General features: G+C 35.5%; 1 protein-coding gene across 1 annotated transcript; it reads left to right on the top strand.

Annotated features, from left to right (window-relative positions):
- The first annotated feature begins 63,104 nt into the window (after window positions 1-63,104).
- LOC131065402 (wall-associated receptor kinase 3-like) lies at window positions 63,105-121,762 on the top strand. Its single transcript, XM_057999899.2, has 2 exons — window positions 63,105-63,408; window positions 121,086-121,762. Exons 1-2 carry the CDS (start codon window positions 63,105-63,107, stop codon window positions 121,760-121,762), a joined length of 981 nt encoding a protein of 326 aa, XP_057855882.2.
- Window positions 121,763-144,179: the final 22,417 nt, after the last annotated feature.

Here is a 144,179-nt window from a genome sequence, read left to right as displayed (position 1 = left end):
CCAAATTTTCTAAGGAAGTTGTCAGACTTGTAGTAAGCAAAGTCCATGGAGAATTCATGTGGTTAGAGACAGTTTGCAAGATAACTAGGGAAGCAATTAAGGCAATTACTGGTTTACCTTCAACTGGTAGTAGGCCTGATAAAACCAAGAAGATATCGAACAAAGGAGTTTTGGATTTAACCAGAGCAACATCTGATAGCTGGTCACTTAGAGTGAATGATGTTAAGGATATAAATGTAAGATATGTGAGTATGGTACTAGGTTACAAAGCTACTCATGCAAATAGACTAAATTTTGTTTCTAGCCTATGTATTCACAATGCATATGAGATGGTAAATAATAATGCTAAGATTGTGTGAATGGCTTAAAGATGAATTAATTGACAACCTGAAGAAGATTAAGGGAGACAAGAAAGGTACTTTCCATTTTGGAAACCTTCTAGTATGTCTGATGTTGTACTTTACCAAGGAGATACCTGGCATAGGTCACAAGGATTCTGGTTATGACATTCTGGTAGGAAAATAGATACAAGATGCTTTCACCGGTATGGGTACTAACAATGTTAAGAACATTACAGACTATTTCAAAACATTCCAATCTAAGATGAGAGAAAGAGAGAGACTACCACAGAGCATAGTTGATAAATATGACAAGGAAATCTATTTTGTGATTAAGAGAGATGAAACTTGGATGGAAGCAGCAAGTCCTAGAACTATTTGGGTTATGTAGATGGGTTATGAGGTAGATCTACATGTTCTAGAAACATATGCTAAAGCTCTATTGGATGCACCAAGAGAGCCATCTGAGAAATTATTTGGAAATGCAGAAACTATTAGAAGTAATGTATCTATGCAGAAGAGGACTAAAAGGAGAGAAAAATTTATCCGAGATGCCTCAAAGAAGGTAAAGGAGATCAAAGAAAATGTCATGAACATCAGTGGTATATCGGCAAGTGAAGTTGAAGGACTACAACATGAAGCACATGTTTCACCGGTTGTAACATCTTTCGATACTGATCGTGGGAAGGCTATTGAGTTTAAAAGAGTAGAAAGGAAGAGAAAACTCTCACCAGTACCCTCTCATTCAGCTAAGAAAACCAGAACACTAAGGAAGAAACAATAGGCATTTAGGGAACCAAAGAAGAAGCTTACACTTAAGAAGAAACAGACACTGGTTACCCCTACATTAGATGATTTACTGAAAAGGTAATTGGTCTAATGTAAGAAAATGGTATAATACTTCAAATGATACTAACAGAAACACCATTGAGGAAATCATTGTTTTACACTTAGATATTTACAAGAAAGTTTTGATAGAAGTGATTTATGAGTTACCAAATGATCTATACATGAGATTAGAAGCAAAAAGGTTATCTATAATGGAATTGGATAAGAAATTGAAAGTTGAAGCACTCTTGGCTGTTCATCTAGTAAAATCCAAGGAAGAAATAGATGAACTTATTTCTGAGGCTAACCGGTGTGTATTTATTAGTGGACACCGACAAGTAAGACTGATTGTTGGAAGGGTAAAAGAGATTGCAGATGAGACTACAGATAAATGGGATATATGGTTTGTAGAGAAGGAAAACAAAGAGGAGCAGACCTAAAAGGATATTCAAAGTATATCGGAAAGACAAGGACAAGGGTAAAGTAAAAGTTGGTGGTATTCCAAACATGAAGGTTACATATAATCTTCCACCGCCTCCTTTGGATACACCACCGGTTACTACTACTAAAGGTATAAGATATGACAATACTAATCTAGAGTCTAAGATACTCTTTACCATGAATGTGGATACTTGGGAGGTAAACATTGTTGTAGACAAGGAAAATTCAGAATTTAAGACAGATAATGTTTATAATAGCAAGATTTTAGAGAAACTGGCACAAACTATTGACTCTTAAGAAACTAAGATACCGACTCAAATACAGCAACCGACAGAGACTGAAAAACCTACGGAGGACAAAGGTACTAGCACAGGACCACTGGAGAGAAACCGACAGTAGAAGTTTCAAAGAAACAAACTGAGGTAGAGGTTCATGTTTAGACTAAAAAACCGACAATTACAGAGACACTAAAACCATCTAAGAAACCATTAAAGGTTGAGGTGCAAACACAGATAGATCCACCAAAGGAAAATAAAAGAAAAATGGAGACATATGATGGAAATAAAGAGGAGATATTGAAGGTGATTGGTTAGACATCTATTGAGATAAAATCTACACCTGAATCGAGTATATCTACAAGTGAATTCAGACCTACCAATACCACAGAGGTACTTTTGGATTATATAAAGAGGATAACTGATTGCAATGCATTGGATTTTAAGGCAATTGACAACACTTTACCTATTCTAAAGATGATTGCACCAAATTGTAACATAGATCACATTAAGGATTCTTTAGGTAAATTAGACACATTGTCCAAATTCATTTATGATAATGTTATAACTATAGACAAGGTGAATGAGGATATCATAAAGGAGAGAGTTGAAAAACATAAAAGCACATTCTTTGAAAACACCATAAAGAAATGTACCAATCATGTGGATACACTTTTACTAGTACTCAATTCTACAATTTTGGAGTATAAGGAGCTATATAGGGAAGCATGTAAACCTCAATGTTTTACTGAGGACATTGATAAAGAGATCAAGAAGACAAAGAAAGAAATTGATGATATTGTGGATAATATTATAGGTTCATCCAAACTTATCAGTTTTTGAGGTAAAGTTAGCAAAACTTGAGAAAGAGAAGGCAAGAATAAGGTCTAATTCCTGGGAACTAAAAGGCATACTTGGTCTGAGGCTGGATAATTTGATTACTCAAGGAACTGAATTGTCTAAGGCAATAGTATAAGGAGAACGATCACCAAAGCAGCAAATGAACTATCTCACCAGTATGATCTAGAAGACTGGGCAACTTTAGATGACAACAACAAATTTATGGAGAGTCTAAATATGATTTTGGCAGACATCTTTTAGATTATAACTAGCTAGTTACAAACCTTGAGGTAGATTTTTATTACTCTTTTTATTATTTATGATATCCTTGTCATTGATGTCAAAAGGGGACTAGTGCAGAGAAAAATGCATGTATAGAGGAGATCATTTGCTCAGGGGGAGTACATCTTTTTGGATAACAGTGTTGATTTTTCTCATGAGTCTTGCCATCAATGCCAAAGGGGGAGATTGTTGGCATTCTACACTATTATGAGAATAGTTGATGTTGTCATTGATGGAAACCATCTGGCAACCAACTGCAAGTCACCGGTAATTGGTTTCTACATGCTCAACATCACAAACTTCATACACCAGCAAACACAATGCACACCGACACTCCAAACAACATGGGATAAAGTTTTGTTTATATGAATTGTTTTGTAATATAATTATCTTTTGTAAGATGACATGGTATATTGTAAAAGACTCATATATGTATGAGATCTTATAGGTCATTTTATGAGATGTAGATGAGAGAGAGGTATAATGTGTGATGAGACAATTTTGTATAAGGTGATATAGTTGACAACGAAGGGTTTGGTAATAGACTGTGCTTAAACCGTTACTGAACCTGGCATGAGAGATGTTGTTTTGAGCAGTACATTATATTGGATTTGACAATCCATTTTGTAGTCAGTGTGACTCTTTATTGAGCATTGAACTCTGCATGTGTAGGCCCTCATTGTAAGTAGTATTTATTCATGGGCCAATGAGTAAATATTGTGGGTCACAAATCCCAGTGATGTTTTTCCCACATCGGTTTTCCTCACTAAATATCTTGTGTTATGGTCTGTTTCTATGCTATCTCTATTATTTTTGTTTATTGCATTAATTCTTATTTACCAGTACATTGTTTAGGGATGCAAAGTTGTAAACAAGTTTAAATATTCTGCTAATAGGTTAGACACTAATTCAGCCCCCTATCAATGTCTTTGGGGTTGTCATTGAATCTAACTCTAAGAGCCCTTATGAGTATGCTAAGAAAATTACTAGAGAGAGTTATAATACAGTGGCTCATACTTACAAAACAAGAAACAATAGGCAACCTAGTCCTCCTCTAGTTATCCCAACTTCACTTCCTCTCTCTTAACCTATTCTTCCACAATCACCTAGTTTATCAAATCTTAGCAAGGAGTATGATCTCATTGAACAACTTAAGGCCACTCCTGCTAAGATTTCTATTTGGGATTTGGTTCAAACTTCACCTTCTTATCATGGGATGTTACAAGATTCTTTGAAAAACTTAGATATCCCACCTGCAGTGACACCTAATAACATGGTCACTTTGATTGATCCTATAAATAAACCTAAAGATTAAATTGTATTCACAGAGGATGAGTTACCTTCTCCTGAAATCCAACATCAATATAATCCTATTATGATTGTGGTTATTATCAACGACGATGCTATAAGACAAACCCTTGTGGACAAAGGATTTGGCTTTAATTTTTGTGGTGTAGACTTATTAGATAAGATTAATATGGATCGTTCTCTCATTGAACCTTCTTCTCTTACTATTCTAGTTTTTTATAATGTCGCTAAACAATGTCTAGGTGTCATAACCTTTCTTGTTAGGGTAGGTCCTATTGCATTACCGAGACCTATTCATGTTATGCCTAGTAGTTCGACATATAACCTTCTATTATGGAGACCTTAGATTTATAGCATGCAAGTTGTCCCCTCAACTTTGCATAGGCAAGTCAAGCTCATTTATACCAATACAACATACACCTTGTTAGCCACCAAACCTCAAGAACCATTAAAATCTGGATTTTCTTGTTCAACTACTTCCCATTCTTCTTCCAATCCTTCTATTTCTTCAAATACATCTATTTCATTCAATGGTGTTGTTCCTTCTAGTACTCCTGATTGTCCTAATCAATTAGAATCTCCTCCCAAGGATATCTTTTCTCTCTCAAAGTTCTCACAAATGATGATTGGGGATCTCTAGACTTTACCCCTACTTTTATAGAAGAATATAGGGTACCTTGGAAAGGATCTAAGATTGAGAAGGAGAAATCTAAGGAGGAACGTAAAGAGCAACCTATTTTGTCTAAACAAGTAAGTAACCACTTTGTGGCTGCTTCTAATTCAAATAATTCTTCAAATTCTTCCTCTAATTCATATAGCACTGAGACCTATGAGGCATCACCATCTCCTTCTGATTTGGCATCCCTTTATGGTCCCAGTTTCCACATTTTGGCTAAGATTGGCTATGATGGCAATGGTTGTGGCACAAATGAATAAGGAATTAAAGTTCCTTTAGAACATAATACATATGAAGCTTCATTTGGACTTGGCTATAATCCTTCTAAGCTCATCAATTCATCTAAAAGACTATCTCTCAATGTGAATGCTATATTTAGTAGTGATGATGACCTCACCTCAATTAAATCATCTCCTACTTCTTTCAACACTTATCCCCCTCATAAGAAAATCTTGGTGATGAATAAATCTCTTTATGAATCTCCTCAAGATATTTCTAATCCCACTTATGAGGCTTTATTTTCTACTCATTCTAAAACCCCTTCTTCTAGGAATAAGGCTCTAATGAATTATACTTATCCCTCTCCTAAGATTTCTTGTGTGCAAGAGAAGTATGACTTAGTGGCCTATTCTTCTCCTATAAACTTCTCTCTCTAAAGATCCTTTAAGATTCATCATCTTATACATTTTTTTAATCTCACTTATAATAGAGCATAAAACATGTCAAATTCAAATACCGCATTCAATCTATCACGTCTTTAAATAACATTAATGGTTGTTATGTTGCTCATCATTATGTGACATTGGTAGATCACTTACTTGGGGCTCATTGTCATTCATGATGGTACAATTTCATGTGCCAAAAATGATACCAATTGATGAATACTAAGAGGAGGGGGGTGAATTAGTATGCCAAAAATCTTTGCACTTAAACACTTTACAAGACCGACAGTAAACCAGTAAAACAGTTTAGCAGACAAACCAGTTAGCACACATGCAAACCAAATAGAAAATAATGCATTCACCCACAAAAGCACAAACACCATAACACATGAGATTTTGATGTGGAAACCCAAATGGGAAAAACCACGGTGAGATGGAAATCACAAGTAACTATCTGCAGAATAGGAACCAGGCCGGTTAAGGTCAGACCAGTTAAGGTCTTACAATTTTCTTTACCAGAACAGATCCTGTTAGGAATCTCAATCTTTGTTAGGAGATAAGTCCAATTAAAGACTACCTTGCTAGAGGATTTTAGATCCACAGATGTGAACCACCTTGTTAGAGGATTTACAAAAGGCTTTTGGGCCTACCCCATTAAGGGCTACAGACTTGTCAAAGATGTGAGTAATCAACAAGTGATTGATCTCACTAATAGCACAAACTGCTTGGTTACATCTTTGATAGCTCGTTCCTAATGCATTCCAACATTAATTTAGTCTTCTACACATTCATACTCTCTCTAACTCCTCAACCACCTTAAACCCTAGCCACAATATCCATTGTCGCAGCAACAACATTATCAACAACCTAAAACCCTAGACATGATGTCCTTATAAAGGAATTTGATTTCATGTCGGTCCAATAGGATTACATTACAATTTACTAGGTTCAATGAACCTGGACATACTTGGTAACACGACACAAAAAGCATTGTTAAAGTGTCGGCACCATCAAACAATCGGTGGATGGTAACTCATCACAGAGTATTACCAGTTCATACAAAATGCCGGTTGCCGGTTTGACAAAATGAAGACTGGAAAGTATGTGTTCTGCCGCTTTCATCCTTTGTACCACTTGAGATCCTCAAACCGCTTGGGGTTAACATGCAGCTTCAGACCAGTAAACACATTCTGCAAAACACCAATAGTCTAATGACTATAATACAACATACCAATTGCAACATATTCCGGTTGAGCTTAGGCTCATACATATAAGGAAGATCTCAATGCAAGTGTGTATCCATCAATGACAATCACATCATAAACATAAAAAATGCCAATAATCTCCCCCTTTGGAATTTATGGCAACACTTAGGAAAATAAAATTTTGACATCTAAGTGTTTTACAACAAAATCATGCCATTAGCAAAATTGCTCCCCCTAAGAATATACACTATCCCTTTGACAATACAATGTATAACAATTTTGCATATAGAGCATAAACATTGAGATATTCAGAGCATATATCAAAATTTTGATTACCAGATACTTCTCCCCTATACTTCTCCCAAATGGAATTCTTCTCCCCCTTTGCCAACAATGACAAAGTATAGCTGAACAACCCTGTTTTCATTTGATATTAAAATAATAAAAGTTTATGACAATAAGGAATAATACTTGTCAAAAACAAATTTAAAGTCCTGTAAGAATTGTTTCATCGATAAAGACCAGGACTCAAGTAGGGAGGTGGCTACTTCTTTCTCTGTCTGCATCTGGGAGACCTGTTCTTCCATGGCATTGATTGTGCTCATCTACTATGTCACTGTTAAGGCATCTAGGTTTAGATAGCACTTCTAAAGAATTTGTAATTGTGGGAGTACAACTAGTTGTAGCTCCTGCAAATCTCTAGACCGGGTGCTGATCTCTTGCTCCATTTTTGGTGACTGGATGTGAAACCGATGAACAATTTGCCCATAAGTTGTAAAGGAATCATAAGGCAGCTTGAATGTGCTCATGTAGGACTGCAAGTCTGTTTGAAGCTTTTGCTTCTGAGCTAGCACATCATCATAGAACAAATGGGGTTGGCAAATCTTGCTGAGTAGTAGATTCCCCTCATCCAGAGCATCCCTTATATCCTTTTGTTCTTTTTGTAGTTCAGACCAGAGCTCATTCAACTTCTTTACCAGAGCTGTACTAAGAGATTTTTGATGCTCTTTCTTGACATTTGCCTCTACTGCCTCTTCTAGGCTTTGCACCTGATCATCCACTACTATGCATAGGATCTTAAGTTTAGCCAGTGATGATTCAGCGTTGGGAAGGTTAGTACCAGGTATTAAACCAGTAAGAGTGTCCATAGTCACTTGAATTACATCCTGCTCCTTCTTCCTTCGTATATTTTCAAGCCGTTCTTGGGCAACTTTGATTCTTTGCATTAGCTCCATTTCACTTGTAGACTAGAGGTCGATAGGACTGGTGAGGTCAGCCAGTTTGGCTTGAGTACCGGTAGCCTTCCGAGTCTCCATCTGGGTTCTCTTTTTCGCTTCTCTTCCTTATCCTCTTCTGTTGTTTTCTTCTCTACTTCTCTCCTCTTCTCCTCTGCTTTGTCTTTCTCAGCCTTTTTCCTCTCAACTTCTATCCTCTTCTTCTCTTCTTTGTCTTCCTCTGCCTTCTTCCTTTTTTCTTCCTTCCACTTCTCCTCTTCTTTCTCTTCCTCTTCCTTCTTCTTTTTCTCTGCTTCTCTCCTCTTCTCTTATTCCTTATCTTCCTCTTCCTTCTTCTTCCTCTCTACTTCCTTCTTCTTCTCCTGTTCCTTATCTTCCTCTTCTTTCTTTTTCCTTTCGTCTTCTTTCTTCTTTTTCTCTTCATCTTCTTTTCTTTTCTCCTCTTCCTCTTTTCTCTTTTCTTCCTCTTTTCGCTTCTCCTCATCTTCATCCTTTTTCCTCTGCTCTACCTATTCCTTTGTCACTTCCTATCTATCCTTGGCTTGCTTATCAACCTGTTTAGCCTGTTGCTCATGTCCTGTTGCCTTAGATGGTATTTCTTGAGTAACATCCTCTACGTCCATAGCATCGACGTCAATGGTGTCGATCAGCTCAACAACTGAGTTTCCTTCATCATCAAATGCTTCATCCGGTTTTGTTATTACTGGTTCTTGCTCAGCCTTTCGGTTGGCTTCAACCACTCGATGCATTATCAGAGCTTCTAGAGCAAGGGTGTGTGTATTCTTGAGCACTTCTTTACCCTTCCGTTCAAGTAACAAGAGTCTTCTTCTTCTCATAAAGAAGAGGCCTTTGTATTTGTTCATCACTTCAAACAGTTCCGAATTTGATACATCCGGATAATGTTCAGCAAAAACTTTTTCTCTCATTTCCTGTTCTTGCTCTATGGAAATGCACCATTTATTGTCTAAGGATTTATACAAAGAATCCAGTGTCTGAGATCTAATTTCTGAAGGCGACCGGTATTTAACACATAAATACTAAATTATTTCTTTTTCCACCACTTCCTTTTCATCATCATTAAAGTCATCAAAATAATCAATTAAATCATTCAATACTTTTCTCCTAATGTTTTTGGTAGTTCTTTGACAATGTGTCAAAGGTTTGTAGGAGTAGATGTCACTATTTACTGGTGCCGATGATGTTGGTTCATTCTTTGTCTTCTTCTTTGCTTGACATGTCTTCTTTGATTTTTTCTTAGACACAGTTTCTTTTGAGTCTGGAGAGGTATTCCTTGTCTTCCTCTTTCTCTCGAACACTTTAGCAGGTGCCGCTTCAGGTTTCTTTTTAGCCAGTGACCGCTTGGTCACTATAGGACTAGCTGTAGTAGCCGGTGCCGATTCTGAAGGCACTATTTTTGCCTTATTCACTGAAGGTTCTTTTCCTTTCTTTGCTAAGGGTTCCTCAACTGGTGTTATCCTTTCTAGGTAGGTGTCAGTTCTTTTGCCTTTGGATCAAGCGGTGAGGCAATAAGGGTAGAGGCATATCCTTTCAGCATATCATTTATTACCTCATAGACCATAGGCTCCACTGCCTCATGTTTGGGCTCAACAACCTCCATTATGCATTGATCCACTCTAATGGTGAAACAGATATCATCTTCATATTTCTTGACAATATCACCTGATATTCTCACCCTCTGACTCATTTTGCATCTGAACTCATCAAAGTACTTGTTTAGAACTTCAGGGTAACTGGTTCCAACTACTTGAATGCTTTCCTTGATTTTCTTGGTTACCAGTTGGTCAGCAGACCATTCAACATCACCCACTCCTAGAAAGTAGCCTTGGAAATAAAAGAATAGCCCAACCAGTAGTTGTCCAAACTTGAACCTTAAAGCATTATCTAGTTTGATAGATTTTAGATTCAATAGGAGTTGCCTTTGCATACCGATGCATAGGTCAAATGATGCATCCTCCTTCATCATCTGGTAAGAAGCATTTACCACTATAGCAGATACAGAGTTAATTTTGCTGGCTGAGAACGTCTGGTATCCAATCACCATACATGCATACTTCACCAGATCGTCCTTGATAGAATTGACAATCATACCTCGTGAGTCACTCACTAAACTGGTGAGCTTGGACATTTTAGTTTTTCTTACCGTCCTTAGGGCTGGCACATCCCCTATATTACAGAAACTGGTGACAACATGAATTTCTTGTGGTGTTATATCATACGTTCTTTCCAGGTACATTTTGTCACCATGAACTCTGCTCAGAATGATCCTAATGTGATCATCTATGAAATCCTCCAAGAAATAAATAGCATTGTGGAGCTTCTTCTTCTCCAAGATACTATACTCTGGTTTGATCCTTTTACCTTGTCCACAAAACAAACCTAGCTGGGAGTGGATAGCTAGAGACCCTAGGTCTTCAATCTTGCAATCTGTGTAATCAGAAATCCCTTCTTCTACTATAACACTTGCCAAAACTTGTGATAGGGCATTATACTTAGACTTGCATTGAATAAAACTTGTAGACTCGATAGATGCACTAGAACTAGTATGAGATGCGGAAGCCTTGATAGAAACTTAAAAACTCAAGAAATACCTTTTGAAACACGTGAATTTAGGGCTTTCAGATTCTCCTTCACTTCACACTCCGTCGATCGTAGAATCACCGCTTTGCGTTCTTCACTTGGCCATTTGTAATTTGAATTTGAATCTCCTTCGCGGTTTCTCAATTTCTCAAAATCTCAGCACAAATCACCTTTTCTTCACTCTGCTCTTTGAAAAACTTTTCTTCGCTCGCAAACTAATAGTGAGAAATGATTTTAAAAATGCTTTTAAGCATATTCCTCACCTACCACCATTAATGCTCCTCCATTAGGGCGTAAACCCTAATTTGCCTTTTACCATTTCTGATCTTCCACCAACTGACAGGTATCACATACCGGTTAAGGTCTTTTATTGGTGTAAGTCAAGGGTTTGAAACATTTCGCCGTTTGCTCCCCCTAAGCTTTTCTGAAGCTTAGTTTGTCGGTTCCGTGATTTCTACACTAGGTGCAGAAACCAGTTCCTCTTGTAACACCGCTGGTTTCTTTTTCTTGGTTTTGTTCCTGTCTGCTTGAATAATGTCATCATCAATGTTTCCTTCTAGAGGGACTGGTATATCATCAGATATATTCTTTTTTGATCTACAAAATCTGGCAATGTGACCCGGTTTGTTGCAATGATAGCAAACCAATCCAGGTGCTCTCCAAGGTCCAAGGTCCATTGTTCATGTTCCTATTCTTCCTTTTGCATGTTGCAGCAGTGTGACCATGACCATGATAGACCATGCAATTTTCTCTCCATCTGGTTGCCGCTTGATAGCCACCACTTCTTGGTTGATGATTGAAGGCATTAAACCGGTTGTGATTCTAGTTCACAAAAGGTACAGGACCAACTCCTTGGGTCCTCTGAGGATATCTTCCAGTGTTATTCATAACAAACCTATATTCAGATGCTCTATGCCCAAACTTGTTGCATGCATAACAGTTACCATTAAATCTATAGGATCTAGGCTTATCATTTAGGAAATAAGGAAAATTGTTGTAAGCCTTACTCCTACACACATTTGCAATATGTCCTTCTTTAAGACAGTTAAAGCAGACAGATTTAAACTTTTGCTTACCTTTATCCTTTGATGCCGGTTGTTTCTTTGATGTTCCAACATTTGTACCAGAGGTGTCACCTTCCTCATGACCGGAATAACCAAGTACATTGGTATTCTTTGCCGGTTTGGTAGGTTCAAGGTTTTTCTCTAGCTTGACAGTACTCTTGTTGAACTTAGCAAGTATTTCCTTTGACTCAGAGAGTTCTTTGGAAATAGCAGCATTTGTTTCCATCAGGTTTTCATTCTCAGAGATGGCAATGTTCAGTTCTCCTTGCATGTCTTCCTTTTCCACTTTGCTCACATGGAGTTGAGGAGTTAGGGCACTGATCTCTTGTTTCATCTTGGAGTTTTCATGATCTTTGTCTTTGACTAGATCTTCATCTTTCCTCTTGTTCTCAAGCTCTTGGCACATTCTAATAGTCAGTCCTTCCAATTCTTTTCTCAGGTTGGAATTGGATTCATTAAGCTTTTCTACTTCTTGAATCAGGGCTTCCATGTTTGCTTCATCAAAGGAACTATTTTCAGATAGCTCCATCAGCTTTTCTGCATGTTCTCTCCTTTTTGCTTGAGATGCCTTGTACTTGACCATAAGATCATCATAGGCTTGCTCAAACTAAGTGAGTTGATGAGTAAGTTCCCTTAATGTGTATTCCCCCATATCTCTTTCCAAGTGGTTAAACTTATAGAAAGGTAGGCTTTGATACCAATTGATGAATACTAAGAGGGGGGGTGAATTAGTATGCCAAAAATATTTGCACTTAAACACTTTACAAGACTGACAGTAAACCAGTAAAACAATTTAGTAGACAAACCGGTTAGCACACATGCAAACCAAATAGCAAATAATGCATTCACCCACAAAAGCACAAACACCATAACACATGAGATTTTGATGTGGAAACCCAAATGGGAAAAACCACGGTGAGATGGAACTCACAAGTAACTATCTGCAGAATAGGAACCAAGTCGGTTAAGGTCAGACCAGTTAAGGTCTTACAATGTTCTTTACCAGAATAGATCTTGTTAGGAATCTCAATCTCTGTTAGGAGATAAGTCCGATTAAAGACTACCTTGCTAGAGGATTTTAGATCCACATATGTGAATCACCTTGTTAGAGGATTTACAAAAGGATTTTGGACCTACCTGGTTAAGGGCTATAGACTTGTCAAAGATGTGAGTAATCAACAAGTGATTGATCTAGCTAATATCACAGACTACTTGGTTAGATCCTTGATAGCTCGTTCCTAATGCATTCCAGCATTACTTCAGTCTTCTACACATTGATACTCTCTCTAACTCCTCAACCACCTTAAACCCGAGCCATAATATCCATTGTCGCAGCAACAACATTATCAACAACCTAAAACCCTAGACATGATGTCCTTATAAAGGAATCTAATTTCATGTCGGTCCAATAGGATTACATTACAATTTCCTAGGTTCAATGAACCTGGACATACTTGGTAACATGACAACAAAAGAACCGTTAAAGTGTCGGCACCATCAAACAATCAGTGGATGGTACCTCATCACAAAATGTCGGTTGGTAACTCATCATAGAGTATTACCGGTTCATACAAAATGTCGGTTCAAGAAAAATGCCGATTGCCGGTTTGACAAAATGAAGACTGGAAAGTATGTGTTCTACCACTTTGATCCTTCATACCGCTTGAGATTCTCGAACCGCTTGGGGTTAACATGCTGCTTCAGACCGGTAAACACATTTTGTAAAACACCAATAGTCTAATGACTATAATACAACATACCGGTTGCAACATATTCCGGTTGAGCTTAGGCTCATACATATAAGGAAGATCTCAATGCAAGTGTGTGTCCATCAATGACAATCACATCATAAACATCAAAAATACCAACAAGTCGGACTTCAAAACTTAATAAAATAAAAAATATTCAACATATCACTATCAAATGAATTGCATGCTTGTGTATTAATATTACAAATAAAAATCCAAAAAAATTGTTTTAATCATTTATAGAAAAAAAATAATGCATTTCGGGATGCACATCACTCTTAAAAAATGTCGTTTGCTATATAAAAAAATACTTTTTGAGGGAGATGGAAAAATCAATAAAATGTTATTCAAAAAGATTAAAAAATATATACTTAGAATCTACAAAAAAGATGTTACAAATCACTAGTTTACATTATCTTCAAATTCTTGACAGTTTAAAAGTTATAGGTGTCAAAAAGTGAAGGTTTTTTTCAAAATGTTCATCTTTGGTCAAAAATTGGGAACCAGTATAGTGAGTTCACCCTCATTCATCAATTTATTTTCTTCATTGAGTAGTATATTTTATAATAAACCCTTTTATTTTGTGCACATGCATATCCCTAATCAGGATCTCTTGCCTTCTTTTAGAAGAGTGTTGTTATAAATAATCTCTCGTTGATGTCATCTCAATCCTCTACTCTTTCAAATCTCTTGCATTCATTCCTTATAGAATATATTATATTTGTCTAAGACAATTCCTCTTGAAGGTAGATGTCTTTTGAACAAAGATATCTTCTCCTCCAAGGATCTCATGTACACTTATATAGCAAGATATCTCTTCTGAAATATCTTATCCTTGCTTGAAGAGTGTTCCCTCTCTTGCTTGGATTTATGACATTGTTGCATGATGGATATATTCTTGGTGTCAAAGGTAGTTATCCTTGTTCTACTTGTACACACATTCATGAGGTTGAGTGGAACTAATGGTTTTCACACTCTCCTCCCTTACATGGATCACCCAGACAGACTCTGGGGGCTATTTTTCCATGTCCTTCTCTCCATGGATCACGTAGTTTTAGGGGCAAGATGTCCATGGTTCCTTTTCTCTTCTAATGGATCACCAAAGTGTGTATTTAGTCTTTCTATCTCTTCTTCCTTCTCTTTGCATTTGTCTCCATTTAAATCTTTCATCTTGTGTTAGAGAGCTCTCAAATCCTCACACTCTTTTTTGTGTTGAAATTGAGGCTTAGTTCTCTTTCTTACCAAATGATTCTCCATTAGTTTTTTTTTATCTTAAATCAAATCTTCTTGTGAGCATTCATCATCAATATTCTTTGACAATTTGATGTGCTAAACATTATACCCTATTTCAACTCACTAAAATTAGCAAGCCGAAACAGGGGGGGCATATAGCTACCCTCAAATTTTCATCACCTTCCTTAGTAAGAATTTAGGTGATTTTGTGATTTTATCTGAAATGTGGTTTTGTAGGGTGTGGATCCTAACTCTGTACTAGAGATACCACTTAGGGCTTCATCCAACAACATATGGATATATCCTTTTTCAAAATATGTTTAATTTTCTATACTTTATCTTTGTTATGGACGTAGTGTCATATGACTGCTAAAGTGGGGGCTAAATGTAGTGTTGTAAATTGTACACCCTTGCTAGGGTTGTACAATTTTACACTTAGGTTAGCACCTGCCTTAGTGTGTCTTGCATCTTGCATTATTATTTCCCTTTAAGAATTTAATTAGTTAATTTAATTAAATCTAAAGTCATGATTCATCACTTCATACATCATAAAGTTGGGCCCTTTACCCTAAGTGTGCCCCTTTTTATTTTGTTCCTCCAATAAATTATTTAATCATAAACCCTAATTATGTCCTATTTTGACCTTTAAGGCCCAATTTCGTATATCAAAACACCTTGAAATCAGCTGTAACTTTGGGATTCTCTCTAATATCATCATCTCTAATGGCCCTAAAAATTTGGTGAAAAGTTGGTTGGATTGTGGCGGGAGTGCACATGGTCCTCGATTTTTTTCCCAAAATTTTGGGAGCATAATTCTATGATATTGTAATGCTTAACCCTAAAATATTGGTGGTAAATTCAACTCCTAGGTTGGCATAAAGGAAAAATTAAGTCAAAATTAAGATCTAGGGTTTCATACATAAGAGTTCTCTTTCTTGATTTGAAGGCAACTAAGAGATCTATCTTCCTAAGAATATAAGAGAAAGTTTTTGGAGCATAAGGAGCCTTCTATGTAGTGAAAGAGATGCCTATGTGGAGTCTTCACCAATATTTAACAACATTTCATCAAGCATTCATCATCAATTAGGAGCCTTGAAGACATTGAAGAGTAATAAGAGATCTTGTGGCAATATCTCTCCCTTTGGGATTGGTATGATTTCATGTTATTTTCATGTCTTTGTATGAGCTACTTTACATCAAATTTCATATTTACATTCATTCTTTAGATAATTGAGCATATTTGGTTTAAATCATTGTTATTTACATTCAATTTACATTTAGGGTTTACTCTCATACGTAGGGTAGCTATAGTTTCTTTCATTTTAGGATCTTGCATACACACAAGGTTCTAACACACCCATTATTAGCACATTATCGACTATTTGTGGAGGTGGAAATCTCCAACATAGGAGTTTAACTAAGGAAAAACCCTATATAGCCACCCAAACCTTCCCTTTTCAGTTGCAAGTGTAGAAATGGGTATCCGAAGGCAATTTCAGAACCAGAAAAGGCATCAACACCACCCGTAAGTCTCAGAAGTGCATTAATTTGTCAAGGATAGGGGTGTGGCTCCATGGGTATACCTAGGATAGGGGCGTGGTTCCCTGGTCCCTCCACTTTCCAGTGATTTTTGGCAAGATACAACTTCAGGGTCTCTAGTTTGCATCCTTCTGGGTTGTAGTTGTCTGTTAGTCCATCAAGGACAGTGGCATGGCAGCCTGGTCCTCGTCAGTTTTGTTCAATTTGCAACATGAGGTACACTTCCAAAATCCTCCTCCTTTCATGCTTTCAGTATCTCAGTTTCAGATCTGCAAGTTTGTTCAATTTCAAGTTCATTTGTGCTTCATTTTGCATCTCCTAGTCTAGGTGATCATTCAAACCCTAGTTTTTCTCATCATTTGCAACAAGAGGAATAGAAAACTTGAGAGGTAAACCTTGGCTCTCTCTTTCTCACAAGAAGTAGCCAAAGTTATCTATCTCCCTAGGCTCTTTCATATTCTCAGTGTGCTGGCAAAAGTGGGATTAGGTTCTAGTCACCCGGTTTTATTTTTCCTGCTCCCACATAAGGTATGTGAGTGGTGCAAAGGACTTTTTTATATTGTATTTCATTTTAATTGATTTTATCCATGATGTCTACATGAATAGTGATTGTGGGGTGACATAGACTATATGAAAAGCACTTTTGGGTATGCTTTTCGGTTTGGTATATGTGTTGTCCAATTTTCTTCAAAAATTGATCATTTATGGTCCTCTTTCTTCATCTAAAGTTAAGTATGTGGTAGCCACTAGTGTATCTTTTAAAGTTATTCGGATGTGGAGGAAGTTGAAAGACTTAATACATAACAAAAAAGAATCCATTATAAAATTTTGTGGCAATAACTCAGCTATTACATTGTCTAAAAATCATGTTTTTCATAATAGAATTAAACATATTGTACTAACCATCATAATTTAAGATGGCTTGTCAACAACAAATAAATATGCCTAAATTTTTTTAGGTATGAAGGTTACTTTGTTGACATATTTACAAAGCTATTGGCAAAGGTGACATTTTAGTATTTATGGAATTTTTTAGGGTTTTTACATTATGAAGATGTATATAGCTCTAGAAAAGTTTGATGCAAACATTTTGTGATCCCCAAGAATTCATAATTAATGAGGACTATTGGGAAAATAGTAATTATTCATTACTAGTATCTTTTTTTCTTTTCTTGTAACTTAGCACTTCTTATTCAATTGACACTTCAATGAAGGATAATTTGCTTTTTCCTTATCATGTTTTCTTTCTTATCATATACTACAAGTTAAAGTGCCTTCTTGTAGCTATAAATACAAATACCATTGCAATTTATTTTGGGATCAATCAATAAAATATGTCCTATATGTTATAGAATATGTATGTTCTTGGTACACAATTTTTTTCCCTATTTTTCTATGAAAATCAAATCCCCTATTTTTTAGAAATTGATTTTTTATTTATCTTCTCTACCCCTCCCTTAAAACCTTCATCACATGGATTTCTAATTTAGTGATTGTGTCTACACCTTATGTTTGTATATTTTAATGTCTATTCATGTACCTCTAACTTCCAATAAGTGGTCTGAAATCAAGGCTAGGAGCCCCAAGCATCTGAAGTGTGGCTTAAGGGGGTAGGGTTTTGGAAATATCAAATCTAGATCAATGGTGGATGAACCAAAGAGGAGCCAATATTTCAATTGGTAGACCACTCTAGTAGAAAATGAAAGTTCTTAGGTTTGAATTCTATCTTATAATCCATACATGAATTTTAGCTTAACACGTGGCATTAAATATTGGCTAGATCAAGGGTTCACAAAGTTGTAGATCTATATAATTTTCTATTGTTTCATAAATGATTGTAGAAATTAGAGATATTTTAAAGGAAACGTGTAGCCATACATATCACGATTTCCATATAACCCAATTGAGAAATCGAGAAAATAAACACTTATAATAGATTTGCAAATAATAGAAAACATACTCATCAAAGATGACACAAGATACACCCTAGGAATACCCTTATGAAGAAAAAATGTATCCTCCAAAAGTATCTATCATTCATGTATTATTAGAAATGCAACATTATAAATATGATCATGAAATCTTCTAAAACCCTATCCATTAACCAAAATTTCACGTGAAGAAGCATGTAATGACACATCCCATGCCATGCTTCCAAATCTGCAAATGTTTACCTAGCTTACCCAAACAAATACCCTTGTGGTTGGATTTATAAACACAATCTCCCACAAATCCATCAAGTGGTATTTCATCAAAATCATGTGCTACAAAACCATTCCCTAAGACTATGGGCTAACTACACCATTGAACCCACATTTAATATTTGGTATATTAATTTACTTTCCATAATGTAAAATAAATACCATACAATATATCCTAAAATTACAACACAACTCATCAAGTGGTCCCAAAAATATTCTAAGGGAATCTCTACACTTCACACATCCATGTGCAACTCGCATAATAAAAAAAAATATTACAATTATAAACATTATTATGCAAGGTGCACAATGCCTATTTTCCTAAAATTCTCCCACCTACTATATACATTAAATAATGGGCAATGACTAATCACATGAATAAGGGAACAAACCCTCTAGCCACATATACCATTAGGAAATCAAAGTGTACCATGTTCTCCATCAACATACTTCCAACAAGAAATAAGCGACCTCAATCTCATTCATGAATTCTCTCACCCTCCACCATACCTCTACAACTGCACATAGATGCCATCCAAAGAGAAAGCCACACAATATATCATAATGAATGATAACTAATGTCTCAATTGATATATAAACACAAAAAATCAATTTAAATGTATCAAATTCACTAGTAGCTATCAAGAACTGACAATTATATTTGAAATAGAACTTACAACAAGTGCTAAAACATCCAACTATCAATACCTCCAACGTATACAAAACATATCAAGTGAATATCAAAGCACTAACATATATAATCTATAACATGCAATCATAAGCTCCATGTGCAATACCTATCACATATGTACACCTAGAAACTCCCACTACATAGGTAATGTCAAATCTAAACTGAATCAATTAATATAATCACATAGAAAGTGAAACCATAACCATGTATTATCAAAGAACATCCACACCAATATTTATAAAATATAAATAAATAACCTAGAAGTACAATTCTCACCACAAGTCTCAAATAATCTCCCAAGTTCTCCACAACCAAAAGAAGGAATAGATAAAGGATCTTCCATGTCATATCCCACATGACAACAAATGAACACAAATTAGTGATCACATAGCTCCAACAAACTCAAATCCAATGTAATGTAAAGCTGAACATCTAGGAGGATAACCAAGACCAAAGAGATAAAACACTACAAATCAAAACTTTCAGCATGTCCTTCTACATACACCTCCAAATGCCAACTATGTCAAGTATGAACTCCTCCATAAAACTCCAAATATAAAAGCAATAACAACACCTTCCTATTCAGTCTCTTAGACAAAATAAGAATATATATCATGTAATCAACATTGATATAAGCCTCTCATAACAAAGAATATCATATCAATAACATTCACAATCCTAGGGAATAATGCCAATGAAACCATCTCCCAAACTTAATCATCAATGAATGCCATCATAATAATAACTCAAAAGCATAATAAGATAACCAATACCAAAAATCTCTCAAACTGAATCCGACAGAACTAACTATCTATCTGTAGCTCAAGATCCAATCTATGAAAGATAAGCATAAACATGATGCACCTGAAAGGAATAATTGACAATACCTCTCAAGCTGTAAATCACTGAGTAGACCACGAGCAAGGAATGAAAATGCTCATCAAGCTATCTAGGTCATCATGACTCACACTAAGAGGAATCTTCTCTCAAGTCCATACTAGGTGAATGCTCTTGGTTCTTCTTGATAAAATCATTAACCCTCTCAACACATGTCTCTAATTACAATATAATACTTGCATCATAGATATCTTCATGTATCCATGAGCACTTGTAACCAATCAATCCATACCAAAATCCAAATTCAACATAGCACCATCCTAAAGTAATCAAGCAAAAGATCAAGTACCCAATACAAAGAGAACCAACCAAGGTCAATATAAAAGATTCATTATAGAATCAAGAACACAAACATGACAACATGATCTAACCATCCCCTCCTACAAGATAACATTCTGCATATGAACAAATGAAATAACCATGTCATGCTAAACTCTAAGATAGAAATAAAAAATGCACCATCAAATAATATCAACCATCTTATCAAATAAGGATAACATGTCAAATGAAAGAATAAACTACACCTCAACCAAAGAACTTTGTGAGCCCTCCAAGAAGTCCAAATCCTCATATATTGTAAAGATCACCATCTCTTACAAATGTACCTACAAATGTGAAAGACCCTTCTATAGCAAGAGGAGCTAAGACATCCTCCAAACATCTGGACACTAAGAAGATCATCCCCTATCCAATGGTTAATACACATCGCTACGACAAGATTTGACTGAACCATGATACTGAGCTCTACATAGCATCATGACTACCATATCCTAAATTAAGATAATCTAGGTCTACACATCTACAACTAAAATATCAATAACATCAATTAAAATAGGATCTCCTAGCTAAAAGGATACAAAATCACCAAATAAATAATTAGTAGTCAATCCTACACTATCATATAATCATTACCAAAAGATTCCACTAAAAGTGTAACCAAGACATCCATGACATCATGATAAAAACATTGTCTACATGAGGATCAACCAAACTCCTCACATAACCAAAGAACTCGACAATGCATATTATGAGTTCTCAAGAGCCAAAGTAACCATGATCCTCAACAAAGAAGATACACCATCATAACCAAACTAGAATCTAATTAAAAATTACCAATCAAAGAACCTACAAATCCAATCATGTCATTGCAATGTCCCTTAACACAAGGAACATCTATGACATCATGATCACCTCTACATAATCAGCATCTAAATCTGAATGTGTCCAACCTATAAGCATCACATACTCAACACCATAGGTTCTCCACCAAGACTTTACCTAGTAAAAACACCTCTCCTCCTCACCATGATGACAAAATTAGAAAAGCTACTAAACTAACTCACCAATCTAAATATGCATCAATAATGAAAGTTCTATGGGCATAGAGAACCCATATCCAAGCCATAAATGCAATACTATATGTACAAGCCACCTACAACATTGCATGGCTTGTAGACCAAAAAATTCCACATACATACTTAAACCAAAATTGGTAACCATGTCAATATGATAGAAATTTGAGATAAAATACTTAGTGTACAATGACATAAACTCCAAATATCTAATATGTAACATGTTATAAACTCATAATGTCACCATAGTCAGAAAAAGCTCATAAACAACTCAAATCAATATATCAGCAATCAAATCATGTCAAACCTACTCCAAACTTAATTCACTATGTAGTGCTCTCTAGAAGCTTTATGTCGACTATTCAATGCCAAAAATTCAATTTCGTATACTCAAGTTATGACCTCTCAAAGTTAGAAATGTATCTCTAACTTCTAGCTAACATTTCACTACCCAAACAACAAAATCTAGAGAAACTAATCATACCATTGTGTAGTGGTCTAAGTCACCTTTTCAAAGAATATAAGAAGTTGAAAAACCAACATCATATGCACATGTTATGTTCTGTGCCAAAAACAATTGCCCATTAGGCTACATTTGCAAATTTATGCACCCCAAAAAATTGATTTTGCAATATGCCTCAAAAATCAAATTTTCATTTTCAATAATATAGAATGGGGCCAACCTGGACTTGGCCCCCTCATACAAATTGACACATAAAATTCTGTGGCAGAATTTTATTTAATGTTAAAAAGTTTTAATTAAAGAACGTTGTAAAACTAAATATTATAAACTTTATTTAAAAAGTTATTTAAAATTGGGTGGATTTACTTTTGCTTTGTATTTTATTTTTATTTTTTAAACCCCTAAAGGGAAGGGACCCATGAGACCCCATACTACTAATGTATCAGACAAAAACCCCCACTAGTACCATAGGCCCAGGAGCCAAAAGGCTTTGCAATTGCAAGGTACTATTGGTACCTTGTGCATTACCTGCAATAGGGGGTACAAGGGGGGTTGTGGATGCCCCCACAAATATAATTTCTTTTTCAAACATTTAAAATATAACACTTTTACAATTTTTTGTAAAATTCAACATAAGTAAAAATGCGAACAATTTTTTCACATGTAGTATATAATAATAATTTTTTCACGATGATATGTGGTGTGACCATATGGATCCACCACCCAAAAAAACTGCAACTTACGTCCTTTTTATCAAAATTGGTTGAATTATACATGATAATTTGTCTTGCTGACCCCTTGAACACAACCATGGGTTTATTTTGTCCCATGGGGTCAAATATAAAACCTCACCCCCAAAACCCTCAAATTGAACATCCATGGAAGCCCATTTTGAAACAAATTTTTATAGACCCAGATGAGAAACAAATTCCCACAAACACACAACCCCACAACCTACAACAAATATTCATATCTTTGTTTGCCTAATATTCTTTCATGCATTTCATTGATTCAACTCCTAGGGTTATACAACTAAAACCATAGTTCTAAGACCACTTGAAACAAAATTTGCAGCCATACATATGACAATTTCCACATAACCTAGTATATAAATCAAGAAAATAAACACATAGAATTCATATGCAAACAATACATAACATACCCATCAAAGATGACACATGATATAGCCTAGGAAAACCCTCATGAGGGAAAAACCCAACCTCCAAAGCATCTATCATCAATGTATTATCAACAATGCAAAATTACAAATACAACCATGAACGATTTCAAAATTATAGCCACCAAAAGGTAATCCATGTGAACAATCATGTAACCACACATCTCATGGTATGCTTCTAACCTCCATAAACGATAACCTATCTTACCCAAACAACTACTCTTGTGCTTGCTTTTACAAAAAAAATCTCCCACAAAACCACCAAGTGGTAATACATTAAAACCATGTGGTAATACCATGGGATAACTACCCTATTAATGCCACATCTAATATTGGGTACTTTATTAATTTACTTTTCCCAATATTAAATAAATACAATATAATAAGGCCCAATGTTACAATACAACTCATCAATTGGCCCTGAGAATATTCCAAGGGAATACAGAAACTTGGCACATATATGTGAAACACATAATAAAAAATAAAATTACAATTATAAATATTATTATGCAAGATGTACAACATCTATTTTCCCAAGAATATTCACTATTATTTGTGAGGAAATCATCAAAGAGGGTCTTTCCAACTAACAATTGGAAAAGAAGAAAAGAGTGAAAGTATTCAGAATATGTTTCTAGGGAATAAAGAAAGTTAAAAAAAATAAGGGAGTAACAATAAGAAGAAAAGATTGGTTCAAATAAGACAAGGACAATATGTTAAATTTTAGTAATAACTATTAGGAAGATGATGCCAATTAGATTTTATAAATGAATCATTATTTAGGGATCAAAGGAGTTATTGAAATTTTGAAGAAGAGATCACATATATATTGAAGAGGAGATCATAGATACTATGCAAGATGGACAATGAGGTCATAAATGGTATTGGAGATTCAATGTAAAATGTGGAAGTGTAGGTCTTGAAGAAGCAATTACTAGACATGATGAAATTTGCCGCTTAACTAAAGAACAACTGAAATATGAGCTGATCTATAAAATTTGAGGCTACTATTTTATACATAAGAACAATATTAAAATGGTGAATATTAGAGTCATCACCCATAGTTCAATTGGCTAACATAAAAAGTAGAAGCCATAGGTTAATTGTTTTCCAAAATCTAAGCCACCACCATTTATTATTCATAAAAAATAAATGGATAAGTTTAAAATCCATTAGTGCAAGTGAAAGAGACAAAAGAGTAGAGATAAGAGGAAAAATCATTAGTTAACTAGGGAGGAATCTAGATACCATCACTAGAATCTACTACCACCAATTTAGTAAGCAAGCTATCCCTTAATTGGATATTTTCTACATTGGTCTTGGAGTTTATTATCACTTTTCCATCTGAAGTGGATAAGCTATAACTTTATTTCTCTATTAAGAAGATTAAGACACATGTAATAATTATATGCTATCCTATTTATCACCATGACATATTAAATAGGGCAACTCTCATGCAGTGTACATCAATAGTATCTTGCATTGTTGATAGAAATATGTTTTATTCTTGTCATATTGCTCTTCTCATTTCATTTTGTTTTCCATTCATCCTCTAGATCTTTGGTAGCTATCTTAGAAGACTCCTTATTAATACATCTTATCACTTCCTCCTTTAGATGTACCTCTATACTTGCTCTATAAACCAAACCACCCAATAGAGTAGATTGGCATTCAAATAAATGGTACTAAAAGGACTTGAGTTTGTCTAAGGCATATCAATTGAAGAATAAAGTTTAAATTTGTTATAAGACTCTTTATAGGTAATCTAATTAAGTAAAATGTGAGATTTCTAGAAGAAAGACACTAGATGAGAATTGCAGTTACATATATTGCTTTTGTTTCCTATTGATATAGTTTTAGGGTAAAATTATAACTTTTACGTAAAGGAAATGTGGAGACACTTTCATTTATAAGAATTACAGCATATTATAATCAAATGTCATTTTTTATTATATTATAAATGGACACCATAATGATTTAGGTTAAGTGATACTTGTTCAAATAAATTGAAATATATTTTCCTTAATTGTTTTATTAGACTAGATAAATTAGTGATAGAACTTATGGTAGTACAAGCTTCAGGTATATGAATTTAATATCTTTTAATTGAATAATTAATGTTTATTAGTAATTTTAATTAAAAATTTAAAGAAGTTTTAAAAATTAGATTAATAGGTAAAATCTTTATATAGTTTGTATTTATTTTCTTCTTAAATATATAGTAAATGTATTTTGTAAATTTTTGGTCTAATTAATTATGTAGATATTGTTTTTCACTATGATTTATCTTATTGATCATTGTATGTGATATTTGATTTTTTTGCAATGATAATTTTTTTTGTCATCATTTATACCATGATCATTTTTTCAAAAATAAAATAAAATTCAAGTGATATGGTGGACTTGTTTTTGGATGTTATATCTATAATTAAAATTTGAAGCGGCATGTTACACTTCTATTCATCTTTATCCTCCATATATTTGATATTGGCTCACATTGTTATATTTATATTTTTTACATTTTTACTGTTATGGAGGACACCTAATCATTAGTATTTACAATTGTTCTAGGGTCAAATTTTTAGAATCTCTACTTTATAGGTTATGCAATGGATAATCTTCCTAGATCATGTATAGCTATAGTGTTATATGTACTATACAATGTTATGGGTGGCTGCAAGAAGTTGAGTCCCACTTTTGGGCAAAAAGTGGAAAGTTTTTCTCTGTTTTTCAAATTTTCTATCGATTGATGTCAAAATTTGATGCACTTAGAGATTGAATCTCAAAAAATTTCAGCAATAGAAAATGTAGTGCTCAGAGTCTACTTTTCAAATATGTAATTTATTTTAATACCTACATGCTAGAAATCACTTTTTAGTAGGCATGTTTAAAAACCAGTATTTCAAAATGCCTGTTTCAAGACCTTACCACACGTGTACAACCACCCTTTTTTGATGTAAATAAATGAATTTTCGCAAATCCTTCTGGGAAATGATACCTAAGACATCAAATATTGATGAGAATATTTTTGCTTATTTTTTTATTGAATATTTCTTTTTATTAATTTTTAACTGACAATAAAGTATATTTTCAAAACATCGGGTGTACGACCACCATAATTTGATGAAAATTTCATATTTTTCAAAAAAACAAAATTAATATTCAAAAGAATTGTATTTAGATTGATGTCATATAACTTATTTTTCTAAAATCCTAAAAACAAAAAAGTTATTAAAGTTTTAGTGAACCTTGGTATTTTAGGTTTAGGTTCCACTTTTGATTAATAAATAAAACAAAAATAGTAAAAGTAATCTTATCACTATGAAATTTACATTTCTAAAATCAGGACGCTGAAAACTCTAATGGGTTTTCATTTCGTCAAAAAATTCAATCAGAAAGGTCCTCAAAAAATTAGGCCAAGGTAGAAATCTAATGTCGTTTTACCTTAGTCATTTTTTTGGAGGTCCAAGCAAAGGATTTGTCCCACCAAGCCTATCCTGAAGCAAAAAACAAAGCTAAGGGTTGTTTCCTGCCCCTAATTTTAACAAACGGGCGCCCATTTTTTAAATTCAAAAAACGGGCACCCGTTTCGCTCTGTACTGTTGAAAGTGAAATGGGTGCCCGTTTCATTCAATAACGGATGCCCATTTCTGAAAAGATCCGTTGGGCGGCCCACAAGCACAAATCCCAATGATTAATGATATTTTAATCATTGCCTGACAGGTACAATCTACAAAGAGAATGTTTTGATTAATCATTCTCTTTGTTTGTCTTATTGTCGATTTGGTAAGGAAATCGATTCAAATTCAAATTTTGGTGTAGCCATGGGATCAAATCAACACAGGAAGATGCAAAGGAACGGTCTGACAACTGAGGAGATTGTAGCAAATAGGGAGGAGGCAATGCATCAACGAGAGAGAAGATCAAGAATGAGAGAAGGAGCTTCAAGTTCCACAATCATTTTAGAAGAGGAGAACATCAATGAGACCATTAATGCTGATGAAGGAAACACAATAGAATCATTTAATTCAGGTGCATTTTCTAATCCATTATTGGATACATGTATGTCTTCACAGCCCTATGTTTTTTCTCATGAAGAAATTGGTGATTTAGTAGAAGCAGGTTACTTATTAAATAAAATTCTAATTTAAAATCAAACCCCAAATGAAATTAGAACTCAAGTTGAAACTGAAATTAAAAACCAAATTGAAACCCCAAATGAAACTAGATCTCAACTTGAAACTCAAATTGAAACCAAATTTGAAACTCCAAATGAAATTGAAAATCCACCTGCAACTAAAACCAATAATGTGTATGTACACATGGAAACACCAATTGAAAATGGAACATGTTTGAATGATAATCATCTTCTTGAAAATTTTGAAATTAAAAGTGATGTACTAGACAACCTTCCTTGCTTGGTTTCATGGAGACAGATTAGGACACATGCAAATATATTGTTTAGACATTTTTTTTATAATAAGAAATTTGGGTTTCAATGTCAATTAATAGTACAACTAATTAAAATGACTGAAATGCAAAAAGTGATGAAGAAGTTAGGCTTTTATGTCAAACCCAAGAAGAAGAACAAGTCTTTAAAACAAGATGTATCGACTGTTGCTAGTGCCTTTGATACAATTGGAAAGAAAATTCATTCTAAAGATAAAAATGTGGCACGACGGGCAATAACAATAGCTTTAGTAAGCCAAACAACTTCTAATAAAAGAATGATGAGTAACATAAGTGGATATCTTAATATTCATCGCAAAACTTTGTCAAGAGCTGTAAAAAGAAGAGTTAATTTTGAAATTGATCCGGCAAACAAATTGTGGACTTTTAGTGGTAGACTACCAAGGTCTGATATGAAACTTACTGGTGGAGTCAAAAATTTGATTGAAAAATTCTGGCATGATAATATGAGAGTATCACCTAATGTTAGAGATTTTCTTAAATTAAGAGTTGGGTCAAAAATTCATGATCCACATCCAAAACACCTATTGGACATGACTCAAATTGAATTGTATAAAAAAATTTTGGATGATAAGGTGTTGACTATTAGAATTTGTCAAAGGCCTTTTGAAAAGTGTAAACCTTGGTATGTTTGAATTAACAAGGAAAGAGTCGCATGTTGTTGCAAAACTCATGTTCAATTTCGCTACCACTATGATGTATTTCGATATATAAGTGTTACCATGCATAGTAATGGAATGTTCCAAGAATGTGGTATAATTATACCACTTGAAACTATAAAGGAGTTTATTTTAAGTTTGTTTTGCAACCCACTAAATGAACAAAATTTTATTTTCAATGCATGTGTTTCTGGTGTATGTGATATATGTGGCAATCTTGCATTGTTGGATGAATGTTTGCATGAAAATATTTCAAAGGATTTTGGACAACAATTAGTTGATGTTAAAAGATTTAAAACTATTGAGTATCCACTGAAGGATGGAAAGGTTGGAAAATGATGCAATCTAATCAATGAAAAAGTTAGTGTTCATGCATTTATGAATGAATTCAAGAGTAACATCATACCTAAATATGTTAAACACACTCAAAATTCTAGATGGCTTGATGGTGAGTTTCAAATATGTAAGGATACATTTCCTGTTGGTAGTATACTTTCGGTTGTTGACTTTGTAGAGAACTACACGCTTGCACCACAAGATGAGGTCTAATCACAATACTACAATTGAGTGCAAGTATCAATTTTTGTCCATATTGTCTATAGGCATGCACTAGATAGTACAGAAGAGGATCACAAAATGTTAAGAGAGTACCATTTCTATATGAGTGATAATAAATTACACTCATCTGGGTTTGTCCAATTTTTCTTCAAGACCTTTTTTGAGAATTTGAGGGAGAGAGAAATTTAGATGACACAACATCTAATATGGTTTGATAATTGCACAGGGCAATTCAAGAATGCTAGAATGTTTTATTGGTTGAGTAGGATTCATAAGAAAACTAATATCAAACACGTGGAGTTTTTTTGAGGCTGGACATGGGAAAGGAGAACATGATGGTGCCGGCGCATGTGTTAAGAGAGCCCTTTGTAGAGAGCAACTCAAATTCGAGGAAAAGGCTAAATTTAAAAATGAAAGTGCAATTGTGGATTGGTGTAGTACAAATTTATCCACAGGATCAAGTCAGAACTCTACAATTAGATGTTTCTTCTGGCTAGTTAAAGAGGAGAATATCCTTCCAAGATATGATTGTGATACAGTCAATGGGTCAGCTAGATGGCATTCAATTAAGAGTTCTAATCCTAACACTTCAACTTTATGGACTAGAGAGCTTGCATGTTTTTATCAATTTTGTGTTGCAGGTGAATGGGAAGAATGCGAGAATACAGAATGGGTCTAAGAATGGCAACACAAATCCTTAACACCTACTGAGACATAATATGAAAATGTTAGAAGAAATCAAGACCCCGATCATGCATTTGCATCAGAAGATTATGATCCTATTTCAGACCTCATACAACCTGGTAATTTAATTCAATTTATTGTTTATAACTTTAAAATATATATTTTTATGTACTGTCATATAATTTATGATTTCATATTTGAATTATAAATTCTAACAAGTTTTATTTCTACATGTACTTAAATTTGTTTTCTAGGACATGTGTATGTTCTTGTTGCACCTGAGGATAATGATGAGCAGGTTGAGTATTAGCTAGATAGATGTGTAGAACCTAAGAAAAAGTTGATATGTGATCAAGTAGATGATGATTGTTTTCAGTATCCGGTTGGGTTTGTTGTGGTAGTTGGTACATGGCTACACAAATACTTAACAAGAAGGAATGGCTTACCAGCTTATGAAGACTACCAATCAAAAAAGAAGATTATACACTATTCTCATTTGGTGGTGGCAACAAACATCAAATTAGAAAGATAAAAAGGTAGACCTACCAATAAGTTATTGTGGACACTTTCAGTAGGAGAGCATGAGGCAATCATAGACGCATTGCAGAAGAGAGAGGATGCAGATGGTACATTAGGTTGAATCAATTTTATATGCATGCAAGTTTGTGTTACTTGTGTGAACTCTTTTATATTTAATCATGATAATTGTTTTTATTTGTCCCTTTAACATTGTATTTGCCTACATTTGATGCAATTTTGGTTTCATAAACAACATTGTATTAGTTATCTTCTTCTTAATGTTATTTTGTGCACATTGTAATTGTGTTACAATTGAATTCTAATTTTTTATGATGTATTTATTTTATCGTAATCTCTTCATAGATTAATTGTAAGTTAACTTCAGAGGAAAGTCAACTAGTAAACCACTACTATCCACACTAATAAACCATCAATACACTAGTAAAGTAGTGTGGTCAACTTAAGAGGAAAGTCAATACTATGTTTGTAGCTTCCTTTACTTATTTCAATTTAATTATTCCATATAGCAGGGATTCCTTTACTTATTTCAAATCATTGAATAATGTTCTTCAAACCTTCCTAATAATTTGGTTAGTCTTAGTTCCATCAATCTATTGGATTCATCTATGAGATTCATTTATAATTAATAATCCTTTTATAATTTTCCTATCAAATTTATATGGATGTAAGTTTGTGTTACTTGTGTGAACTCTTTTAAATTTATATGCATGTAAGTTTGTGTTACTTGTGTTAATGTTCTTCAAACCTTCCTAATAATTTGGTTAGCCTTAGTTCCATCAATCTATTGGATTCCTCTATGAGATTCATTTGTAATTAACAATCCTTTTATAATTTTCATATCAAATTTATATGCATGTAAGTTTGTGTTACTTGTGTGAACTCTTTTAAATATTTAATCATGATAATTGTTTTTCTTTGTCCCTTTAACATTGTATTTGTCTAAATTTGATACAATTTTTGTTTCATAAACAACATAATAACAAAACAATGTATCACATATATAATCACTAGAGTGCGCCAAATCACATAACACAACCTGATATCATAATAGCAAGAAAATGACACAATAAAAAGTCCTATATATAATCACATAACAACAAGTCCTATATATAATCGCATAATAACAAGTCCCAGGATAACATAACAAGTCTCGTCATAAAAATTCCACAATACAATAACATGACATGATCTAAAATATACAATCTAAGAACTCGCATGCATCTCATCTGCAGTCCTCTTCAGTCCAAGTGAAGGTGGCTGAGATGAATCATCCTACTGCACGTGGTCCTGAGATGCACCATCCTGTGTCTATGTATTATCAGTGTCTCCACCCTCCTGTGTAGTATCAGTGACTCCACCCTCCTGTGCAGTATCAGTGTCTACACCCTCTTGTACATTATTAAAAGATTTTACATGAGAAGAAGATTTAACATGAGAAGAAGTTACTTGCATAATTCACTTATAAATTAATTAAATACTAAAAAATTTAAAATAAATTGCCATACAACCGTGCTCTACAATGCCCTCACTGGTACGTGGAGGTCCACTATCATGAACAAGAAAAGTTGTCGTAGTCAAGTCCTGCAAAAAAAAACATTGTACATCAATTTTGATAATCCCTATAAAAGCCAAGTACACCGTATAAACAAATTAGAAATTATTTTTCTAATCATCACCTCAAATAATAATGTCGATGGTTGCATCTGGATCAATCCCATAGCCATACCAATACTGGTAGTGGTATGGACCTGAAAAACATATATAAAACATGAATCAGACTTGTATATATACATAAATTATAAAGTATATATATAGACTACAAGATTATCACATAAAAGCTTACATGTGATGCAGGCAAAGTAACTGATGGTTGAAAGCGTACATGTGATGCGCCATCAAACAATCCAGAAGCCTACAGTTGCAAAAAATAATGAACATGAATCAAAATTGTAAACACTTCAAATTAATGGATGAAAAACATACTAGTGGTATATGAGGCTAAGCCTCAGTGGTCCATGGGTCACATGAAGAATTACCCACCTTAGTGCTACATGAAGCACCTTACAAAATTGAAAAAACATATCATATACATCATTACATTAAAAAAATTATTGTTTATTTTAAATGTACATATCAATACAATGTATCTAGATGAAAGTGCATATCGTAAATGGGGTACCAACATCTCTAGGTATTGACATAACATGTTGTCAGTTCCTCAATGATGTGGTATGATCCATCCTCTATTCAGAAAAAAATGACTCATGTTATGGTTCATATGTGTATATATAAGGAATTTAATATTGCACTGTAAATTATACAAATAAATTTGTACCTCTGTAGGATGATCATCGTCTGCCCACAGGAGATCAACATATGAAGAGATGGTATCAGCATGTACAGCCTCCTCGGCATCATCATAACCACCATGGGTAACATCAGCATGTGCAGCCTCCTCGGCATCATCATAACCACCATGGGTAGCATCAACATCATCAAAATCACCATCTCCTCCAGGGGCAGCCTCTCTCTGTGGACCCCTACGTACATCCCCACATCTCGTGCAACAAGTGCTAAGCTGGGGGCAGCCCTCACCTCCTGCAACTGCTGTACCAAATTGCCCGACATGGCACTCAATGAACCTAGAGCAGAATCCACTGCTCGATGATGGGCAGGTGCTGGAACAACTGGTGATGGAAGAGGAACCAATGGATCGTCGCGCACACGGTTTCTAGCCCTATCGCTCAATTTTGCTCCTGGCCTATCCTGGGGCATGCCTCTCCCAACCCCCTTAAATGATCTACTATCAAAGTAATTGGGCTTTTTGCCCAATTCAAATTCGGCCCATAATTTCTTCAAAAATACATTGGGACCTCATGATTGGAGTGTGGTGGATGGTCAAGACCATCCACCACCACTCCCAAAAGTGGCTAGCAATGCTCGGGTGCCTACACCATCGAATAGAGATCTGTGGATTCTTCGGATCTATCTCTTCACCCATCTTAGGGTTCACAAAATATTTTTTCAAATACATTTTTGTTATTTTTAATTCATTAACTTGTTTGTATGTGAGCCCATCAGCGTAAAATGCACACAATCCCTCACGTCAACTACAATAGCTATCTAGCTCGCTATCTAATGCCTGCATAGACTGTACAATGCCTTGCATGCTATCTGCAAGGCGTAACAACTGAGGAGGTGGTTGAGGCTCATGCCTAATAGTATGAATATCTCTAATCAAAGCATCAATATTCGTCCTAATTATCTGTCTCAACTGATCGGGTGGAGGTGGAGGTGGAGGTGGTACTAGACCTACTAGCTCATCTATCTTAAACTCATCCATCATTTGAAAATAATCTACATATATATACAAACATGAAAATTTACAATTACAAACTATTTAATTTACATTTCACCTTCCAAAAAAACATAATTAAATACAATTTAGCACCTTAAATATAAAAAAGGAAACTCACATAGATCTATAATATTATTAATAGGTGGGTAATAATAAGCATCATTTAAGAAATATTATCCACTTAAATCAAAGTATAAGAAAAACTCTACAAAATAAAACATCATAATGCACATGCAACTCAAACAATACTTTTTAACATCTAAAGATGAATTAGGACATGAAAATGTTAAATTTTCTGGCACTAAATATAACCACCATTACGAATGCTGAAGGTGGTTGATAACATACATGTTACTCTAAATGTTTTCTTGAGCTAGGAATCATGGTATATTGCCACTATTGAATCTTAATCTAATGTTGTATTGACCAAGTAATCAACCAAGATAGTCAAATTTCTCCTGGGACTTGTTCATTTTTTTCTATTTAGGGTTTAGTGTTCATTTTTCTATTCAGGGTTTATTGTCTATTTTTTGTGTCTAATGTTTATTGTTTGTTTACATTTTTGTTTTTGTTTTTTTCCTATGGTTTAAATACTATTCATGTTTTTTGTTTTTTCCTACGGTTTTTACTATTCATGTTTTTTGCAATATTTGAAAACTAAAAACTATTTTAAACATGAAATAAAATAAAAGACAATTTTCAAACTTTAAAACATAAAAAAATAAAAAATAACAATACATTAACATTTTTTTTATGGAAAAAAATAAAAATAAAACTTAATACCTGGAAGGAGGTAAAAATGGTCGAGGGGGTCAGCTGGGGTGAAAAAAACGGGTACCCGTGCTCCTCAGAAATGCCTACCCGTTTTCCAAACAGTAAAAATGATGGAAAATATTTTTAAAAAATAAATAAATACATTTAAAAAATGGGTGCTCGTTTAGCTTCAAGTACCTGTTTCTTTATGGCTCGGGCACCCGAAGCTAAACGGGTGCTCGATTTGTAAAAATCGGGCACCCGTTTCTAGCGGGCTCATTTTCCAATCCGCGGACTTTCACGGGATTGGGACCCAACTTTGTGCGTTTACCCTTAAATATGATATATTTCAAGGTTATTGCATTGAATACATTCACATGGTACTCATTTGTTTTAGTTTTTTAATATATTATATTTTAGTGCTTTTTAATTTTATAAATGTATAGAAAAATTATAGATTGTGTTAAATCTTCCAAGCCCATTACTCTTCTTCTTTTTTATCATTTCACTTGTGTTTAATCATTATTGAATACACCTAAAAATGGTCTCAAGATAATTAATTAAATAAGCCATTATTTAATTAATCCCCTTTCCCAATTTAATTTAATTCACTAGCAATTTGATTAAATTCTCCAATTCACCTACTAATTAATACATGTAAGGATTTATTTAATAAGTTCATTTAAATAATCCCCTTTGATTAATTAATCTAAATTAATTAATCTTCCCCCCATTAAATTCATTTCTTTTAATCCCCTAATTAATTAAAACAAAACAATTTATGAGTTTTTTGAAAGTTAATTAGCTATTTCCTATTATTTAAATTTTTAAATTCAAATTCCCCACATGCCTCCTAGCCACCACCTAACCTAGCCCATTCCACCTAATCTTGGGTTTAACTAACCCTATCCTCTTGCACATCATAACCTCATTATCCTAACCTCCTATGGGTTGGCTATTCTCCCCTTGAGACACATGGCACTTATGTCACATTTCTTCTCCCTTAGACGCTTGCCCTCTTATGAGAAAGGCTCCTTGACACTTGTCACCACATAGATGACAAGTGTCCCTCCCTCCAACCTCTTCTCCAACTTCCTCCAATTTGACCCTTTATATCTTCATATTCAATCTTGACCATAGATTCTTGCCACCTCACCCTTGGCCTTGGAAATCCTATAAATATCCCCCATTTTAGAGCACAAAGGATCCCATCTCATCCCATTTCAAGCATTGTTATTATAGACATATCCATTCTTGCATATCATTTAAGAATTATTTTTATAAGCAATTGCATCTTAGATCTAACTTAATTTGATCATCCTATAGTATAATTGCTTAGTCATATAGCATAATCAATCTCTCATATAGCTTAATTTCATCTATTATTTAGCATAATCATGCATATCATTAGCATAATTATCTTCTTGACTCAATCTAGCTTAATAATCATGCATTCATCTAGCTTGCACATGATATCATTTTAAATCCTCCATTTTGGTGTAGTCAAGTCACTGGGATTCCTCATCTAGATCTAAGAGAAAATCCATGCTCACATCTCTTAGGAGGTGATAGGTCGCTTTTCCAATGGTTTATCTTTTGTTTGATTTTAATTTTCTAACCATGCTTGTAATGATCTATCATGTGTTTGTGTTGTAGTTGCAAGTACCCTACTTCACACTCATGCCATTTATCATATATTTATTTGTAGGTGGTAATACTGCTATATTTGTCATGTTCTTTCATACTTACATTTTACTAGATACGCTTTCATATCTAGGCTTACATGTTCACATCTTCTATTGTAGGTATTCCTTATGCTTGTATGATCTATTCATGTAGATTCATTATTTCTATTGTGTCCTTGATATTAAGGGAAACATTGGGTGCACCTTATTATCCCTTTCCATTTGTCCTTACATACTTACATCTTAATATATACTAGGTTAATGATGGAAACAATTACATGATTATTATATTTTATATGACCACATCATTTTCTTCTCTCCTCCAATTATTTGTATCCTATGAGTAAAAATAATTTGAGGGGATCATATGCTATCATTGTTGGCATTAGACATAAATGGTTTTAGCATCAACGTTTCAAATCACACTTAGTGATTCATTTTTTCTCCTACAACTCTTTCATCTTGATGATGAATCATAGAGTGTGATTCAAAACATTGATGCTCAAAAACTATACACAGCTAAATCCAGAAGCTCATATAAAGTACTTAGTATGGACTATTCAAATCGTATCTCTCTTGTTGTGAGCTTTGTCAAATAGATCCTTACTTTTTATATTTTTAGCAGTCATATTTTTGTGCAAGATAAGATCTTATTTATTTATTTGAATAAAATCTTCTTTCTACGTCACCTAGAGTCCTATTTTGTTATACAAGAAAATATCTCTTTATTCTTTTTCATTTATTTTTGTTCAAGAACAATGTAAAAATTATGTTTGTGCATAATTTTAAATAATTAGCAAATACAATTTATTGGAATTTTTATTTGTGTGATTGTAGGTCTTTACATAGAGAAATAATTGTTAGCAATATTTCATTATAATAGACAATGGAAGATTGTTGGCATTTCATAAGGATGTTGAGAAGGTTGTTGATGATTATGGATATAACTGATTAAGGATGTTTACTGTCTTGATATTATTATTTTATCATTGATGTCAAGAAATTGATTTTCTAATTCAGTATGATGTTGCCATATCTTGAGAAGTATGATTTGAAGAATATAAAGATGTCGGTAAAAGACACATTAAAGATTATGATGAATAAGGGGATGAATAAGGTATTCAATGGGCAACTATTACTGAGTCAGACAATGATGAGATCATGATGTTTTAGATTGTTTTAACATCATACATATGTTGTAAATTGTAAAGGTTAATACTATACTATGTTATCAAGCAAAGAACCTAGTCGGTAAACCCTAAGGTTATCACTATCGGTTAATGAAGGCGGAATGTCTACTGAGTGAAGTTTAGTATTTACTGAGTTGTTATCGAGTTGTAACCGTGCTATAACAGAATGCATTAAATGTTTGCATGCGTTAATTAATGAAGGAAGCTGATGAGCTGGAACTGATTGAATGATTGGTATGTCATTAATATAGTTTGTTAATGAATCTATGGCAAAGGAAAGTCGGCATGAAGATCTACAGCGTAGATTGAACCGCAATACCCTAGCATAAGTTCCAAGAAATATATGCAAGTTCCTAGGTAGGGTAAAACATTTTCAGATTGAAAGATACATTGAACCTGGATAAGATAGAATATCTGATGGCTATGATTGATCATGGGAAATGTGATCAAGGAGATTAAGTGGTTACCTAATTTTTTATAAATAGGAAACTGTTGATAAACAATGTATGGGGGCCAGTGTATGCACAGGGATGTTACATAGTGATTACCGAGCACAAAAGCTTGAAGACCTATTTGAATAACAAAGTATAGAAGCCTAGCAGATGGACAAGATTAGTTCTATGTCTAGATTGTATTGAACAAATAAGAATCTGCTTTAGCATTTTAGATGTGAAGTTGCAGATAGATTTTATTACTGTTATTTTGTGAAAGTGACAGAAAATCTCTTAACCGAGTGGACTTAACAGTCTTATTTGTAAAACCCTATAGCAAGGTGACATTCTGATTGAATGTTTGAAATCATTTAACAAGGTCACTTCTAACAAGGTGAAGATCCTAATAGATCTGAGGGAAATCCCTTAACTGGGTCACATCTAGCAATGTGTTTGTAGTCTTTAATAGGATTTGCTTTTAACCGAGCATACTCTAGAAGAGTATATTTCTTAGTGGGTCCGAAATCCCACAGTGGTTTTTCCCTATTTGGGTTTTCACGTTAAATCTAGTGTTATGAGGTTTATGATGTTTATATGCTTTTGAGGTTGTGTGTTTAACAGTTTTGGTTATATTAATGAAATATATTTTACCGAGGTTGAATTTGATATTTTTATGGAAGATTAAGTTTGTATGAGTCACCCCCCCCCCCCATCTCATCTTGTTGGCTATTAGATCTATACTTATATTAAGTATCAGAACTATCAATTGGTATCAGAGCTTTGGACTCTATAAGGAAAGTTTAAAGGAACTTGAGTTAAAGATCCAAAGATGTATAAGAGGGATGCACCGAAGCTGAACAAGTTAAGTTTCTCTACATGACATAAAAGAATGAAGCTAAATCTATCAGGAGTTGGAGAATATGTTGTATACTATCTAGAGAATGATTTTGTTACACCGAGCACCTATCCATTGACTATGGAAGAGATAAAGGCAAAGCAAGAACATATTCAAGCAATGATTGAAATAACATCTGCATTGACTGATTCAGAGTTTAATGATCTAGAAGGCTGCAATGATGCAAAGGCTATGTGGGATAAGATCATATCATTATATGGAGGAGATGAACATATTCAAAGAGAAAAAGTAGATAGTCTAAGAGGACAACTTTAATCTATGAGGATGAATGAAGGTGAGAACATAACTCAGTACAGTACAAGACTAAAGGAGATTGTAAATCAAATCAAAGGAGCAGGTGGAACTATTGAAGAAAAGGATATAACAAGTAAGTTGTTGAGAACCCTTCTACCAACTTATGCAATCCGAGTCTCTGCAATCAATGAATTGAGGTTTGTACCTAATATGCCAGTTTCTTTAGATGCTACTATTGATAAGATACATGCATTTGAATTAAGTAACTTTGATAACAGTGGACCTTCAATAAATAAAGTTGAATCCGCATTAAGTTCTTTTCATCTTGATGAATCTAATGATTTCAATGAAAGAAAGTATAAGTACTCTAAAGGAGATCACAGTGGAGAAAGTGAAAGATTTCATAAGAACATGGAGGCAATGCACAAACTGTATGAGGAAATCAGAAAGCAAGAAGAGTTTGAAGCACTATTAGCCAAAAGGTTATCGAGAGGCAAAGGTAAGTATAAAGGAAAGCTACCTTTGAAATGTTTCAATTGTGATAAGATAGGAAATATGGCTTCTAACTATCCTAACAAAGATTCTACTAAAAAGAGAGATTATCGAGATGACAGACACTGAGGATTATGGCTTAGTATATCAGAAAGGAAATGATTTTGATTTAAAAGTTTATACTGATGCTGATTGGGCAGGCAACATTGATGACAGAAAAAGCACAAGTGGAGGAGCTTTCTTTTTAGGAGAAAGACTAGTGAGTTGGCTTAGCAAGAAACAAGGATGTGTTTCATAGTCAACAACAGAAGCTTAATACGTTGCTGTAGCATTGAATTGTACCAACATTGCATGGATCAAACAACTGTTGGAAGGTATAAATGAGAAAGTTACCGAGCCAGTAACTATATTCTATGACAATACTAGTGCCATTAATATTTCAAAGAATCCTGTAATGCACTCTAAAACAAAGCACATCTCTATCAAATATCATTATCTTAGAGAAGAAGCTCAAGAGAAGAAAGTGGTGTTGGAGTATGTTAGCACAAAGGAACAAATAGCAGATATCTTCACCAAGCCACTACCAAGCGACACTTTTGAATATCTCAAAAGTAAGTTAGGGGTCCTACCCCTATCTTCTACTCACTGACTAAGTTCAGTGAAAGCATCAATCCGATGACTCTATCGAATATCTTTTAGGAGTTGATGTTGCATTATACACTTTAGGATGTTTTCTAAAGGTGTACAGGAATTAATACAGGAATTAATATAGGGAATAGGAATTGAAGACAAAATGCTCTAACCAAGATAGAATTGATACACAATAGTAGGAAATCACTTCATATAGACAGAAATTATGTTTTAGTTCTTTACTTTTTGGCATTGTTGTCAAAGGGGGAGAAGACTAATATCAGGGAGAAGACTTAAAGAAAACTGAAAAAACTATAGATTGGAAAGAAGCCTGAAGAAAATAGGAGAAGTCTAATGTATGGGGGATAGCATTTCAGCATTTCAGAATCATAGCAATCCGAATCTTTTAAGGTCAAATCAATTGGTTTTGCCATCAATGCCAAAGGGGGAGATTGTTGGCAATATTTCATTATAACAGACAATGGAAGATTGTTGGCATTTCATAAGGATATTGAGAAGGTTGTTGATGATTCTGGATATAACTGATTAAGGATGTTTACTGTCTTGATATTATTATTTTGTCATTGATGTCAAGAAATTGATTTTCTAATTCAGTATGATGTTGCCATATCTTGAGAAGTATGATTTGAAGAATATAAAGATGTTTGTAAAAGACACAGTAAAGATTATGATGAATAAGGGGATGAATAAGGTATTCAATGGACAACTATTACCAAGTCAGACAATGATGAGATCACAATGTTTTAGATTGTTTTAACATCATACATATGTTGTAAATTGTAAAGGTTAATACTATACTATGTTATCAAGCAAAGAACCTAGTCGATAAACCCTAAGGAACCTAGTCAGTAAACCTTGAGGTTATCGCTATCAGTTAATGAAGGCAGAATGTCTACCGAGTGAAGTTTAGTATTTATTGAGTTGTTACCGAGTTGTAACCATGTTATAATAGAATGCATTAAATGTTTGCATGTGTTATTTAATGAAGGAAGCTGATGAGCTGGAACTGATTGAATGATTGGTATGTCGTTAATATAGTTTGTTAATGAATCTTTGGCAAAGGAAAGTTGACATGAAGATCTATAGTGCAGATTGAACTGCAATACCCTTGCACAAGTTCCAAGAAATATATGCAAGTTCCTAGGTGGGGTAAAACATTTTCATATTGAAAGATGCATTGAACCTAAACAAGATAGAAGATCTGATGGCTATGATTGATCATGGGAAATGTGATCAAGGAGATTAAGTGGTTACCTAATTGTTTATAAATAGGAAACTGTTGATAAACAATGTATGCAAGCAAGTGTATGCATAGGGATGCTACATAGTGATTACCGAGCACAGAAGCTTGAAGACCTATTTGAATAACAAAGTATAGAAGCCCAGCAGATGGACAAGATTAGTTCTATGTCTAGATTGTATTGAACAAATAAGAATCTGCTTTAGCATTTTAGATGTGAAGTTGCAAATAGATTTTATTACTGTTATTTTGTGAAAGTGATAGAAAATCTCTTAACCGAGTGGACTTAACAGTCTTATTTGTAAAACCCTCTAGCAAGGTGACATTCTGATTGAATGTTTGAAATCCTTTAACAAGTTCACTTCTAACAAGGTGAAGATCCTAACAGATCTGAGGGAAATCCCTTAACCGGGTCACATCTAGCAATGTGTTTGTAATCTTTAGCAGGATTTACTTTTAACCAAGCATACTCTAGAAGAGTATATTTCTTAGTGGGTCCGAAATCCCACAGTGGTTTTTCCCTATTTGGGTTTCCATGTTAAATTTGATGTTATGAGGTTTATATGCTTTTGAGTTTGCATGTTTAACAGTTTTGGTTATATTACTGAAATATATGTTACCGAGGTTGAATCTGATGTTTTTATGGAGGATTAATAATGTATGATTTACCCCCCCCATCTCATCTTGTTGGCTATTGGATTTGTACTTATATTAAGTATCAGAACTATCAATAATTGCAAGGAAAGTATGCAATTTGATACCATTATCCATATGTTCTTTGTGGGTGTCTAAATATTTTCCATGTTAGCTACTTATTATACTTTAACATGCATCTTCATAGTAGTTCACATACTAGTAAAAATGGGCATAAATGTTGTGATAGGCATCATTCACCTTCTAATCCGAATGTTTTAATTTTTTTAATTAATTGTTTATTTATTATATGCACATAGATGAGGCATCCTACTTGAAGTGGCACTATATGTCATCTATAATTTGAATACTATAATTTGTAAGTATCTATCACGAAAGTTGCTAAATGCAACTATGAAAAATTTCAAGGTGTGTAATAATTGTTACATAAAAAAAATTATAAGAAGTGTTAAGTGTGAAAGAGGAGAAAACCAAGGAGCATAATAGTAGTTTCTATTTGACTATTAGTTAACATATCATGAAATTGGGAATCAATTTTTATGCATCAATTTGAGTGCCTAATTTAGTCAATGGTTCCCAATAGATGGATTTAAATAATACTTATATTTTATGGTGTTGTTATTTTCTATATGTTGAGGATTGGATGTGATTATTATGATATATAATTGTATGATCCAATATGAAGTGTTGATCTTAATTATACTGTAACCAAGTTTACTAATAATATAATAGTTCAAGGTTTGGAGGCTAGGGTAATTTCTCAAAATAGTTTTCCCATGGCTTAAATAATGTCATCTATTTGTGTGTTCCTATTATTTTTTGTTTAAAATATTTAATTTTATTTATTGTAGTTTGATTTCCAAAGAGAAATTGTTGGTTAATAGATTTGTCATTTGGATAAAACTAATCTTTTTTTGTGTTAACTCTGCCCCCCTTTTAAATAACTTAATATGCAACCAATTAGTTGGATAAATTTAATCAAGTTTCCCTCTGAATTGTATCACATACAACTCCCCACTTTATTTTCAATGAATATAAGAAAACAAATTAACAATAAACATTTTTTACCCGAAAGCGTCTAATAGATTTTTCAACATTTGTACTTCAGTATGCCACAAACATTGCTGAAGTTTTTTTGTTTTTTTTAAAGTTATGAATCAACAAAGTGAACAGAATCTCTCTTTCCTTCAGATTAAATTCAGCACATGATTTTCGAACCAATGAACTAAAAGATGCATAAGGAATTTCAAGACTATAACAAAGAAAATGCATAAGGACAATCCACATAGAGATTGATTTTCTAAGAATAAGTACACAAATCATAGTCTAGCAAATAACTCCTTCCTTCATTCACAAATGAAAATAAAGTCTTTTCAAAAAGTATGCATCCAAATTACTAGGTTCAAAAATCAAAATTTCATGAACCTTTCCAAAGTTTCATGAAAATGTATATATAGCCACCACCTAGCAAATAGTTAAGATTGAAAACACGGAATTTTAACTTTTCTACCCAGGTGTTTCAGAATAGTTTTAAAATAGAAAAACTAAAACATAACTTTCCAAATGAAATAGGCAAGAACTAATACTATGAAGACATCTGGCCGAGCTAAGATGCATCTTTATTGATTTCAAAATACATGGTAGTAGTAGCATTTTTCCAATCCATGTGAGTTGCGGAGAAATTTTGGATAAGCACAGAATGTGGGAGTCTGATGTGAATAGTTATTTTCTTCCACACCTCTTTCTCTCTATGGACCTACTCCACCTGATCCATGTGGTTGACTAAGTGTTCTAGTTGTTTTAGTAGTAGTCGAAAGATCATTTGAACCTAACACCTTAACCTCCTTCATATGATTTATCTTACCCTCAAATGACTCTGTTATGACTTGAAGGCTTTCGATGGTTTTTGCATCTTCTTTTATAAACTTAATCCCTATGCATTTAAGATCATTTTGCATCAATGTGATGAATTCAGCAAGATGGTTCATTAATTTTGCCAACTCACCATATGCCTATTGCACCACCGAATTCCTCCATTCTATATTTTTTTTGTAGACATAAATAATGTTATCATCAAGATCTGGCAAAGGCTTCTCACTTAAGAATTTCATTTCTCCATATATGTACCTCTTTCATCTGCACCACTACTGCTTCCCACTTGGTTTCTTCCTTCTTCCAATTTATGATTTATGTTTTCAGTTCATTCATAATTGACTAAGCATTTTCATATACCTTACCTAGGTTGATGAAATACTTTGTTCCTAAATTTCGGATTCCCTCAATCCAGTCCATGAAAACTTCAAGAACCATCCTCCATTTTTTAATCTATTCATGGACTCTTTGGTTTGCCGGTGACATAGGATCGAAGGAAGAGGGTATTTGGGAAAGAGGCTGTGGGCTTAAATTTTTAATTGCCTCTATGTATTCTACAATGTGTCTCAGTGTCTCCTTTAGCTCTTTCTTATCCTTCTCATCCTTCAAGGTTTGAGAGAAAATTATTTTAGTTGATGCCTCCAGATGGTAGACATCTATTGCCCTTGTACTAGCTCCAAGGTTCACTTTTCAATAGGAAAGTCCATTGATGAAGGACTTCCTGCAATAGCATCTACATTAGGATGAGAAATTACTACGGTCCAATTCCCTGTATCTTCATCAAAGTCTATTTTAAAAATGGTCTTCAATCATTCAGCCTTTGGAGTCCTCCCGAGAATCTTGTAGACCATATCATCTATTGTTACTAAAACAACAACTATGTTTGTTTTTTGGCTAGTCAAAAAGGTATCTAACCAATGAGGATGTTCATTACTAGCATCTTTTTCAATCTGATCTCCTGATTTATTATAAGTTGATATCATCATGTAGCCAGACATGTCAACTTCCTTTGTTCCAAGGCCCTCAATATCACCTGTTTCCATGTCAGTTCTTAGGGGCTCCTTTTCTGCCATAATGCTCTTATGTTCAGGAGATGAGTCCAAGTCCACAATCACCTTAGGCTCCTTGAATTTTTCCTTGGTTCTAGATCTTGTAACACTTGCTAACAGTTTCTCTTCCAATGAGATCTTAAGAGTACCAACCTCTAGCTTAACCTGTGAGTCACCTGCAAGACAAATCCCAACATGCCGGTTAGATGAAACCTTTCAGACTGGAACAAGGTTTTCTTTAATGGTTAATTTATCAAGCCTCTACCGCCTTAACCATTGTTCATTCATGTGTATGAATAGGAAAGATTTGATCCTTATCTGATCCTCCTCATATTGATTCAAGTCAATTTTTGGAATCGAGGTCCCCTAAACGGTCTATGTATACTAAGGGTCCACCAAATCCTCTCCTTTGTCTTCGGCTTCTAAGATGTTAATCTTCAATCCAAAAGAACTTATCTAATGAATAGTGAACCAAGAGAACATTCTTTTATGCACTTCAAATTCATCAGCACAATCTGCCAAGAAGTTCTCCAATTTAGGTATATGACTAAACCCATCCCTAAGAACCAAATTCTCTCATGCATATTGAATTTACTATAAAAGTTTTGTCCGAGAGAATAATATTTGAGGTTTAAATTTTTAAAATAAACCTCCAGATTTAGTGCATCTGACATAGTTTTGCAAATGTAATCTATCTTATCTCCATCGAGAATACAACTCTAGAATTCTTCTTTCCTATAGTCTTTTTGTAAATATGGGCTAACTATCAATAGATTTCCATAAACACGAACTGGTCGAATGTATATCTAGGAAGTGTCAGGGGTTCACCTTTGAATCCACCAACCCTAGCATATCTGAATGAAGAAACTGAATGAAGTAACTCCTAGAAAGAGATAACCAATTGCTTTGCTTCCTTTGACATTCGTTGGTTCACATTTCCTTGCAACTCGACATCAGTCTGCCAACAAAATCATCATGAACTTGTTTGTAATTTTCATGACATCTCTTTTCCTGTAAATACAAGTAATAATCATAAATCATTACTTCCCAAACAAGAAATTGAGTAAATCCTCTTTTCAATGTGAAAGAAGGAGATGACGAGGATTGAATTCACCTGTCATACATTGCGCCATGACCGAGCTTGAGAAGAAGAGAATTAACTTCTTTCACTAAGCTGCTTGTTTGCTAATTTGGGTTGTCAATCAATATTTAAAGGGCTTTGATATGATTAGCATGAAATTCGGTGACACAATCTCCATACTTCTCATGCATGTGAGGTAACTTTTGAAAACACAATCCCTAACACATGCATTAACTACACATCACCTCGTAATATTTCTTATTAGAGTAATGATTACTTTTTATTTTAAAAGTTACAACTTTCCTGAAAAAGCACTTCAACTGCTTAGAATATTCCTTTGCTAACCAATTAGGCCCACCTTCTTACATCATGCCTTCTTTGATCTTTGAGCTTATTGGCTGAAAATATCTTACCATGGAACTATTGAACCATTGAAGCATAAAGGCTCACTAGTTCAAGGTTCAATTGGTCAACACACAAATAACTAAGACAATCAAACCCTAAACAAACTTGACTGACTGATGACCTCGTTGAACCAATGTACCTATGAACCTTTGAACTTAACAGATTGGTTTGATGAAGGAAAGGTTTAAGTATCAATTTTTTATGACTTACCAAAAAGGGTCGGAATATTAATATGATTTTGACTATGACCATGAGACATTTTCAGAGCAATATAAAGCCCACAAAAATAAAATTTATAAAAGGGAATCAAATGTAGAATATGAGGGTAAAAATTGTCTTTGACAGGTTACTAGAACTATGAGGGACAAGGATAAGAACCTAGCATCTCTGGTTTCACACAAATAAGAAACACGGAAAGGAAGACCAAAATGAAACTGAACCTACATGACCAGCACACCAGAATGCAACAACCAAACTAAGCTATGTACAAAAATTGGGGACTCCTATTTTACAATTGATAGACTTTCAGATCTTTCCCATTATAGGACAAAGGCAATATGGTTCCATCTACATATGCTAACTTGAAAGAGTTAGGACCCAATAATTGATGGATCTTGAATGGCCCTTTCCAAAGAGAATCAAACATTCCATGAGCTCCTTTTGGTTCTCTTCTCTTATCCCATAGCAGAACTTGATCACCTTGCATAAATTTCCTGGGTCTGGCTTTCTGATCAAATAGCTTTTTAACCTTAGCCTGGTGATTTGTGATACAATCAACCCACTCATTCATTTCCTCCTCTATTTTGGTTAGGTACATTATTCTTTTCTCCACTGAGTTATGGAAATATTGGTCCTCAATCACTATTTATAGTTTAGTTATTGCCAACTCCAATGGAAGTGATAATTGTGCCCCCATTCAATATACCAATTCAAAAGGCACCTTTCCTATTCCTCTCTTAGGTGAAGTTTGATAAGCCCACAATGCTTCATACTTCCTTTTATGCCAATCTTTGGGGTTGTCATTCACCAACTTTCTCATAATGGCAATTAGGTTTTTATTGTTGGACTTTGCCTGTCCCTTTCCTTGTGGGTAATAATATGATGAATGAGAAAGTGAGATACTATGATCATAGAAAAACATTAACAATTTAGTCAAGGACAAATTAGGAGCATTATCACTCGGAATTTTTTGGGGCACACTAAAGCATACTAGTATGTTTTCTTTCATAAAATTACACACAATCTCAAAAGTAGTTTTTTTAATAGGAATGGCCTCTACACACTTAGTAAAATAATTAGTTGTAGTCAGGATATGAGTATGCCTTGCACTTGAAGGAGGGGAAAGGGGACCAATGAAGTCTAAACCCCATTTCTTAAATGGTTCCTCTATGACAACATGCCTCAATGGAAGTGCTGCTAACTATGGTCTTCCAGAAAACAAATTACACTTTTCACAATTGGCTACCCACTTATATCCATCCCTGAACATTTTTGACCAGTAATAACAATTCCTGAGGATTTTGAAAGATATTACAGAGGATGAGAAATTACCACCACATGCCTCATCATGAAAAGTGCTTAAAATTTTCTCTGGTTGAACAACATCTAGACACCTTAAAAATGTTCCATCCAAACCATTTTTATATAGAATATCATCAAAAATTACATACTTTACCCCCTTCAACCTCAAATTCCTTCTCTCTTTAGGGGATAGGTGTTCTATGAATTCTCCATATGTAAAATAATGAGCTACATAAATAAACCACGGATCTCGTAGTCCAACAAATAGGACTGTGGGAGATTCCTCTTTCTTGTCTTCCTTATTTTCAGCAATCAAATGACATAAGCCTTGTCCCTGAACAAGATTTGTTGGTTTGATATCTAGATAAAACTCATTTATTTAAGAGACCCAGGTAGCACAATTATGCAGACTTACCTCATGTTGTGTTAGGATACTCTTCACGTAAGAATTTTTAATGACTTTAACCACTTCAAATGCTTGTTTTTCAATTAAAGAATATTTGAGCTCATGTTTTTGAAGTGGGATTCTCATAAAGGCTATAAGAAATTCCTCATTCTATTAATTCTTTTGTAGTAAAATGCCAGACATGGTATGTTCAGAAGCATAACAGTAAATGATGAACTCCTTTTGAAATTTTGGATTTATTAAAGTAGGTGCTTGAGCAATAGCCTCTTTTACCTTTTAAGAATATTTTTTGGCTTCTTCAACCCACTTGAACACTAGTTTTTCTCCCATCATTCCCACGATGTGTTTAGTGATGTCTACAAAATCCAGTATGAATCTCTTGAGAAAGTTAACTTGTCCAAAGAAAGATTTAACACCACTTCTATTGGATGGGAGAATCAACTACTGGATGGCTCTAACCCTATCTGGATCAATCTTTATACCCTCCTTTGAGATAATATGTCCTGACAACTTTCCTTTTGTAACACAAAAGACATAATTTTTTTCGGTTTCAAGGAAGCACCATGATCCCTGTACCTTTGCAGGATATTCTATAAATCCCTTAAGTGATTCTTCCTCTGCCTAGAAAAGAAAGTGAGGTCATCCAAATAGATACAAATTATCTTATTAATTAAGTGACCAAAAGAAAGGTTCATTTCCCTTTAAAAGGTTGCCCCAACATTTATCAAACTGAAGGGCATGCAGTTCTATGTGAATGTTCCCCATGGGGTAGTAAAGGTGGTCTTGTGATGGTCTTCTTCTGCAACACTTATCAGATTATAGCCAGAGAACTCGTCTAACATTGACATCATTTTAGAACCAGGGACTATCTGTAGGATATGATTTATAGCTGGTAAAGGATAATTATCTTTGAGGCTGGCCTAATTTAAATTTTTTAAGTTTACACAAATTCTGATCTCCCCATTTTCTTGTGCACTGGAACAATATTAGCAACCCAAGTTGAATGATGAATTAGGTATATAATCCTATATTTTAACATTTTTTCCACCTCTTTGAAAATGGTGTCAACAACCTAGGGATTAAGATTTATTAGCTTCTATTTGAATGGTGTTTCTCCTAGTTTCAAAGTAATATGATGTTGAAATTGGCCATCCTAGAAATTCTTCAAATCCTCATATGACTAGGCAAAAAAATCTTTATATCTCAACAAGAGATTAATAAATCTACGCTTTTCCTCAGGTGTGTAACACTTTCCTAAATTAATAAATTTGGGATCATCTTCATCTCCCATGTTTACCTTTTCATAATCTCTCAATTCATTAAAAATGGGTACAATTTTATTTCCTTTATATCTGTCATGCCTATCAAATAATTTTTCAAGAGAGACTAAGTCCTTAGGAATTTTGTTTCCTTTGAGCTCAATTATATTTCCATCCAAATTATCTCCTAGATTAGGACAAAATTATCTACATTAAGAGCCAGAACCTTCAAAGAAAGTTGTAATGAACATACCTACGCTCTGTAGAAAATTATCAATCTGCTTATCACTCTCAAACACCTACCAAGATTCAAAATTATCAGGCACATTAGGGTGATAAACTACTTCAATTCTGTATGTTTCCTTTTTAAAATCAGGATGAGGGAGCATAAGAGAAGCTGATACAACAAGCGAATCAGCTCAGGTATACTGTTCTCTAGGAATAGCCTCAATTGAAAATGCATTGAAACCTTCAATTTGGTCCCAAACACTATTTCAATAATGTTTCAACCTTTCATTATTCATAGTAAAGATACTCCTCATCCATTTAACAAACAAATTCGACATCTCCTTTGACTCGAAGCATCTTTATTCCTTTCCTTTTAGCCTCCTTTAAACCTAGTAATAAAGCTTCATACTTTGTTGTATTATTTGTGTTTTTGAACTCCGGTTTGAAAGCAAAAGGGAATTTCTCATCACTGGCAAATATTAGAACAACTCCTGCTCCCTAGCCAGTAGTAGAACAACTACCATCAAATTCTGTGATCCAAATATTATCTGAACATTCTGGTTCTAGTATAGAGTTTTTATCTTGACTTAAAAAAAAACCCATATAATTATCAAAATCAAATTCTTGGTACAATATCTGGGACTTAGGTTCATCAGAAGGGAAGATAGCAAATTTCACCTTTGTTTCAAGCTATAACACCACCTTTTGTTTTCCTATCAGGAAAGTTTCCTGCAACTAATCTAGTTTAATCTCCCCACCTAAATCTTTACAAAATGTTATGTTCAATAGCATGCCACAACTAGCAGGGATATCAACAACAATAATTGTCAATTTTACCCTTTTGCTAGGTTGAGCCACTAGAGCTACCTGCACGTCTTTAATCTACCCAAGTAGGGGAATTTTCTTTGAATTCATGGAATAGAACCTACCAAATGTCTTTGTAAGGGATAAAGCTAGAGCTCTGGCTACTGTAGAGGGCATGATATTATCTGATGCACTGGAGCCTATAATATAATTACTAAGCTTATGACCATTGATAAACAAAGACACATAAAAAGGATCAGGGTTTAGGTCGAATGAAGTAGAGTAGTCATTAGCTTCATTTGCAATCAGGTCAACTTTAGAAGACTCAATATTAATAGAAAATTGACTGATAGGCTTGAATACTATAAATCTTCACCTTTGACATACTTTATTAATTTTTCAAGCTCCTTAGGATTCAATCTAAGGTATTCAGCAAGGGAAATTTAAATTTTTGAGGATTTCCAAAACTCAACAAAATTGAATGAAGATTTGTTATTGGGCATCTTTAAATATTGAACCTCTCGAACCTTTGAACTACTAATAAGGGTTCAATTTTGGAGTTTCTTACCCTTGGTTGATGTTTTTGGGGAGGCCGCTTAACTTGTGGATCTGAAATTATGTCAGTTCCTATTCAATACATCACATGAAGGATCTTCTAGAGTAATCAATATATCACCTCCTCTTTCTAAATCTGATTCATATTCTAGGAAGTGGATCCCAAAGTCATGAGGATGCTCAGAATTCCTTACATCATCTACAACCTCTTCCACAATTTTCCTCATATTAGTCATTTGCATATAACGTACCATTTCCGGGCAAGAACCCCCATCATGTTCATCTCTCAAATGGAATATAAACATATTAGTTTTGTTGGGAGGAGCTTCTGATGGTATGATGAAAGAATAAGTATTTGGTTGACTACTAAGAGGGGGGGGGTGGATCAGCAGGTAGGAAAATTGATACAAACTTCACCAATATCAAAAATGAATCTCTCAAAGTAAACTTAGAATAACAACTCTATCAAGATAAAAACTCATTGGATAAACTGGTTGACTATTACAATAAATTAATAGTAAATAAATTCTTCATATCTGAATACTTTTAGTTATCATGTCTTATAAAAAATAGTGAAGTAGTTAAGTAAATCAACCATGAAAACATTCACCACTTGACACAAATATTTTTGACATGGAAACCAAAATAGGTAAAAACCACGGTGAGATGAGATTCACAAGATAACTATCTGAACTCTTCTGAAGTTCGCCCTGCTAGGACCTAGCTTGTTAAAGCTTTACAAAAATTCATGTTAAGAACCAATCCTGTTAGGAATCACCCAGTTAAGGGATTGACTAAAAATGCCTTGTTAGAAGAAATACCTTGTGAGGAGTAACCTCGGTAGAGGATTCGAAAATCCAACCTAATGAACCACCTTGTTAGAGGATTTGAATAGAACCAAGCTTGTTAGAGCTTACCAAGTTACGAGATTTCAATTCTGCTATAATTGTTAGAAAACAACAGGAGTTTGTTGATCTATCTGAATAGCACTACACTTGCTTGATTAGATCCATTTAATGCTCATATCTTGCTTTACTCAAATTGTAGATACATCATTCGGTTTGGAAACCACACACTCAATTGAAATGTGTCCATCTCTTTGCAACTCATTAAACTAAATGACTTCATCAACCTTTAATACAAATCAATCAGGTTGGTAACACAATAAAAACTTAATTCTCATAGAGATTACAAACAAATTGGTTCAAGTATGATGGTTGGATTACATAGAAATCTCTACACATAAATCAAGAAAACCTTGATCGCTCCTTGATCACTGCTTCATCAAACTTAGAAACTCATCATGCGCTTAGAATTAGATGCCTATTCCCTAAACAAAAACTGTTACAATAACTCGCCAAAATATCTTTGAATTGTCTTCATACAGTAATCATGTGTGTCATAATTATTACCACTCATCATCAGATCAGAAACCAATATAACCAATAAACCAAACTTAATCAATTAGGTTTTATTAAAAAACATGTAAGTTTTACCATTTACAACAATAGATAAGGTATACACTGGTTACCAGTTCACTCCAAAAATTCTTCCTACCAATTACAGTAATAATATTACAACAATATCAACAATATCATTATCGGTTTAATTGACATCAATGACAACATAATATATCATTAATGCAATCTTTATGCAAATGCCAACAATCTCCCCCTTTGGCATTGATGGTAATACAAATATCAATAACATTGATTGGTGTGTGATTGTGAATAGGAATCCTGGTTTACATTACCAAGTATTCACCAAGTATTCACCATGATCTCCATGTCTTCATCTTTTCGTTGGTTCTCCTTCCCATAATAACATAATTCTTCTCCCCCTTTGATAACAATTCCAAATTGAAAGTAAAACATGTAAAGTCATATTTTACTATGCATCATCAACATTCTAAAACTTGATGCTCCCCATGTGGAATAAGTCCACTTCTACACCAATTCTTCTATAAAATTCTGCAAATAGCTCTGGGACTAATGTAATCTACATCATACTTAGTTGACTTCTAAGATACTCAAAAGTAGTCTTAGGCAGAGGTTTAGTAAAAATATCTGCAAGTTGTTCCTTGGTAGAAATATGCTCTAAGATCACATCTTTACACTATATTTTTTCCCTCGAGAAATGATACTTGAATTCAATATGCTTGGTTCATGCATGCAAAATAGGGTTCTTGGAAATATTTATGCCACTTTTATTATCACATAAAATATTTATAGGTTCTGAAATCTTCAACTTAAAACCTTCCAAAATGCACCTCATCCATATAGCCTCTGTACAATTCATGTAAGCTACAACATAGTCAACTTCACCAGTAGATTGTGAAGTACAACTCTGCTTCTTACTACTCCATGAAATAAGTCCTCCTCCAAAAAAAAAACTCTCCACTAGTTGTACTTTTCTAGTCATCAACATTTCTTGCCCAATCTGCATCTGTATACACCTTCAAGTCAAAATTTCCTCTATATGGATACCATAACCCATAATCAATATTACCTTTCAAGTATCTAAAAATTCTTTTGGTTGCTATCAAATGTGTTTCCTTAGGATTCTTCTAGAATCTAGCAACTATGCCAACTGCATGAGCTATGTCTAGTCTGCTATGAACAACATAGTGCAATTTTCCAATCATTAACTCATATTTCTTCTCATCAACAGATTTAGACTCATCTTCCTTAGACAACTTACAACCTATAACCATAGGTGTCCTAACTAGTTTAGAGTCACTCATGCCAAATGTCTTCAATAATTCTCTGTGTCCGGTTGTTAAAACACTTGTAGGCCTTACTCTTGGTGGAATAGCCAAGAAATATACCTTCATCACTTATAGGCTCAAATTTGGTAATATAATCACCTCTCTTAATAAAACATTTTATTCCAAATATTCTGAAATAAATAACATCAGGTGATCTACCATACCGATATTCATAAGGAGTCTTGTCCTTGCGTCTCTTTACCAAAATCCTATTCATAGTGTAGACAGTTGTGCTGACAGCTTCTCTCCAGAAATTTTTGCTACACCACCTTGTATCAACATCTTCCTAACATCTTCAACAACTTACTGGTCGTTTCTCTTTGCAATGTCATTCTGTTGTGGTGTCCTTGGTGCAGAAAGTTTTTGTTTGATACCATTTTATTCACAATACCTAGTGTATTCTTCAGAAGTAAATTCACCACCTTCATCTGTCCTCAGACACTTTATCTCTTACCACTCTCTTTCTCATCTAAGGCCCTGAATGTCTTGAACTTACAAAAAACTTCAACCTTATCCTTCAAGAATGTGACCCACATAATCCTTGAGCAATCATCAGTGAAGATCATAAAATATCTATCACCTTGAATACTTTTTGATCTTATTGGTCCACAAAGATCTGTATGAACCAAATCTAACAAAAATTATGTTGAAACTGATTTTCTCTTCAAAGTTGAGGATAATGAATACTAAGAGGGGGGGTGAATTGGTATACCAAAAAATAATTAACTCAAACACTTAAATAGTCTAGTAGTAAACTAGTAAAACAATTTTACAAAAAAATTGGTTAACACACATGCAAACCAAACAGTAAATAAGGCATTCACCCACAGAAGCACAATCACCATAACACAAGACATTTTGATGTGGAAACCCAAATGGGAAAAACCACGGTGAGATCAGAATCACAAGTAACTATATGCAAAGTAGTAACGAGACCGATTAAGGTCAGACCGGTTAAGGTCATACAATGTTCTTCACTAGAACAAATCTTGTTAGGAATCTCAATCTCTGTTAGGAGATAAGTCCGATTAAATACTACCTTGTGAGAGGAATTCAGATCCACAGTTGTGAACCACCTTGTTAGAGGATTTACAAAGGCTCTGCCAAGCCTACCCGATTAAGGGTTTCAATACTTGTCGAAGATGTGAGTAATCAACAAGTGAGTGATCTAAACACTAGCACAGTATGCTTGGTTAGATCCTTGATATCTCATTATTAATGCATTTTAGCATTACTTCAGTCTTCAGACACTTCACACTCTATCTCTTCACACATACCTAGTCTTCTTCTGTGATCACACATGCAATAATCTCAACAATCACCTTAAACCCTAACAACACCTTGTAAGATTTTTCCAAGATCAAGGGCACAATGAAAAGCATAAAAGAGACAATAGAATGACAAGAACAAACTGTATTCTCATCAATATGCAAAATGATCAACTGGATTAACCAATACAATGAATATAGGCCTGCTTATATAGGCAAGGCCATATGGATGTATGAGCACACAAATATGACATGTGGCTCAATGAGAAACATGGGTAGGTAAGAAATACTAAGGGTAGGTAGGAGAAATAATATAATATTCCACAAGAGGTGGATGACCCACCGAATGTGGAGTGTAATAGAAAAATAAGACCACAAAAGGTGGAATTTCTCCTACAAGCTCTATCCCTATGTGCACACTTCCCTAAGTGTCTCAAATCCAAACTACGAAGAGATGCATTATCCTAAGTTAACTTAAGTAAGTGTAATAATATCCAAAATGAACATTTATTTACACCAACACCCCCCCTTAAGTGCAACTTAGGGGAATGAAGACTCAAGTCAACAATGCAAGATGGGTCTCGGCTATGAGGCCATGATAGGTACCCATGTACAATATGCAAATGCAAGCAAAACTATGCAATGCAATCTCTCACAAACGGAGAAAGGGAGAAAACCTAGTGGGAAAAAACTCCCCCCCAAAAGAGAGATGAATGTACAAAAGACTCTCAAAGAAGAAGGACAAAACCTCAAAGAGAAAAAAGTCCCCCCCATAAGAGAGGAAGGAGAAGTCAGCTAACCCCCCCTAATGACACATCCTGCACCCCCAAGAAAGCTCGCAACTGCTGGAACTTACTCTCGATGAAAGGTTTGGTGAATATGTCAGCAACCTACTCTGTTGTAGGACAATACTGCAAATCAATGACCTGCTCCTGGATGAGCTCTCGGATATAGTGCATATGAATATCGATGTGTTTGGTCCGCTGGTGCTGGACCAGGTTCTTTGAGATCGCAATAGCACTCTGATTGTCACAATGTAGAACTATCGGCCGTGGAGTGGTGAATCCAAACTCTATGAGAATCTGCTAGAGCCAAATGGTCTCAGTCGTTGCATTAACAACACCTTGATACTCAGCCTCAGTCGAAGAGAGAGCAATAGCATGTTTCTTCTTGCTCTGCCAACAAATGGGTCCCGAACCAAGGTGAAAACTGTAACTAGAAGTAGACTTACAATCATCAAGATCGCCAACCCAATCGGAGTCTGTGTAACCAACCAAGTGAAGTCTTGTGCCTGTTGCATAGTGAATCCCATAGTGATGTGTACCCTAGATGTAATGAAGGATGCGTTTGGCAGCTTTCCAATGAAGCTCATGTGGTTCCTACATGAAGTAGGAAACCATGCCAACTGCAAATGAAATATCAGGGCGTGTATGAGTCAAGTAGATGAGACTACCCACAAGCTGACGATACAAAGTGGCATCAACTGGGGGAGAAGAACACTGAGCCTCAAGCTTGACTCCTAAAAGAAAGGGAGTCAGGGTAGGCTTACAATCAGCCATATGAAAGCGTGCAAGTAGATCAAGAGCATACTTGGGCTGCGATAGTGTAATCCCAGAAGGTGACTGTGAAATCTCTATCTTGAGAAAGTAGTGCAAAAGACCCAAGTCAGTCATAGAAAATCTATCATGCAAAGTAGATTTGACCCTGCTAATGATGGATGAAGTACTCCCTGTAATGATCAAGTCATCAACATAGAGCACAAGTATCAAGTGAGAGTCATCCTATCGCAAAATGTAGACATTCGGATCGGAATGACACCTGGTGAACCCTACAGAGAGAAGAAAGGAATCCATCTTGGCATACCAAGCCCTGGGGGCCTACTTAAGTCCATAGAGAGATTTCCTTACTCTACAAACCAAGGAAGTATCCTAGATGAAACCCTATGGCTGCTCCATATAAATCTCCTCATCAAGATCACCGTGAAGAAAAGAACTCTTCACATCCATCTGATGTACAACCCAACCATGAGCTACAACAATAGCAAGTGTCAAACAAATGGAGTTCATCTTGGCTATGGGTGCAAAGGTCTCAGTATAGTCAACACCTAGAACCTGTGAGAAACCTTTCACAACAAGCCGAGCCTTATACTTATCTACACTACCATCCACTGCAAGCTTGGTCTGATAGATCCACTTACATTGAACCATCTTTCTCCCCTTAGGGAGATGGACTAAATCCCATGTGTTCTTCCTCATCAAGGAACTATACTCTTCCTCCATAGCTTGGTGGTGCAGGAGGACCTGAGCACCTGAATGCTCAAATCCTAGCAGGTATAACATTTTATTGCAAATTAAGCATGTGTGTTTATTTTTATGCTTCTAGTAGGTTTAATAGGTTTTTTTTGTGGTGTAATAAGGTTTGGAACTCATTTTGTGAGTTTCCAAGATTTTTTTTGGTTTTTTGCTCGGTAGGTTAAAAATTGTCAATTTTGGGTCCAAATGAGCATTTTTGAATTTTTGATGTTGTAAAGCCTTGAAAGGAATTGGAGAATGTTTATTTAGTTTTTCTAAATGATGTTGAGTCATTGGTTTGAGTGCCAAGTCACCGAAAGTCAAAATGCAATTTTTGAGCAACAAAAAGTTGTCAAAAAGTTGTCAAAAGTTGTCAAAAAAGTGGTTTTTGGTGGTTTTGGTTACTTCTAGCCTGTACCTGTCCATAAAAGGGCTTCAATAAGTTGGCACATGTATAAAAACCATGTTAAAATCATTGTATGGGTTGTTCATTTTGGAAAATCAAGAAAAATACTTGTTTTGCTCTTGTTTTCTGTGAGTTTTTAACTAGTTTTCTGCACTTTTTAGAGTACAGTCCGTACCATGGCTCCATGAGTCTGTACTAAACCTGTTTTGATTAATGTGATCTCCTTTGATGTTTTAGTAGTGATCTCTGATCTTTTCTTGGGGTTTGGAACAAGTTTTGTTTGAAGTGCTCTTGAGAAAGGCATTGTTTTGTGGTTCCAATGGAAGACCATTCATGGTCCAACTAATTTCTTCAAAGTCTCTTCATCCATGGCTTTTAAGGGAATTTGTTAGATCTGTACATACTGTACCATACATCCATTTTCCTTTTCTAACAATGCACAGGTGTTTGTAAACCCATGGCAAGTATGTGGAGTGAGCAACTTGGCTTGGGTATTCTTAGATTTGTTTGAATGGTACTTTGCTGTTCATAGCACTGTACTTTGAAATTTTGAAGTAGACTTAAGTTGGCAAGAGTTATTATTGCACTTTACCATCCTTGTCTCTCTCATGACTTGGTTGGATGCAAGAAGAAAAGGTGTAAATAGACTGAAAGACAGTGTGTCACTGTTTCACTGTTAAAACCTCAGTGCCAACCTCCCTCAAGGACAACATGGAATGATGGATTCCTTTGTTTATGCATCATGGAATGTATTTGTAAATGTCTTCAATGTTAAGAAGGCAAGATACACACTTTGGTTGTAAAGGACCTAAATAAGGATCCTAGAAAGGTGTATTTTCTGTCATAATCTCATAATGCTACCATGTCTTGTGGCATCTTTCAAGTGTACAAATTAAAAGATCTTTGAAGAGATTATATGTATTTGTTTTTGCCTTGCCATTAACACCTTTTGCAGGCCAGGGACAAAGTAAAGAAGCAAACAAAACAAAGAAAGGAAGTTGCATTAACCTTATTGTTGTCAAAAATGCAGTGTTGACTATGTATGAACAATAGTTATAAAATCCTTTCTTATTTGTTGTGCAGGGTGTTCCAACTGATGTCAAACCATTGTTGCATCCCTAATTGACATACTTTCATTGTGTTTGGTTTATCAATGATCAAAGTGTATGCAAAATCTTAAAAACGTTGTTGTCCCAGTCATCTAGACTGTTATTTTTGTGTAAGGGCAGCAGTATGACACTTGTTTGATATAATGACAGTAGTCTAAGATAAGTTTTGAATATTTGGAAGTGTTTGGCATATGTTAAAGCAAGGCGTGAACATTTAACTTGGGTCTAGCATCACGGAGGAAACCTTTGATTTGCAAACCCTCACCAAAACTCTTAAAAACCCTTGAAAAGTGCCTATTTTGTGGGACAGCACTCAAACAGTCCGTACAGTACTTGCCATAGAAAAAATCCTTGAGTCTTCATCATCAATAGACCACATCTCCAAGGGTTTTCCATGAAGTATAACAGATTGAGCAGGGTGAACAAATTTCACTAAAAACTAGGGCTAATTCTAGTAGCCTTTTTGGAGCAAATTTGACAATTTCATGAAATCGGTAAGGAAGGAGGAGTAAGTGATGGTTTAAAATCATCAAAAATGATAAGTTAAGACCCGAGACACCCTACTACAAGCTCCTCAACATTGCACTAAGTCATTTGATCAAAATGACCATTTGAACCTAGAAGTTGCCTTGAGTAAAACAACGTTCTTTGCACCCAACTTGGAAATTTTCATTCTTGCAAGGTGAAGGACAGTCATCACACTTTGCAGACCTGTTTAGATGCTTAGTCAACACATTAATATGATTGAAATCCTCAAAGGTGCAAACAAGGTTAGGTAAACCATGGTTCTCCAACAGTTGCCCATTCCTGGAAGAGAGGAGATTCAGCCAGTTGGACAACCAAACTTGTTCATTTTTGGTGACACACAAGAGGATCTCATTTCAGACTTGAATGCCTTAGCATGGAAGGTAAGGAGGAGTGATGTCCAATACAATAGGGTGCAAGCAGTGTTGAATAGAGAGGAGGAGATAGGAGAAAGGTTTAGAAGAATCCCATTTGTGCCTAGGGATTGATTTGGGAAGTACATTGAGAACAAAGCCCACCAACCTCAAAAGAAGACTAACCTTCTATCATCCCTCCTCATCACTTGGTCCCACTCAGGAACCCCTGATGCTTCTCTAAATGTCTATGGATCAGAAGCAGTAGCAATGAATGCATGTGGAAGATCCTAATGTTGTGATCGAGTTCTCTATGTGTCTAAAGGATCCCCAACAAGAGAACCCACAGACTCAAGTGTCTGTCGAGCCCAATGAGGTCTAGGTGGAGGTGGAGAATGAGGCTCCTCAATTGCAAGTGGACCCTGCAAAGGTGTAACCCTGCAAGTCAGAGTTGAGGGAGTCTCATCATCTGAATCACTAACATCACTATCCATAATGGAGGAAGGTGGAGGAGGTAGAGAGGCTAAGCTAGGAGAGATTTCCTCAAAGTGAACACTCCTCTAAATGAATACCTCATGTGTCTTTAGGTCCATCAATCTGTATGCCTTAACACCCTCAGGATATCCAACAAATATGCAAGGCTGACTCTGAGGTTCCAATGCCTTGCATTTTTGCGGAGGTATGCGAGCCCATGTTGGACACCCAAAGACTCTGAAATGCCTCACAATCAATTTCCTACCAGCCCAAGCTTCAAAAGGAGTAATACCTTGCAAAGCTTTGTGAGGAACCCGATTCTAGATGTGTGTGGCACAACTAATAGCCTTTGCCCAAAAGGCGGGATCAAGAGAACGTGCATGTATCATATAGCTAGCCATTTCTTTGAGAGTTCTATTCTTGCATTCTGCAACCCCGTTCTGTTGTGGAGTGTATGCGATAGAATGCCGAAGATCAATCCCCTCAAATGTACAAAAATCCTCAAGTCTTTTGTTCACATATTCCCTTCCATTATCTGTGCGAATAATCTTGACCATTTTCCCTGATTGCTTCTCCACACGAGTCTTGAAGTCCTGAAATCTATCAAATACTTCACTCTTATGAATGAGAAAGTAGACCCAAGTGAAGCAGGAGTAGTCATCAATGAAGGTAAGAACATAGCAGGCCTTACTAAATGAAGGTGCTGGAAATGGACCTGCTACATTGCTGTGAACAAGTTGAAGAACTTCCAAAGCTCTCCAAGAATTCCCCTTATCAAACTTCTCTTCAGGATGCTTACCCATGGAACAATCTAAACATGCACCCTCTCAAAAATTGATTCGAGGTAGACCTGTGACCATGTCTTTAGTGCTGAGCTGCTAAAGATAGCGGTAGTTGAGGTGACCAAACCGCTCATGCCATAGCTTACTTTCTGAATTTGAATGAGTAAGCAAGGCCCTAGAAGGTGAACTTGGCACAAAGTGGGAGAATGAATAAAGTCTTGAGTTGTCATTGACTTGTCCCACTGCTACCAAGGCATCATCATCAAGTTCCTTTACCACAACTGAATCTGGCGTAAACTCAACCTTTTTCCCATTCCCATGGTGAGTGATTTGGTAGATGGAGAGAAGGTTGGTAGACAAGTTAGGAACATAGAGAACATTCTCAAATGTTCCATCATCCATGTCAACTGAACCTTTCCCTTCAACCTCTACTTGTGTGTCATCACCTATGTAAATGTGAGGTACCTTAGATGGCTCCAATGAAGAAAACTGCTCCTTTGTAGAACCCATGTGATATGAGGCACCCGAGTCAAGTATCCATTGTTGTGAAGAACCTGTTGTAGCCACAAATGCTTGCCATTTTCCCTTAGACTATGAGGAAGAGGAAAGAGATGAATCCTTCTTTGTGTAGGCAGATGGCAAGTTGATGTTATTTTTCTTAAGAAGATTAGTTAACTCATCAACTTGCTTTGCATGGCATCGATGCTCATCATGACCATACTTCTTGCAATATGCACAAGTTGGTTTATCCTTCTTAGGTGGTGTCCCCTTCCTGGAAGAGGATGAAAAATCACCTTGAGATGGAGAGGATGATTGTCCTTTTTCCTGGTGTGGCTTAGACTTAGAGTGCTTCTTCTTCTTGTTGGAATCTTTGCCTTGACTTCCTTGATTCCCTTGATTAGCCACCAAAGCCTTGGACTTTGAAGACTTGAGAAACCCCATGTTCAACAACTTAGATTGTTCCAATATTAACATTTTTGTGAAAGCATCAAATGAAGGCATAACATAAGAACTCCCCACTGTCAAATGATGAGTTTGGAAGCTAGACACAAATGCTGCATATTCTGGTGCAAGCTTGTCCAACAAGTTGAATATCAACTGAGCACCCTTTTTGTCAATTCCACAATCCTTAAGCTTTGCTCTTAGCTCATTTGCTTTGGTGACATAATCTTGGATTGTATCAAAACTCTTGGGATCCAAGTTGGTGAGCTCATTATCAATCTGATAGCCTCTGATTTCATCAACTTGACCATACAATTTCTGAAACATATCCCAAGCCTCTTTGATTGTTTTACACTTCTCAATGTGAAAAATGAGGTAATCTGATACATACTTGCACAAGGTTCCAAGAGCGATGAAATTCTTTGTGAGCCATTCTAATTGAGCATTTGGATCAGCCTTAGGATCAGGGGGTGTTGTTATTGTTCCATCTATGTAATGTGTGAGACCCTTTTCCATTAATTTACTCCATACTTTAATTTTCCATGATGCATAATTATGTGGAGTTAAAGGTGGAAATTTATTAGGACTCATTGCAACAAAAATGGAAAGAGCACAAAGAGAGGCACAATCACACAAGACGCCCCCCCAAATTCACTCAATCAAAGAACCCCCGCCCCAAAAGTGATGATTTTGGCACTTTATACTCAGTGCATATACAATGGGCCACTTGCAGAAAATGACAAAGTGGACTTCTGATTTACAATTTTACAACTGCCTCAATAAGGCCAAAAGAGACTCAAACTGATAATGCAAGAGATCTAACTAAGATCCAAGCAATTTACAAGTACCTAATAGGCCAAATAAGACCAATATCTAAAAGTACAATTTCCACTCAAAATCTCTGAAATTTGATCATAGATTATGAAAGTAGATGAAAAAATAAGCATTTCAAAAAAAAATTGCACCTAAAAAGGAGGTCGTATGAGCTCAAACGAGGCCTTTGAAGTTGCAGAATTGAGGATTGGACAGGTACAACTAAGAGAATCCAAAAATTCCAAAAAACCTGTGCACCAAAATTAGAAAATAACCACACCACTATGAAGACCATGAAATTTTAGCCCATTTAAAAAAAAATTGCACCAAAAAAGAAGCAAAAATGAGCAAGATATGGCCTTTCAAAGTTGGACTACAAAACTAAAAAGCTCAATGGAGAGGGGTCAAAAAAATTTCAAAAAGCTGCTGATGTGGCACTGACATCAACAATTCACTGTGTTAAATTTGATGGCCATATGACCATCACAAAAACTTCACCTCCCTGGTGACTGGGCGTTCGTACTGTACGGACTGTTGACTGGGTAGGTCACTATGCAGGGCATACGGATCTGACATGGCAGATAGAGGTGTACGGTTTTGCCCGCGGGCCAGTGGCCGCCTGCCACATGGTGGACGTGGAGCTGTTGGTTTTGGTGGTCGCCGAAGAGGAAGGAGCGACCGGAGCCGAGGGGGCCGGCGGTTGTCTGGAAGTCGAGGTAGCCGACGGCGGAAGACTTGGGCGCTGGCGGAGACACAGCAGCGGTGACGGCAGGTCGCAGCGGCAGTGGGGCATGGTGGCGGCGGGATCCCGGCCGGCAAGAAGAGACCTGGGCGCCGCAGAAAGTGCACGATGTCAATGGCAGCGGGACTCGGCGGTGGCATGGGTCACGGTTCCGATAGCAAGTACATCCTGCAACACGCGTACTGCAGGTACGGGGGAGTCTGCAGACCCCCAAACACAGCAAAATATTTTTTATTTTATTTTTTTTATTTTTGATTGCTATTTTTGATTTTTTTCTGAAATTTTTTTTTTTTGAAAAATAAATTTTTATTTTTTTTTTAAATTTCGAAATTCGTACGATAATAGCCAAAATGGGGAAAAAAAATTTCTCACCAAAATAGGTCGACATTATAGTCAAAATTTATGGAAACGGCCTCCCGGATTCAACGGTGATGTCCAAATCACTGTATGATGCCCCCCAAAAAATGAAGATCCCCAAATCCGAAAATAGAAGCCTTCCACAATGTCTCCAAAAACCTATCAATGAAGCCCCAATAGCTCTGATACCATGTAGGATTTTGCCAAGATCAAGGGCACAATGAAAAGCATAAAAGAGACAATAGAATGACAAGAAAAAACTGTATTCTCATCAATATGCAAAATGATCAACTGGATTAACCAATACAATGAATATAGGCCTGCTTATATAGGCAAGCCCATATGGATGTATGAGCACACAAATATGACATGTGGCTCAATGAGAAACAAGGGTAGGTAAGAAATACTAAGGGTAGGTAGGAGAAATAATATAATATTCCATAAGAGGTGGATGACCCACCGAATGTGGAGTGTAACAGCAAAATAAGACCACAAAAGGTGGAATTTCTCCTACACGCTCTATCCCTATGTGCACACTTCCCTAAGTGTCTCAAATCCAAACTACGAAGAGATGCATTATCCTAAGTTAACCTAAGTAAGTGTAATAATATCCAAAATGAATATTTATTTACACCAACACACCTAAAACCCTAGACATGATGTCCTTTAAAAAAGGAATCTGATTTCATGTCGGTCCAATAGGATTACATTGCAAGTTCCTAGGTTCAGTGTATCTAGACACATTTGGTAACACGACACAAAATTATCATCAAAGTATCAGTGGATGGTAACTCATCACAAAAATACCGGTTGGTAACTCATCACAAAGTATTACCGGTTCATACAACTTTATTGATTTCCGGTTGGGAACTTAGAGTAATACCGGTTCAAATATTAAACCGATTACCAGTTTACAAAAATAAAGATTGGGAAAATGATAACTACTGCTTTAGGTCCTTCGTTCCATTCCGCTTGAGATCCTCTAGCCACTTGAGGTCTTCATGTCACTTGAGATCGGTAAACACTTTCTGCAAAACACTGATAGTCTAAAGACTACTACATAATACCGGTTTGGAACAAATACCAGTTGAGCATAACTCATACATTCAAAAAGTGATCTCATAGTAAGTGTGTGTCCATGAATGACAATCACAACATAATCATAAAAAATACCAACAATCTCCCCCTTTGGCATTGATGGCAACACTTAGGAAAAAATTTGACATCTAAGTGTTTTACAAAAAAATGCCATAATCAAAATTACTCCTCCTAAGCATATACACTATTCCTTTTGCAAAAAATACAATGTATACAACTCCTTTACAGAGATAAACATGAAAGTATACATAGCATGCATCAAAATTTTAAATACCAGAATACTACTCCGTCTTTGCCAACAATGACAAAGTATAGTTAAAAAACCCCCATTTCCATTAGGATTAAAAAAATGTTTATGACAATAAAGAGTGAAACTTGTCAATAAATTGCTTCATGGATAAGGACCATGACTCAAGCAATGAGGTAGAAACCTCACTCTCTGTTTGCATCTGATAGACCTGTTCTTCCATGGCATCCAAGGTACTCATCTCTTGAGTGACCGTTAGGGCATCCAGATTGAGATATCATTTCTGGAGTATTTGCAGTCTTGGTAGTAGAACCAGTTGAAGTTCCTGCAAATCTTATGTCCGGTTGCTGATCTCTAACTCTATTCTTGCAGACTAGATTTGAAACCGGTGAACAGTTTTCCCATAAGTGGTGAAGGAATCATATGGCCGCTTGAAGGTTCTTATGTATGACTACAAGTTAGATTATATCTTTTCTTTTTGAGCAAGCACATCATCACAGAATAAATAGGGTTGGCTTATCTTATTGAGTAGCAGATTCCCCTCATCCAGAGCATCCCTGATGTCTTTCTATGCTTTTTGAAGTTCTAACCAAAGCTCATTTAAATTATTCACTAAGGTAGTCTCCAGTGCCTTTTGATGCTTCTTTTGTGCATTAGCTTCAGCAACCTCTTCCAGGATTTGTACCTGGTCCTCCACAACTGTGCATAAGAGTTTTCGATGGGCCAGAGACGAATCAGTACTAGGGAGGTTGGTACCGGGTATCAAACTGGTAAGAGTTTCCACTACAACTTGAATCATGTCTTGCTCCTTCTTCCTCCTTATCACTTCCAAACATTCTTGGGAGAGCTTAATGCTTTGCAGCAACTTCGATTTGTTAGCAGATTGGAGATCAATGGGACTGGTAATGTCAGCCAATTTGGCTTAACTACTGGTTGCCTTTGGGGTCTCCACTTTTGTGCTCTATGTCGCTTCCTCCTTCTCTTTAGCTCTTAGCTTGTCCTCTTCTGCCTTTTTTTTCTCCTCTTCCTCTATCTTTCTATTCTCTTCTTCCCTCTTCTCTTCTTCTTTCTGCTTCTCTTCTTCTTCATCCTTCTTTTTCTCCTCTTCCTGCTTCCTCTTCTCCTCTTCCTTTCTCTTCTCCTCTTCCTATTTCTTTTCTTCTTCCTTCCATTTCTCTTCTTCTTTCTTGTCTGCTTCCTTCTTCTTCTTCTCCTCTTCCTCTTGTTTCTTATTCTCCTCTTCTTTTCTCATTTCCTCTTCATGTTTCCTCTTCTCCTCCTCTTTTCTCTTTTCCTCCTCTTTTCTCTTTTCCTCTTCTTCTGCCTGTTTCTTCTTTTCTTCTTCCTATTGCTTCTTCTCTTCTTCTGCCTGTTTCTCTTGTCCTGCCTCTTTTGTTTGTGTATCCGAAGTAACATTTGAACCATTCAAGGCATCAGCATCAATGGGGTCCATTTGATCAGTGACCAGTTCCTCTTCACTATCAAATACCTCATTTGGTTTATTGATTTCCGGTTCTTGCTCAGCTTTCTTGTTGGCTTCAGCCACTTGATGCAACTTTAGAGCAGATTGAGCAAGGGAATGGGTATCTTTTACCACTTCAGGGACTTTTCCTTCTAGTAACAGGAGTCTCCTTCTTCTCATGAAGAAGAGGCCTTTATATTTTTCCACAACTTCATAAAGTTCTAAATTAGGCACATCAGGAAAGTATTGTGCAAATACTTCCTCTCTTATTTCTTGTTCCTTCTCTATGGTAATGCACCATTTGTTATCTAAAGAATTATATAAATAATTAGGTGTCTGGGATTTAATTTCTGATGGCCACCGGTCATTAATACATAAATATTTAATTTCTTCCTATTTAACTTCTTCCTTTTCATTATCATTAAAATCATCAAAGCATTCTTTCAAATCACCAAGCACTTTTCTTCTAATATTCTTAATAGTTCTTTGACAATGTGTCAAAGGTTTGTAGGAGGAAATATCAATATTTACCGATGTTGATGTTGTCGGTTCATTGCTGGTTGGCTTTGTCTTTTTCCTTATTTGCCTAGTCTTCTTAGGCTGTTCTTTAGACATAGTGTCCTCTGAGTCCGGTGTGTTGCCTTTTGTCTTCCGCTTTCTCTCAACTACTTTGGCAGGTGCAACTTCTAGTTTCTTCTTTTCCGCTGACCGCTTGCTCACTTTAGGACTTGCTAAAGTAACCGGTGTCATTACAGATGGCACTTCCTTTCCCTTCTTTACTGAGGGTTCTTCAACTGGTGTAACCCTTTCCAGATAGGTGCTAGTTCTCTTCTCCTTTGGATCAAGGGGCGAGGCGAGTAGGGTTGAGGCATACCCATCTAGCATGTCATGCATTACCTCATATCCCATGGGTTCCACTTCTTCTTGTCTAGGCTCAACCGCCTCCATTATGCACTCATCAACTTTGATGGTGAAGCAGATGTCATCTTCATATTTCTTGACAATATCACCCAATATTCTCACCCTTTGGCTCATTTTGCATCTCAACTCATCAAAATATTTGTTCAAAACTTCTAGATAACCAGTTCCAATGGCTTGAAGGATTTCTTTGATTTTCTTTGTAATCGGTTGGTTGGCAAACCACTGAATATCTCCAACTCCTAGGAAGTAATGTTGGAAGTAGAAGAACAACCCAACCAATAGTTGTCCAAACTTAAATCTCAAGGCATTGTCCTGTTTAATCAACTTCAGATTCACTAGAAGTTGCCTTTGCATACAAGTGCATAAATCAAATGAGGTATCTTCTTTGATCATCCTGTAGGTAGCATTTACCATTGCAACAGAGATAGAATTGATCCTGCTAGCATAGAATATCTGATAACCTATTACCATGCAGGCATATTTGACTAGTTCGTCCTTGATGGTATTGACAGTCATTCCCCGTTGGTCACTCATAGAACCGGTGAGCTTGGTCATTTTGGTATCGATGATCTTCCTTAGGGTTGACACCTCTCCAACGTTATAGAAACCGGTGACGACATGAATAGCTTCCAGTGTGATGTCGTGTGTCCGCTCTAAGTACATTTTTTCACCATGCACTCTGCTTAGAATGATGTAGATGTGATCATCTATAAATTCTTCAAGGAAATAGACCATATTGTGAAGCTTCTTCTTTTCTAAGATGTTGTATTCCAGTTTAATCTTCTTGTCCTTCCCACAGAATAAGCTTAACTGAGAATGGATCATTAGAGATCCTAGGTCTTCAATTTTACAATCAATATAATCTGAAATACCTTCCTCCACTATAACACCAGCGGGTATTTGGGATAGGGCATTATATTTTTCCTTTCATTGGATGAAATCTACTAAATCAATGAGTGCACTAGAACTAGAGTGTGATGCGGAAGCCATGATAAACAGAGAAATTCAAAAAATACCTTTGTAAATCAAAATTTAGGGCTTGCAAATTCCACTTCACCACACACTCCTTCAGTTGCTAAATTATCACTTTGAGTTCTACACTTGACCGATTGATATTAGCTTCTGATTCTTCTTCAAGGTTTTGAAATCTCTTTGAATCACAATACAAATTGCCTTTCGTCGCTCTGCACTTGAAAACTTCTTCACTCAAAAACTGATAAGTGAAAAATGACTTGAAAATTCCTTTTAAACAAATTCTTCACCTACCATAATAAATGCTCCACTATTAGGGCGTAAACCCTAATTTACCTTTTACCATTTCCAGTCTTTTGCGAAGCCTATCCGGTTAAGGTCTTTTACCAGTGTAGACTGGGGGTTCGAAACATTTCACCGTTTGCTCCCCCTAAGCTTTTCAGATGCTTAGTTTGCCAGTTTAGTGACTTCCACACTAGGTGCAGAAATAGGTTCTTCTTGAATCACTTCTTCTGGCTTCTTTTTCCCTGCTTTCTTCATATCCGCTTGAACAGTTTCAACATCAATCTTTCCTTCCAGAGTGACTGGTATATCATCTGATATATTCTTTCTCATCCTATAGAATCTTGTTGTATGACCAAGTTTGTTGCAATGATAGCAAACCATTCCAGGTGCTCTCCAAGGTTCATTATTCATGTTTCCATTTTTCCTTCTACATGTTGTAGTAGTGTGACCACTACCATGAAAAATCAAATAGGTTTCTCTCCATCCGGTTGCCGCTTGATAGCCACCGCTACTTGACTGATGATCATAGGCATAAAATCAATTTGGATTCTGGTTCCCAGAGGGTTCAAGAAAAACTCCTTGAATCCCTTGAGGATACCTTCCGGTCTTGTGCATGACAAACTTGCATTCAAATACTCTATGCCCAAACTTGTTGCATGCATAACAATTACCATTGAATCTATTGGGTCTAGGCTTATCATTTAGAAAATAAGGAAAATTATTGTAGGCCTTACTTCTACATACATTGGCAGTGTGTCCTTCCTTGAGACAATTAAAGCAAACAGGTTTGAACTTTTGCTTACCTTTATTCTTTGGTGTTGGTTACTTCTTTGATGCTCCATCTTTTGTTCCAAGGGTCTCACCTTCCTCATATTCACAGAAACCAAGTCCATTAGTATTCTTTACCAGTTTAGCTGATTCAAGCTTTTGCTCTAGCTTACCAATGCTCTTATTGAATTTGGCAACTATTTCCTTTGACTCAATGAGTTCTTTGGAAATAGCAGCATTGGATTCCTTCAAGATTGAATTCTCAAAGATAGCCAAGTTTAGTTCGCCTTGCATTTCTTCTTTTTCCACTTTTCTTTCTTGAAGATGAGCGGTAAGTGTACTGATTTCTTGCTTCCACTTGGAGATCTAAAGATCTTTGTCTTTTACCATATCTTCAGTTTTCCCTAGTTCTCAAGCTCTTGACACATTCAGATAGTCAGTCCTTCCAACTCCTTTCTCAAGTTGGTATTAGATTCATTCAGTTTTTCCACCTCTTCAACTAGCGCTTCCATGTCCGCTTCATTAGAAGAACTATTTTCAGTTAGCTCCATTAGTTTTTTAGCATGATCTCTTCTTTTTTCCAGAGAGGCCTTATATTTGACTTTGAGTTCATCATAGGCTTGCTCAATCTGAGTGAGATGATGAGTAAGTTCCCTCATAGTGTATTCCCCCATATGTCTTTCCAAGTGGTTAGACTTATAGAAAGGTTGGCTTTGATACCAATTGATGAATACTAAGAGGGGGGGGGGGGGGTGGATTAGTATACCAAAAAATACTGAACTCAAACACTTAAATAGTCTAGTATTAAACCGGTAAAACAGTTTTACAAACAAACCGGTTAACACACATGCAAACCAAACAGCAAATAAGGCATTCACCCAGAGAAGCACAATCACCATAACACAATAGATTTTGACGTGGAAACCCAAATGGGAAAAACCATGGTGAGATGAGACTCACAAGTAATTATCCATAGAGTAGTAACTAGACCAGTTAAGGTCATACAATGTTCTTCACCAGAATAGATCTTGTTAGGAATCTCAATCTTTGTTAGGAGATAAGTCTAATTAAAGACTACCTTGTGAGAGGATTTCAGATCCATAGTTGTAAACCACCTTGTTAGAGGAGTTACAAAGGCTCTGCCAAGCCTACCCGGTCAAGGGTTTCAATACTTGTTGAAGATGTGAGTAATCAACAAGTGAGTGATCTAAATACTAGCACAATATGCTTGGTTAGATTCTTGATAGCTCATTATTAATGCATTTTAGCATTACTTCAGTCTTCAAACACTTCACACTCTATCTCTTCACACATACCTATTCTTCTTCTGTGATCACACATGCAATAATCTCAAAAATCACCTTAAACCGTAACAACACCTAAAACCCTAGACATGATGTCCTTTAAAAAAGGAATCTGATTTCATGTCGATCCAATAGGATTACATTGCAAGTTCCTAGGTTTAGTGTATCTAGACACATTTGGTAACACGATATAAATTCACCATCAAAGTGTCGGTGGATGGTAACTCATCACAAAAATACCAGTTGGTAACTTATCACAGAGTATTACTGGTTCATACAACTTTACTGATTTCCGATTGGGAACTCAGAGTAATAGAGGTTCAAATATTAAAATGATTACCAGTTTAAAAAAATGAAGAATGGGAAAATGATAACTGTCGCTTTAGTTCCTTCATTTTGTTCCGCTTGAGATCCTCTAACTGCTTGAGGTCTTCATGCCGCTTGAGATCAGTAAACACTTTCTGCAAAACAACGATAGTCTAAAGACTACTACATAATACCGGTTTGGAACAAATACCGATTGAGCATAACTCATACATTCAAAAAGTCATCTCATAGCAAGTGTGTGTCCATCAATGACAATCACAAGATAATCACAAAAAATGCCAACTGAGGATGTCATCTTTCCCAACTGACATTCTTTGCACATAACATTAACCGATTTGTCCAACTGAGGCAAACCTCTCACTATCTTGGACTTACTCACTTTAACAATGTTATCAAAGTTTATATGATAAAATATCCTATGCCAAAGCCAACTATCATATTTCTTTGCTATTAAACAGTTGTAGACTTTAGGATTAAGGTGAAACAAGTTACCTTTAGTTTTCTTCCCTGTTGTAATTAGTTCAACTTTGTTGTCATAGATTTTGCACATACCATTTTTAAAATCCAATGGGTATCATTTGTCATTGAGTTATACCACACTCAAAATATTATTCTTTAAACCTTCAACCTAGTAGACATCATCTGCACTACTCTTTCCATTCAAAGAAATAGTTCCCTTATCTTTAACCATGCAGGGTGAGTTATTACCAAATCCTGCAACTCCACCATCAAATTCCTTAAGAGAAAAAACTTTGCTCTGATCACCGGTCATCTGATGTGAACAACCACTATCAATGATCCAATCATTAGAGTTATCCATCTTGGATACACATGCCTTTTGGTCTGACATCTCTTCTTTAATGGCTACAAACACAATGTCTTTATTAGCATCAACATTAGATTCCTTATCAGTGATAACACCATCAACAGCAATAAGATAATCCCTTTTTCCTTTAGCCTTATACTTCTTCATTAATTTCTCTCATTTGTCCTCATTATCACCATTAGGACAGTTAGAAGCAATGTGTCCAATCTTGCTGCATGCAAAACATTTCAAAGGTAATTTTCCTCTATATTTATCTGTACCTCTAGGCAACCACTTGGCCAACAATGCTTCAAGATTGACTAAATTGTCTTCATGATAACCTTCTCTATTGGATCTAGATTCATAGCTATGACTGGCATCTCTACTTTTCCTCATTGATGGGTTAGGAATAGAAGCTCTAAATGCAGACTCAGATTTTTGTACACTACCATCATAACCATTTAAGTCAAATGTAGTAAGCTTTCCAATGATGGAGTCAAGAGTTACCTTAGTTTTGTCAATGGACTTCTGCTCCTAAATAGTTGCAATTCAGATATCATAGACTAGTAGTAGGGTTCTAAATACCTTACTAATCACTGTGCACTCTTAATTTCACCAACTATCTCTTTTATCCTTTGACCATACTGTTGGATATTCTCACCTTCTTCCATCTACATGTCATCAAATTTTACTCTTAGACTCTCTTCTTTAGCAATCTTAACATGTTCATCACCACTATAAATCTCAAGTTTTTTCCCATACCTCATATGTAGTTTCAAGTCCATGAACATCTACATACTCTACATCAGACAAATAACTGATAATAGTCTCCAATGCTTCATGATTTTATTGTTTCTCTTTCTTCTGATCATCAGTCAACATCCCAGTAGGTGCAACATACTTAGTATCGACATGCTCCCAATACGGACTTCCTAAACTCTTGATATAAATTTTTATGTTGTCACTCCATATCATGTAGTTCTCTTTATTAAACTTTGAACCTTCCTTCTTCATCATGATCTGTAGATCTTTACCTCAAGCTATTAGGCTTAGACTTTAGAGGACCTAAAATTCTCTGATACCAATTGATGGTATGATGAAAGAATAAGTATCTGGATGACTATTGAGACGGGCGGTGAATCAGTAGATAGAAAAATTGATACGAACTTCACCAATATCAAAAATAAATCTCTCAAAGTAAACTTAGAATAATAACTCTATCAATATAAAAAATCATAGGATAAATCGGTTGACTGTTACAACAAATTAACAGTAAACAAATTCTTCATATCGCAATACTTCTAGTTATGATGACCTATTAGAAATAATTAAGTAGTTAAGTAAATCAACCATGAAAATATAACTACAAAAACATTCACAACTTGACAAAAATATTTTTCACGTGGAAACCAAAATAGTTAAAAACCATGGTGAGAAGAGACTCATAAGATAACTATCTGAACTCTTCTGAAGTTCACCCTGTTAGGAGCCTAGCCTATTAAAGCTTTACAAAAAGTCCTATTAAGAAGTGATCCTGTTAGGAATCACTCGGTTAAGGGATTGAGTGCAAATGCCTTGTTAGAAGCAATACCCTATGAGGAGTAACCTCGGTAGAGGATTTGAAAATCCAATCTAATGGACCACCTTGTTAGAGGATTTGAATAGCACCAAGCTTGTTAGAGCTTACCTGGTTAGGGGATTTCAGTTCTGCTATAACTGTTAGAAAACAATAGGATTTTGTTGATATGTCTGAATAGCACTACACTTGCTTGATTAGATCCATTTCATGCTCCTATCTGCCTTTAATCAAACTTAAGATACATCATCCAGTTCAGCAACCACACACTCAATTGAACCGTGTCTATCTCTTTGCCAACCCTTAAACTAAACAACTTCATTGACCTTAAATACAAATCAATCAAGTCAGTAACACAACAAAAACCTAATTCTCATAGAGATTACAAACAAATCAGTTTAGGTATGACCGTTGGATTACATAGCAATCTCTGCACATCAATCAAGAAAAGATTGATCACTCCTTGATCACCACTTAATTGAACTTTAAAACTCATCATGTGCTTAGCATTAGATGCAATACATTTTCTCATTCCCTAGACAAAAACGGTTACAACAACTCACCAAAATCTGTTTGAATTGTCTTCATACAATAATCATGCATGTCATAATCATTACCGCTCATCATCAAATCATAAACCAATATAACCAATTCACCAAACTTAATTTGTTAGGGTTTATTAAAAAAAATAGGTAGGGTTTATCTGTTATAACAATAGATAAGGTTTCCACCAGTTACTGGTTATAGTAACAATATTAGAACAATATCAACAATATCATTACCAGTTTAATTGACATCAATTACAACATCACATATCATTAATGCAATCTTCATGTAAATACCAATAGCTTCAAGAGAAAGCCTCTGTTGTATAGGTGGGAGTTGTAATGTCTTATTACTAGCATTTGTTGGCTGATTATAATTCCTTCTAGGACTATCTTGATAAGGTTGTTGAGGAGAAGTGCTATCTTTTCGTAACTATCTTTGTAATGCAATAACTTCATTAACCAATATTTATATCATTGGATCAAAAGAGGTTGAAGGCTAGGCATTTTGTGTCTGAACCACTTTCTTCCATTTACCAGAAGTGATTAAATCATCCTCTAACTCGATAGCTAGCATTTGGTCTCCTGCTAGATTGGCTACCATTTGTCTCCTGAGGTGGAAGCCTATATCAGGGGGCATTGAATTAAGAAAGAAACACTTTTGGTTATCAACAGAAGGCCTTTTATTTGTAGAAATTTTATTCACAATCTTATTAAATTTGGCTACAAACTCTCTCATAGGTTCATGAATTTCCTTCTTTAGCCGCATGAGCTAAGCAAGAAGGGAATTCTCATCCCCTACACTTTTCAATCTAGCTTCAAATCTTGTTCTCATATCATCCCAAGTAAAGATTGAATCATTGGGTAAATGGTAAAACCATTCTAACACATCATCACTTAAAGTTTGTATAGAAAGTCTCACAACCACATCTTCATGTTGAACTCCCAATACACCACATGCTACATTAAGAGCATTCAAATGTTCATCAATTGTTGTTTTCACATCTCCATTGAACTTAGGCAAATTATCTTTCACTCCTTTAGTCAGGGCATTTAAATTAGCTACTAAGTTCAAGGAACCTATAGCGACTCCCCATGGTTGAGCCATTTGAACAATGAAAGATACAAGATTAATGGCAATAGGAAAGGTAGTCCCATGTAAGATGAGGGCTTAGCAGGTAGGAGATGGGGAAGAAGCGGGAGAGGAGAAGAAGGGCGTCTAGTTTTTTCCTATCTTGCACGAGTAAGATTATAAGAAAAAATTGTGTCTATTAAATTTGGAAAAACAAGATCTACCACTCCTTCTCTCCTCAAAGATCTGGTATAACACCTTGACTCCAGCCTGCTTTAAATTAATAATACAAAATGTTATTGTGCTACTTCACATACATAAAATAGAATAAATCACACAAGAATAGAATCTCATAGGGCAGCTCTATTTACCCTATGATCAGATGACTAGTCTTGACTCATCTTCCACAATAGAGTCTCCAAAAATTTGTTGGTTAACAGATTTGTTCTTTGGATAAAATTAATAACTTTGTTTTGTGTTAACTCTGGCCCACTTTTAAAGAACTTAATTTGCAACCAATCAATTGGGCAACCTTAATTAAGTTTCTCTCTGAAGTGTATCAGGTATAACTCCCCACTTGATTTTCAATGAATATAAGAAAATAAATTAAGAATAAAGACTTTTAACCCGAAAGTGTCTAAAGCCATTTTCAACATTTGTACATCACTATGCCACAAACATTGATGAAGATTTTTTTTTTTTAAAATTTATGAATCAACAAAATGCATAGACTCTCTCTTTCCTTCGGATGAAATTTAGCACATGATTTTCAAACCAATGAATTAAAATATGCAAGGGAAACCAAGATATGAATTCCAAGTGGATTGTAAGGGTTAGAAAATAATTTTCCCTCTTTTATAAATAGATATGTTGACTTTTTGACTATGTAGAAAAGGGAGATGAAATGAATGAAATGAGGAGCTATCAGTTTGGGATTGCACTGCAATTTCAGATCTGAGATATTCAAACTGATATGGATCTGCCCTACAAATTTGGAGAAAAGTCATCGAGACCATGTTGAAAGTGCACACGGTCCTCTAAAAAATCTGCATGCCAAAAAGGGTTTTTATGTCTATGTAAATGGAGTCCAGTCCTACAATTACAACTACTCACCTGCAACCTACACACATCAAAGAATGGAAGAAGGGTTGTGGATAGGGGTTTTCCTCAGTCAAACCCTGGTTGAGGAATCAACCTTGAAAGAAAGTAATTTAAAATTCTTAAATATAAATAATGGAATTGTATACCTTGTAGATCTGTAATTGATGATGATAATTGTTTTGCTTCTTGAATGTAATCACAAATGTTGGATGAAATGGCATGTAACATGAAAAAAACCTAACACACACACATGGTTACAAATGAATGTTGTAATGTTGCTCCAATGGATCAATGAAGAAGACACATGAAGAAGAGAAATTGGTGGATGCTTGAAGACTTGAATGCTTGATGAAGACCTTTTGCTTTAATTTCTCTTATTATCCTTATCTTTCCTATGTATCCTAATCATCCTTCATATCTATCGAATGATGGAATTGAATCTCCTTTTATACATTCCTAAGAGGATTACTTTTCATCCATAGAAGGCCAACAAAGGTATATTGCAATCCTCAAAGAATGAAATTAAGCAAAAGGGGTCAGATGGACCCATCTTAGGGCCTCCCTAAGAGGGAGGACATGGGTACCATGCCCCTATCCAAGGGGGAAAGGGGCTCCATGCCCTTGTATTGCCATATCTTGGGGCTCAGACAAGGTATTAAGGCAGCATAAGGGTCACAATAGGAAGAGACTTGGGATGAAAATGTAGAAAGAGGTCTTAGTTGAGAGAGAAATGTAGTCTCTTAGATGAGGACCTAAAATATGGTCAAAATTGCGGGGTTCACAATTTTAGGACTCTACATGTAGGCCCCACTTTAGTAGGAGTATGGCTTATGCCAATACTACCAGTAAAGTAGAAGAAAGAGAGAGATGAAGATGAGAGATATAGAGCAATACCACAAGGAGTATAAACATCACTAATTTTGAGGAACAAAGCTCCCAATGTTATGATCTTAACTCACTCAAACATATGCAAGAGCATACAAGACCAAAAGAACAAGACTGACCAAAACAAGACAAAGCACAAAAGATACACAACAAAGAAAAAACATACAAAAGTACACATCAACTAGCTGAAGAGACCTCAATACCAATGTCACAAACAACTAACTAAAACACAAAGACCAATTCCATAACATAAACACCAATAGTCACATAAAAGAGAAAAGATGACATCATCCATGAACCATCAATAGTAAAACTACGGGTTCATGAGAGGAAGGAGAGAGAGGACATGAATACACACTTTGGTGATCCATGAGAAGAAAGGAAAATAAGAGGAAACCATGGACATCTCACCCCTAGAATTAGGTGATCCATGGAGAAAAGGGACATGGAAAACTAGTCCCTAGAGTCTGTCTAGGTGATCCATGTAAGAGAGGAAGGTGAGAACGTCGTTTGTTCCACTAAACCTTGTGTATGTGTGTGTGAGTGAGGTTCAAAGAACCTCATAGGAGTCTATTCCTGAGTATGCTATAACCTATATAAGATGTATAGTACAAATATCAAGAAAGGCATGACATCTCGCTCTAAGAGACCGTGCTCTAGTTCGGATAATAATCACCTTGTATAAAAGAAAAAGTGGTGACATCTCACTCTAAGAGGTTGTTCTCTGGTTCCAACAATGACCCACTGTATAAAAGAAATGTGGTGACATCTTTCTCTAAGATGCTACCCTCTAGTTCCAATAATGACCCACTATACAAAAGAAAAGTGATGACTGTTAGTTAGATGAGAAGGGGGGTGAATCATATAAACACAAAATGTAGTCTATTAATTGAATTCAAACTCGGTAGCCTTTACTTAATATGAAACTATGACTCTAAATCATTCAAACTCATAAACTGATAAAATTAAAACATCATAACACATTTAACACCAAATTTAACATGGAAACCCAAATAGGGAAAAACCACTGTGTGATTTCAGACCCACTAAGAAATATACCCTTCTAGAGTATGCTTGATTATAAGCCAATCTTATTAAAGATTACATAAACATATTTCTAGATGTGACCCGGTTAAGGGATTTCCCTCAGATCTGTTAGGATCTTGCACTTTGTTAGAAGTGACCTTGTCAAAGGATTTCTAACACTCATTCAAAATGTTACCTTGCTAGAGGATTTACAAATAAGACTGTTAGGTCCACTTGGTTAAGAGATTTCTTGTCAGTTACAAAATAAATAATAGTAATAAAATATATCTGCAACTTTACATCTGAAATGCTAAAGATGAATCTATGTGCTCAAAATAATCTTGTCATAAGACTTATCTTGCTCCTTGTTGGGCTTCTAAATTTGTTCTTTAATCAAATCTTCAATCTTCAGTGCTCGGTGATCATTACAACAACATCACTATTCTTCTATTTGCCGCATAATTGTTTATCAACAATTCCTTAGATATAAGCAATTCCTAACCATTTAATCTCCTTGATCACATTTCCCATGATCAATCTTAGCCATCAGATCTTCAAACTTGACTAGGTTCATTGAATCCTTTGACCTGAAAAATGTTTTATCTCGCCTTGGAACTCGTATTCCTTCCTTGGTACTTGTGCTAGGTTATGACCATTCAATCTGCACTGTAGATCTAACCCTTGCATTTTCACTATCGTAGATCCTCAACAAACTTCTTGCACGACATACCAATCATCTATAAAACTCCAACTCAATGGCATCCTTCATTTAATAATTCTCTTATTCATCCAATGCATTTTGTTACTGCTCGGTTGTTACTCGATTAATACTAAACTTTACTCGGTAGACATTCTTCCTTCTTTAACCAATATTGATAACCTTAGTGTTTACCAACTATCTCCTTGATCGGTAACATAGAACAGTATCAAACCTTTACTGATTCTATTGCTTGAAATCTTTTGTCCTTCTTGTTCAGTCTTCGAATACTCGTATACATGATATCAAAACAATCAAAACAACTAGATCTTATCATTGTCTAACGCAGTAATACTTGCCCATTGAATAACTTAATACTCCGCTTCATTCTCATTCTTTCTATGTCACTTACCGATATCTTTATACTCATCAACATACTCATTAAGATATGGCAACATCATACTGAATTAGAAAATTAATTGCTTGACATCAATGACAAAATAATATTATTAAGACAGTAATCATCCTTTATCGATTATATCAACAATCTCCAACAACCTTCTCAATATCCTCATAATAAACTTATTGAAATGCCAACAATCTCCCCCTTTGGCATTAATGGAAATACCAACTTTAATGGCAATACCAACTTGATTTATTCCAATTGATTCAGATTCAGATTGCTGTAAAACTATCTGCTCTAGACTTCTCCCCCTGTCATTAGTCTTCTCCCCCTTTGACAACAATTCCAAAAAGTAAAACTAATACATGATTACTTCCTCTATGAAGTAATTACAAATGTATCATCTCAGTCTCGGTAAAGAAACTTGTCTTCATTCACTGTTTCCTCCACAACTTTAGGCAACCCCCTAAAGTGTGTAATGCAGCATCAACTCATTAAATAGTTATTCTGTAGAGTCATAGAATTGATGCTTTCACCAAACTCTGTCAGTGAGTACTAGATAGGGGTAGGACCCCTAAATTACTTATGAGATAATCAAAAGTGTCCCTTGGCAGTGGTTTTGTGAAGATGTCTGCTATTTGTTCCTTTGAACTAATATATTCCAACATAACTTTCTTCTCTTGAACTTCTTCTCTGAGATAATGATACTTTATAGAGATATGCTTTGTCTTAGAGTGCATTACTAGATTCTTTGAAATGTTAATAGCACTAGTATTATCACATAATATAGTTATTGGCCTGGTAACTTTCTCATTCATACCTTCCAATAGTTGTTTGATCCATTCTATATTGGTGCAATTCAATGTTGCAGCGACATATTCAGCTTCAGCTGTTGATTGTGAAATGCATCCCTGTTTCTTACTAAGCCAACTCACTAGTCTTTCTCCCAAAAAGAAAGCTCCACTGCTTGTGTTTTTCCTATCATCAATGTTTCCTACCTAGTCAATATTAATATAGACTTTTAAGTCAAAATCATTCCTCTTTTGATATACTAAACTATAATCTTCAGTGCCTCTTAAGTATCTGAAAATTCTCTTGATTGTTGTCATATGGGTTTCTTTGGGATATGCAGAAAATATTGCAACTATACCTACTGGATGTGCAATATTCGGCCTACTATGAACCACATATTGAAACTTTCCAATCATAGATCAGTAAAGTGTCTCATCAACAGATACAGATTCATCATTCTTTGATAGCTTACAATTAGTAGTCATAGGAGTGCTAATAGGTTTAGAATCCTCCATTCCAAATTTCTTCAAGATTTCCTTTATATACTTGGATTGAGTAATGAAAATCTCATTTTTCATTTGCAGTATCTGCAAACCTATAAAATACTTTATTTCATTGATTAATGACATCTCAAAATTCTTTGCACATTTCATTTCTAAAGTTCTTGCATAAAGAGTCATTTCCACAAAAAATAATATCATCAACAAATATGGCTGAAATCAGTATTCCATTATCCTCATCATTCTTCATATACATGTTGTTGTTTTCACTTGTCCTCATAAATCCAATCTTGATTAAGTAAGAGTATAATCTTTCATACCATGCTCTAGGTGCTTTCTTTAGACCATATAATGCTTTGTTCAACTTACATACCTAATCTTTATTCTTATCTTCAATAAATCCTTCAGGTTGTTCAATATAAACTTCTTCTTCTAGTATACCATTCAAAAATACAGATTTAACATTCATTTAATATACCTTAAAATTTTTGTAAGCAACATATGCCAACAATGTTCTTACTCCCTCAAGTCTTGTCACAGATGCAAAATTCTCACCATAGTATATTCCTTCTTCTTGAGAATAACCTTTGCAAACTAGCCTTGCTTTATTCCGAATGACCTCACCTTTTTTGTTTAGCTTGTTTCTGAAAATCCACTTTGTATCGATTACATTTTTCTCTTTTGGTCTTGGGACCGGTGTCCATGTTTCATTTTTCTTTATTTGTTCAATCTCTTTTGTCATAGCATTTACCCAATCTTCATTGCCAAATGCCTCTTTTACTATTCTCGGTTCAAGTTCAAATATCAGACATGTGTTCTATCTCAGTTTGTTCCTTGTCATCACTGGATCATCCTTGTCTCCTATAATCTGACTTGATGCATGATTTCCTCTGACATATTTGGCTACTATAGGTTTGGTAGGGTTTGTATGATCTTCTTCATCACTCGGTAACTGAGTATTTCTTCATCAGCTTTCTTGGTAAAACTTCTCGGTTGTACATATACAAACTTTTCATAATCTTCTGGTTTTTTGGAATTTCTTTCATCATTTATTTCTGCAAATTCATCAATTTTCACATTTTCACTTTCCACTATTTTGTTAGATGATTTGATCAGACATTTAAATGCTTTACTTCTAGAAGAAAAACCAAGAAATATTCCTTCCTTGTGTTTCTTATCAAACTTCCCATTTCTGTCATCTTTGTGAAGATGACATCTACTTCCAAATATTTTAAAATAACTTACATTAGGTTTCTTGTCATACCATATTTCATATGGTGTCTTCAAAGTTCCTTTCTTCAGTTATACTCAGTTCAGGGTGTAAACTGCAGTGTTGATTGCTTCTCTCCAAAATGTTTGAGGTACCCTCTTTTCTATCATCAGGGTTCTGGCACAATCTACAATAGATCTGTTTCTTCTTTCAGTTATCCCATTTTGTTGTGGTGTTCTTGGTGCAAACACTTGTCTCTTTATACCATGATCATTGCAAAATAGGTTAAATTCATCCAAAATGAACTCTCCTCCTCTGTCAGATCTTAGACATTTCAACTCTCTTCCTATTTCATTTTCAACTCTAGCCTTGTACCATTTGAACATTTGAAAGGCTTTTGATTTCTCTTTTAAAAACATAACTGACATCACCCTTGAGTAATCATCCACAAATAATATGAAGTATTTATCTCCATAATAACTTTGAACTTTCATAGGACCACAAAGATCAGTGTGCACAAGATCTAAAATTCCTTTAGAAGTGTAGGACTTACTTGTAAAGCTTTAACTTGTCATCTTACCCATCTGGCATCCTCGGCACATTGCATTCTTAGGTTTTTCCAAGCTCGGTAGATCTCTTACTTGGTGCTTCTTACTTATTTTGATCAGATTATCAAAATTTACACGACAAAACCTTTTATGCCATAACTAAGTATCTTCTATTTTTGCATACAGACAATTGTTTCGAGTAGAGTCAAGATGAAATGTATTACCTTTTGTTTGAGTTCTAGTAGCAGCCAGCTTTCCATGTTTGTCATGAACTTTGACAATTCCCTTCTGAAATTCTATTCGGTATCCTGTATTGTTTAGCTATGCTAAACTCAACAAATTGTATTTCAAACATTCAACCCAATATACATCATCACATTTAGCATTGTCAAGAAGTGTGATACAACCTTTACCTTTCATCGGACATGGTGCATCATTACCAAATCTTACATAACCTCCATCATAGTCTTCTAATTTAACAAACTTGTGTTTATCACCTATCATGTGATGAGAGCATCCACTATCTATGATCCAAGAATCATTATTATTTATGTGAGATATTAGGGATTTTTCTTCATACCTTTCTTCATCTAATCCATCTTTAATAGCCACATAAACAACTTCCTCTATCTTAGTCCCATCAGATTTATCATCGTTGGATTCCTCATCAGCTACTAGGCATGTCTTTCTATCTCTCCTTCTGAAGTCTCGGTGTCCTCTGTATTGGTTGTCTTTCTGTCTATCATCTCGGTATTCTCTCTTTTCACTAGATTCTTTGTTAGGATAGTTAGAAGCCATATGTCCTATTTTATCACCATTAAAAAATTTCAAAGGTAACTTTCCTTTATACTTAACTTTACCTCTCGGTAACCTTCTGGCTAATAATGTTTCAAACTCTTCTTGCTTTCTGATTTCCTCATATAGTTTGTGTACTTCTTCCATGTTTTTGTGAAATATCTCACTTTCTCCACTATGATTTCCTTCAATATACTTATACATTCTATCATTGTACTCATCAGATTCACCAAGATGAAAAGAGTTGAATGCAAATTCAACTTTATTTACTGAAGACCCACTGTTATCAAAATTGCTTAACTCAAATGTATGTATCTTACTAATAGTAGCATCCAAAGAGACTAGCATGTTTGGTACAGACCTTAATTCATTAATTGTAGACTCTCAAATGACATAAGTAAGTAGAAGTGTTCTAAGCAACTTACTTGTTACATCCTTTTCTTCAATAGTTCCTCCTGCTCCTTTGATTTGATTGATAGTTTCTTTTAACCTTGTACTGTATTGGATTATGTTCTCACCTTAATTCATTCTCATGGATTCAAGTTGACCTTTTAGACTGTCTACTTTTGCTCTCTGAACATGTTCATCACCACCATACACATGTATAAGCTTATTCCACATCTCTTTGGCATCATTACAACCTTCCAGATCATTAAACTTTGAGTCGGTCAATGCTGATGTTATTTCAATCATTGCTTGAATATGTTCTTGTTTTGCCTTTATCTCTTCCATTGTCATCGGGTAGGTGCTATGTGTAGTGTAGTCATTCTCTAGATAATATGTTGCATATTCTCCAATTCCTGATAAGTGCAACTTCATCCTTTTCTGCCATGTGGAGAAACTTGACCTGTTTATCTTTGGTGCATCCCTCTTATACATCTTTGGATCTTGCCTCAAGTTCCTTTAAACTTTTATTCTAGAGTTTAAAGCTCTGATACCAATCGTTACTTAGATGAGAGGGGGGGTGAATCATATAAACACACAATGCAGTCTATTCATTAGATTCAACCTTGGTAGCCTTTACTTAATATGCAACTATGACTCTAAATCATTCAAACTCATAAACTGATAAACTTAAAACATCATAACACATTTCACACCAGATTTAACATGGAAACCCAAATAGGGAAAAACCACTATGGGATATTAGACCCCCTAAGAAATATACCCTTCTAGAGTATGCTCGGTTAAAAGCCAATCCTATTACAGATTACATAAACACATTGCTAGATGTGACCTGGTTAAGGGATTTCCCTCAGATCTATTAGGATCTTGCACTTTGTTAGAAGTGACCTTGTCAAAGGATTTCAAACACTCATTCAGAATGTTACCTTGCTAGAGGATTTACAAATAAGACTGTTAGGTCCACTTGATTAAGAGATTTTGTGTCACTTACAGAATAAATATTAGTAATAAAACATATCTGCAACTTCACATCTGAAATGCTAAAGCAGACTCTATGTGCTCAAAATAATCTTGTCATAAGACTTATCTTGCTCCTTGCCAGGCTTCTCAATTTGTTCTTCAATCAGATCTTCAATCTTCGGTGCTCGGTGATTATTATAGTAGCATCACTATTCTTCTATTTGCTCGCATAATTATTTATCAACAATTCCTTAGATATAAGTAATTCCTAACCGCTTAATCTCCTTGATCACATTTCCCATGATCAATAATAGCCATCAAATCTTCAAACTTGACTAGGTTCATTGAATCCTTCGATCTGAAAAATGTTTTATCTCACCTTGGAACTTGTATTCCTTCCTTTGTACTTGTGCTAGGTTATGACCATTCAACCTGCACTATAGATCTAACCCTTGCATTTTCACTATCGTAGATCCTCAAAAAACTTCTTGCATGACATACCAATCATCTATAAAACTCCAGCTCATTGGCATCCTTCATTTAATAATGCTCTTATTCATCCAATGTGTTCAGTTACTGCTCGGTTATTACTCAGTTAATACTGAACTTTACTCGGTAGACATTCTGCCTTCTTTAATCGATATCGATAACCTTAGTGTTTATCAACTAGCACCTTCATCAATAACATAGAATAGTATCAAACCTTTACTAATTCTATTGCTTGAAATCTTTTCTCATTCTTGTTCATTCTTCAAATACTCATATATAGGATATCAAAACAATCAAAACAACTAGATCTTATCATTGTCTAACTTGATAATAGTTTCCCATTGAATAACTTATTACTCCCCTTCATTCTCATTCTTTCTGTGTCACTTACCGAAATCTTAAACATACTCATTAAGATATGGCAACGTCATACTAAATCAGAAAATCAATTGCTTGACATCAATGAAAAAATAATATTATTAAAATAGTAATCATCCTTTATTGGTTATATCAACAATCTCCAACAACCTTCTCAATATCCTCATAACAAACTTATTGAAATGCCAACAATGACATCTTTCTCTAAGAGGCTACCCTCTAGTTCCAAGAATGACCCACTGTACAAAAAGAAAAGTGGCGACATCTTGCTCTAAGAGACTTCCCTCTGGTTCCAAGAATGATCCACTGTACAAGAGAAAATTGGTGGCATATTTCTCTAAGAGGCTACCCTCTGGTTCTAAGAATGACCTGCTATACAAGGGATGCCATGCGTGAGAGAAATCTAGTACAAAAGGAGCAGTGTGAGTGCGCACCCCCCCCCCCCCCCCCCACCTTAAGATGTCAACATAGTTTTATGTAACTATGTTGACATATTGAGTAAAGTAGAACAAGGATACCTATCTTCAATGCAGATAAGATATCCATTATGCAACAATGTCATAAATCCAAGAAAGAGAGGGAATACTCTTTAAGCAAGGGTAAGATAGTTGAAAAGAGATATCTTTTTGTAAGTGTAAATAAGATCCTTGAAGGAGAAGAGATCTTTATTCAAAAGACATCTACCTCCAAGAGGAGTTGTATTAGACAAATATAACATCTTCAAGAATGAAGCATAGAAGATAACAAGAATGCAATCCTTCTTCCTATTGCTAGGTGAAAGGTATTCTTGTTAAAGGATTACTCACTTTTATCCTGATGTGGATGGGTGAATTTATTATAGATGTACATTACCAAGTGTAAAAGAGGTTGTAGTCAAGGAGTTACACCTCTTGTATAAGAGATAACCCTTGAGCGAACACCAACAATTTCACACAAGGAAAGAAATCAAGTAATAAAACTTAGATCATCCCCAACATACGAAAGAGTGAATTGTTAAAGAAAGATCATTTCCCCTCAAGTGTAGGAACAATGAGAAGAGCTTACACAATCTTCTAGAGAGAGATTAAACATAAGCAAATTCAAAATAAACTTACATGAACATATGCAAGAAAATACATTAGTAAATGCAAAATATGCATCTCAAGAAGTGGTAATATTCTAAGAGAGGAAAGAAATAACATCACATATTCCTCAAGAGGGATTAGTCATGAGGATGTACCACATATGATAAATGCAGCCCCTAAAGGAAGTAATGATAGATGAGATAAAAGGAGTAGAAATGATTGAAATTCTTGCCCCCCAAGTGAGAAGAACAAGGAGAAATATTAAACATATTCTAATGGAGATCATTTTCAAGCGATATGCCTTCCTAATGGAATGAATCCTCTCAAGGAAGGGTCATGTACTTTACAGGAGACCATTCAATGCTAGGGGAATATCATATTTGTAAATAATTGAAACCATAGAATAAGTAAATTTTCCAATAGAATGAAAGCAATAGAAGAAGTGTATTACTCATTAAAGATGCTCCTCTTCAAGCAAAGAGGAAAAACCCAAGAACAATTATATGGTCTCATAGGATTAACTCTATGCAAGAAAATAGATCTAATAATGAATAATGCATGAATAGAAATTAATGGAAAAAAGAACAAGAAGTGAGCCTCATGTTGCTACCCCAAACTATTAATATTGAAACAATACCACTACAAATGATAAAGAGCCCCTAGTTAAGTTGGCTAGTTATGTCATTGGGTGAAGAGCAACATGAAAATAAAAGAAGTGGAAAGGCACTATATTCATGTCAAGGAAGACAACTAGATCTATTGAATGACAAATTCGTGCATGATCATATTGCTTTTAAACAAATTTCGTAAATGCATGACATTTCCCAAGACAATGTGAATATGAATCATGAAAACTACAATTTTTCTCACATTTCACTTGCTTAAGATTTTTGTTTGGATTTTTAGGAGGAAAGGAAATATTCTTATCATATTTTAATCTCCAATAGATTCTTGTAGCTTGTCTATCAGGATGATAAATGTTTTTTAAGTCATTTTCTTGATATGGAAGAGGAGAGTTATTAGAAGAATAAGGCTTATCATCCACAATTCTAATTTTTCCACTGCCAATGCCATCTTGAATAGATTTTTGAAAATCAAGGCAATCATCAACATTATGATCATGGGTTTGATGAAATGAGAAAAGTGGACGTTTTCAAGAAGAAGCATTCTTGAGGGCTCTTCTGATTTGTTTCTTTTGAAGATAGTTCTTAAAATTTTCAAGCCTAATGAGTTCATCCTTAGACAGAGTAATTTTGCTTCCTAGTCCTTCTGTAGTAGCTTGCATAAGAGATTTTATAGGGACACAGATTCCTTGTTCAAATTTAACAATTTCTTGTCCTCTAAAACCATTTTTTATTATTATATTAAAGCAACAACTATAAGAATGTTGCAAATGGGAAGTTGGGGGAATAAGATAATGAATTTCTTTTAAACCTGATGTGTAAGGTGGAATGAGAAGTTTTGTAGACGAAGAAGGAATATCATGGGAAAGGATAACCTTCTTTCCTTTGTTAGTCTCTATTGGCATTTTGAGTTTGTAGGTATTTTTCATTAAGATTGCATTAATGATATGTTGTCATTGATGTCAATTGAACTAGTAATGGTATTCATGTTATTGTTGATATTGTTGTTTTTGATATTTGCCAGTAACCGGTAAGAAGAGCTTTGTGGAAGATATTGTAAACCGGTATGTTAAGTTTGTGAGTTGAACCAGTGAACCGGTTTAAAGGGTTAAACTTTTCTATGTAATGGAACCGGTAAACCTATCAATTGTTAAACCCTAACCGATCAAGTTTGATGGTTTATTATCTGATAAATGGTAATGATGGAGACACGTGTGATCATTGAATGAGGATATGTTCAAATTGTTTTGGCACGTTTGTTTTATATCTAGGGAAGGAGCAAAGTGGATTGCATCTAATACACAACGCGTGATGAGTTACAAAGTCTTATGAAGTGGTGATCATGGAGTGGTTGGAATTTTCTTGAAGAATGTGAAGAGATTGTCATGATTTCTAATGGTCAAGATTTTACTGACTTGTTTGTAATTTCGACGATGAGAATTAGGTTTTTGTTGTGTTACCGACCTAATTGATTTCTATTTAAGTTCGATGAATTTGTTTGTAGAGGTTGTTGGCAAGATTGATGAAAACCTATTGAGTGTGTAGTTTCCTAACTAGTGAAGGGATCTGCACACTTTGAGTGAAGGCAGGTTGAAGCTTAGAAGGATATGATCAAGCAAATGTAGTCCTAAATAGACAAATTAAGAAAACCTATTGTTTTCTAACAATTATAGAAAAAGTTAAATCTCTTAACTAGGTAAGCTATAACAAGCTTAGTTACTCATTAAATCCTCTAACAAGGTGGTCCATTAGCTTGGATTCTTAAATCATCTAGTGAGGTTACTCCTAATAGGGTATTGTGCTTTTAAGAAAGGCATATTTGTAAATCCCTTAACCGAGTGATTCCTAACCAGAATTAGTTCTTAACAGGACTTATTGTAAAGCTTTAACTAGCTTGGATCCTAACAGGGTGAACTTCAGAAGAGTTTATATAGATATCCTTGTGAGTCTCATCTCACTGTGGTTTTTACCTATTTGGGTTTTCCACGTATAAACATTTGTGTCAAGTGGTGAATGCTTTTGTGGTTGTGATCTTATTTATTGATGTGGTTAATTTTTGATAAGGCAAGTTATATAGAAGCATCGAGCTATTAATATGTTGAGTTATGACTAAACATTGTTGATGTTTACAATATTGAAGTTGTTTACTGTTAAAGTTGTCATAACAGTTAAATCGATTGATGTCAACTATTCTTATGAATATTGATCTTGACTGAGATATGTTTACTTTGTGTGACTGAGTTTGAGTTTGGGAACTTTGTATCAGTTTTTCAATATACCGATTCACCCCCCCTATCAGTATTCTACCAAATACTTATTCTTTCATCATACCATCAATTGGTATCAGAGCATCTTAGGGCCTCTTAATCTAAAATCCTAAAAGCTTGAGGAAAAGATCTTGTAGATCATGATGAAGAAAGAAGGTTCAATGTTCAACAAAGATAACTTTAGAATATGGCGTGATAGAATGAATATTTACATTAAGAGTATTGGTAGTTAGTATTGGGATCATATAGAAAATAAGTATACTACACCTACTGGACTCCTGACTGATGATCAAAAGAAAGAACAACAAGAAAAAAACCTGGCATTAGAAGTTATTATCAGTTCCCTGTTTGATGTTGAATATGTAGATGTTCATGGTCTTGAAACTGCATATGAAGTATGGAAGAAATTAGAAGAGATTTATAGTGCTGATGAACATGTTAATATTGCCAAAGAGGAGAGTTTAAGAGGAAATTTTCACATGAGAATGTCTGAAGGTGAGAATATCCAGTAGTACGGTAAAAGGATTGAAGAGATAGTTGGTGAGATAAAGAGTGTAGGTGGAGGGAAAGTGGAAGATGCCATAGTAATTAGTAAGGTACTAAGAACCCTGCTACCGGTCTATGTTATCCGAGTTGCAGCTATTCAGGAGTTGAAATCCATTGACAAGACAAAGGTAACTCTTAACTCTATTACTGGCAAACATACTACTTTTGAACTAAATGGCTATGATGGTAGTGTATAGAAATTATAATCTACATTTAGAACTTCTATCTCTAACCCATCTCTGACAAGAAGTAGAGATACTGGCCATAACTATGAATCTAGATCCAGCAGAGATGTTGAAGGTGAAGACAACTTAGTGGGACTTGAAGCATTGTTGGAAAAATGATTGCCTAGAGGCACTAGTAAATATAGAGGTAAGCTACCCTTAAAATATTTTGCATGCAACAAAATTGGTCATATAGCAGCAAATTTCCCTAGTGGTGAAAATGAATACAAGAGAGACAAATTTAAGAAATACAAGAGTAAAGGCAAGAGAGATTGTCTTGTAGCTATTGATAGTGGTATTACTAATGAAGAATATGATGATGATGCTAGTGAAGATATTGTGTTTGTATTTGTTAAGGAAGAAATATCATATCAGAAGGCACTAGCATCCAAAATGGATAACTTTGATGATTAGATCATTGATAGTGGTTGTTCACATCACATGATCGATGATTGGAGAAAATTTATTTCCCGAAAGTAATTTGATGGCAGTATTGTCAAATTTGGTAATGACTCACCCTGTATGGTTAAAGGTAAGGGAGTTATTTCTCTTAATGGGAAGAGCAGTGCTAATGATGTCTATTGGGTTGAAGGCCTAAAGCACAATCTTTTAAGTGTGGCACAACTTAATGACAAAGGATACCCACTAGAGTTTAAAAATGGAATGTGCAAAATCTTTGACAACAAAGGTGAATTTATTGTGACTGGGAAACATACCAGAGGTAATCTATTTCATCTCAATCCTAAAGTTAGCAATTGTTTGATTGCAAAAATAGATGATAGCTTGCTTTGGCATAGGAGATTTTGTCATATAAATTTTGACAATATTGTTAAAGTAAGAAAGTCTTAGACAGTAAGAGGCCTACCTCAGCTAGACAAACTCGTTAATTCTATTTGTAAAGAATGTCAATAGGAAAGATGACTTCTTCAACTTTTAAGAGCAAGTCCTTCTCACCAGAGCACTTGTTAGATCTGGTTCATATAGACCTATGTGGACCAATAAGAACAAGAAGAATTATAGGTGACAAATACTTCATGATCTTCACTGATGATTGTTCAAGGATGATGTGGGTCATATTCTTGAAGGATAAGAATGAAGCTTTTGGTAAATTCAAGGCATTTAGAGCCTAAGCTGAGAAAAAGAGTGGCAAAAAGATAAAATGTCTAAGAACATATCAAGGCGGTGAATTTACTTCTGTAGAGTTCACTAAATATTGTGATGATAATGGTATCAAGCGGCAACTTTATGCACCAAGGACACCACAGCAGAATGGTATAATAGAGAGAAACAACCAATCAGTGGTTGAAGCTGCTAGGACTATGTTGATACAAGGAGGTGTATCAAAAACATTCTTGAAAGAAGCTATGAGTACAACTGTTTACACAATGAACCAAGTTATGGTGAAAAGAGGTAAGGACAAGACCCTATATGAGTACCGGTATGGGAGATCACCTGATGTTAGCTATTTTAAGATATTTGGAAGTAAATGTTTTATTAAAAGAGGTGACTACATAAGAAAGTTTGAAGTTAAGAGTGATGAAGGCATATTTTTTGGCTATTCCAACAAGAGTAAGGCCTATAAATGCTTCAACAACTAGACACAAAAATTTATGAGAGTGTTGATGTTCGTGTAGATGAATATCCTAAAATTTCATAAGGAACTAGTTTTGAGAAGAAGGATGAAGATCCTTGCATTTTGCTTTTGGAATATGAAATTGTTAAATAAGAAATGGGTAAAGCAAATCCTGATGTACTTGTTCAACTAGAACAAATAAATTCAGAAGAAGATGATAATGAAGAAGCTGAACCTAAAGAGAATGATCGTGTTATTCCTAGGTATGTGAGACTGAATCACAGTCATGAAAAGATAATTGGGGATAAGGATGCTGATATAATAACTAGAAGGAGAATAAGAGAGAACTCTTGCATGATGTCCACCTTTGAACCTAGAAGTGCTAAGGAGGAATTTGGTGATGATCATTGGGTGAAATCTATGGAGGAGGAGTTTGATCAAATTGAGAAGAACAACATTTGGACCCTGGTATCTCCACTGGTAAATGAGAATGTTATAGGTACTAAATGGGTGTTCAGAAATAAATTAAATGAAGATGGTGTTGTAGTTCACAATAAGGCAAGATTAGTATGCAAAGGATATGTGCAAGAAGGAGAGGACTATGGAGAAACTTTTTCAGAAATAGCAAGACTGGAAGGTGTTAGAACATATCTTGCATTTGTAGCTCATAATAAGTTCAAGATATACCATATGGATGTTAAGTCTGTATTCATGAATAGGATACTGGAAGAAGAGGTTTATATATAGCAGCCTGATGGTTATGCATTGACAGATAAGGAAGACATGGTATGCAAATTTCATAAAGCCTTGTATGGATTAAAGCAGGCACCCAGAGCATATTATGAACAAATTCATACTCATTTGATGAAGATATGCTTTGTTAGAACCAGTGATGACAACAAAATTTATCTCAAGTTTGAAGGAGATGAAATACTGGTATGTGAAGTATTTGTATATGACATTATATTTGGAGGTAATGATGACATGAGTAATTGTTTTGTAGATGAAATGAAGAATGAATTTGAGATGTCATTAGTAGGGGAAATAAAAAATTTCATAGGCTTACAGATACAATAGATGAAGAATGGTATTTTAATTACTCAATCAAAGTATGTGAATGAGGTTTTGAAGATTTTTAGTATGAGTGACTGTAAACCAGTTGGAACCCCAATGGTTACAGGTTGTAAATTGTCCAAGGAAGATGCATCTAAGTCTATAGATAAAAAGGAATACAGGTCAATGATTGGAAAATTACACTATGTTATTCATGGTCGACCAGATATTACCCATGCAGTTGGTATTGTTGCTAGATTTAAGAAGAATCCAAAGGAGGCACATCTGATGGGAACCAAGGGAATTTTTAGATATCTGAAAGGTACTATTTACTATGGGCTATGGTATCCATATGGTGGAAATTTTGATTTGAAAGCATACATAGATGCTGATTGGGCAAGAAATATTGATGACTGAAAGAGTACTACCGACAGAGCATTGTTTCTAGGAGGAAGACTAGTCTCACAGAGTCATAAAAAAGTAGAGTTTCACTTCACAATCTTCTGTTGAAGTTGAATATGTAGCAACTTATATGAATTGCACACAAGCTATGTGGATGGGGCACATTTTGGAAGGTTTGAAGATGGAAATCTCAAAACCAATACGGATTTTGTGTGATAATACAAGTGCAATAAACATTTCTAAAAATCTTGTTTTGCATGCAAGGACTAAGCAAATTGTATTGAAATATCACTTCTTGAGGGAAAAATTTCAAAGTAAATATGTTACCTTGGAGCATGTTTCTACCAAGGAGCAACTCGTATATTATATCTTTACCAAATCTCTACCTAAGACCACTTTCGAGTATCTTAGAAGTCGATTGGGTGTTGTCCCTCTTCATGAAATCAGTTAAGCATGATGTTGATTGCACCAGTCCCTGAACCACTTGTAGAATTTTACATGGATTGATGAAGAAGTGGATCTATTCCACAAGGAGAGAATCAAGTTGTAGAATGATTTTGATGCACAATGAGAAGAATTACATGTTTTACTTTCACTTTGGCATTGTTGTCAAAGGGGGAGAAGAATTACGTGATTGAGGAGAAGAACTATGTGTCTGATTAGGTGAACCAGTGGTAGGCTGAAGACAGATATAGCAAGGTGAATACTTGGTAATGTAAACTAGGATTCCTATTCACCAATCTCAGTAGAAATTAGAGGTGTTGATATTTGTATTGCCATCAATGCCAAAGGGGGAGATTGTTGGCATTTTGAGTTTGTTGGTATTTTGCATAAAGATTGCATTAATGATATGTTGGCATTGATGTCAATTGAACTAGTAATGGTATTCATATTATTGTTTATATTGTTGTTTTTGATATTTTCTAGTAACCGATAAGAAGATCTTTGTGGAAGATGTTGTAAACTGGTATGTTAAGTTTGTGAGTTGAACTGGTGAACCGATGTAAAGGATTAAACCTTTCTATGTAATATAATTGGTAAACCCTATCATTTGTCAAACCCTAATCGATCAAGTTTGATGGTTTATTATCTGATAAGCAGTAATGATGGAGACACGTGTGATCATTGAATGAGGATATGTTCAAATTGTTTTCGCGCATTTGTATGTTATCTAGGAAAGGAGCAAAGTGAATTGCATTTAATGCACAACATGTGATGAGTTACAAAGTCTGATGAAGTGGTGATCATGGAGCGGTTGGAATTTTCTTGAAGAATGTGAAGAGATTATCATGATTTCTAATGGTCAAGATTATACAGACTTGTTTGTAATCTCGATGATGAGAATTAGGTTTTTGTTGTGTTACCGGCCTAATTGATTTCTATTTAAGGTTGATGAAGCTGTTTGTAAACGTTGTTGGCAAGATTGATGAAAACCTATTGAGTGTGTATTTACCTAACCAGTGAATGGATCTGCACTTTGAGTGAAGGAAGATTGGAGCTTAGAAGGATCTGATCAAGAAAATGTAGTGCTACTTAGACAGATCAAAAAAACCTGTTGTTTTCTAACAATTATAGTAGAAGTTAAATCCCTTAACCAGGTAAGCTCTAACAAGCTTGGTTACTAATTAAATCCTCTAACAAGGTAGTCCATTAGCTTGGATTCTTAAATCCTCTAGTGAGGTTAGTCCTAACAGGGTATTGTGCTTTTAATCAAAGCATATTTGTAAATCCCCTAACCGGGCGATTCCTAACCAGAATTAGTTCTTAATAGGACTTATTGTAAAGCTTTAATAGGCTTGGCTCCTAACAGGGTGAACTTCAGAAGAGTTCAGATAGCTATCCTTGTGAGTCTCATCTCACCATGGTCTTTACCTATTTGGGTTTTCCACATATAAAAATTTGTGCCAAGTGATGTTATTTATTGATGTTGTTAATCTCTGATAAGTCATGTTATGTAGAAGCATTGAGAGATGAATATGTTGAGGTATGATTAAGAATTGTTGATGTTTACAAGATTGAAGTTGTTTACTGTTAAAGTTATCATAATAGTTAAATCGGTTGATGTTAAGTGTTCTTATGAATATTGATCTTGACTAAGATATGTTTTCTTTGATTGACTAAGTTTGAGTTTGGGAACTTTTTATCAGTTTTTCAATATACTGATTTATCCCCCCCTCAGAGTATTCTATTGGATACTTATTGTTTCATCATACCATCAGTCTCATCCTTTTGGGGAGATTTGGGATGAACATCTTCGTCATCTAAAGGTCCATCTTTACTCATTTCTATGCGAGGGGAAAGATCATGAATACAATGCATAACATCATCCTCTCTACATATGCTTTGATATTGAAGATAAGTCTTAGGAGAATAAGGAGTTTCTAAAGATGTAAGAATGTTGATATTATGATTTTGTCATCCTTGCTCAAGGGTATGTGTATTAGAATATGATGGGCCCATATTGTGTTCCAATGCTTTCTCTTTTTCAAAGAGGTCATTGGTCGATATAGTAGCTCTCATCTTATTCACACAGGATACACTAGGAGAGGTGCAAGAATTAGGGTTTATTGGGTTGTGATCTACAAAATCCTTAAGGTGATTAATACATAAAATGCATTTTGTTAGTAACATCACCATAATACAATAGAAATGATACATGAAAAAATTTGAGATCAAATTGAAAAGGAAATAATTTTGAAATCCGAGCAACACAGTTTGACCAAGTGCTATGAATGAAAAGAAGTAACGTGAAATGAAGAAAGTCATTATCAAACACGTGATTATAATAAATATATATTAAAAAAATTAATCCTATGTGAAATAGAAAATAAACATGATCCATTGATTTCCATTGAAAGTCTCTTAATTAAAATCTTAATTTACTTGAAAATAATATGTAAAATTAGGTTTTTTTAATGAAAATTAATTTAAAAGGTGGAAATTTGAATTTGTATTCGACCTTAAGGGGTGCAAAAATTTATAAATTACGCCAATTTTTTGGATTTAAGCAAAAAAATACAGTCAATTTTGACTCTCGAAATTTAGGGAAAAAAGCTAGGGACCATGTGCAAAGTGCACTTGGTCTGACCAATTTTTTTCAAAATTTTCAGGGATGATAGAAATTATGATTTTATTGCAGAATTTGAATAAATATCCAATTTGGAGAGGTCTAGATCAATCAAATTAGCAATCAATGTTCGAAATATGAGATTCTTAAAAATTAGGGTTTTGGTTTTTAACCACTTAATTTTCAGAAATAAAAGATAGATTTGAATTACAATTTTGAAATAGAAATTAGATCTGAAGCAAGCATTTAAAATTCTACACTTCATAAGATTAATTTTGTTAGACTGAAAAATTAGGGTTTTTATGCAATTAATCTCTAAATGTTGTAAAAAGATTAAACATGAAAATGAAAGTTTGAAATTAAAATTGCAATAATTCAGATCTAACAATAAGAAGTCAGAATTAGAGTGTAAGATGTCAGGTTCACCAAAATGTAAAGTGGAAAATTGGACCCTAGTGACTCCCCACCTAGGAGAGAGAAAGGAAGTCACTATGATAATTTTCACTTGGGAGAAACTTTACATTCAAAAGAGGGACTTGAATCCACTAGATCCAAATCCAAGGGAAACAAGGATATGAATTCCAAGTAGATTGCAAGGGTTGGAAAGTGATTTGCCCTCTTTTGTAAATAGATATGTTGACTTATTGACTATGTAGAAAAGGGAGATGAAATGAATGAAATGAGGAGCTACCAGTTCGAGATCGCGCTGTAACTTCAGATTTGAGATATTAAGACTGATATGGATCTTCCCTATAAATTTCAATAAAATTCATCTGGACCATGTTGAAAGTGCACAAGGTCCTCTGAAAAATCTACATGCCAAAAAGGGTTTTTCTGTCTTTGTAAATGGAGTCCAATCCTACAATTATAGCTACACACCTACAATCTACACACATAAATGAAGGGAATAAGGGTTGTGGATAGGGATTTTCCTTAGTCAAACCCCAGTTGAGGAATCAACCTTAAAGGAAAGTAATTGCAAATAATGGAAATCTATACCTTGTAGATCTGCAATTGATGATGGTGATTGCTTTTCACCTTGAATGTAATCACAAATGTTGTATGAAATGGCATGTAACATGTCAAAACCATAACACACCCACATGCTTACAAATGAATGCTGTAATGTTCCTCCAATGGATGAATTAAGAAGACACATGAAGAAGAGAACTTGGTGGATGCTTGAAGACTTGAATGCTTGATGAAGACCTTTCTCTTGAATTTTGCTTATTATCTTAATCTTGCCTATGTATCATGATCATCCTTTGTATCTATCAAATGATGGAATTAAATCTCCTTTTATACATACCTAAGAGGATTACTTTTCATCCATTGAAGGATGACAAAGGAAGATTATGATCCCCAAAGAATGAAATTAAGAAAAAGGGGCTAGATGGACCCATCTTAGGGCCTCCCTAAGAGGGAGGACAGGGGTGCCACGCCCCTATTGTGCCCTATCTTGGGGCCCAAATAGGGTCTTAAGGCAGCATAAGGGTCACAATAGGAAGAGACTTAGGATGAAAGTGCAAAAAAAGGTCTCAGTCAAGAGAGAAATACACTCACTTAGGTGAGGACCTAAAATGTGGTTGAAATTGTTGGGGTCGTACATTTAGGACACTAGAGCTTCCACACCTCTTTCTCTCTATGGACCTGCTCCACCTGATGAGCATGGTTTACCAAGTGTTTAATGTAAAGGAATAATAGGGATTCAATTTTAGCAGTAATCGATAGATCATTTCAAACTAACACCTTAGCCTCCTTCATATAATTTATCTTACCCTCAAATGACTCTGTTATGACTTCAAGGCTTTCGATGGTATTTCCATCACTTAATCCCTATGCATTTAAGATTATTTTACGTTGATGTGGTCAATTCAGCAAGATGGTTCATTAATTTTTCCAACTCTCTATATGCCTATTGCACCATTGAATTCCTCCATTCTATATTATTTTTGTAGACATAAAGAATGTTATCATCAAGATATAGCACATGCTTCTCACTTAAGAATTTCATTACTCCATATATCTGTATGTCTTGCATCTAAACCACTAGTGTTGCCAAGTTGGTTTCTTCCTTCTTCCAATTTATGATTTATGTTTCCAGATTATTCATAACTAACTGAGCATTTTCATACACCTTGCTTAGTTTGATGAAATGCTATGTTCTTGACTTTTGGATTCCCTCAAGCCAATCCATGAAAACTTTAGCAACCATCCTACATTTTTTAATATTTTCAAGGACTCTCTTGTTTGTTAGTGACTTAGGGTCGAAGGAAGATGGTCTTTGGGAAAGAGGTTGTGGGTTTGAGTTATTGATTTCTTCTATGTATTTTGTGATGTGTCTCAGTGTCTCCTCTATTTCTTGATTATCCTTCTCATTCCTCCAAGTTTGAGTGACAATTATTTTAGTCAATGCTTCCAGATGGTAGACATCAAATGCCCTTGTACTAGCTCCAAGGTTCAGTTTTTCAATAAAAAGTCCTTTGATGAAGGACATGCTGCAACTACATCTACATTAGGATGAGACATTTTTGCTGTCCAATTCCTTGTATCCTCATCAAAGTATATTTTTGACGTGGTCTTAAATATTTTAGCATTTAGAGTCCTCCCTAGAATCTTGCTGACGATATTATCTATTGGTACTGAAACAAGAACTATGTTTCCTTTTTTGCTAGTCAAAGGGGTATCTAACCAATGAGGATGTTCATTACTAGCATGTTTTTCAATCTGATCTCTTGTTGTATTAGCAGTGGATATCATCATGTAGCCAAATATGTCAACTTCCTCTTTTCCAAGGCCCTCAATATCACCTATTTCCATGTCAGTTTTTACAGGCTACTTTCTGCCTTAATGCTCTCAGGTTCAGGAGATGAGTCCAAGTCCACAATTACCTTAGGATCCTTCTTTCTTTTTCCCTTGGTTCTGGATCTTGTAACCCTTGGTGATGGTTTCTCTTCTAATGAGATTGAAGCACTACTAGCCTCTTTCTTAACCTATGAGTCACCTATAAGACAAAGCCCAACACATTGGTTAAATGAAACCTTTCGGATTGGAACAAGTTTTTCTTTAATGGTTAATTTCTAGAGTCTCTGTTACATTAACCATTGTTCCATCCTGCATATTACTGGGAAGGATATGATCCTTATCTGGTACTGCTCATCTTGATTCCAATCAATTTCTGGAATCAGGGTCCCCTGAATGGTCTGTGTATATTGAGGGTCCACCAAATCCTCTTTCCTATCTTTTACTTTTAAGATGTTCATCTACAATCCAAAAGAACTTATTTGATGGTTAGTGAACCAACAGAACATTCCTTTATGCACTTCAAATTCATTAGCACAATCTACCCAGAAGTCCTCCAGTTTAGGTATATGACTAAACCCATCCCTAGTTACCAAATGCTCTTATGTATATCCTTTAATATCAAAGTTTTCTCAAAGAGCATAATATTTTATGTTTAACTTTTTAAAATCAACCTCTAGATTCAGTGCATCTGACATAGTTTTGCAAATATAATGGCCTACCTCCACTAGGAATAGAACTCCAAAATTCTTCTTTCCTATAGTCTTTTTGTCAATATGGGCTAACTGCTGGTAGATTTGTATCAACACGACCGGTCCAATGCATACCTGGGAACTCTCATTGGTTCACCTTCAAAGAAACCAACCCTTACATATGTGAACTACTCTGAAAACTAAATGAAGTAACTCCTATAAGAGCTAACCAATTGCTTTGCTTCCTCAGACATTCATTGGTTCACATTTCCTTGCAACTCGATAATCAGTCTACCAACAAAAAAATCATGAACTTGTCAGTAATTTTCATGACATCTCTTCACCTGTAAATGTGGGTAATAATCATAAATCATCATGTTGTCAACAAAAGGTAATGATATAGTCTAGGCCATGGCCTAATGCAGGCTAGGCAGTAAATAGATATGAAGACATGTAAAAATTCTTGCTTCACGGGATATTTCTCAAACCTTTATGTAGCCCATCTATAATCATACTTGCCCTATCAATTTACTTGTCTTAATCTAAAATTACTTGGATAAAGAAATACATCTAATCTTCCCAAAAGAAGGCTTTCTTGCCACCTTTAACCCTATGTAACAAAATTACAATGTCTCTAACCTCCTCTAAAAAATGTTTCTGAGTTAAGGGTTTCAAAATACTTGAACCACACTTTTAAAATTTTAACAATCAATTCCTAGCTATAACACTTCTATACTAGGGTTTTTTTTCATTAAAATAGCCATAGGAAGAGTTGATTTTCAAGTTTTCACTTCGCGAGCAAGAATTTTAAATACAGCCATAATGGTTTCTCTATCCATATTTAATAAGATCCTTCCATTAGCATCCCTAATGCACTAGTACTCTATATCATACTGATTCATATACTCCAAAACCAGCTTTGGGCATTGTAAAACAAGTGGGATGGCATCGACTTCTATGAGACCACTATCTACAATTCTTTGCATCATGGGAGAATTGACATGATTTTTAGTGCTCTCCATAAATTCCTGAAGACCAACATGAGCTAGAGATGTATCCCCAAACTCTGGAAGAGAACTAATTAGACCAACCTCAATGACCATTTTTGGAGGTACCAGCCTCATTTTGACAACTCTACTACTTCAATGTACTACACTAAGGCAAGCAAATAAACCCAAAACCACTACAACAAGAAATTGAGTAAATCATCTTTTCAATGTGAAAGAAAAAGATGGCCAGGACTGAAATCAGTCTTCATACATTGCATCGTTGCTGAGCTTAAGAAGCAGAGAATTACCTTCTTTTATTGAGCCACTTGTTTACTAACTTGGCTTCTCAATCAAGATTTAGAGTACTTTGATATGATTAGTATGAAATTTAGTCACACAATATCCATACTTTCATACGTGTGAGGTTATAATGTTTGAAAAGAAAATCCCTAATGCATGTATTAATTACACATCAGCTCATAATATTACCTATCAGAGTAATGATTACTTTCTATTTTAAAAGTTACAACTTACTTGGAAAAGCACTTAAATTGCTCAAAATATTTCTTTGCTAACCAATTATGATTGCTTTCTTACATCACACCTTCTTTGATCTTTGATCTTATTGGTTGAAAATATCAAAGCATGGAACCGTTGAATCGTTCAACCATAAAGGTTCACTAGTTCAAGGTTCAATTGGTCAACACAAAAGGACTAAGAGAATCAGACCCAAAATAGACTTGACCGATTGATGACCTCGCTGAACCAATGTTCCTATGAGCCTTTGAACTTAATAGTTTGTTTGATGAAGGAAAGGTTCAAGTATCAATTTTCATGACTTACCAAAATGGGACGAAAGACTAAGATGATTTTGACTATGACTGCGAGAAATTTTCATAGCAATATAAAGGCCACGAAAAATAAAATTTACAAAGGGGAATCAAATGTAGAATACGAGGGTAACAAAAATATTGAAATAAATGACACTATAAAGGTAGGCATATAAGAGATAATAACTAGTTAGGATTTCATATAATTACTCATTGAGTAATCATATGGTAATCTAAATATTTCATATAATTGATTTAACATATTCATTTTTGTATGTTCCTCTTTTTTAGAGTTCTCATTGTTAGATAGTTCAGATAATTGGATGACAACTAAGATGGGGGGGGGTTTGAATCAGTTGTCATAAATTATTGGAAGCATTATCAATTTAAACTTTAACATGGGAACCCAAAACAATAATACCGAAATAGCAGTTAATCCAATTAAGCATAAAAAGTAATCACAGAATAAAAGCCATCCACACAACACTAAGATTTTTACGTGGAAAACCCAGTAAAGGGAAAAAATACAATGGGAAGGCTACCTACAGTCAAATAATACTTTTGTAGTAAGTATGTGAATTAAAATGAAGGGGCCTACACTTGTAGGAAGGAAAACATAGTAGAGCACACTAATCATCACAAAAGGACTCTCACTGACTACATAGAAATCTAGACTACAATCTGGAGATGTGATGAACTACAAAAGATAGCATCTCCTAAGTCCGGGTACATTCCTGGATAAGCTCAATATCAGAGGACTAAATCCTCTTACACAAACCAAATTTGATCTCCAATGATCGACCAACTCCTCTTCCTAAATTATATTACATTATTCACACATTACATTCCTTGACCATGGCCTCTTACAATAAATATAATGATATACAATGAGATCTTACATCTTATTTATATAAACCCTCGACCATAAATAATCAGGTCGGCCACCAAACAATAAACCAATTACACAATTATAAACCATGTTGGTCTAAGATCAAACAAATAATAACCAACACATAATACATCCCAAAAATACAACAATAGGTCCTATCCACATGTTACATTAATGTCGGTCCATAACCTAGATCAACCAAGACCAAATATAGGTCCACACACTTCACCAATGATGTCCAAATGCCAAGTCTCAAACATGATCACCAACAACATCCTGAAACTCCATAAGAAGCTGCACCAACACCAACTATGCAATGCATCAAAGATCTCCATCAAAAGCTCTACTGATGAAACACTCTCCGGAACCGGAAACCAATCTTCTAAGTAAGAAGGATAGCATCCAATCACCAGACAGAAACCAACAGACCAAATATGAGTATGAGTAGCATGAACAAGCCAATTCCATCACCAGATTATACCGGAGTCTACCAGATCATGTCGGATCCAAGTTAACTAGAAACCACTCATTCTACCAAGACCCAAAGGGTGCCAGTAAAGCTTCCAAACAGCTAGTGTTGACATCAATGAAAAAAAATAAATGCAATGCATAATCAATTCTACCAAATGGCCAACAATCTCCCCCTTTTGCATTGATGGTAACACTAGAAGTGAAAAACAGCTAGGTACCAAGAAATGCCAAACAAGTCTCCCCTTGTGGAAGATAGCCAACAATCTCCCACATATAGCTTTGAATATCAATGACTCTCCTCCTTTGAATAATATTTCCATAAAAGTTCTAAATTTATTTTTCACATCACTATCTCTCCCCCTTTGACATCTGTAGCGTCGTAAATTGTACGCACTTGCTAGGGTGGTACAATTTCACACCTAGTTTAGCACCCGCCTTGGCGCATTTTGCATTTTGCATTGCATTTCCCCTTTAGCACTTAATTAATTAAATTAATTAGGTCTAAGGTTCTATTTTATCATCTCCCATATCATAAAGTTGGGCCCTTTTCATTAAAGTGTGCCCCTTTCATTTTATTCTTCCAATACATCATTTAATCAAAAACCCTAATTAGGTCCTATTTTGAACTTGGGGGCTTGATTTTGGGGGTCAAAACATCTTGAAATCGCCTGTAACTTTGGGATTCTCTCTAAAATCATCATATCCGACGGCCCTGAAAATTTGGTGAAAAGTTGTCGGGACCATGGCGCCCGGAGTGCACACGGTCCCGGACATTTTTCCCAAAATTTTAGGAGCGTGATCCAATCATAAAATAAAGCTTAACCCCAAGAAATTGGTGGGAGATTCAATCTCTAGGTTGGCCAAAAGTTGAAATTAAGACCTAGGGTTTCATATATAAGAGCTCTCTTTCTTCATTTGAAAGGATCGGAATTTTTGGTTTAAGGGACCTTCTATGCAGCGAAAGAGAAAATCTTTGAAGACTTCAACAACATTCAACATCCATCCATAAAGCATTCATCAATTTCATTCATCCATTTAGGGCTTTGAAGACATTGAAGAGCAATAAGGGATCACCGACTGAAGATTGGCTTGTACCCCTCCCTTGGGGTTGGGTATGATTTCATGTTGTTTTCATGTCTTTGCATAAGCCTTATTATATCATTTGTATTCATGCTTTAGATCACTTTGCATCTTGATTTGGAGCATTTACATTATCATTTACAAGCAATTAGGGTTTACTTTCTAGGTTGCTCTAGTTTGCTTACTTTCATTTTAGGATCTTGCACACACACAAGGTCTGCACACACACTACTTTTACAATACAACTTGGCTATTCATGGAGGTGGAAATCACCAAAGTGGGGGTTTGACTAAGGTAAAACCCTATATAGCCACCCACCATACCTTTTCAAATATAAGTGTAGATTTCGGGATTCGGACAATGCCGCAAGTTGCAGATTCGACGGAAGCGGACCAAGACAGAACTTCACACCAAATTCCAGCCCAGAAAGCTAGGACAGGGGCATGGGGCACCCTGGTCCTACCAGGACAGGGGCACTGGGTGCCCTAGTCCCTGGGACAGGGGCGCTGGGTGCCCTGGTCCTTCTGTCAGACAGCAAGTTTCAGCATTTCCGACAGCTTTTCAAGTTGCAAAACAGTAGTTTCAGGAGCAGAATCAGGACAGTGGCACCTGCACCCCTGTCCCGAACATTTTCACTCAGATTTTAACTCTGGGTACACATCTGCATTCTTATCTTGTCCTTGTGTTTACAACTTTCCATTGTTAAATCTCAATTCTACAATCTTGTGCTCAAAGTTACTAGTTCATACTTACACTTTAGGGTTAATAGTTGTACTTGCATCATTTTATCTTTCAATTACAACAAAAGGAATAGAAATCCTAATAGGTAGCCCGTGGCTCTCTCTTCCACAAAAAGAAGTAGCCAATTGTGTGATACCTCTAGGCTCTTTCGTATTCCACAATGTGTGTCAAAAGGTAGGATTAGGGCATGTTTGCTGTCACTTTTTCCCCCACACATTTTTGGTGAACCCGACGTGAATTCCAATCTTCTCTAATTCTGATTTATGTTTTCAAATTTGACTGTTTATGCTATTTCAAATTCAAATTTGTATTTACAAGTTTTAATTTCTTGCAAGATTCAAAAATTTAGAGGAAATTTTTGCTAAAACCCTAATTTTTTCAATTCAAAGTTGAACTTGTGGATAGCTTAATTGGGATCAATAATTTCAAATCTGATTTAGGAACTCATTTGAATCATAAATTTCATTTTCTAAATCTACATTCTAAGTGCTTGCATTGGTTAAAATTAAACATTTCCTTCTATTTTGCATGTGTTATCATTTGAAAGAGGAAAATTGATGTCATGATGCATTCATTTCATAGATGTGATAATGGGTTAGCTTCCCTTGTTTCAATTTTTCCTTCTCCTAAAGAACCTCCCCCCATCTGTAACAACATTTTAGTGCCTAAAAGAGTTGCTACCAATCCCTTTGAGACTCTCCCATGCTCTAAGGATGAAGACTTTAAGAGTGATCTTGACAATTCTCCTAAAATGTGCCCTTCCTATTTAGCTATCCTAGAAGAAGAGAATGATATCATAAACACCTTTCTTAATGTTACTTCACCTTCCCTACATGATTCCTCTCTAAGTGAAAAGGTATTGATGGACATTGACTTATTTTCTCTTAAAATTGGTCCTTCCAATGGGGGCATGTTTGTGCAACAAGAGGTTATGAACACTTCTTTCAAAGATCTCCTTCCTAAGCATGAATCTTTGGAGAAATATGTTCATGTTCCTCCTAAAAAACACTCCCTTCATGAGGATCCTTTTGTGCAAGAATATGACATTATCCCTACATTTCCTAGTGATGGCATTTCCTTTTCCAACAAAATTCCCACTAGAGATGATGAATTAATGATAAATGCTTACCCTTCTCCTAAAGTTTGTCTTACCCATAAGCATCCCTTAGAGAAGGAAGATGAAATAACAAGCAATTTCCTTAATTCTCTCTCCCATAAAGATCATATTGAAAATATTTTGAGGAAAGAGGATGAGTTTAACACATCTATTGATGCTCTCCCTCCTAAGGATGAGGAATTAATAAACAATGTTATCTCCTCTCCCAAAATTGACAATACTTCAAACATTCCTTTCAACAACTTCACTATTTGGGATGAACCATTAGAAGAAGGTGTAGATTATTCTCTACCCCATGAGAGAACCCTAGCCAAAGGGGATGAAATCAAGATTGAAAACTCCCTTGATAGTTTCTCACCTTCCTTGAATCTCAATTATTCTCCCTCTCCTCAACTTGGTTCTGCTCATAAGGAAACCCTAGTTCAAAGAAAGATGGTTAACATCTCTTTCAAAGATCTCCCTCTCAAAAGTGAGACTTTAGAGAGAAATGTTGATCCTTCTCCTAGAGAGTTTATTCCCCATGTAGATCCTTTGATGATAGAGGATGATATGACCTTTCCTAGTATTACTCTGCCTACTAGAACATCAATGCCTACCCCTTGTCTCTCTCCTAAAATTGATTTAATCCGTGATGAGATTTTAGTGCAAGAGAAGACTATCAATAATTCTTCCAACACTTTTGTTCATTCCTCTAAACCATCCTCAATCAATTTGATACATGTGAATCAAACACCTAACAAACCTCTCTTCACTGTCCAAGGTGCTTGTCCTTCTCAAAATTCTCAACCTTTAAATAAGCCTATCTTAGTGGTTCAAGGTGGTTATGCTAATGATTCTTTTTGCACTCCTAAGAAACCTATTATTACTGTGCAAGGAGGTTATTCTACTAAGAGCCCTTATGAGTATGCTAAGCAACTGACTAGAGAGAGTTATAATGCGGTTTCTCATACCTATAATACAAGAAACAATAGGCAACCTAATCCTCCTCCAGTTATCCCAACCTATTCTTCTGCAAGCTCCACGTATTTCACAAGTTCTTGGTAAGGAATATGATCTCATAGAACAACTTAAAGCTACCCCTGCTAAGATATCCCTTTGGGATTTGATCCAAACTTCTTCCGCTCATCATGGAATGTTACAAGATGCCTTGAAAGATTCGAATGTTCCTCCACCTAATACATCTAGTAATATAGTGTCTTTGGTTAACTCTGTGATGAATCCTAAAGCTCAAATTGTGTTTACTCAAGATGAGTTGCCTACTAGTGAAATTCAACATCAATATGATCCCTTGATGATTGTGGTTATCATAAATGACACTGTTATAAGATGAACACTGGTAGATAATGGTTCTGGCCTTAATGTGTGTAGCATTAATCTATTGCATAAGATGAATGTGGATACATCCCTTATTGAGCCTAACTCTTGTCCCATTCGAGGCTTTGATAATGTGGCTAAGTCTTCATTAGGTATTATCACCTTACCCATCACAGTGGGACTTGTTACTTTGCCTACTCCTATCCATGTTATGTCGGGAAATCTAACATACAACTTGTTATTAGGGAGACCTTGGATTCACAGTATGCAAGCTGTCCCCTCTACACTGCATAGACAAGTTAAATTTATTTATAATAATAAGAAATATACCTTGATAGGTGATACTAATTTTCAAGCTTGTTTGCAAACATCTACTTCCAAAGGGAGTTCTTCTAAGCCTTCCTCTTCTAGTGATGACTCGTTAAACAAGATACCTATGGATGGATCATCACCCTCTGATAATCAAAATTCTTTGGATGAGTCTGAAGTTCCTGAAGAAGATTCTTCTCAACTTGAACCTACACATGAAAAGGCTTTTGATCCTGAGAAGGTTCTCACAGAAGATGATTGGGGATCTCTTGATTTCAATCCCACCTTTGTAGGTGAGTATAGGGTTCCTCCTAGAGAGCTTAAAGTTAAAAAGAAGGAAGAAACTAGAGATCAATCAGTCTTACCTGAACCTATGAGCAATAATCTTGTGGCCGCTTCTCAAACTTCTTCTCCTCACACCTCTAATTTTGAAGAATTTGATTCTTTGTCTTATGAAACACCACCTTCTCTTTCTGAAATGGCTAATCGTTATGGTCATGGTTTTCATATTTTGGCTAAGAGTGGCTATAGTGGAAATGGTTGTGGCACAAATGAACAAGGAATTAAAGTTCCTTTAGAACATAACATGCATGAATATTCATTTGGACTTGGATATAATCTTTCTAAGCCCACCAAAGCATCTAAAAGACCATCTCTCAATGTGAATGCTATATTTAGTAGTGATGATGATCTCACTTCAACCAAATCATCTTCTACTTCTATCAACTCTCATTCCCCTCATAAGGAAATCTTGGCGATGAACAAATCTCTTTATGACTCCCCCTCAAATTTCTAAATCCACTTATGAATCTTTATCTCCTATTCATCATAAAGTCCTTTCCTCCAGGGATAAGGCTCTAATAAATTACACTCATCTTTCTTCTAAGATTTCTCGTAACTGTCCTTCTTCAATTTTTATCACTTTGTACATGTTTTTGATCTCACTTATAGTTGAGCATTTAGCATGTCATATTCAAATACCTCATTCAATCTATCATGTCTTTAAATAACATTAATGGCTATTATGTTGCTCATCATTATGTGACATTGGTAGCTCATTTACTGGGGGCTCATTGTCATTCATGATGGTACAATTTCAAGTGCAATTATATTTTTGAAGAAACATAATAGCCTGATTTTCTATGTTATCTCTTGTTCCTATGGGGACAAGAGTGATTTCATACATCTCTTCTTTTTATGGTTAAAATTTCCCTTTGGGGAAATAGTGTGGAAATATTGATCATCTTTTCTTTAGAGTCCTCTTTTCCTAGATATGGGAGAAGATGTATATTCTCTTTCTTATCCTACCCACTTCTCGTGAGGAGCATTTTACATACACTAATGTCTTGCTTGCATGAACTCATGTGAGTATGTAGTACATTTTGCTTATGTCTAATTCTCTCCCTAGAAGATTGTGTAAGTCCTTCTCATTGTCCTTATCCTTGGGAAGCAATGATCTTTTCTTATTTTTATCTAAGGATCCACTTTTTCCTATTTCATGGATGGTGTGAACTTTATTACTTGATGTTATTCCTTGTATGCATTTGTTGTTGTTTGTTCAAGGATTCTCTCTTACAAGAGGTGTAAGTCCTTGACTACAACCTCTTTTGCACTTGGTAAAATACATCCATAATGAATTCACTCTCCCAATTGGGTTAAAAAGAGCGTCATCCTTCATTAAGAATCACTTTCACCTCGCAAAAGAAGGAAGTATTGCATTCTTATTCTCTTCTTTGTCTTATTCTAGAAGATGTTATATTTGTCTAAGACAATTCCTCTCGGGGATAGGTGTCTTTTGTACAAAGATCTCTTCTCCTCTAAGGATCTCCTTTACACATACTACAGGATATCCCTTTTTCAACTATCTTATCCTTGCTTAAAGAGTGCAAAACTCTCTTGCTTGGATCCATGACATTGTTGCATTTTTGGGGTATCTTCTTTTGTGATGAAGGTAGGTATCCTTGTTCTACTTTGCTTATGACATAAACATTACACTTTTTAAGCAATGGGTCATTCTCGAAACAAGAGCACAGACTCTTAGAGCGAGATGTCTCCATTTTTCTTTTATGCAAGGTGATTATTCTCAGAACCAGAGCACAGACTCTTAGAGCGAGATGTCACGCTTTTGTACTATACATATACAGGTTGTAGCATACTTGGGCATAGACTCCTATGAGGTGCTTCTAACCTCACTTACACACACATGCACGAGGTTGAGTGGAACTAGCGGCATAAGGCTAGACTTTCTCACTCTCCTCCCTTACATGGATCACCTAGACAGACTCTAGGGGCTTTTTTTCCATGTCCTTTTTCCCATGGATCACCTAGACAAGATCTAGGGGCGAGAAGTCCATGTTTTCTCTCTCACTATTCTTCTCATGGATCACTAATGTGTGTATTCATGCTTTTTTTTCCTTTCTTTTCTTCTCTTTGCATTTTGTTTCCATTTACATCCTTCGTCTTGTGTTAGAGAACTCTCAAATCCTCACACCCTTTCTTGTGTTGGAATTGAGATTTAGTCCTCTTTCTTACCAAATGATTCTCCATTAGTTTCTGGTCTCATATCAAATCTTCTTGTGAGCATTTGTCATCAATATTCTTTAACAATTTGAAGTGGTAAACATGATACCCTGTTTCAACTCACTAAAATTAGCAAGCCGAAACAGGGGGGGGCATATAGCTACCCTCGAATTTTCATCACCTTCCTTAGTAAGCATTAGGTGATTTTGTGATCTAACGTGTGTTTTGTAGGGTGCGGTTCCTAATTGTGTACTACGGATACTGCTGGGGGTTTTGTCCGACAACTTATGGATATATTCTTTTTCAAATAATGTTTACTTTTCTATACTTTATCTTGCATATGCACGTAGTGTTCATATGACCACTAAAGTGGGGGATAAATTTAGCATCGTAAATTGTACGCACTTGCTAGGGTGGTACAATTTCACACCTAGTTTAGCACCTGCCTTGGCGCATTTTGCATTTTGCATTGCATTTCCCCTTTAGCACTTAATTAATTAAATTAATTAGGTCTAAGGTTCTATTTTATCATCTCCCATATCATAAAGTTGGGCCCTTTTCATTAAAGTGTGCCCCTTTCATTTTATTCTTCCAATACATCATTTAATCAAAAACCCTAATTAGGTCCTATTTTGAACTTGGGGGCTTGATTTCGGGGGTCAAAACATCTTGAAATCACCTGTAACTTTGGGATTCTCTCTAAAATCACCATATCCGACGGCCTTGAAAATTTGGTGAAAAGTTGTCGGGACCATGGCGCTCGGAGTGCACACGGTCCCGGACATTTTTCCCAAAATTTTAGGAGCATGATCCAATCATAAAATAAAGCTTAACCCCAAGAAATTGGCGGGAGATTCAATCTCTAGGTTGGCCAAAAGTTGAAATTAAGACCTAGGGTTTCATATATAAGAGCTCTCTTTCTTCATTTGAAAGGATCAGAATTTTTGGTTTAAGGGACCTTCTATGCAGCGAAAGAGTAGATCTTTGAAGAATTCAACAACATTCAACATCCATCCATCAAGCATTCATCAATTTCATTCATCCATTTAGGGCTTTGAAGACATTGAAGAGCAATAAGGGATCACTGACTGAAGATTGGCTTGTACCCCTCCCTTGGGGTTGGGTATGATTTCATGTTGTTTTCATGTCTTTGCATAAGCCTCATTATATCATTTGTATTCATGCTTTAGATCACTTTGCATCTTGATTTGGAGCATTTACATTATCATTTACAAGCAATTAGGGTTTACTTTCTACGTTTCTCTAGTTTCCTTACTTTCATTTTAGGATCTTGCACACACACTACTTTTACAATACAACTTGGCTATTCGTGGAGGTGGAAATCACCAAAGCGGGGGTTTGACTAAGGCAAAACCCTATATAGCTGCCCACCATACCTTTTCAGATATAAGTGCAGATTTCGAGATTCGGACGACACCGCAAGTTGCAGATTCGACGGAAGCGGACCGAGACAAAACTTCACACCAAATTCCAGCCCAGAAAGCTAGGACAGGGGTGTGGGGTGCCCTGGTCCTGCCAGGACAGGGGCGCTGGGCACCCTGGTTCCTAGGACAGGGGCACTGGGCGCCCTGGTCCTTCTATCAGACAGCAAGTTTCAGCATTTCCGACAGCTTTTCAGGTTGCAAAACAGCAGTTTCAGGAGCAGAATCAGGACAGTGGCGCCTGCACCCCTGTCCCGAACATTTTCAATCAGATTTTAACTCCGGGTACGCATCTGCATTCTTATCTTGTTCTTGTGTTTACAACTTTCCATTGTTAAATCTCAATTCTACAATCTTGTGCTCAAAGTTACCAGTTCATACTTACACTTTAGGGTTAATAGTTGAACTTGCATCATTTTATCTTTCAATTACAACAAAGGAATAGAAATCCTAATAGGTAGCCCATCGCTCTCTCTTCCAGAAAAAGAAGTAGCCAATTGTGTGATACCTCTAGGCTCTTTCGTATTCCACAATGTGTGTCAAAAGGTAGGATTAGGGCATGTTTGCTTAGTGTCACTTTTTCCCCCACACAACATCAATGCCAGAAAGTTGACAAAAATATCAAAGCAAAAAAAAACATAAGCCTTTGAATCTCAAAGTTGGCTACTCCACCTAAGTAGTTGCATCCCACATCAGTGTCAGAATGAATATTATCTCTGATAATGTATGTTAGGCTAACTACATCAATCAAGTCTCTGATGGAGGGGCATAAACCCCCAATCTATCTCTCAGGTACTCAAATGATTCCTTGGATAAAGGTTTAGTGAAGATATCTGCAATCTATTCTTTAGTGTTCACATAAACCAGTTTAACTTCATTTGCTTCCACTTTCTCCTTTAAAAATTTATACTTGATAGATATGTGCTTTGTCTTAGAATGAAATACCGGATTCTTTGATATATCAATAGCAGTAGAGTTATCATAATGAATAACTACCAGTGCATCACAATCCACCTTTATATCCTTCAAAATTTGCTTCGTCCATAAAACTTGTGTACAATTAGTAGCAACAACAACATACTCAGCTTCAACAGTAGATAAAGAAGTACATGACTATTTCTTGCTAATCCATGAAACCAACTTCTTTCCCAAAAAGAAAGCTCTACCAGAAGTACTTTTCCAATCATCAACATCTCCAGCTCAATCAACATCTGTATATGCACATAAAGTTATCATTCTTAGGGTAACATAAGCCATATTTTGTTGTACCTTGCAAGTTTCTAAAAATCCTTTTCACTGCCATCTCATGATTTTCTCTAGGATCACTCTGAAATGTTGAAATAATACAAACAAAATTCATAATGTCAAGCCTAGTCTGAGTCAAATAAAGTAGACCCCCAATCATATATTTGTATCATGTAGGATTTACCAATGCAAAAACATCTTTCCTTGTTAATTTCTCACTTGTAACCATAGGTGTACTTGCCGGTTTAGAATCTCCCATACCAAATTTCTTCAACAATTCCTTAGAATATTTAGTTTGACAAATAAAAATACCTTTGTCAGTCTGAGTAATTTGCAAACCTAAGAAAAATTTCATCTCACCAATCATAGACATCTCAAATTCTTTCTCCATATTTTTAGAAAATTCTATGCATAATTTGTCTTCACCTCCAAAAATAATATCATCAACAAATACTTCAACAATTGGTATATAATCATCAGTGATTTTATAATATAAATTATTGTTAGCACTGCCCTTAGTAAAACCAAACTTCAAAAGATATTTATCTAACCTTTCATACCAAGTTGTAGTTGCTTGTTTTAATCCATATAAAGCTTTCCTTAACCCGCAAACCATATCAGTATCATTTGATAGTGAAAAACCATTAGGTTGTTCAATATAAACTTCCTCATCAAAATCCTCACTCAAGAATGCACATTTAACATCCATATGATAAACCTTGTAGTTTTTATAAGCAACATAGGTAAGAAATAATCTTACAGCTTCAATCCTAGCTACCGGTGCAAAATTTTCTCCATAATCAATTCCTTCCTTCTGAGAATATCCTTTACAAACTAATCTAGCCTTATTCCTTAGAACTTGACCATCCTCATTCAATTTATTCCGAAAAACCCATTTAGTTCCAATCACATTTTCATTTTTAGGCCAGGGAACCAAAGTCCATGTGTTATTTTTCTTAATCTGATCTAACTCTTCTTCCATAGCTTTTAACCAAAATTCATCTTTACATGCCTCAATTACTTATAGCGGTTCAACTTATGAAATTAAACATACCTCATTAGTTGTCACTCTTCTTCTTGTCATCACTCCATTGCTCTTATCCCTAATGATTTGATCTTTAAAATGATTCAATCTCACATACCTAGGAGTCTTCTTACTCTATGTTCCTCTTCCTTGTTCTTCAGTTACTGTAGAATTGTCTGATGTTGTCGAAGCAACTGGTTCAACTCTCTGTTCTGGTAAAGGTGCTACCAGTTTAGATATAATCATTTCCACTACTAGTTCCTTCTCATAAATTTTGATTTGACTTATGTTTACCTTATCTACTTTGACATTAGTACTCTCCACAATTCTCTGCAATCTCTTGTTATAACATCTTTACTCTTTGGGTTCATTAGAATAACCAAGAAATATGCCTTCATCACTTCTAGGATCAAATTTCCTAATAGTTAATTGTAGGTGTGTTGCCAAACCATAATTCATAAGGTGTCTTACTGCTTTCTCCTTTGATATGTACTCTGTTGAATTTGTCAACCGATGTACTAACTGTATATGGTGAAAATGAATAACAATAATAACGATATTGAAAGGCTAAATGAATTCAACCACAAAACCCTAGCCTAACAACAACAAAGATCCACCATAACATATGAAGATTACCTAAGACAATGCAAATCAAATGAAATCACAAAGATTATACCATCACATGTCCAATAGGGTTTGGATCTCCATTCTTCCTATCTCCATTGATCTTGCTTGATATATTTGGTCTTAGATTTTATGTGCACAAGAGCTCAACAAAGAACGGAATGTGGTTGCAAGTAGGATTGCCTATGTTCAAAAGCGTAGTGTAGTCAAGTAGTCAACCGGGGTGAATGCATAGTGAGTGTAATCAATTGATTAGGATGCATAGATTGATTAGGGTTGATAATGAAGGAAGCATCTCCTTATATAGAAGACACTATATGAAATGGAGGGATAAGATTGAGAGGTGTAAAAGGAGGTCGGCTATGATTAGAGGGTATGAATTAAGAGATGAATGACATGTGTCATGGGTAGAAAAGGTTAATGAATTAATTAAATAAATAAAGATTTATTTAATTAATAGAAGAAGTGGGATAATTAAATAAATAAAATATTTATTTAATTTAGGAAAAAGATAATTTAAATAAATAAATGTATTTATTTAAATGAGAAATAAGGCTAGAAGAGGATAAATGAATTAATTAAATAAATAAAGATATTTATTTAATTAAACATGACAATTTTAGGTGTCTACACTAACTACTTCTCTCCAGTAGATATGAGGTAGATTTTCTTCCATCATCATTATTCTAGCAGCATCAAAGATAGTTTTGTTTTTCCTTTCCTTAGCTCCATTTTGCTGAGGTGTCTGGGGTGCAAAAAATTGTCTTCTTATGCCATGCTTGTCACAAAAGTTATTAAACTCACTGGATGTGAATTCTCCACCATGATCTTATCTCGAACATTTAATCTTCAATCCTGTCTCAGTTTCCACTTTGGCCTTAAATATTTTAAACTTTTCAAATGCTTCAAATTTTTCTCTCAAAAAAGTAACCCATATCATTATAGAATAATCATCAATGATTAGCATAAAATATCTATCACCATGAAAACTTTTAACTCTAGCAGGGCCACACAAATCAGTATGAAGAAGATCAAGAACATCATTTGATTTATCTTGTATACTCCTAAAAGAGGTTTTGACCTGTATACCCATTTTACATTCTTTACATATCGGATTATAGGGCTTCATAATCTTAGGTATATCTCTAATAGCCTTAGTTGAAATGATCTTAACAATGCAATCAAAATTCAAATGATACAGCCTTTTATGCCATAGCCAACTCTCATCAATCTGTGTAATCAAACATGTTTTCTCACCGAAGTTCAAATGAAATATGTTACCTTTTGTCTGTGTACCGGTTGCGATCTCTAATCCAAATTTGTTAATGACTTTGCATCTTCCATCCTTGAACTGTAATTGAAATCCCTTATCTACCAATTGTCCTACACTCAAAAGATTATTCTTAAAACCTTAAACATAATTAAAATTTTCAGTATTGTTCTTACCATCCAATGATATAGTTCCTTTTCCTTTAATTATACATGCCTTCTCCTCTCCAAATCTAACTAGTCCACCATCCAATTCTTGCAAAGACAAAAAATCCCTTTATCTCTAGTCATGTGATGTGAACAACCATTGTTAATTACCCATTCATCCTTGTCCTTAATTTTACTAGAAAGTGCCTTTTCCTCAGGTACATTCTCTTCCAGTGCTGGATCATCTTCTTTGATAGCTAAGAATACCCATTCTTTCCCATTACTAGATCCACTAGCAGAGTCTTTTGTCTGTTCATCATCTGAATCAGTAATGCCTTCCTCATCCGCTATGTAGCATGATCTGTCTCTATTTTTCTTGAATCTATACTTGTTCTGATATCAAGGGTTAGGCTTAAATGATCTTTTAACTCTTTCTTCAAATCTTGAATTCCTTTCAGGACATCTAGATGCAAAATGACCAATCTTATTGCATGCAAAACATTTAAAGGTGCTTTTCCTTCATACTTACTTCCTATTGATCCTTTTGATACTCTTCCAGCAAAAAGTGCTTCAAGTTGCTCAAACTCCTCATCTTCTCTCTTCATATCTTCTAGTTCTTTTACATATAAATCTTTCTAGTTTTGCTTATTGGTTATAGATGTAGATGCATGAAAAGAAGGTTCAATCTTCATAGCTCCAGATGATCCAAATTCCTCAATCTCAAAAGCAGATAGTTTACCAACCAAAGTATCTTTGTTGACAAATGTATTAGCCATTATTCTCAACTTATTGGTAGCAATAGCCTTCATTTTGTAAGCTAGTGGTAGGGCTTTCCAGACTTTAGAAACAATTTCATCTTCGCTCAGAGTACCACCACAACATTGAATTCCCATAACAATCTCACTTACCCTTTCCATTAATACAGTAATCCTTTCAACTTCTTCCATCTTCAGGTTTTCATATCTCACCCAGTAACCATCATGTTTAGCAATCTTCACTGTAGGGTCACCTTCATTAAGATTCTGTAACTTATCCCATATAGCCTTTCTAGATGATTTGCTTGTTAATCCCATTATTTGTTGATCAGAAAGTGCACACAATATGGCTTCTCTTTCTCTTCATTCATTCTCAAGCTCCTTGTCCAAGTTTGTCAGAGGAGGATTGCCAAATCCTGGATTATTGGTTGTGACACCATTCTGTGTGATCTCCAAAATCTCCTTGCCAAGACATCCCAAATGAGTCTCCATCTGAATTTTCCATACTTTGTAGTTTGTTCCTTCAAGCCTTCGTATATCACTTCAAAAGATAGCTCCACAAGAACTGGATGAACTCGAACTGTTAGTTTCCATAGGTTCTTCCTCAAGTGGTTAAGCTTTTGGTAGAGAGGACCAAAGCTCTAATACCAATTGTTAGACAATTCAGATAACCGGAAGACAACTGAGAGGGGGGAGTGAATCAGTTGTCACAGATTACCGAAAGCATTAGCAATTTAAACTTTAATACTAGAACCCAAAAGAATAATACCAAAATATCAGTTAATCTAATTAAGCATAAACAATAATCACATAATAAAATCAATCCACACAACACCAATATTTGTACATGGAAAACCCGGTAAAGGGAAAAACCATGGTGGGAAGCCTACTCATAATCAGATAATAATTTTGTGGTAAGTATGTGAATTACAATCAAGAGGCCTGCACTTGTAGGAAGACCAATAGCCTACAACACACTGCTCCTCACAAAAGGAGTCTCACTGACTACATAGAAATCGAGACAACAATCCGGAAAAGTGATGAACTGCAAAAGATAGCATCTCCTATACTTGAGTACAGTTTTGGTTAAACTCAATATCAAAGGACTAAATCCTCTTACACAAACGCAATTCGATCTCCAATGATCGACCAACTCCTCTGCTTGAATGATATTACATTATTCGCACATTAAATTCCTTGACCATGTTCTCTTACAATAACCATGATGATCTACAATGAGATGTTGCATCTTATTTATACAAACCCTCGACCATAAATAATCAGGTCAGCCGCCAAACAATAAACCAATTACACAATTACAAACCATGTTAGCCTAAGACAAAACAAATAATAACCAACACATAAGACATCCCGAAAATACAACAATAGGTCCTATCCACACGTTACATTAATGTCAGTCCATAACCTTGATCAACCGGGACCAAGTATAGGTCTCCATGCTTCAAGAATAATCTCCAAATGCCAAGTCTCAAACGTGATCAGCAACAACATCCTGAAACTCCATCAGAAGATGTACCAACACCAATTATACAATGCATCAAAAATTTCCATCAAAAGCTTTGTCGGTGAAGCCCTCACCAGAACCAGAATCCAATCTTCTAAGTAAGCAAAATAGAATCCAATCACCAGACCGAAACCAACTAACCAAATATCAGTATGAGTATCATGAAGAAGTCAATTCCATCACCAGATTATACCGAAGTCTACCCGATCTTGCAAGACCCAAGTTAACCAGAACCCACTCATTCTACTGGGACCCGAAGGGTGTCGGTAAAGCATCCAAACAACTAGTGTTGACATCAATGACAAAGCATTAATGTAAGATGTAATCAATTCCACCAAATGGCCAACACTAATTCTCCTCCAATTGTGGTTCTGAAATACCCAAGAAGTGACAGACTGCTTCCAATTCCAACAGAACTGGATTCTCTTCCTCTATTATGATTGACCTCTTATGATCTAATGGGAATGACGGTTAGGGGGAGGAATGCTCTTGCTATCCATCTAATTTTTTTTAAAAAAATTGCTTCAAATTATTGGTTCCTAGCTATTTATTTTATTTCTCTCTTGAGCATGTAGGAGAGGTTGTAGTCTTAGACTTCCTGATTGGAATTGACTGTGACCCTTTCAAATTATTCTTCTCCATAAGTCTAATGGATTTTTCCAATCTGAATTGAGACTCTCAACTATTGTTCACAAGGAATCTATTGAGGTTTGTTGATTTTTTTCTATACTACCCAGTGGCCTACCCCTTTTAGGCATCACTAGAGTTGTAAACATAACCCCTTTTATTTCCATTTGGGAAATGATAGAAGGGATTTATGTTTCTTTATGTTCTCTCGGAACTTGATCTAATTTAAATTCTTTCTCTAGCTTCTCTTTTGGTCTCCTTATCTCTACTATAAGTTATTTCTCTTATTTTTCTTCATGACTCCATAATTTATGATTGTCAACAATTTAGATACTATTTTTGTCATAAGGATTGATATAATTATCTAGTATTGCATTACTAATATCCCTTTTATTTCTAGGCTCCAACTCCACTATGTTCAATTCTTTTATTTTGACACTTTTGCATATTCTTGGGTTGGAAAGCAAGTTCACCTCTGCATTTATTTCCTGTTTACCATTCAAAAACATCTACTTTTTTAGATGCTAGTCTTGACTTCCAAACATTCCTTCAAACATACTTATGCCTCCTTGATCCTCATCTACAGTCTCTTTTCTTTTAGAAATGTCAAATAAATATTTTGATGAGAATTTTTTGGTCCTATTTCCACCTTTCATCCATAATCTTTCCCCGTTCTATGCTTAGGCGAGTAAATCAGTTTGGCATCCCTCCATAAATCTATGAAATTGATGGTAAAAAGACTCCTCCCAATTCCATGACGTTTTTGAACGAAAGAAGAAAAATCCTCAAAAAGAAACTCTAACCTTTTTGCTTCTACTATTTGAAACCTGTCACATCCTTATTATTTTTAATTTATTATTAAACTGATTATGTTTGATTTTTAATATTTATTAATTTTTCCTTTAGATTCTAGTTTTAAAATAAAATAAGAAATTATACTTATCTGATTTATGATTTTCCTTTAAATTTAAAAAAAAAACAATAAAAAAAAGATTTTTATTTAAATTATTATTGTTAAGAACTTTATTATTATATATTCAATATTTTAAGAAGATTCTATAATACACATCAATATCGGTCTGCGTCTAAAACGGTGATCACCCCCTTTGTATCAAAGAATCAATAAACTTTCTGAAAGATATGAAATACGTAAGTGAATAAATTAATATCACGTCTGTAGTAGTATGTTAGCATATTAAGTTTCACTCCTTTTTAACGGAAGTCAAATGTAAAAAAAAATATAGTGAATAGATTGTATTTAACAAATTATTGTTTGATACTTACAAATTTAAAGAATGTTCTATCATGCACTTAGAAGTCTGTGGAAGTAATAAGAGGTCTGCAATTGTATTGCATCTTTCTTCTTAAACATGTAAATCCTCTTCATCACACGAGAGAAAGAAAGGGCTTTAGTAATATGCTTTAAGCTCTTCATGGAAAACTAATAAATAAGCAAATCTTTAAACATTTACTTTTCAAAAACATTTAAGAACAACATGCTCTCTTTAAAATAATATGCTTTAAGCTGTTCATGGAAAACTAATAAATAAACAAATCTTTAAACATTTATTTTTCTAAAAGAATGCTTTTAGTTACTTAAAAAGTAAAATATTTAATAAATAGAAAGCTTGAATCCTTTCGTTAGAATTGTCTTTATTACATATGGAAGTCTATGTAGAAGCTCACTTACATATGAACTTATTACAAAACATGTGCAAAAACCCACTCTCAAGTGAACTACGCTTGGAGATAGTACTTAATTACAACCACTCCATTAATTGTCATCACTTTATCCTCCACTCAACACCATTAACACAAACATTTAAGAGATGCACTCAAAGGAGATCTCACCAAAAGATTTGAATTGATTTTGCACCTACTCTTTTGACCTAGCCATTATTCATAATAAATGGTTTCTCTCCCCACCACGTCACTCAAATTTCCATATAATGAATGAGTTTATAATTGATCTGCACTCCTTGATGAGTCCAACTCCACAAACTCAAATGATAATGTTGTATTAGTTTGGTTTGCTTAATATAAATTGTTTCTAGTTCTATATCTGCTCTCCTTCAATTCGAACAACTAGTTTCTTATCAACAATTTATGTTTTCAAAATCGAGAAGCATTTGCAAAAATTGCCTTTGATATAAAATTATTATGAAAATATTATAATTCCCTATATAAAGATAAAAATATTAATATCTATTTAATCCAATAAGAATATCGATTTCTAATTAATAAAAATACTTTAATTATGATTTTCTTTACATTATGTTTTTCCTTTCACGGTTTTCGAGAGATTCATTTTCAATCATACATAATTGTTCTTGGAAAAAAATCATCTGAAGAATAATCTGCTATGAAGTACGTTTAGAATAAAGTCGTTTTGAAGAATAGTTAACGTCTTTTTGTTGTTGGGAGGATTCAAACAAAAATGTTGATGCAAACGCAGATGCATCGTGGAGTTTTGGTTCGCTTTGTAAATTGTTTCTGTTTGGTGAGCTTTACTGCTGCAAAATGTGATCCTGAAATGTGTGGGTCGATGAAGATGAGTTACCCTTTCTGGATAAACAATTGATGCTTGTGGATACCCAAGCATATTGGTATACCCTTCCTTTATGGAACAAGCTACTATTCTGGAGATCGATTATACGGGTAGCCTTGTCATAAACTCTTTTAATATCTATGCCGAATCGTGTGAAGCAAATAGCAGTGGAGCAAGCTACTATGATCTACCTTCAGATGGACCTTTCACTATTTCAAACTCCAGTAGGTTCCTTGTTGTCGGCTGCAATGCATTCGGTACCTACAGTTTTGGGGGTTTGGGAGAGTTGGGCTGCGTATCAAAATGTGACTCTCAAAATGACCGACCATACTGCCGCTACGGTTGTTCCGAAATTAACCTTTCAAATAATCGGCAGTCGATAAATTTCACTGGCGGAGGTCTGTTTCCTTTGCTCGATTCTGCTACCAACAAATCTTATAACGAGTGTGGTTTCTCCACCATATTCGACCCCTCCACCTTTAAGATTCTCGACAACAAATCCAATATATTTTTTGGAAAAGGAAGGCAGGTTTCTTATGGTCTACGCCTTAACTGGGCGATCGGCCTTGAGAATTGTTCCATGGCCAAAGAAACCACCAATTATTCTTGCTCTTCCAAAGCTGAATGCATTGACTTCCCTTCCAGAAAAGGATATGTATGCAGATGTCTTCCTGGATATGAAGGAAATGGTTACTTCAACGGCACAGATTGTACAGGTGCAAAGGGCTATGTAGGAGATGGCTTTCGAAATGGGACAAGATGCATGTACACAAGTTCAAATCGTGCCGTGTTTCCTGCGATCATAGGTAATGGAATATTATTTGTTTGCCTTTAAGATATTGGAGGAGAAAAACCTCCAGCAGATGGAAGATATGCGAAGGTTAGCAAGAGAATGCCTTCATTTGGAAAGGAGGAAAAGGCCATTGATGAAAGAGGTTGTCGAGGAACTTTTCTGGATAAGAGGTGGGACAAGAAAAATAAAATTCCATGACAGTGTAAACTGTGACAATGCTATATTTGAGCAGACAACAATTTCCAGAAAAGCACCACAAACTTCATATGAATTCAGGAGTTACACATTTCCATCTGCAGTTGGGAGTCCGTCGGAGGAACCATTCACTGCACCACTAAACAGGTTGACTTCTAAGCGGAGCATTTCTAGTCTATGTTTAATGCAAACCGACTCCTGAGAATTAGGAAGTTGTACTCAAAACTTATTCCTCAGAAATAGGAGGTATTACAATTTTATTTTCTCTGTTTAGAAATAGCTTTAACTGGCTCAGGAACGTAGATACTAAAAATAGATAGAGTCCTATTAGAACTAAGTGTCTTGCTTAGCAAAGAGAGGGCTATTAAGCTGAAGATTGGTAACGAGTAAAGGGGAATTTTTCTTCCAGTCTTTGTAAATATTATCAGAGTTAAATGAAAATGTATCATCTGTATTCCGTATAAGGGTTCTTATCTGTGCTTTGTTTTTGTTTGTTAATAACCTTATCTCTCTGCCTTTACACAGTGGATGATCTTCCTTTCCGATTGCATGTATTTTTGGAAGGTATGTAATGATTCAGATTATGGATTGAGAAGATGACCCTTTGCATCAATGTTGAAATATGCGATTCCTTCCAAAATACTGCACATCTTGTTTAGTAACTTTTATTAGTAACTACTGAGTTTTCAAATGTAATATATCAGCCAAATCTCTTAAAAGTTTTTAAGATCTGTATATACTGAGGCATCATGTAATGTATTTATATGATCTTACAATCAAGCGATGCCTTCAAGATCCTCGGCAATAAATCAAACGTTTATTGGGGAAGGAGCAGTGAAGTTTCTTATGGTCTCCGCCTTAACTGGGGTATCGGCCTTCACAATTGTTCTTGCTCCAGTAACGCAGAATGCATAGAATCCCCTTCAGGAAAAGGACACGTATGTAGATGCCTTCCTCGATATGAAGGAAATGGTTACTTCAATGACACAGATTGTACAGGTATTTCGCGTCTTTCTTTATTATAGCTATCAATAGTATCATTCGTTTTCTTCCATAACCATGTTGTTTTGTCAAATCTCACGGCTTTTTGATATAGTGATGATGACTGTTCAGACATAGACGAATGCAGTGATAAAAAGATGAATATGTGTGCTGGAGAAGATGGAGGAGGTATGTGCTTCAACTCGGCAGGTTCCTATAATTGTTCGTGTACAAAGAGGTATGAAGGAGCTGGCTTTCTAAATGGGGGACAAGATGCATTCCCAAGAGTTATGAAGGAGATGGCTTTCTAAATGGAACACTGTTTGAACATTTACACTCTAAAGAGGGGTTTTTGTCATGGGCTTCAGGTCTCCAGATTGCGATTGAGACAGCGGAGGCTTTGGCATACCTACACTCTGGAGTATCTCAAACCATTTTCCACCGGGATGTAAAATCATCTAATATTCTTTTGAATGAGAGACTCTCTCCCAAACTTGTAGACTTTGGGATTTCTCGTCTCATGTCTACTTACAATAACACACACCTGACCACTAATATAATGGGTACAAGGGGTTACTTAGTGTTGGAATGTGAAGTCAATTAGGATTTTGCCTTCATATGTGTCATACAAGTTGTCTTCAATTAGGACTTTGTTCTTATATGTGTCATACATGTAGTTGTGTGAGTCGTACTTACTATATTTAGTAAGTTGTCTCCAACCAGGACCCTACAACTTGGTTGTATTGAATTAGTAAATTATTAAGTGATTCATAGTAGAATCAAGTTGGACTCTATATGAGTCAACCTTGTAGACGATTCAGTGCCACATATAGGCTTAGTCAATAATATGACTATAGTGATGGCATTGGAAAGGTTAGAGGTGGCAAATTTGAGAACTTAATTATAGAATTAAGTCTCTTAAATTTGTATATATATAGAGTAGCTCTGCCTCCTTTGAAAATAAGGCTAGAATAGTTTTTTGAGATTGTTGTAACTCTGTAATTCCTGAGAATCAATACAAAAGACAAAATTTGCCCGTTGTTTTTTACTGGTATAGTTTTACTAGGTTTTTCCATGTAAATTTGTGTGTTATGTGCTATTGTTCTTCTTTGCAATTTTTTTGCACTTGTTATTTTTCTCACAATTGGTATCGGAGCTTACGTTATTTGTGTAGAAGTTGTTTGTTTTTAGAAGTGAGCAATGGCTGAAAATATTGTTACCAAATTTGAGGTACATAAGTTTGATGGTTCGAATTTTGCTCTATGGAAGCTTAAGATTCAAGCTTTGTTGGTGAAGGATGGATGTGACAAATCTTTTAAAGGAGTATCATCAAAACCTGCAAATATGAGCACGAGAGATCAAAATACCGTGCATAGCATGGTTAGAGAAACAATCCAGTTATCTCTAGTAGATTCAGTACTGTTCAATGTTGTAGAGGAGAAATTTGTTCATGACTTGTGGAATAAGCTTGCAAAGTTGTATGAGACAAAGTCATTAGCAAACAAAATTCTTCTAAGGAGACAGTTGTATAATTTGAGGATTCATGACAATTCACCTTTCACAAATCATCTGAACAATTTCAAAACACTGACAAGCAAATTGGCTTCAGTGGGTGTGAAAATCGATGAAGAGGATAAGGCAGAAATATTACATTGCTCCTTGCTAGATAGTTGGGATCAGTTGGTTATGGCTCTTGGTAATTCTGCACCGAGTGGGAAGCTGGACTTTGAGGATGTGGTGGCTACTATAATCTCTGAAGATTCAAGGTGGAAGACATCTCAAGGATCTTCTTGTAATGAAGCCCTTGTTGCAAGAGGTAGAACTTAGGAAAGAGCAAATATTGAGCATAGACAAACCAGGTCCAAATCAAAAGGGCGAAAAAGGGTGAAATGCTGGAACTATGGCAAGAATGAAGTGTCAAGAAGGATTATCGGCTGCCAAAAGCAACCAAGGAGAATCCTAGGACACCTGCATCTAAGGCAAACACTGATGAAGTTCAGACACCATTGTAAGATGGAGAGGTATTAACTGCTAATTTGAGAAGTTCTTTACTTCATGTTTGGATTCTTGATTATGGTGCTTCCTTTCATATGACACCACATAGAGATTGGTTTACTTCTAATCGATCTTGTGATGGTGGTATGGTCTACATGGGAAACAACAACCCATGTGAAGTTGTTGCTGAAGGAGAGATAAGAATTAAGATCTTTGATGGAGTAGTTAGAACTATTCAGCATGTTAGGCATGTACTTGGTTTAAAGAAAAAATTACTTTCACTTGGAGTGTTTGATGAACAATGTTATAGGTTCAGTGGTGAAAATAGCTATCTGAAGGTAACAAAGGGAGTTTTGGTTGTGCTAAAGGGAGAGAAGGTTGGCAATCTCTATAGGTTAGTTGGACAAACTAACATTGGAGAGGCTACTATGGTATCTAATGTAGAGATGGAGTCATTATCAACCTGGCAACAAAGGCTAGGCCATATGAATGAATGATGTCTTAAGGTACTGCTACATAGAAATCTTCTCCCAAGTGCAAAATCTAAAGATTTAAGTTTTTGTGAACATTGTTTGTTTCGAAAACAAAATATACTGAGTTTTTCTAGAAGTACTACTAGAAGCAAAGATGTATTAAATCTAGTTCAGTCAGATACTTGGGAAACTCATGTAACATCTATTGGAGGTTCATCATATTTTATTTCATTTATAGATGATTATTCCCACAAGGTGTGGATTTATCTTCTGAAGAAGAAATCTGAAGTGTTTTCTTGTTTTAAGAGGTTTAGAGCTCTGGTAGAGAATCAGAGACATAAGACAATAACATGTCTTAGAACTGATAATGGAGGTGAGTTTTGTTCAGCAAAATTTAATCAATTTTGTAGTGAGCATGGAAGTACAAGGCAGTTGACGGTTACTAAGACACCACAACAAAATGGTGTTGTTGAATGCATGAACCATACAATCATGGAGTGAGCCAGATGCATGTTGAGTACTGTTGGTTTGGAGCAAAAATTTTGGGGTGAGATTGTAAATACAACTTATTTCCTGATCAATAGATCTCCCACTACTGCTCTTGATGATAGAATTCCAGAAGAAATATGGAAAGGTAAACTATTTGATTGCTCATTCCTCTGTATTTTGTTTGCAATGCTTATGTGTAGTTATATGTAAAAACAACATCCTTGCATGGTGATCTCTCTGAGGAGATTTATATGCAACAGCCTGAAGGTTTTGAGGAAAGAGGCAATGATAATCTTGTTTGTAGGCTGAGAAAATCACTCTATGGTTTGAAACAGGTGCCAAGGAGTTGGTACAAGCAGTTTGATTCCTTCATGTTGATTTTGGGTTTTAGTAGATGTGAGGCTTATCATTGTGCCAATTGTCAAAGGTATGATCATGGTAGTTTTATTATTCTACTAATGTATATGTTGATGATATGTTGGTAGCAGGTCCCAACATGTCTAAAATCATCCATTTGAAAACTGAGCTTACTAGGGAGTTTGAGATGAAGGACTTAGGTAGTGCAAATAAAATTCTTGGAATGAGGATACATAGAGACATAAACAATGAGAATTTATGGTTGTCACAAAAAAATTATGTGGAGAAGGTTCTACAGTGCTTCAATATGCAGAAAGAACAACTAGTTAGTAATCCATTTCCTGTTCATATTAAATTATCTTCTGAACAGTTCCCTAGAACAAAAGCAGAGAAAACACCGATGTCTCATGTACCATACTCATTAGTAGTAGGAAGTCTTATGTTCATCATAGTATGCACGAGACTTGACATTGCACAAGCAGTGGGAGTCGTGAGTAGGTACATGACGAATCCTGGTACTGATCATTGGACAACTATGAAGTGGATTCTCAGATATTTGAGAGGCACTTCAGATACTTCTATCTATTACAATGGGAGTAGTCTTCAAGTTAATAAGTATGTGGGTGCAGATTTTGGTGGAGACAAAGATGAGAGAAAGTGTACAACAGGTTATGACATACACAACAAATTATTTACCAAGATATGGAAAAGGTTAAAAGCTCTAATTAATCAATGAGAGACTTGGACTCAATCGAATCTTCCATTACTCATGTTGTTATGATTAGAATAAATTAGGATAGGCTTGAACCTTTACATAAATACCACAAAGTGCACACAAGGAAGGAGCTCACCAGAAGTGAAACCACCAAGACCACAACAACAAAAAAGGTAAAGCTTTTCTTGAAAAAAGTCTTTTGACCAAAACTAGAAGTGGTGGAAACAAAGTCCCACAAATACAAGATCACCTAATTATAACATAGGGTTTTATAAATGCTCCCTAAATAATCCTCTTAACAAACTGATGGAGGAGAATCCATGGTTCACAACAATCTTGCATCAACCAAAAACATTTCCTTTTATGTTTTGTTTTCTGTTTGCAGTTTTAGTGTTCCTTTCTATGTGTCCCAGTTTTGGCTCACTAGATCCTATGGAGTTGGATTATACTTGAAGACTTGATCATCTCTCTTGCTTTTGAACTGTATCTCTTTTGGATTAGTTTCTGGCAAAATATCGCTATTGGTTTCCTTGGCAGTTTCTTGTTACCGGTTGCCAGAGACCTATTCTGGTGATATATCGGAACCCATTTTGAAGCTTGCGGAGCCTTGGAAATTAACCTCGATGTTCCTTGGCATGTGGCCGACCTTCTACATTTCATCCTTTGGATTCTCCAAAGGAATCTCTTGGCGGAGTTCGACCTCTTTCATTTTGCACATTAGGTCTTGTTCTTTGGGTGTTTGATCGATTTTTAGGCTGAATGGATCCTTTGTATCAATATATATATATATTAGTAATCATTCTTTAGAATCAATCAATCAGAAAATTAAGAAGTATTAGATAGATAGACTTTGCCTAGAAGATAGATCTTTTATTTCAAGGTCTCGGTGTGACCTATTCTACCAGGCATGTGTGCTAGCATGTCGTAATCCAGTTGTCTCTAGTTGGAAGTAATTAACTTTCATGCAATAAAACTATCTGCTTTGCATTTCCTCCATCATATCTGTGTGTTTGCATCGTGTTTAATCTTGCTGACCAATTTGTACTTATTTCCTTGAGGTCCCTACTCATCGGTGACTACTTCAAGTGGTATCAAAGTGAAGTTTATTCCAAAGGTTGTGTGTCCTAAAATTTTGTTGTAGGGTGGCAGATTGCGGTTTTGACCTACAATTGCAGAGTACTAGCATGGATGAATGGTGTGAAGAGGAACTAGGAATGGTAGAGTGTGTGGGAATGCAGAACCTACTCTAATGGAGATGTTGGAAGGAATATCAGCATGGTTAGAAGTCATGGAGATAGCCCAGAGAAGAGGCTGACATGTCGAGGATGTGAGCGAAGATGAAGGAGAAGAAGCTTCGGCAGAACAAGTGAACCTACCGATAGTTGATCTAGAGGAGGAAAGGTTATTATGGGTTTTGAGTAGGGCAAACACTAAACCTCATTTTGCCCAACCAGAATATTATGGGAAGTTAGATTCAGATGAATTGATAGATTGGATCTCGGAGATGGAGAAGTATTTTGATTTTGAAAACACTGCAGAAGAGAGGAAGGTGAAATATGCCTATACCCGGTTGAAATGTCATGCATCTCTTTGGTGGGAGCACTTGCAAGTTGATAGGCAAAGAAGAGGTAGAGAAAATATTAAGACATGGGATAGGATGATTGCTAAGTTAAAATCAAAGTTTGTCCTAGCAAATTATCAAGTAGATTTGTTCTAGAAGTTGTAGAATATAAGACAGAAGGAATCTAGTCCGAAGGAGTATGCCAAAGCATTTTACAAGTTGAACATTAGATCCGTTGATGTTGAAGTTGAACAAATTTCAAGATATTTGAATGGCTTGCAAATGTCTATACAAGATGAACTCAATGTGATCAAATTGGAGAGTGTTGAAAAGGCTTACCAGTATGCAATAAAGGCTGAAGAGAAATTGAACAAAAGGGATGAGTAGAGAAAGATAGGTAGAGGTGGAAGGTTTACCGGAGGAAGATTTAAAGGAGGATGAGGATATACCAGAGGAAGAGGAACCAGTACATATCAGAACAAGGATAAGGAAGTGAGAAAATAAGGTAATTCATACCGAAAGGATGATAGAAATTTCAACCGGAGGAGAGAGCCGAATGGTTACCCGAATGAGAACTTTGGAAGACAAAACAAGAGAACATTAAGAGGAACCTTCTTTAAATATGGAGGAGAAGGACACCGTGCATTTGAATGTAAGAAGATAGAGGCTACTGGAAGAGCGGTAGTGGTTGAAGAGAACCCCACCAAATCAGACAATAAACTCAAAGATGGAGAACTGTTGATGATGAAGGGAGCTTTGTGTCATACCAAAGGAGATGAAGAACCCTTGTAGAGGAAGAACCCGTTCAAGACCAGATGTAAGCTATCCAATAAGTGTTGTAAATTTTGTATTGATAGTGGTAGTTCAAATAATCTTGTTTCAGAAGAGATGGTAAATAAGTTGAAACTGAAGAGATTGAAACACCCTAAGCCTTATCAGATAGCATGGATTTAGGATGAACATAAGTTGTTAGTAAGTGAACAGTGTTTAGTAAAATTAAAAATTGGGAATTATCGTGATGAAGTTTTGTGTGATATTATGCCTATGGATATTTGTCATCTTTTGTTGGGAAGGCCTTCGCAGTTTGATAGACAGGCAATACATGATGGTAGGAAGAATACATACACTATTGTGGCCAATGGGATGAAGCAAACCTTGTTACCTTTGAAGGAAACTTTGAAGAATGAAGTTTTTACAAATACCAGAATCTGTCTAGTAGATGGAAGGAAGTTCATGGATGGACTGAGACATGAGAATGTGTGTTTTGCCTTAACTCTTAAGAAGACCAAGAGATCGGAATTGGAAGAAAAATAGCTGGCAGAGATAAGATGTTTGCTAATGGAATATGAGGACATCATTTCAAATAATGTACTTGATGGATTGCCACTTGTAAGAAGTATTAGTCATTGTATGGAATTGGTTCCCAAAACTAGTTCGCCTAACAAAGCTACTCATTGGTTGACACATAACTAAATAGACAAGTGTGGGAGCTATTGGAGACAGGTTTGATTAGGGAAAGTCTGAACCCTTGTGCAATACCAACAATATTAGCACCTAAGAAGAATGGAGAATGGAGGATGTGTACCGATTCAAGAGAAATAAACAAGATCACAGTGAAATATCGGTTTCCTTTGCCTAGGATGGATGACATAATGGACTATTTAAGTGGAGAAAAATAATTTACAAAGATAGATTTGAAGAGTGGATATCATCAGATCAAGATCAAAGAAGGTGATGAGTGGAAGACATCATTTAAGACAAATGAAGGACTATATGAATGGTTGGTGATGCCTTTTTGTTGACTAATGCATCAAGTACTTTCATGAGGCTAATGAATGAGGTATTGGAGAAATTATTGGGTAAGTTTCTTATTGTGTATATGGATGACATTCTGATTTTCAGTAAGACAAATGAGGAGCATTTGTTGTAGTTAAGAAATTTTTTGTAGAGGTTTAGAGAAGAAAAGTTGTCGATCAATATCAAGAAGTGCATTTTCATAGAGGGTGAGTCAGTCTATTTAAGCTTTGTAATATCTGAGGACGGTTTAAACATGGACCCTGAGAAAGTGAAAGCCATTGTTGAGTGGCCTACACCAAAAAGCATTGGAGAGGTAAGATCATTTCATGGATTGGCTAGTTTTTAACAGAAGTTTATCAGAAATATCAATTCAATTTGTAACCCTATGATTGAGACCATGAGGGGAGATCAAAAGGAATTCAAGTGTACCACCAGAGAAAATAAAATTTTTGAATTGTTGAAACAAAAAGTGTTTGAGAAGCCTGTGTTGGCTTTACCGAATTTCAATAAGGTATTTCAAGTGGATTGTGATGCAAGTGGAACATCAATAGGAGCAGCTTTGAGTCAAGAAGGGAGAGCAATAGCATATTTCAGTGAGAAGTTGAATGATGCCCGTAACAGATATTCACTGTATGATGAGTAATTTTATGCCATAGTTCAAGCCTTGAAGAAATGGAGACATTACTTGTTGCCTAAGGAGTTTATGTTGTTTTCAAATCATCAATCTTTGCAGCATTTGAATAGTAAGAGTAAGTTGAATCAGAGACATATGAGATGGGTAGAGTTCTTGTAGAGTTACACCTTTGTGTTGAAGCATAGAAGTGGGAAATATAGCAAAGTTGTCGATGCATTGAGTAGGAGAAGGAATTTGCTAATAGAGATGAGAGTGACGATGTTAGGTTTTGGAGATTTTGAAGACCTTGTATGATGAGGACCTATATTTTGCAGAACCTTGGAAAACATGTAGAGAACTGGTTATGGTTGATAGAAGTAAGTGGTTGGATTATTTCATTCAGGATGGGATGTTATTCAAGGGAGTTCAGTTATGCATACCTAAGAGTTCCATGAGAGAGTACCTGATAAAAGAGAAACATAGTGGAGGTTTAGCTTGACATTTTGGCATTGATAAAATAGTAGCATTGGTTAGTGAGCAGTACTTTTGGCCCCAACTTCATAAGGATGTTAAGAGATATGTGCAGAGTTGTAGAGCTTCTCAAGTTTCAAAAGGTAGTAGTTAAAATGTGGGATTGTATACACCTTTGACAGTACCAATAAGACCATGGGAGGATATAAGCATGGATTTTGTACTTGGATTACCTTAGAAATCAAGAGAGAAAGATTATATATTTGTGGTAGTGGATGGATTTTCAAAGATGGCTCATTTCATACCTTGTAAGAAGACATCAGATGCATTGCACGTAGCAGACCTATTTTCCAAGGAAGTGGTAAGGTTGCATAGATTACCTAAGAGCATAGTTTCAGACAGAGACACTAAGTTTGTTGGCTATTTTTGGAAAACACTTTGGAAGAAGATGAAGACATATTTGAAGTTCAGTTCTACTTTTCATCCATAGACTGATGGACAGACAAAAGTATTTAACCAGAGTTTGGGAAAATTGTTGAGATGTTTAATGGGTGATAAAACCATAAGTTGGGATTCGATCCTTGCACAAATAAAATTTGCCTATAACAATTCAGTGAATAGAAGTACCAGAAAAATACCTTTTGAGATTGTTACTGGAGTGCATCCTAGAAGAATAGTAGAATTGAGAGACATTAGCATTGAAGACCTGAAGAGTTCAGAAGTAGAAGAATTTCTAGATCACATGGCAACATTTCATATTCAGGTTAGACAACATTTGGAAGACATGAATAGAAAATATAAGGAGAAGGTATATGAGAAGAGGATACATAAGGAATTTGAAGTTGGCGATGAACTAATGGTATATTTGAGAAAAGAGAGATTTCTAGTTGCAACTTATAATAAGTTTCAGATGAAGAAGTTTGGACTTTGTAAGATCTTAAGGAAGTTCAGTTTTAGAAATGCATATGAAGTAGAGCTATTGGATAGTCTAAGTATTTCACCTACATTTAACATTATAGATATTCATGAGTACCATGAACTAGAATTGAGTGAGGACAATGTTACAGGCCTTGAGAGACAATTACCTCAGAAGAAGCTAGATCAAATTGAAGAAATTTTGGATAGTCGGATTGGGCCTAGTACCCAAAATATTCAGTACAAATAATATCTTGTGAAATGGAAGAGTAGACCAGTTGAAGATTCATCTTGGATTTCTCAGGTAGTGGTAGATTGCCTAGTTTCCCTCTGACCCCAGAAAAGTGAGAGGCTCACTTTTTCATTAACCCCAGATATTTGATGCAGGAGCATCCCCGGTTCAAAGCAATCTTGCATCAACCAAAAACATTTTCTTTTCTATTTTTATTTTATTTGCATTTTCAGTTTTCCTTTTTGTGTGTCCCAGTTTTGGCTTGTTGGATCTTGTGGAGTTGTATTCTACTTGAAGAATTGATCATCTTTCTTTCTTTCAAACGACATCTCTTTTGGATCACTTTCTAGCAAGATATCTCTACCGATTTCCTTGGCAGTTTCATCTTACCAGTTGTTCCTTTGTTATCGGTTGTCTGAGACCTATTTTGGTGATCTACCAGAACCCCTTCCAAAGATTTTAGAGCCTTGGGTGTCGATCTCGATGGTTCTTGGCATGTGGCCAACCTTCTATGTTTCATCCTTTGGAATTTCTGGAGGAATCTATTGGTGGAGGCCGACCTTGTTCATTTTGCACGTTAGGTATTGTTCTTCATTTTTTATCCCTTTTTGGGTCGACTTGATCCTTTGGATCGATATATATATTTGTAATCATACTTTAGAATCAAACAATCAAAAAATTAAGAAGTATCAGATAGATAGACAGTGCCTAGAAGATGGATCTTTCATTTTAAGGTCCCGATGTGACCTATTCTACTAAGCCTGTGTGTCAGTATGTTCTAACCCGATTGTTGCCAGTGGGATGTAATTAAATTTCATGCAATAAAACTATATGTTCTACATCAACTCCATCATATTTATGTGTTTCCATTGTTTTTACTCTTGCTAAACAGTTTGGATTAATCTCCTTGGGGTCCCTCCTCGTCGATGACTGCTTCACAAACCCCCTTATACTTGGTACAAACTAGCCAAGGAAACAAACAACCAAAAGCATATTTTAAAGTTTTTTGGTAACATTTTGTCAATATGGCTATCTGATTCTACTGATAAGACTCTAGAGCCACCCAAGGACCTAGAAAGAGAAGGAACTCCTAGCCATTCTATAGTAACATCAAACAAATAAACCATAGAATGGACTAGCACAAACAATCTCAAGGGCTTTTAAAAGGCACCCTTGAACCTTTTTCTTGATGAGAAACTTGGAAACAAACTATCAAAGGCCACCTCAATACACTAGTTGTCAGTAGAAACATTGGGAATCAAAGCTCCAAAAGGAAAGAACATAGGGGGAGATAACCTAGCCTTCAAGTCAGAGACAAGAAGATCCCAACTGAAACTCCAACCCAAAAGTGCCAAATAAATTTTTTCACACAGGCATACCACATGACTGGGGTAGCAGTGGGAAAAATCAAAGATCCTAAAAAGGGACATCATCCTCAAATGAAAGCAAGAATCCAACACCATAGTAGGAACAAAGGAAACAAAGCCCTCTTTGGTTAAATGACCGCAAGGTAACCAACCCTCAACACTTCTCCCAAAACCTCCCTCCATAGCACAAGGGAAAATTCCTTCAAAAAGAACATTATCACCCTCAAAAAAGACTAAATGCAACTCCCATAAACACCCATCAATAGAATAAACTTTAAAGATCAAAGAACCTTAGGCCCACCTCTATAGGGTTACTAGAAGAAGTTGAGTAAACATCACTCCATTTCTCATGTTGTTGATTTAGTTAATAAAATAAAATCACATGGAGAGGTGATAGAGGATAGGAAACATTGTTGACAAGGCTCTTAGAAGCCTCCCTTCTAAATTTGAACCTCTAGCCATGACTTTGGAGGAAACCAAATACTTGAGTAGGTTTAATATTGATGAGCTACATGCCTATCCCATAAATTATGAATATAGTCTAAGTGGGTCAAACATCTCATTGGAAAATGCACTTTCATATCTTTCATTTATAAGTCATGGATGAAGATTGTTGAAATCTAGTTCTAGAGGTGAATGTTGTAGTTTATTTATGAATGTTTATGGTAGAGATCAAAATTAGGATTTCAATCACTGAAGTAGCCAAAGGTTTGACAATTAACACAATTAATTTTTTTATTATAAGAAGTTTAGGCATTATGGTGATGAATACAATAAAACTAGTATGACCAATAGAAAAAAAGGTCAAAATTAGTTAAGTAGCACACCCACAAAAACTATGTTTATTGCATGCAATATGATTGTTGAGGCAATTCCTACAAACTTCCCAATTGAGTGCAATATTTTCCAACAAAGCTCATTTGACATGGCATCTAGATTCTAGTTGTATTAGTAACATGGTCTAGGTAATGTATATTTATTTTCTAACTTGGATTAATCAATTCATATTGATGTCACACATGGTAACAACATCAAGGTCACTATTTTTTGTAAAGGTACAATTAATATTCTAACAATAAATGGGGAGGAGAAAAGTTATGCATTATGCATATTACCTTGCTAATCCAAAATACATCTTAATGAGTATTTGTTAGATGGTAAAAAAGGGCTATAGAATGTACATGGAAAACTATGAATATGTCATTTTAAACAGGTGGCCAAGAAACTAGTTACTTTCTAAATTGAAAATGACTAGCAACTAGATGTTTCTATTGAGGATAAGGATGAATATAAAGGGAAAAACAACCCAAGCAATTCATGAGAAAAATAATGTACATTTAGGAGCTGCCTTTTAGGAAAAAAATACAAATTAGGAGTTGAAATAAAGTCTATAAATTAAGTATATTCTAGAGCAAGACAATCCATCTTTGAAGAAGCAAAAGGTAAAAGTGGACAAATTCAAATAGCATTTCAATCAATTGTAAAGGATGAATTGTGATTGTGATATTTTATATTTTGACATTTGAATTTTGGGGGGTTGAAGCTACTACATATGAAAAATATGGTCAACTATTTGCCATTAATTGAGAAACTAGAAATAATTTGTGGAGGCTTTTGATGAAAATAGGGTAGACAACTGAGAGGGGGGTTGAATCAGTTGTCACAAAAACTCACACTACTTCTCTATCTTCAAAAGATGTATACATTTAGTGCACATAAACACTCAGACTTATCCACACTCCACCACACTCAACTACAAAGCTATAACAATTATTTATACATGACATCAACCTTGGAAACATTATTAAGGTCGGCTCAACACTCACCACCCAATTACAAAATATAACCATACTAAAAACAATTTTACATGAAATCCAAGCAATATCAGTCAAGACATAGAACAGACCCAAATTTTTTGCCTCAAACACATTACACCTCCAAGAATTATGCCTTGAACATCCACAACATGTTACAAGTATCTGGTCAGTAAATAACATGAAGAACATCAATGAAACAAAGGAAAAAATTAATTATGCGCTCACCTATAAATGCAGACCATCAACACAAAAGACACATGATCGAGATACATTCACAATCAAAATGAATTACCAATGCAACATCTGTACCAATACAAATCACTCGAATCACCAACATCTTCATACCGAACCTCAGAAACACTAACTTCAATGACTGTCAACCTTGAAAAATCACTTACAGACCTCCAAACCATGAACCACTTGAATTGAGGACACACACCAACATTTAGACATACATCCAAATCCGTAGAACAAGCTATTATAGTGCAGAGAAATGCAGATCAAAAGAATATCACTTTGTCAACACTAAACAACTAAAAAACTAGCCACAACACAGATACACATAACATAATCAAATCTCCATGCAGACCTCTAAAACTTGAACTAAATCAACTATAGACAACCCTCTATAAACCCTTTAATCCGCAAACTCTGATCTTCATCATACTTACTACACTAAATTAACTAACTCAATGAACTTTAGAGTATCATTTTCTCAGACAAAGAAATATGTTGGCATCAATGATAGTTGACACATTTCTCAAATATCACTCAAGCATATATTTGCAACATTCTTCCAACAATCAACCCTCTTAGCATTGATGGAAACATATGATGTGAAAAAATGACACAATCAATGACAAATAAAAATCAATAGCTCCCCCTTAGACCTTGCACACTACTCTTCTCATTTTTTCATCTTTTCACATTTTTTCACATGACTCTCTCCCACTTTGACATCAATAAAAAAGGCACATACTTGCAATCAAGCCAACAAACTGACTCTTCTCCCAAATCTGAACATTTGACTCACAAAACTGACTACTCCCCTTGAGTAGGAGCCACCTATCATCAATCTAGATCACAAGATATGCCTATGAAATGCACCAGACTGATGCATATCAATGCATCTTAATTTGGATCAAGAGGGGCAATCACCCCTAACTTCTCTCTGAGATACTAAAAATTATCCTTAGAAAAAGGCATTTGAAGATGTCTGCAATCTATTCCTTAGTATACACATACTCCAATCTGACTTCCTTCTCACTTACTTTTTCTTTCAAAAAGTGAAACTTGAGGCATATGTTGGCATTATGGATGAAATGATTATGTATTGCATTGATATTTTGTCATTGATGTCAACACTAGATATTATGGTTGGTAATAGACAGTCAGGTTTTGGTTACTGATAGAAGATCTAGTGTTACTGGTAGGAGAGATTATGTGTTGGACACTTGCGGCATGTTTGGATCTATGGAGTATGTTTGATTTTATGTGTTACATGCTTTTGGAGTATGTTTTGGTCAATTGGTATTGACTTGGTAATATGATGCTATCATACACTCTTGTAAACCCATACTGGCATTGGTTTAAGGTTTAACCAGTAGAGATTTCACTGAGGAATCTTGACAGTATGCATAAGTGGTGTTGTTGCGGCTTCTAGATGGATTTCAGGATGCTGAAAATGTTCTTTGATCATGCTTAAAACTTCTTGAAGACATTGCTTTGGTGTGGTGGACCCAGAATAGGTCTGGTACCTATCTAGGTTATGGACTGGTATCATGTTAATGTGTACTCTACACATTATTAGGATGTTCTATCGATTGGTTATTGTTGTTTTGGTCTTAAGCCGACATGGCATATCAATGTAATATGGATTTACGTATTGATCTTATTGTAACATCTATTAGGTGGCTGACCTAATTGGTTTAGGCCTTAGGGTTTGTATAAATAAGAGGTAGAAATTATTTGTAGAATATCATGGTTATTGAAAAGGTCATGGTCAAGGAATGTAATGTGTGAACATTGTAATATCATTCAGGCAGAGGAGTTGGTTGATCATTGGTGATCGAATTGAATTTAAAAGAGGATTTAGTCCTCCGGCATTGAGCTTAACCGAGACTATAATGAGGCATGGTCGATGCTATCTCTGGCAGTTCACTCTATTGGATTGTTTTCCATTTATCTTGAGATGGTTATTACCTCTTTGTAGTCAGTGAAACTCTTTTACTAATGAGCAGTATGCTCTAGGAAGTGTGTCTTCCTGCATGTGCAGGCCCCTCATTGTATCGCATACTTTTTGTAGAAGTATCATCTGACTGTGGGTTGGCTTCCCAACATGATTTTTCCCTTTTTAGGTTTTCCAGGTAGAAATCATGGTGTTATGTGGTATGGTTGTATTACGTTGATTATATGCTTTATTGTTAAGTTTTATTTCTTACCAGAATCTATCTCTTCTATTCCGTTATTTAAGTTTATGTGCTCTGATTTATGGTTATTAAGTGGTTGGATTTGTATAATCTATTAACAACTGATTCAGCCCCCCTCTCAGTTGTTCACCGGTTATCCTAACAATTGGTATTAGAGCTTTGGTCCTCTTTTGCAGAAGCTTAACTGCTTGAGGTAGATCCTATGGCAGATAACACTTCAAATCCACTGGCAACTATTTTTCAAAGAGAAATCCCTAATCTTGAAGGAACAAACTATGGAATATGGAAGATCAGGATGGAGACTCATCTTAGATATCTTGGCAAGGATTTGGGAGATCATAGAGAAAGGATATACACCTTATTATCCAGCATCTAGAAATCCTTCTCCTGTAAACTTGGATAAGAATATTGAAAATGATTGCAAAGCTAGAGAAGCTCTCTTGTGTGCACTTACTGGTCAGCAGATAATGGGATTGACTGATAAATCACTGGCAAAGGTTATGTGGGATAAATTTCAAATTTTGAATGAAGGTGACCCTACCGTCAAAATCACTAAACTTGATGGTTACCAGGTAAGGTATGAAAACTTGAAGATGGAGGATAATGAAAGAATTGTCGTGTTTATGGAAAGAGTAAATTAGATTGTTATGGGAATTCAATATTGTGGAGAATCTCTGAGTGAAGATGAAATAGTTTCCAAAGTCTTGAGATCCCTTCTATCGGATTACAAGATGAAGGCAACTGCAATTAATGAGTTGAGAAAAATGGAAAACTCTTCAGTTAACAGAGACATTTTGATTGGGAAATTATCTTCTTTTGAACTTGAAGAATTTGGATCTTTTAGAGCTGCAAATTCTGAACCTTCTTTTAATGCATCAACATCTACTAGAAAAAGTAATTGAAAATCCTTATATGCAAAATAATTAGAAGATATGAGGAAATAAGATGAAGAATTTGAGGAACTTGAAGCCTTATTTACTAGAAGAGTACCTAAAGGACCGATAAGAAGTTAGTATGAAGGAAAAGCACCTTTTAAATGTTTTGCATGTAATAAGATTGGTCATTTTGCTTCTAGATGTCCTGAAAGGAATGCAAGATTTGAGAAAAGAGTTAAGAAATCATTTAAGCCTAACCAAAATAGATATAGATTCAAGAAAAGTAAAGAATGCTACATAGAGGATGAGGAAGGAGTAAGTGATGACTTTAGGGATGAACCAACAGAAGATTCTACTAGTGGATCCGACAATGGAAAGGAATGGGTGTTCTATAATTTAAAGGAAGATGATCTAGAACTAGCTATCATGAATGAAGAAAAGTCCCTGATAATGAAATTTGAAGATAAGGATGAATGGGTAATTGATAGTGGATTCTCACATCATATGACTGGAGATAAAAGAAATTTTTTGTCCCTACAAAATTACAATGGTGGTCAAGTTAGATTCAAAGATGACAAAGAATGTATAATCAAAGGTAGAGGTATTATTTCTTTGGATAGAAAGCATAATACTAATGTTGGCATTATGTGAACCGGTATAAGGATATAATGATATTGTATGTTGTCATTGATGTCAATATGTGATATAAAGTGAACCGGCATATGTGATATGTGAGAAGAGAGAACCGACATATGTGTGAACCAGTATATATGCCAAAGTGAAGCGGTATATTTGCTCAAGGTGAACCGGCATGTAGTTATGGGAATCGGCACATGGAAGCATTGTATGACTACCGGTTGGAGTACCTCAAGCCTGTGTGACTCGATTGGTGATCTCTGTGTGATGAGTTAGCAGTATAATGGAGAACAGATCATGTTGCCACGTAAGCCCTGTGCGTGTGAAGGATCTTGCATGAAGAAGACTATCCCTATCCACCTTGGGAATGTGCGAAGTTTGTCAAACAGTGATAACGTGTGGTGGGTTATAAGCCGCCATCAAATTGGTGGATAATGGACGACGGAGAATGTCTTGAGATTGATTCAAGATTGTTGCATTTAATGTAGTATGATTCAATGGTCAGGATTGAACCGCTTGAATTGCTTAACCTAATAGGTTTAGGGTTTAGGGTTTTTGCTACCAACCTGTCTATTTCCTATAAGGTCAATGTTGTGTTTCTTTCTAGGGTTGTTGGCAAAATTTGTGTGTGTGTATCCAAGGGAAGTGATACGTGATTCTTGCCAGACCAAAGGAGAGAAGAGATACCTACAAAGTGAATGTGCAGAAGGTGAAGAGGAGCCAAAATCGATCTGCATTAGCATTGAGTGTTGTTACCAGATCATTGTAATTCCCGTTGATCTTTAACCACTTCAACAGTCGACTTGATACAAATCCCTTAACAAGGTAACTTGAAGTTATTGAGTTCTGGGAAGCTATAGAGCTCTGGAGATCCTTTAGCTATTGAGTTCTTGAAATCATCTAACAAGGTAACCCTAACCGGGTTTAACCCTTAACCGGGTGATCCCTAATAGGATCAGTTCCTAGCAGAACCTATTGTAATGTCTTTAACAAGACAACGCTCCTAATAGAGCGGACTTCTAAACATTTTAGAAAGCAGCTTGTGGGTATTCATCCCCATCGTGGTTTTTCCCAATTGGGTTTCCACGTGAAAATATGTGTGCCTTGTGATGCTTTATTATTTCCTATTAAGCTTATGATGGTTCAGTGTTTTATTCATGTCTATAAAATATATTGAACTAACTATTGTGAAGATCTGATGATAGTTTACCTATTCTTGCATGAGGGTATAATGGTACTATAGTATCGAGCTAAGAGGAAAGCTAAGAGTGTAACCGATTTATGATTGTTTTAGTTGTTCTGGGTCTTATCAGTTGCGCTTTGTTTCAACTAATATCACTGTTTGCCAGTCATTTGGAGTATTTGTTGTCAAACTGGTTTTGGACTATATTTTTGTGTGTACTGATTCACCCCCCCCCTCTCAGTACCGGTTTGGTACTATTCATTCATCATTGAGTTATCGATTGGTATCAGAGCACTCTAGGTCCTTTGTGTTGTAAGCTTAACCGCTTGAGGTAAAGATCCTAGTCAAATGATGAAGAGGGAAGGTCCAAAGTTTAATAGGGAAAATTTTGGTATATGGAAAGATAGGATGAAGATATTCATCAGAAGCATGGGTGCTCAACACTGGAGTTATGTTGAGAATGTCTATGTTGTCCCTACCAGTACTCTCACCGATGACCAAAAGAGAGAGATACAAGAAAATGGGCAAGTCATGGAAGCCCTTATTAGTAGTCTATTTGACATTGAGTTTATTGATGTTCAGGACAAGGTAAATCTCAAAGAGGTATGGGATGCTCTTGAAAATATCTATGGTGGTGATGAACATGTAAAACACGCTAAGGAAGAAAGCCTGAGAGGGAAGTTTGAAGATATGTGGATGGTTGAAGGTGAGACCATTTAGCAATATGGAATAAGAATCAAAATAGTGGTTGGAGAAATCAAGAGTGCAGGTGGTAAAATAGAAGATTCCATTGTGGTAAGCAAAGTTCTGAGATCTTTGTTGTCATTCTATGCAATAAGGGTTGCTGCTATTTAGGAGCTGAGATCAATAGACAAGACTAAGGTATCCTTGGACTCCATCATAGCCAAGTTGATAGCCTATGAGCTAAATAGTTTTGATGGCAGTGTTCAAAAGATTGAATTAGCATTTAAAGCCTCTGCTTTACCATCCAGAAAAGGAAAAGAAGCTAGCACTAGTGGTGAACCTAGTCAGAGAAGAGAAATGAATGATGAGGAGATTCTGATGGCATTTGAAGCTCTCCTTTCCGGGAAGCTTCCTAAAGGAACTGGTAAATACAAAGGTAAGCTACCTTTGAAATGCTTTTCTTGTAACCGGATAGGACATATTGCTATAAAATGTCCTAATGGCGATAACAAGGACAAACAAGAAAGGTTCAGGAAATTCAAAGGAGGAAACCGGAGAAACTATTTTGTGGTAGTTGATGAAGGTGTCACAGATGAGGAATCGGAAGATGAAGATAATGAAGACATTGTGTTTGTTGCTGGCAAGGAAGATGTGGTAGACAAGAAGACTCTTGTCTCCCGGTTTGATAATTCCAATGAGTGGATCATTGACAGTGACTATTCTCACCATATGACAGGTGATCGGGGCAAGTTTCTATCCTTCGAGGAGTATGATGGTGGTGTGGTTTGCTTTGGCAATGATGCACCATGCATGGTCAAAGGTAGAGGGTCCATCTCTCTGAATGGAAAGAGAAGTACTAGCAATGTGTACTGGGTTGATGGTCTCAGACACAACCTTCTGAGTGTTGCCCAGCTAAATGATAGTGGCCTCACTCTGGAATTCAAGAATGGAGTTTGCAGAATCAAAGGAAAAGATGGTGAATTGGTGGCCACTGGCATGTAGACCAAAGGTAACCTATTTCATCTAGATGCAAATATAAGTACATGTCTTATGACTAAGCTTGATGATAGCTGGATATGGCATAGGAGACTCTGCTATGTAAACTTTGATAACATTGTGAAGGCTAGTAAGATCAAGGCAGTTAGAGGGTTGCCGGTGCTAAGAAAACCAGATAATACCTTGTGCAGAGAGTGTCAATTGGGGAAAATGTCTTCCTCAACCTTTAAAGGTAAATCTTTCACTACTAACAACTTGCTTGATATTGTGCATACTGATTTGTGTGGTCCTATGAAAAGTAGAAGTGTGCAGGGTGATAGGTACTTCATGATTCTCACATGACTCCTCAAGAATGATGTCGGTCACATTCTTGAAAGACAAGTGTGAAGCCTTTGTGAGATTCAAAGATTTCAGAGCATTAGTAGAGAAGGAAAGCAGTAAAAGGATCAAGTGTCTCAAAACTGATCAAGGAGGGGAATTCCCTTTCGGTGAATTGAACAAGTATTGTGAAGAATTTGGCATCAAGAGGCAATTGCTACCCCCTGGACTCCACAACAGAATGGCCTAGTAGAGAGGAATAAGCGGACTGTGGTTGAAGTAGCTAGAACCATGTTGATTCAAGGAAAGGTAGCTCACACCTTTTGGAGAGAAGCGGTGAGCACTACAGTCTACACTATGAACCGGGTACTCATCAAGAAAGGTAAGGACAAAACTCCTTATGAGTATTGGATCATTAAGACACCTGTGGTTAGCTACTTTAGGGTATTTGGCAACCAATGTTACATCAAGAGGAGTGAACATCAAGGTAAATTTGAAGCTAAACGTGATGAGGGAATATTCCTAGGATATTCCACCAAGAGTAAAGCTCTCAAGTGTTACAACAATAGGACTCAAAGAATTATGGAAAGTGTCAATGTAAGAGTTGATGAATCCTCTGAGAAAACTGAGGAAACCAACAGTGAGCAAGCTGTAAATGAACTGGTTGTAACCTTTTGGGAACCGGTTGTCAGTCAACCAAGTACCAGTAACAGTGTTCCTGAACCGGTGAATGCTGATACTGATGAAGATGAGGATGAAGAGGAAAAGAAAGAAGAACCTGTGAAGCCCATTCCTCAGTATGTCAAGCTGAATCATGATCCTAAGTAGATCATAGGAGATAAGGATGCAGGAATCCTCACAAGAAGAAAGATCAGAGAAAAATCATGTATGATCTCTGAATTTGAGCCTAAATCATTCAAAGAGGCTCATAAAGATGAAGACTGGATCAAGGTAATGAAAGAGGAACTTGACCAGATAGAGAAAAATAGTATATGGTCCTTAGTACCTAGACCAGAGCATAAAAATGTCATTGGCACCAAATGGGTGTTCAAAAACAAGCTGAATGAGGATGGCACAGTGATTAGGAATAAAGCTAGATTGGTGTTCAAAGGATATGCTCAAGAAGAAGGAGAAGAATATGGAGAAACCTTTGTTCCTGTAGCCAGATTGGAAGGAGTTTGTATGCTTCTTACATATCCAGCTTTTAAAGGCTTCAAAGTATATCAAATGGATGTAAAATCTGAATTCCTAAATGGTGTACTTGAAGAGGAGGTGTATATTGAGAAACTAGATGGGTTTGCCCTATCTAAAGATAGTGACATGGTATGTAGGCTACATAAAGCCTTATATGGTCTAAAGC

This window comes from Cryptomeria japonica, chromosome 5 (genome assembly GCF_030272615.1).
Source record: "Cryptomeria japonica chromosome 5, Sugi_1.0, whole genome shotgun sequence".
NCBI lineage: Eukaryota > Viridiplantae > Streptophyta > Pinopsida > Cupressales > Cupressaceae > Cryptomeria > Cryptomeria japonica.
The sequence above is the reverse complement of the archived record's forward strand: the minus strand, read 5'-3'. Positions and strand labels throughout refer to the sequence as shown.

What these genes read in the sequence shown, in the direction of transcription:
- LOC131065402 (XM_057999899.2), top strand. Translation starts at nt 63,105, where the DNA reads ATGGTGGACGTGGAGCTGTTGGTTTTGGTGGTCGCCGAAGAGGAAGGA. An exon ending in CTGCAACACGCGTACTGCAG is followed by an intron (nt 63,409 to 121,085) that starts GTACGGGGGAGT and finishes AATCGTGTGAAG; the next exon opens with CAAATAGCAGTGGAGCAAGC.